Here is a 144179-nt window from a genome sequence, read left to right as displayed (position 1 = left end):
GTGAATATGTGACCTGAAATATTGCACATGCCCACCAGCCTATTGCATTACTAATGACACTAATTGTCCCCTCCTTTAGAATAATGGCAGTGACCGGGGTCAAGCTCTCTGACAGCATGTTCTTTCCAATTATTGTTCTTTTATTTATTTATTTATTTATTTATTTATTTATTTATTTATTTATTTATTTATTTATTTATTTATTTATTTATTTATACAGGTATCAATATACACAGAGCACTAAGCACTAAGAGATGATTTCAGAAAGCCATAGAGGGAGAGCAACAAAGAAAAGCAATGAGCTGAGGTGTAATAAGGGCACAGAGAGGACACAAGAGAGAGACATTTCTGAAGAGATGGACTGTGAGGATGCTTTTTCAGGCTTATATGTAAGTATTGTCTTTAGGAGGTGTCTGTGCACGTATCATAATCTTTTTTAATCTGCTGTGCTTGATACAGACCATTTTTAACCAAAATGTGCACAGTGCTTCACTGCCTCTTTCTCTTATAAAGACCTAATGAGGAATATCTAAGCCACGTTTCATAGTGAAGAAGGAATCTTGAGAATGATAAATGCATATGATATATACAGTACAGTATGATATATACTTCATGGCTGTAACATTTTAGCACTCTTGTTTTTAAAACCTATTTTTCTGCTGGGCAGTTTGCTATCCAGTTTCAGTAAGTTGGGATTAAAAGAGTACAAGACATTGTACAACCCCTAAAGCTTTATCATCTGCTAATGGATACAAAGAGAATGTGATACAATCTGTGGAGAATGCCAAGGCTTAGTTTTTTTGGGTTTTTTCTTTTCTGATCTTATGCAGTGAACGCCATGGTCTCTTTACAGACTTTGCCCATCCTCTATGACTAAGTTATGCCCTGTCATGTCTTCGGAAGGCTTCAGATGCCAAGTAGTCCACTGCCGCTTGCAGGTCTGTCACTTAAAGCCAGCCGTCCGGCTGGAATGCCTGACAGCCAGCACTGCACCAGAGGCTCCAGATTCTCTGAATGGATAAGAGCGATGTCAGCTGCTCCCTTGAAAGTGCAAGAGAGAAGGGAATGAAGAAAAACAAGCACATGCATCTGACATCAGAAGCATCGAGTGACAGTACTGTCTCAGAATCGCTGGCATCAGTCACATGGATGCAAAAATAAGACCAATTACCCTTCAAGTGCATCAGGAATAGAGCATCAGGCATGTTTGAAGTGGGATGTTTGTCATTTATTCACTCTATACCGTGGGTAAGACACTACAAAGAAAGGCATCAAGTTGCCCCTCTAAGCGACTTTACTTCAGGTGCTTTAGATAAATTTCCAAACATCTTCTGCACATTCTTAACATAGGTCCAGTACATACATGTTTTCACTGCAGAATTAAGTCAACTGGATGTCATTCACCATCAATGCAGGAAAAAATGACTGACAGCTATGATGCCTAGTTTCTCTGCTCTCAGTGGTTGTTTGGTTCTCTTTTTTATTTGAAGTTTTATTGATATCCATCATGGCTACAAGTCCTGTAATGCTGTTTATCCTCGCCTGCCACTTTAAACCACACTGAAATGTTCAGTGGGACTTTCCATTGATATGAGTATTGGTGTTTGTGTATTTTGAGATATCCATTCTAAGGAGCTGGGAATTGAAGCAGAAAGCTTGGCACTTTCTAAAGGTTGTACTGAATATATTCAAACGTATTTCCCCATAGAAATAAAACAAACACACTGTACTAGTAAAAAAAATGGGGTGGAAACTAGGAAGCTTGCATTCTTTTGTCTATTTGGGAAAATCCTTAAATTAATAGGCTTTTCAAACAAATAAATGTCTAAAGAACCTTTAGAAAGATCTTTTTTTAAAATAAAAATTTCCCTGAAAAGTCAACACTGCCATTAAACCTGGACACGATACATGATTTTCGCCTCGATACTGAGCGGAGGTGAATGACTGCTTCCGCACAGTATGTTACACCTTTGTTTAATGTATTTCAACTTCAATTATATTTCTCTTCAACTCCACTTTATCTGCAAACCATTGCTGACAATCAGAGGACTTGCTCTTTTCCCTCGGCCAATTTTCTAGATAATGCGGCTTATCACCACAGCGGCCAAAGTTGCCAATGAAATCAGGAGGCAGTCAACCTCGTTGGTGCTAATTGTGTCCCCCCTCCCTAAGGTTTTTCATACATATTTACCCACTGTCACTTCACAGCAATCAGAGGCCCATTGAGAGAGCCCACACAAGGGGAAGGGCATGATTGCTTCCTTGCAAAATAAAATTAGCAAACAGGCTCGTGATAAATAAAAATGAGCTAAGAGAGAGTGAGAGAGAGAGCGAGCGAGAGAGAGAGAGAGAGCGAGCGAGAGAGAGAGAGAGAGAGAGAGAGAGAGAGAGAGAGAGAGAGAGAGAGAGAGAGAGAGAGAGAGAGAGAGCGTGTAATGGATTTACTATGGGAATTACAAGGGCTTGGGGATGCACTGGCATGTGCATGCTTTCTTTTGCTCTTTTCATTTCGTTCCTCAGAACAGCAACAGCAACAAATAGATACAAACAACACTGCCATTGTTGTGCTGACACGTCTGCCAAGGGGAGTAATTTGAATCCCTAATTGAATATAACAATTAAAGAAACTGTTTGCTCGATTCATCCCTCTAGACGCCATCCAATTAAGGCGGATTGCAGTTTCGTACATAAATTAGTGCTTCATTCTCAATTGCATCCCTCTGTGGAAATAATGCTTTTTTTGGCCTTGTTATAACAAATAAGGATCTACCAGACATATCAAAAATCTTGGGTTACGTGCAAAAGTGTTACTGATGATTGTTAAATTCCCGTGCGTTCATTTATAGTGTAGAATCCGACTTGGAAATGTGATCCAAGTACTGTATAGCAAGCATACTCAACTAACTTGATTTTATACAGTGCTGAAATGATACTATTCCTATCCAACCACATTGTCCTCTCTGTAGCGACATCATTTGTTTGGATAGTTTTCTCCACATCATAGAGATACAGTCAGTCCATTGTACTGTATGAGCTTCGTCATTCTAGCTGCAGATGTGTGCTGAACGCCAGCTGTTTTTGTGGATGAGCTCTTAATGGAAACAAAATTGGCTGTCCAGATATTAAGACATGGGTTTGGTTTCTTAAAAGTGGAAAAAGTCATATCCTGAAAATTCTCCACTGTTAATTGTGCCTCTTTGTATTTTATTCAACGTGAAATGCATTAAAAATCCACTCAGGCCTTGAATGTGTGATTCATTTCAGTCGCCCAATTACTTCATTCCCCTCATAACTCAGTACGTGGGCCCTGAACTCCGGTGCGACTCGAAAACACTTTCATTAGCTTTCGAGACCCTGCAGATGAGGCGATGTAAAATTAATTACTCTGGATGTTCAGTTATGCACCGTCTTCGGGAACAAAGGCAACACACCATTTGTTTTGCCTTGACCGTCGCAGATGCTCTACGCTGCGTGTGATGCCGTCAAGAGGGCCCTCATTCTCCATCGCCCGATTAATCATAGTGTGGGAGGCTCCAAGTTACATACAACTTTAGTAGTTAACCCCGTCACCCAGTGATCTCACTGCCAATTTGCTGGGATTGGGAGCGGGATGATAAATATGGCGCAGCTGTGCACTAGTCCTGTGGAGATGGAATAATGCTCTCTGGGCCCCGTATGTTTTAAGTGAGAAACACGTGCAGTCTGGCTAACGGGCAATATCACACAGCCCGGAGAGGACATCAGACTTACAGGCGGTGTAAAATTTCCAAACCCTTCTTATCAGTGCGCAGGAGAAGCCAGCATGCACTAATCCTCCCTGATAGAAGCTGCTAGACTTCATAATGGTATTGTTTAATGCCAAATAAATCCACACTCATGTTGTTCTTAGAGGGCAGGAGAGCTAGTTATGTGTGAAGACAGGAAATTAATGTGTCTGTGTGTGAGAGAGTGAGACACATCTTAAGCCCTATTTTAACATCCATCCAGCAATTTACTCCTCTTTGTGAGTGCAGGAAAACAAGCTCCAAGGGTGAGCCCCTTCTGTGATCTGTGATGCATCGCTTTGTAGATGATGATGATTTTCCTGCCACATGTTTCTGCTAAACAAGGGCTACTTTGAACTTACTTGTGAGAATGAACACCTGATTTTCAGGTGCCATTGATGCACCGTTTTAATGTTGTCTCGTACTGTTCGGCCTGATGATACTGTATATTTGGTCCACTATACAGGTGTCACCTGTTTTCATTTTCAGTGAAAGAGGTGTATAAACCTGCAATCAGGTCACATCCTTTCATTCTCAAGAGACCTAACAGGAGGGGAGAAAACAAGAAAGGCCAGGAAAAAACAAGTGTTCGGTTTGCCAGATGGACAAAACTGCTGTCCCTGTGCATTTTAATTGAACTTTCATAGCTGCATTTTCTTCCCTGACTTGGCTACAACAGGACCCATCTGATTACACATTATGACAATATTATAACAGATGTCTGGGCCAATAAAGCAAATTCCTGAAGGACTGCATGTAATGTGAGTAATTGATCACTTTTGTCCCCTCTCTCTCTCTCTCGCTCTCTCTCTCTCTCTCTCTCTCTCTCTCTCTCTCTCTCTCTCTCTCTCTCTCTCTCTCTCTCTCTCTCTCTCTCTCTCTCTCTCTCTCTCTGTGTTGCAGTGTCTCTCATTGTAACAGCGTGCTCCTGTTCTACAGCTTGTCCCACAGTTGGGACTTATGTACATATGGTACAGAAGTATATTGGCTACTTGACTGTGCTGTTGACAGAGTGCTGTTGTTGCACAGCACGCAACTGCAACACAGTGCAACTATCTAAAAGCTTTTTTCTTTTTAAAATACAGAATGCAAATTGCCTTCACCTTTATTTATAATCGGCCCTATAACATTTAACAGGATTTACCTATTGATTATGATCCAAAATGGACCTTCAGCAGCCAATAAGGACAGGGCTTATAAATCATAAAAGGTTAGTGGTTATATAAACAAAACACAACTGAACAGATTTATAGGTTAATGATTAAGTCATATTTACTGTTTGGTGTGTGGGTCTGTATATGTGAGGGCCATTTTTGTGTCAGATGTTTCACTGTCAACCTTTTCAATATCAAACCCAAGCACAACGATTCACCGCAAATCACTTGTACAGATCACATGCAGAATTTTTTCTACAAACTATTGTCCTCTCCTTTAATTTTCTCCATCCCTACAATTCATTGTCTTCTTGTCCGTGGATCCGGTGTTGATTATCTTCATGTATCCGTGCTTCAGAATGCATCAGGTTGCTTGAGGATTTAAAGTACAAAAGAGACAAAAGTGCTTCCAGTGGTGTGTCACATTCCAGACACCTTTACTAATCAGAGCCAAGGATCACACAATGAAAACACACTCAGACAGACAAAGAACATAGTGAAAAGACGCTTTTGGTCTCACTGAGTCGTCACTGAAGGAAATCATCTGAGTTATACATAGTGTGAACCAGTTTTTACTTAAACAATATATTGTTGTGTATTAAAATGTCCATTGATTGCATATGTCTAAAGAAATGTGCAAGTATTATAAGACGAGAATTCTGGTGACAGATGGACAACATCTGGTTTTTTTTTTTCAAACAAACAAACAAACAAACAAACAAACAAACAAACAAACAAACAAATAACATCAGCAGCAACACCAATAATAATAATAATAATAATAATAATAATAATAATAATAATAATAATAATAATAATAATCTGTTTGTTTCAGTAAATAAAGCCATTTTCTCCTACATCAAAATAACTGGTCTAGGCAGTTCTCTACATCGTTTATCCTGTATTCCGTATCATTTATTCTTTACAAACGCAGAGAAAAACTTCATAATTATTTAATATCGGAGGTATTTATATTCCATTTCATTCTACAAACAATTATAAGGTAAGCAATTAAAAGCAGAAGTTTTGCTTATTAAATGCAGAGCATCTTCCAGTACCATGTGAAGTACTAGTATAAGAGCTCCATCTGCTGGAACAACTTGGAAGTACAAGAAAATACACGCTTTTAATGTATAATGTCCATGTATCAAGTGCTTTATTTGAGGTTTTCTTCCCGTTAATGCTATTAATGAGCATATATCAAATTAGCCATACTTTCTATACACTATATGAAAACAGACTGATTTGTACCCTACGATCAGACTTATTTTTATCTGAGGTTTTGAGGTCATGAGGTTACTTTTTAAACTGTACATGCTTACACAACAATATAGGGGCAGAACAAATCCCCCAAAAAACTTCATATAGGGTTATGTAGCCAATTTAAAGTCTGTTTTAAAGTCATGTTATTAAATTTATATTAAACAGGAGGCACTGGTTTATCTTATATTTACAATTCTTTCTTGTGCTTTTATTTTCAAAAATATAATTAAAAATACTTAGTTAAGAATGTGACAGACTTTTTTTTTTATAAATGAATAATTCAAATATTTGTACGCTTTTTTACCACTTCTGGTTAAATTACTACTACTACTACTACTACTACTTTTACTTTTAAGAATAATTGTATATTTATGCATGTAATGAATGTATTATGAATATTACATTCATTACATGCATAAATATACAATTATTCTTAAAAGTAAAAGTAGTAGTAGTACTATATACTAATTATACTAATTAATTGCTTTAATTTGGATGCACACATCATCCTGTAACACTTGACAGATTTTCAAGGTAAAGAAATATCTATGCACATACAAGGTGTTATTATACTAATAAACCAATTGGTGAGCCCAGCTGCCATCATGACAAAGAAACCCCAGTTGCCCTGACCTTCATAATGATGAAGTTCTTTGAAAGACTGGTCAGAGACTTCATCACTTCTTCACTACCTGATACCCTGGACCCACTAAATTTTGCATACAGTTCCAACCCATCCACTGAGGACACCATTGTACACCTCCATCACACAGCTCTTAAGTCACTTGGACATCAGGAAGGGGAATTATGGTAAAATGTTGTTTGTAGACTACAGTTCAGCATTTAACACCATCATTTCCTCTATACTTCTAATTTGGGGGTCCTGGGACTTAACCAAACCCCAGGGTTGTGTTCTGGGCCCCTTTCTGTTCTCACTGTATACATATATCTGCATGGCCACATCTGACTCTACCACCATCATCAGGTTTGCTAATGACACAGTTGTGGTGGGCCTGATCTCCAACAACAATGAGAGGGCCTTAAAAACCTAGAGACTTGGTGTCAGGAGAACAATCTCATACTAAATGTCTGCAAGGCAAAAGGAGATGATAGTGGACTTCATTCATGAAGCAGGAGAGGAACTTCCAAACACTCATGATCAATGGGAGCGCAGTGGACAGATCAGACTGTTTCAGGTATTTAGGTGTTCACATCACACAGGACCTGTCATTTTTCTGTCACATCAACACTGTGGTGAAAAAGCCCCGGCAGCATCTCTACCATCTCAGATGCTTGAGGGACTTTAAACTGCCCTCTTAGGTACTAAAGACTTTCTAAACCAGCACTACTGAACGCATCCTGATGGGAAGCATCACAGCATGGTTTGGGAACAGCACCAGACAGAACAGACAAGCTCTCCAGGGGGTGGAGCAATCAGCTTAGCGTACCATTCGCACCAAGCTCCCTGACTGACCTGTCTATACACAGCAAGCTGTGCTGGACCAAGGCCAGGAGGATAGTGAAAGACATCAGCCATCCAAACCATGGACTCTTTTCTCTGTGGTACTCAGAGAACACCTAAATCCTACAGCCTAGGCCCCTTTCTGGACTGCTCAAATCTGCACAACAACCACTACCATAGTAGATCATTTGCACATTGCACACTTGCTCTACATGCACATCCATGCATATGTAAATGTTAAAGTCCATTAACATTTACGTATGTCCATACACTGTTTCCTTTATGTCCGTACTCATGCACATCGCTGCATCACACTACCTCTTAATATTTAATTAAATCACCTATGTTTCTGATTTTATTTTTTCTAATTATATTTTTCTGATTATATTGATACTTTTTTGATATATACTTGATATAAAGACATTTATTTCCTCTTATATTGTATTCTCACCCGTATCTTATCTTTATTTCTTTATTTTGTTATTTTCATTAATATTAGCTATTTGTACGACAGTCGTACAAAGCAATTCACTACATGTCATACTGTGTATGATTGTGTATGTGACAAATAAAATTTTTGAATTTTGATGATATAACACAAAGTGTCCTCCGATGATTTTGATGATATAACACAAAGTGCCCTTTAGGGATGCCTATTATACTAAAAAAAAAAAAGACACATATTTTGACCTAAGAATGAAACCAGAGTATATGTTGAAAAGAACATGTGAACTCTATACATGCATGCCAGAGGCAGGATTCAAGCATCAAGCAAAAAAAAAACACACAAAAAAAAAACAAAACAAAAAAACAAACAAAAAAAAAACAAACAAACAAGAAAAAAAGAACAGTTTTTTTAACTGAACAGAAGTAGAAAGAAGAATGAATAAACGTTGCAGGTTCTTCTAGTGCCATCTAGTGGCATGTAATGTTTATTTATTTTCATTCAATTATTTCATTTATTTATTTGAGTAGAGCACTTGGGAAGATTTGTAAATAGTCTTGGATTACTTGGAAATTTCCTTGTTTCTTTGTTTTCTCAGCTTCACACTCCTTTTTCTGTACTTCCAGTAGTAAACAGGAGTAGTTGAAAAAAAGAAAGAAAAAAAAAATTTTTTTATCTCTGTCCATTTTCAACCTGTAAACAAACCCACAACTCCTGATGCTCCAGATACTAAACTATCCTAAAGAAGGCCACTTTTATTGCTCCCTTTATCATTACAACAGTTTTCACCTGTGCTAAGCACAATACCAAAATAATTTTCTAATAATCAATTAGCATTATAAAATGATTGGCTTGGATTACATAACAATCATAACATGAGATTGAAACAGAGGACTGATGGTTGCTGATAATGAAGATCTTTCTTAAAAATCCACCTGATTTGATGTTTTTGAAATGGATAAAAATGAAGTCTTCTTTAGAAATCAAGGAAATTTCCAAGTGATCCTAAAGTTTTGAACAATCTTGTACATTTAGTGAACCAGAGATAATGTATTCAATGATAGAGACTTATAAGCACTTTTGTACTTCGGCCATATGCTGTAAATGTAAATTTAGAGCTCTATAATATTTCTCTTTGGACATAATTTGTCCATATTACTGTGTCCTTTATTAGAGAATAATACATGCAATAAGCTATACCAGAAAGCAAACTAAGCTAAGCTTACATTCACAAAATTTGGCAGACACTCTTATATTTATGCAACTTAGCTGTTGATGGTTAAGGGCCATGAGGACAGGTGTTACACCAGATTCTGTGACCCATCGTATGTTGTGACCATAGAGGGCGATGTTGCTAAAAATGCAGCTTAAAATAGATCATCTGGGATTTAAATTCTCAACCTTAAAACAATGCCATAACTATGCATAGATACCTGGATAAACATAATGGCGTCACACTGTACGGCGAATACACAAAACAATAACAAACAAAGAAGCTACAAAAGGGCTGGTATATATAGAAAAAAACATTAGGGTGAATGGAGAACAGGTGACACAAAGCAGACAAATAGGAATAACGTGGCACAACCACATGGGGAATATACAAACAAAAAGCAATTTATGGTGAAACACCTGCCAGCACTCTATACTGGTCTGTAATGGAACTGTCCCAGAAGCTCCTGACAGGTGAGATGATGGTAAGACTATAAAGTAAAAAACATGTTTCTTAAAATAGTGGGCTAAATATTTAATACATTTCTCAATTTTTAATATAAAATAGAAGAAGAAAATGAAGCAGTAGAACTAAGCTGTAAATGTGTCCTTTGTACAAAGAACATCACTTAGTTCAAGTAACAGCATGTCTACTGTATTCTGAGGAAACCATCTAATTTTCCTAATTAAAAAGAAAAACACCCCTTTTACATTTAGACAGTTTATTTAACCTGGGTTGGGTTTATTTTCTGTTTCTGTATTGTCTTTCAACTGCACCAGTTATGGGTCTAAATAGTGCTATAAAACATTTCCTCAAATATCTATTCTGATGCTTTGCATATTATTATTATTATTATTATTATTATTATTATTATTATTATTATTATTATTATTATTATTATTGTTATTGTTATTATTATTATTATTATTATTATTATTATTATTATTATTATTATTATTATTATATTGGTGTTGTTGTTGTTGTCGTTGTTGTTGTTGTTGTTTAAAATTCTGAATTTGGGTTTTCCTCTGGGTTTCATAAGAACATCTTTTTTGTGAAATAATCTACAGCCTATGTAAAGTGCAAGTGAATTTGGATTTATTGTTTTGAGTGACAGCTTTAACATTTAATGTCATGGATGTTTTTATTTTTCCTAAATTTGCAATGATGTAAATTCTGCACCCATATTTATTTATTTGTTTGTTTGTTTGTTTGTTTGTTTGTTTTACAATAGCTTCGTTGCACATCTAATCATAATCAGGAGGATGAAGCCAAAATGGTGCAAAAAAGACACTGACCTAACGGGCAAGTCAGATAATCCTGGACTTAATGTGTGATAGAGTTTGTTTTAGAAATAACAGCTTTGCAAGAAAAGAAAAAAGTTCTTCATTTCTATCGATCTCTGAATCATCTGTTTAATAAATACTATTCAACAGCTGTAACATCACATCAAGAATACCAATGATTTTAGAATATCTGTAAAAAAAAACAAAAAAAAAACAGCATCACTGCATTAAAGAATAATAATTTTACGTTTTGTTTTTTTTTGGGTTTTTTTTAAAGTCTGATTCATTTTAATTTGTTTTTGTTCTTGTTTAATTTATGTTTTGTGTTTTTGTTGTATTACTGATCTGTAATTAAAAATAAAACATTTGCAAAGGGAAACTGGTAAAGTAAAATTAATTTCTCAAATCACACAAACTCCTATTAACTCCTATTTAATATTTTAAACAGAACAAAATTTCTAAATCAACATCAAAAAAATGCCTGGGGAAATTTGCACTGTCTGCATGTGTAAGTGTGATTTTTTATTTTTACTTCAATCTTTTTCAACATATAAAGAAATATAAAAAAGAAAGAAAGAAAGAAAGAAAGAAAGAAAGAAAGAAAGAAAGAAAGAAAGAAAGAAAGAAAGAAAGAAAGAAAGAAAGAAAGAAAAATATATCTAATTCAAGGCAGTTCATTCAAGGTTGTCCCAGAGAAATAATGATTCGTATCACTAAAGCCTATTATACTGTATCTACAGTATATAACACTTCAAGAAAAAGGTCACATAGAGCCCTTAACCCTTTGTGTGATGTTCGAGAAAAACTGACCCTGTTTTATGTTTGTACTAAAGTTGTTTGTATTTGTTGTAAATCATCTGCATTTGCAGATACATTTCTCAGAACTGTATTAATAGCCAGTGACTACAATCTGTAGTCTTTTATTTCTTGTGCTTTTATTGTTCCTCATCAATTGTATAAGATGAATCAGTTTAAAATAATAAACGTTAATTAAAACATTTTCCCATTTCAATTTTTTTTAGAGTCATGCAACCAAGGTCTTTAGTATAGAATATTATACATACAAATTATAATTTTATCACAAAAATGAATGAGACTTAATGGGATTGAAATAAAGCCAATATGTGTAAGAGGATTTTTTTAATGATTTTTTTTTGTTTTCTGTAGTGTTTTTAAAACCCCAAACAATACCAAAGGGTTAAGGGTTCTTGGTTGTGTTTGTAACAGAACCCTTAAAGGAACACTTGCAAACTAATTTTAGGAAGCTAAAACCTTTTAAGTATTCAAAAAGGCACTTTATTCTAAGGTTGTACCTTTAAAAATCTGAGGGAAGAAGAAAAGAGACAACATTGTTTTATTACAGCATATAAAATCATATAAGAAGTTAATACTAAGCACATTAATAATGAGGAAATATTTAAATTACCCTGTAAACAGATCATGGGGAGTAATGAGAAGGTGCATTTTGACCTTTTCAAAAAAAAAAAAATACTATTAAAGGACATAGAGAATACAGTATAGTAAATACTGCATAAACATTTGAATAGCTAACATTGTGCAACCAATATTTCTGTCCATTTTCAGTTTATGATCACATGTAACAATGTATTGTTTATATCCTTTCTAAAGGCATAAACAAAATACATATAAAGTGGTTGATATCTAATTGATCCTATAAAGATTACTATTACTATTAATTTATTACTGTTAGTCTAGAGTTTTCGTCTATATCGTTTAGGAGTAATTCATTTTATGTTGTAAGATATAGTACTAAGAAAGTTCATTTACTAATAATTCAGTATATTATATAAATTTAACACCAAATTGAGTAAGGGGGTATTAAAGATTTATGATTACTTTGGCATTTATGACACTTCATGATGTTAATAATATACAGAATAATATACTAAAGTACAAGTTTAGATGAGAAATCATAGCTTTACTAATGTTTCTTTTTCTTTGTGTAGTGTCCATCTGATATTTTAATATACATTCACGGGTGAATATGATAAAAAGCACAAAATAAAAAAATACAGTTGAAAATAATGAATACTCCAAATTTCAAAAAATTGCCAAAAATCCTAATTGTTTTCCAAATCTTGTTTATCTTTAGGGATGCTTGGAAACACCATTGAATATATTACTAATATAATCAAAAATCCTGAATATATTTGCAATCAAAATGTAGAAAATATCTTCAATATTTTGCATTAGACAGACAACAGCCAGTACAACTGACCCAACGATAATACTAATAAACAGTAATTTAAGAGTAAGTTCATTAAGCGGTGCTAACAGCCCTTCTCCTGTTCTTCTGTGCTGGTGCTGCTTCGTCTGCTGCTGTCGGAGTGTGTGGGAGAACCTGAGGAGAGCAGCAGGTTACTGGTGCCCACTGGTGACATTGTGTTCTCCAGAAACATTTCGTTTAGCTTGGCTGAGGGTTCTTTGTGGCTTGCATACAGCCCTGCCTCTGCCTCGTCTGTGGTGCTGTCACTGTAGCTAATAGTGCCGTTGTTGAGGTCCAGAGTGGTGGGCCGGGAATGATCCGGGCTGGGGAGGTGTGGCCGAGCGTACAGCTCGGACACGCAGCTTGTATAGCTAACAGGTTCTTCCTTGATTGTGCAGGCCACCAACTCACTGGAGCAAAGTGCTGAGGAGCCTCCTACAGCCAAACCATGAGCACGAGCCTGCATCTCCAGCTCCTGGGTCATAAACATGTGTACATACTTATTACTCATTGTCCTATTAAAAGAGAAATTAAATGATTCTCTGAGGAAAACTATTTTAAATTATTATTATTTTGTCAACCCCAACTGCCATCACCTTTCCAAATATTACAAGAATTCTAATTTTCCCACAAGGTAAAGAGTAAAGATATATTCTCTGTTTCTACTGCATATTATACATTTTTAAATATTTTATCATTTCTACTTAATCACTGAAATGTGAAACACACTATTCGTACTGTCAAAAGATCCGACATTGTTCAAAACTTTAGTACCAGAATTAAAGACCTACTTCTTCATGAAATACTTGAACTAGAACTTTCTCCCCTGTTTGTTGTATGGGTGTATTTGAAAACTGAATTTAAAAATCTTACATCTGAAACCTAGTGAACCAGAGTTAATGTATTCAGTGACTTAAAAGCACTTTTGTACGTCACCCTGCATAAGGGTGTCGGCCAAATGCTGTAAATGTAAATGTAAATGTAAAACCTTATTTGTGGAAATGAATCATTCTTTCTTGTGAGTACCTGAATGCGAAGCAGGAGGTGTCTGTTGGTGTGCTCCAGTCTCTTCTGTCTGCTCTCCAGCTCTTTTGCTCTCTGCTGCTCTCTCTGTAGCTTCCTGATGTAGTCCACTGAGGCCTTCAGAATAGTTCCTTTATTCCACCTCATGTCGCTGGAAATACATGGAGTAAACTCCTTAAAAGCATATAACCCTCAAAATCCATCAAAAATGGAAATTCAGCTTAAACTGGTTTACTTTTCAAGTATATAATAATTGTTTACTTGTAAATAGCCTTGATGTAATTTTTATAGATAAAAGCACTTTAAACTAGTTGGTTGACTTACGGATCGTTAGATTTGGGAATTAACGTCCCAAGTTCTTTAATTCTGTCATTTATGTTAAAGCGTCGTCTTCGTTCGACTAGGAGAAGAGAAAAAATGTAAGTGTCTTTGTTAGACAGGTACAGTACTGACCATGACAATCATCATTTGTGTAACGACGGTTTACAAAGAAAACTGTGTTTAAATCTGAGAATAAGAATAAGAATTATTCTTACTCAGGTTGTGGTTGTCTTTCTTTTGCCTCTCTTTTGCCAAAGCTCTCACTTCTGCTTCTAAAAAAACAAAACAAAACAAAAAACCATTGAGATTTAAACAGTCAACATAATGAAACCAGAAACATTCCCGGAAAGTTCTTCATAATAAAAAAGTATTTTTAGTAAACTAAATCTTTTAATATATTTAGTATACTATATAATTTACAACTTGGAACACTGATTCTGTGATCTGACATGTTTATCGGTGTTCGATGTTTTTCATAATCAGGCATCCAAATTGTGTGCAATTTTTTCCAATTAATACAATGTAATCTATCATAGTATAAATGCACAGAAAAATGCATTCAAAATGCACTACCCAGACTAAAATGTGTTTTTTGTTTGTTTGTTTTTTGACTTGATGCAATATAAGAACATGTGAACTTTCATATGCTTAACTTTAATCTAAGAACTCATACAAGTGTTTGCCAAGCAGACAGAAACATACCTACTGGAAGGCCTTCGGGCCTCTGATAAGAGTCAAACTTGCCACATAGTCCAGGTTGGTCCACGTGCATCATGTCAGGAGCTGGGGTCATTTGGTACAATATAGATTTTATTTATCGTTGCAACTGTGCATTATAAATTGCACACAATGTGGATAGTTTCATCCTTTCAAATGAGTATGATATTGTTTATGGGAGGTTTATGGGAAAATAATTCCCATAGGAACTATGCTTAAGCAGCTTTAATAGGTCAGCTCTATGCACAATAATTAGAGACATAATGAAAGCAGATATACCTGAGAATTCCCTTTTGACGCTGGGTAAACTAGATGAGCAGGAATTCCCAATGGAGACTCCAGATGGAGGAAGTGCATGATTACTATAGATGTCAAGAAGATTCGCAGAAACTGGGATCTGAAATGTTGTCAAAGGTTACAAGAATATATAAACAAACACATAGAAACAAATAAAAAACGAGTATAAGATTTCTGTCAGTTTACCGTATTTGGTATTTGAAGTCCTGCGTCCATTAATCCAAGGATGTCATCATTGTAACTCGACTCCAAACTGATAATGTCTTCAATAACGTCGTCCATCTAGAGCAGAAGCAGAACATATAAACAGAAATATAAATGTTGATTAAATGACAACTTATAGACCATGAACAATGTGTGAGTAGTTTTTCACAAGAACTGAATGTGATTCAATTGAAATTTTATATCAATAAAATTGTTGAATGTATTTTTTTATTATTAATGATTATTAATACAAATCAAAAATAAGAGCAAAGAAAGTGACAGTAACTTTTTAACTCTTCAGCTTTGCATGCTGATCTCAGATCAAAGTGATCGATAATTTCTGCAGCATAAACATGATTAATATGTGTTAAGTTTAGAGTTAAAACTATATTCACTGGTTGTAAAACTGTATCTAACACTGTATGGTGAGTTACCTCTTTCTCGCAGTTGTTTGTGAGGGTGAGCAGGGCCATAGGGCTGTTGGGGGCGCTGGCTCCGGGGCCGGGGGGCATGCCGTGCTCCGGGTGCTGGCTGTTTAATGGAGGGCTTAGCTTAGAGCCAAGTGTGCTGGTCAGATAGTGCTTCACCTGCTGCCTTGGACTCTGCGGGAGGTGATATTTATTGGGGCTTTCCAAATGAGTCTGGACCTGAATTAACAAGAAGAAAAAAAATCCATTAAGTAGTAGAAGAGCTATGCATCTGAATAAGGTATATTATGGTATTTAAGATAGATAGATAGATAGATAGATAGATAGATAGATAGATAGATAGATAGATAGATAGATAGATAGATAGATAGATAGATAGATAGATAGATAGATAGATAGATTTTCTACTTGTGAACAAACTCTTACATTAATATAAAATATAAATTCGAGCTCTAAAATTGTTTCTTACCTGGTAATGACTGTACTCAAGCATGTCCAACATATTGTTACACGCAACAAATCAACACAGAGACTTCAATAAATAAGCAATTGGTGAGCTCAGCCAAGTTATAGTGACCAACAAAAAAAGGCAGGAGCAATCAGGCTTCTGTGCCAACCACACTCATAGCCAATCACACAACAACGCAAATATTCAAGTGCGAGGAAGAAAATTTGTTTGACTTTAACTGCGTTGTCCCCCTAAACGATGACTTTATGCTTTTATAGAGCCCATTTGACGTCACCATTCCCATTTCACAAAAGACTCTTTTTAACTGATTCGCTCGTCTCTAAACTCAACCTGGCTTCGGGCTAACTTCTGTTTCATCTTTAGTTCCACTGCCTGCATAAAACATTATTTGTTCTAAACATCCAAGAAACAATTACAGCTACTGTTGCTTGAGAAAAAAAAAGGCAGAGTAAATACTTAATGTTGGAGCGAGATGACCATATCTCTCTCTCACACACACACACACACACACACACACACACACACACACACACACACACACACACACACACGTTCACAAAGGGATAATTACACAGATTTTTCACTTATTTCAACTTATTTCAACTATTAATTATTCTTCATGAACACCAAAATAGTTCACTCTCACGAAGACAAATGCTTCGGCATAATATATTAAATGGATTTCTATCTTCTGTCTTCTAGCTGTCTTGCTGTATTGACCTCTTTGTTTGCTATATTGTCAAAAGTCATACATACATCTAGGCAAACGCAGGTCATAAATTTTAGTTCTAGTTTAGTTTTAGTTCCATATCTAACAGTGACAATTCTTTAACCGTGAATTGAATGCCAAACTAGCTTCATGTGAGAATTTTTTAACAAAACGGTTGTACTACATATACTCTAGTTCTAGAGTGAAGTAGTCGATTTTAGATGTTATAAACAGTACTTGAGTGGAATGTTGTTCGTGTGTGTGTGTGTGTGTGTGTGTGTGTGTGTGTGTGTGTGTGTGTGTGTGTGTGTGTGTGTGTGTGTGTGTGTGTGTTTACGTGTATGTGAATGGGTGTGAATCCAAGCCGGACTGTGCATGTTTCATGTGGAAACATGTCTAAACATAAATCTTGGTGCAAACCAATAAAAATGTAATTAGGTGATGAATGAGCATCAACTCTAAATTCACACCCATTTCTAAGAATTGCCCCAAGTTTTTTTCCCTGCCTGTACATGAAAATTAAATTTCACAATCCATGTATGCTGTCAACTATATTGCTTTATGAAGAAAGAAATTACAAGAAAAATTACTCCCCCTCCCCCCTCACCCCCTTCAAATATTACAAATATCACTTAGTCATGTTAACAAAGCTGACCTGTTGTTCCATGATTTAACAGAGAAGCAATTCAGACATGCTATGCTGTTAGAGCCCCGAGCAAGAGGCATCCAACACGTGTGGGACTGAGACCTGCACTAAAGGCCTGATTTACCAGTCTTAGCATCTTATAATGCTACTTAACTACTTCCTACTTTTCCATTGAATTCCGTGATTACATGAATTGTAATCTGGTGATGACCTGATTTCTTTCCATGACCTGATGTTACTGTTGTTAGAACTTGAAGAAGATTTTCTGTGGCTCCAATTAGGCCATTATTGCTGATTTGCAAACTGTTTTCATTTCATTTCAGCATTATGTTTCCTTTAATTCTTTTCACCTGAGGATCAAAATTTCAGTTTTATTGTGTAAATGTTAAGCATGACAAGATTCAGAGTGGTTCTTAATGGCTCATATGAAAATAGACTAATTTAAGTCTTTTTTTTTTATTATTCATGATGGATTGAATCTGGGCAATTTATTCATTGATAATTTCCAAAAAATCACAAAAGTGTTCTTGTCATACAAATGATTATACATTCAAAGTAAATGTTGATATCAAACCCATTTCTGCTCTCTAAGACGCCCCAAGTGCTTGTTCATAAGCGTCTAAAAATCGAAGGTGTTTTCTTCAACCATTAAAATTCCATGTACGTTTATCACAACAGAGTTAAAAACATCTCACACTGAAATCCAACAGTGTCCTGATTAACTTTATATCATATTTATCATTTATTTATTCATATATCATCTTTATACTGATCACAAATGTCTGATAAGTCTATTTCCATTCCGTTCTTTAATTAATTATTGGTCAATGTTCAGCCTAGCAAATTGTCTAAGAAAATCTTTCCATAATATTTGTAAACCTTTCATTTCTTAACACAATTTTTACTGAAATATTTTCAGATGATTTTGAATAATATAAAATCACTTAAATAATGACATCATGCAGTCATTAAAGATTAACCGGTATATTAAGTTGCAAATTCTTTTAATATTTAAGGTGATTGAGATATAAAAATGTAGCACATTTATTTACCATATTTGAATATTTGTAAGAAAATGCTATAAAATTTCCATGTAAATGTGACAATATTTAAAATTTATTCAAGTTAAGTCTGAAATGTAGTGACAGCATAATAGGAAATCTGATTTAAATAATTCAAACTGAACTCACAGGTCATAGGACTCCATAATAGGTTTTTTAAATCTTATACTGAGGTCAATCTTTTTCGTTTTAAGTATTTTTCCGAAAAAATGTTTGTGAATTATATGTATGTATGTATGTATGTATGTATGTACTGTATGAAACAAAGCATTAATGGTTAAATGTGTGGAGTGAGGATTTGGAATAAACACAAAAGACTGTCTGAAATGTTTTTGATCTCTAACAAGTTTGGACAGCAAGACAGCACGACAGGAGGACGGCAGGCGTGACATGAGACGAGTATGCAGATGGACTTTATGAACGCAAACTGAGAGGTGATGCATGCCACAGACAATTCCCTCCAGCCTTAAAGAACTTTGGTTTAAAAAAAGGAAAATAATGCCTCCCTTCTTCCTCCTTATCTCTTTTCTCCATTTTGTAAGTTTGTGGCATCTTCCTTTAGCCTGAAGTCTTTGGAATAAGGAGACTGAATTCTAAATAGAAGCTATGTTCTCCAAAAAATCCCTGCAGTAAATACGCCATTGCTGATGAAGTCAGTGTAATGGCAGACTAGTACTGCCAAGAATTATATGGCGTATCATGTCCTTGAGTGGTTGATGACATTCGGAACTTGAGGTCTCAGGGTTTAAGCACAGATTTTAAACTATTCAGTAAACTTTAACAACAATAATCATGGAAAAGAAGTGAAAGATTTTAATACTACAAAGAGACACCTGCAAATTTGAAAGAGAAAGGCCCAGAGGTCCTGCACTGAGTACAACCTGCAAAGAATTACTGCTTTTTTTTTTTAATTCATGGTTTCAGGTATTTTCCAATAAGCAATACACAAATTAATAGACATGATGGTACCTGTTATGAAATATAATAATTTTTAAAAAATATTTCTTATATAAAATTATAACTATTCCGGAACCAGTGGTTAATAGGTGTACTGTTTATTCCCTGGGTTTGATTCAGGGATAAAAATTAATTAAGTTTAAGTTTTAAGTTTAACATGTACATTCAGAAATTTACAAATTCATTTGTTGGTTGAAGTTTTTGTTGGACAATTAAGTGCTGTATATTGTGGCAATGAAAATGTGTCGGAACACATCAGGAAATGTGTATTCTCTTTGTCACATTCAACTCTGTGCTTATGAGACATAAATATCACTAAAATAGGACATGTATTGTTACTGGTCATGCAATTACCGCCAACTAACTGCACATTTTAGTCACAGCTCATTTCATGAAAACAACAAAGACGGTATTTATTAGAAAACTCTACATCAACAAATTCTTATTGTACTGTCCAAATTATATGTGGTCGAACAGTATTCATTGCATTATAGCGCCTTCGTCACCTACTGTTAAAATGGCAGTAAATATATGCAAGATGAGGATAACGGGGGTTCTTTTTTAACAAAGATTCAAGATTCATAGACTCAATGTGCTTCTCAGCCTATGGCAATGAGGCATTAAAAATAATTGAGCGCTGACTCATAAGAACAACTAACATGATCTGACTTGCAGGAAGCTGCGCCAACCGCTGTTGCTTAAGTGATAAACATTTGTAGTGTTTATGTGTTCAGCTAAGCTATCACCAGTATGACTGTTAGAATATACAGTATTTGATGCTCAGCCAGATAATATTTTTTGCACCCAAATGGGGATGTCGAGACAGAGACGGATTTGTCACTGTGTCACAGAAGCCACAAACACCAAAAAGAGAATGAATGATTTCTATCTGGGACTAGGAGAGAAAGACCAGGCAATTAGTCATTATCTCCAAGCAGACTTTGAATTAATCATAAATGTATGATAGAGTACACATAAATGTATACAAGCCAAAAATAAGGCCAAAGTCTAAACTAAAAAAAATTTGTATAAAATAAGAGCTGACTTCAAGTAACAGGAAAAAAATCCTCTAGAATTCTCTATCTCAGTTATAAAGGAAAAATTCATTCATTCATTCATTAAAGGACTGCATTCTAATAGGGTGAAGCTAGGTTTAAGTAACCAAAAGAACCAGATATACATCATGTAAAGCCTAATTTCATTTAATCCATCCATAAAGAAACCAAACATTTTCCTACCCAGTCAAATCTGATTTAAAACTAAAGTATTTTGCCCCAGTTCACAGAAAGTCCTCTTATATCTTATTATTTTTAACAGAACAGAGGACCTATTTCTAGGGTCTTGGATTTGATAGAGCACCACATACTGAGCCTGTGTCTCCCTAAGCTTGCACACAATGAAGCAGTTGTTTGGGCCTGAAGCAGAGCAACTTAAAGGGCAAATCGACCACCAACAAGCTGAAGAGGCAACCGTGAGTCCCATTTGCATGTGGATTTCCGATCTGATGACATTTAAAAATCAGCTGGTTAACACAGAGGCAACATCATGGCTATTTTCTTGGGATATTTATTTATTTATTAACCTCCCACAACAACATGGTAAGTAAAGATAGTGATCATACTTTTGGAATAGTTTTAATAGAAAATGCAATATGTTAACCCAGACGTGTCAGTAAGACACATGTGACACTTTCGACCCCCCTATAACAGTCAATACTATTTTTAACTGTTGACACTGACTTGAGCAGTGTCTTCATTTTCAGAGCTTACATTTTCAATGTAATGTCTGTCCACACCTCTGAAACTAAAAGCTACATTCCTCATGCTTTCCAAGAAGCTTGCAAATAACAAACTACAAGCAGCAAATGCCTGTTCCCTATCTCCAGACTTCTAATTCCATCCTCAAATAAACAAGACTATGCAACATGTCACACCTACATTGTTTCAGCGACATTACTAGGACTTGTATGTCAGTTGTTTAGCTATTCCTATGATTTATATTCCTGTAGTTTTGTGACCAGAGTCATAAGATAATCACAGCAGTTCCATTTCTTGGGATACAAGGAAGCCATGATTGGGTGGTGGAATAAACTTGTCCTAGAGTCCCTGACTGTCTTCAATTGATATCTATATACCTACCTCTTCATGAAAAACTTAAACTACTGTAGCACTATATTAAAGAAAAATTGCCTGTGTGATTTTTCGCTATATTTCCTACCAACAAAATTTTTAAATGGATGGTATTCTTAGTGTGTGACCTAGTGACCTGTATCGATGTGTTCATTGATAGACTGCAAAAGCATTTTGGTAAATCGTTCTGAATGAGGGTGTCAAAAAATGTCATAATTGTACATGTAAATGTACAGTATTCAAGTGAAATTATCTGCTGAAGCCAGGACGAGTATTAAGCTTAAACCATTTTAAGAGTACCATTTGGGACCATTTTAAGTGGTTTTGCCTTAATGCCAATAATGAGGACAAAAGTAGTGATCCAGACACCCCAAAAATGATATAGGCTGTTCAAAAAAAAAAATCATTACAGTGTAACCCCTGATCCTCAAAAAAAAAAGTATCTGCTCCTTTGTATGAGGAGAAACAGGAGACTTTAAAAAATGACCACCAGAAGGCTATCGGTGTGCATGTTTCCGGTCACACTGTCAGAAGCAGACTCAAGGAGGGTGGTTTGATGGTCTGACATCCTCTAGTGGGACCTGTGCTCACAGCCCAGCACCATACAGCTCAATTGGCATTTGCCAGAGAACACCACAATTGGCAGGTCCGTCACTGCCATACCTTCTCTTCATGGATAAGATCAGGGGCACACTGAGCACATGTGACAGACATGAAAGAGTCTCAAGATGCCATGAGGAACATTAAGCTGCCGGCAACATCATCCAGCTGGACAGGTTTGGCAGTGGGTCAGTGATGGTTTAAGGAGGAATATTCTTGAATAGTCGCATAGACCTCACATGCTATCTAGCGTTACCCTTACTGCTGTTAGGTACAAAAATGAAATCCTCATTGTTATTGTATATCAGCAGTATATGCTACAACAAATGTTAAGGCAAACTAACAAAAGCCTTCTCAAAATCCATTTAGTACACAGGTATAGCATGAAAATAAGCACCTTTCCTGATCACTTACAAAGCTTGTTTACATAACTTTTATGAATATTTTTTTTTTTTTCATAAAATTTAAGCAAGTTTTTTCCATACACAATTTAAATGCTGATATTGAGTAACTCATCACGAAATGAAATACTTTTTTGTGGATGAGTTAGATGCTATAGCTCTCTACTTTTGCAGCACTGTCTTGCTAAGACCAGATATACTGTATTATATACGTTTGATCAGCTATACACTTTTCATCTTATCATATCATCCCTGCTCAAAGAACTCTATTTTTCATGCTAGTACTCCACTCCCCTAAAAGGTACAACCAAACAGGCTATTCTCACTGAATGGTGTTTTTTTGTGTGTGTGTGTAACTTATGATATACTGTATATAGAAATACCTGTGGCCAGTGCAAACCAACTCTTCTAAAATGCCATGAGAACAAAAGGTATGTGCAAGAACCATCAACATTTTAGCACCATATACTGGTGGGAATCCACAACATTGGATGTTCTCAAATTCTTTAAATTATGTTCCTCATGTGCAACAGTCCATATAATCTTATCAGATTATCAACTTCACTCTATCCAGTCTTCTGAAGTTCTGAAGACAGGCAAGCGTGACATCTACAACACCACCACCACCAATAAACAAACAAACAAACAAACAAACAAACAAACAAACAAATAAATAGATAGATAGATAGATAGATAGATAGATAGATAGATAGATAGATAGATAGATAGATAGATAGATAGATAGATAGATAGATAGATAGATAAATAAATAAATAAATAAAAATAAATAAATAATGGGGTAGTAAGGATCACTGACCGCAATTTAACCAAATACAAAGAGTGTGTGTGTGTGTGTGTGTGTGTGTGTGTGTGTGTGTGTGTGTGTGTGTGTGTGTGTGAGAGAGAGAGAGAGAGAGAGAGAGAGAGAGAGAGAGAGAGAGAGAGAGAGAGAGAGAGAGACAGAGAGACAGAGAGACAGAGAGACAGAGAGAGACAGATTATGACTTGTGTTGTTTATTGTAAGTGTTTGTTGGCTTTTTGAACTCCTTTATCATTTGTAATGTTGCTCCCATTTGAAACAGTTCGGCTCAAGCCCAGCCATTTTTAGGGTCATGATTAAGGACAATGTCCTGTCCAGAGACAAGCTGTTTTGTGTTGAGGTTTTGTTAAAACCGACAAAAGAAAATACCCTCTCTAATGAATGTTTTTTTAATTGGTTGTTGCATTAAATCTTACCCAGATAGTGCTATTTTCTGATTGGCTATTGTGTAGCCTCTTTTTTTTTATTGGCTGATAAGTGTCAGGCTCGACTAAGAACTGAGATGCGCTTGATTCCTGCCCGGTTCCATAAAGACAGCGGTGCGGACAGATACATTTTGGGCACTGCGGCTTTTTAAATATATGATAAATAGTCAAAAAAAAAGCTCTGAGAACTAATTCTTGATCTTCTCGATTTTCATATTACTTTTAAAACAGCTGAAATATTTAAAATACATTTCTGACACTTTAGCATCCTGAAAGCATTTTAAAATGTAGTAGGAACAATTCATGTCCCAGATCTGGACAGCATTAATAGATACTTTGGGGGGTCTGTTCACAGGGTATCTACTGCAGCCCGGTGGCAAAGTAGACCATGCCAATCAAGATGCTAACTTCTATTCCTAATAAAACCTCACTCCATCACTTAGCATCTCAGTTCAGGATTCAGTGTGTAACAGGGTATCAGTGCCCACTTTTCCTTTTGAATGCAACAAATATGCAAGTAGTTGATGGTCTAAAAAGCCAAACTGAACTGTGCATCTAAATTGGAACCATCATTTCTGATATTAATTTATTTATTACCAAATAAAAAAGTTTTTTTCATAAATTTGCTAGATAGCTTAGTTTTTGAACTTGGATCTGTACAAAACAGTTCACTTACTAAACCAGGCAAATCAAGTAAATAAGCTATTTTTTGTAAGAAGTGCTGCAGGAATCTGAGGAAATGATCATGTTACATAACTGTATAATTTACACTCAGGTAATAATTTATTATATAAGAATTTTACTTCTTTCATTTTATTTGTCTTAAAAGAGCAGTGTTACAATTTTCCTGATCTATACGGAGGAACGAACAGGCCCACATTCCTCATTACTATAAACCTGACCTTTCGTGCAGAATTTATGTTCACATAATAATGACATTAAATCCTACAGATCTGTCTGACACCATATCAAAGGAGTGACTGTTTTTCTTTTTTCTTTTAAATATGTTCTAATATGAGAATAGCATGTGGAATTATGGGCATTCTTGCTTGAATTAGTTGGGTGTGTATGTACGAGTGTGTAGTAAAACCAAGTTTAGCTTTGTCATCTTGAGCTGCTTCTTTGCTAGTCAGGTCAGAGGTGATTGTACTAATTAAGAGCTCACCCAGCATTTGGTCTGAACCATTGGAGCTTAATGTTTTCACTTAAATGCTTAACCACTCTCTGCCTGGTACCTCAGGGCTAATTTCGCCTGCTTTGTAGAGACAAGCTAACCTATTTATCAAAGATCAAATTGCCAAATAACTCTTACCAACATTCAAGTCAATTAAGGTACAGACATAAAAAAAAATTTCTGAATAATAACAATTTATGTACTGTACATAAATTTGCACATTTACTATAAAAAAGCTATAAAATCCAAAAGCCAGAACTATAACCACAGCATTCAGCTTTAAAGCTAATAGACTGATTTTAAAAATAATGTTTCTTTAATTGTCATTGCATAAATGTCCTGGTGGACATCATGCAAAACAGGATAATCATCCGCAAGATACACATTACAATCATGTTATAGCCCTTCAGTTACAGCACCCACACATGAAAACAAATACTTGTCACCCAACAAACCTAAACATTTATATTCATGCTGACTAGAACCAAATTTACAATTTTATTTGACAGTAATTGAAAGAATGGCAAAAACTACATGTCTACTTTGTCTGGTTCTTGTACTGAAACTCATTAAAACACTTACACCACTCATGATTTCATGGACCTTTTCATTTCTCACTGTATATGTGGTACAATCTGTGTAATACCTTAACTGCATAAAGGTTATATCATATAAATAAAGGCATCTTACCAGAGATTATTGGATGGTTGATTTCTTGCAGAATTAATCATTTTATGAGCAGTATGACCATGTTGTCTCCCTCAAATTTAGTTTATGCGGTCCTCTCAGACCAACCAGAAAATCAAAGCCATGAAAAATACGTCAGTGTAGTGGAGAAAATAGGATTAAACGTGCTGAACGCCAAAAGTCTGGAAACACAGCGCGAATTAAAGGAGGAATTCTCTGAGTAGAGATAATCCCCCTTATGGATTTAACACAGTTTGGTCGCAAAGAGCAATATTCTTTACCCCAGGACTGACACGGGCTACAGAATTCACATGGGGGTTTCACGACCCTACGAATGCAATGTTGTTTGAATCGCTCACATCAGTGTTTTAATAGTTGATCAACATAGGCAAACTTTTCACACAACATTCACTTAAACAGAACTATCTGTAGAGGGATATTCTTCTATAAAAGACTTATTTGTTTGGCTTTACTTGGGTTTCCACTTTCAAAAAGGGAGTAATATAAGCTTGATAATTCCTCACCTACCTTCAGTACTGTATTGTCCACAGGAAGTATGGTGCATCTCAGCCTCTAAAATGATTGCACTCTTGCTCTTTTATCTCCTCCTGCAACTACTGTACTGTGAATGGAACACCAATGATGAGTATATCAGCAATGATGACTGACACTGTCCTTAACTACAGCAAACGCTTGGTACTCCCATGTTAATTGAAAGACTCCTGTGACATAACGGAGGACAGAAACAGCAAAGGAGATGCTGCTACTGCTGCAATGCTGCTACTGAAACAAGACAGCTAATTCCATTACTCTGAGCTTACTTAAGGCACAAACTAAAGTAAGTGAGAGAATAGGGAAATATCACTAAAGCAGCTGAAAAAGGAAGGATGGTATTACACATCTAGCACTAAGAAGGAAGTAGAAAAACAGTAATGGATGACTGCTTCTTTAGTGGATGAGGGCCAATGCACTATTATTTTTTTAAGTGTCAATAACTCGGACAATGACCATAGGCACTCACCATCAGCAGCCTAATCGCCTAATCCACCACCTGGACATCTTAAAACAATGACCACTTGTAACAAAGACCTTCAGAGATTAGTATGTGCTATAATATTTTCCTTAACAGAGTCTATTGTACTCTGTCAACCCCCCAAATTAGTCCTCAAAACATATAAAAGAAGAACATACCAAGCAAAATAAAATGTTTGGCTTTTTTTTTTTTACTTTTGTATTGTATTGTATAACTAAATAAATGAGCTGGGCAGATAAACTTGCAGACTGGTCATTTTCATTTTGTTACATTTATATATGCAAGTCAGGGAATAGCATTTCAGAAATTAGCACACATGGGAAAAATTGCTTACATTAGCTAGATTAAAATGCAGTGTACCAGAAAATGATGCTAATGTATGTGCATTAAATAAATAAATAAATAAATAAATAAATAAATTGTTAATAATTGTTACATAATAATTGATGTACTTTGGAAACTAAGTACTTGTTGCCAACCCTCAGGCCGGAATTTCCAGTAATCATTCAGCTACTAACGTATCCTGATTTCCATTTAAGCATTAATTACCATATATGATGACATGAAAAACACATACATGTAACTCCTGATGTTCAGACCTTTAACAAATGACTCAAAACTATTTAACTGAACCACAATTCTTAATAATAAATAAAATAATAAAAGAAATTTCCAACACTAAAAGTGATGCAGAATATTCATAGAGGTTTCAATAGGACTTGGTGTAGAATAAAACTTTTAATGTACGAGCTGAGCTTATCATTCATTTCAAATGGTATTACTCAGTAATTACCATGAAACAAATAGAAACATGTAGTTACAAGAAGTACAGTCTGGCCCCACCAATCCTAGACGTTTATATGGTTAAAAAGACGTTTCTTAATTATAAAAATCATGTAATGGAAAATACAGAAATGAGTTCAACCTAAAGCAAAAAACAGTGTTCTATATCAGGACCTACAGCACAAACACAGAAACATGGCTCATAGGTGGAAATTTCCAGTCATTCTAGTCTTTCCAATTCCAAAGCAAGTCTATGTGCATAGCCATCTTGGTGCCTGTGGCTGGTTCAAAAAAGGAAGAATGGGATATGACAAATTTGTCTCCAGGCTCTAACTGAATCCAAAAATATGCTTCTTTCGTAAAAAGGTTCCTGCTGGTTTCATCAGCTCTCTCTGTTCCTCTCAGAGTAATTGAACACATTTGTAGAGCTACTATATAATTAATGTGTGAACAGTAAAAGTTCTTATCTAAAGTCATTTTCAAGTAATACTATGCAGACCACTACAATAGATACACTCAATAACCACCTAATTATGCCTTTACAAATTATGTTGAGTTATGATACGTTCTAGAGAGACTAGACAATTATGTTTAATTAACTCTTTTTACCAGAGACCAAAAAAATAGAATTTGTGTCTTCAATAAATTCAGCATTACATTTTTTTTATTTCTTCTTTTTTCCACACAAACTCTTCACAATATACAGTTGTGCTAAAAAGTTTGCATGCCTTGGGAAAATGTGTAAAATGTGTAAAAAAATTTAAAGAAATCATGAGTAAGAAAATACATTTATTTTATCTTATAGGAGTCATAAAAATAATATGTAAGGCATAACAGAATGTCATAATCATCAAAGAAAACATAACAAAAAAGGTGGCATAAATGATGGCATGCAGTCTTTTGTAATAATTGTGCATGAGGTCCTTAATTCTCTAAGGTGGTATAGCTGCCTATTCCTCTTGGCAAAATGCCTCCAGGGCGCTGTAAATATTTTGGTTGCCTTGCATAAACTGTAGGTTTAAGATCTCCCCAAAGTGATTCAATGATATTAAGGTCAGTAGACTGTGATGGCCTCCAGATCCTTCACCTTTTTCTGCAGTAGCAACTGGAGAGCCAACTTTGCTTCGGATCATTGTCATGTTGCAACATCCAAGAGCGTCCCATGTGCGGCTTTAGTGCTGTAGAATGCAAATTGTCTGCCAATATTTTCTGATAACGTGCTGCATTCATCTTGCCATCAATTTTTACTAACATTCCTGTTCCACTGGGGCTCACACAGCCCCCAAAAAATAAGCGATCCACCACCATGCTTTACAGTGGGGATGGTGTACTTTTCACCACACACCTTGTTGACTCCTCTCCAAACACGTTTATGGTTGTGAATTTAAATTTAAATTTTGCTCTCATCACTCCAAATGACTGTTCCGGAGCTGTGAAGCTTGCCGTGGTGCTGTCTGGCGTACTGAAGGCGAGCCTTTTTGTAGCATAGGCGCAGTAACGGCTTTCTCCTGGGACCTCGACGATGCAGGACATTTATGCACAAGTACTTCCTTATTTTGCTCCTTGAAACAACAATACCCCTTAATTCCTGAGCAGCCTGTATTTCTCTCAATGTTGTTTGTGGGGTTTTTCTTTGCGTCCTGAACAATTCTGGCAGTAGTGGGTGAAATCTTTCTTGGTCTACCTGACCGTGGGTTAATATCAACAGAAGCTTTTATGTTCTCTTTATCAGAGTTTGAACAGCACTGATTGGTATTTTCAAGTGATGAGATGTCATTTTATATCCTCTTCCTGCTTTATAAAGTTTAACTACCTTATTATGCAAGTCCATTGGCAGTTCTTTTGTTTTTTTTCCCATGGTGCAGTATCCAGCCAAGTCAGTGCATCACCTCATGAGCTGAGAAACTCACTGACTATTAATGCACAGACACTAATTACAATTACAACGAGTCACAGGTGTGGAAACTTCCCATTAATTCCCATTTAACTCTGTGTGTCATCCTGTGTGTTTATAATGTGGCCAGATATTCAAGGATATATAAACTTTTGATCAGGTTTGTTGAGGTGATTTCAGTTATTGTTAGGTTTTTAAAAAGGAGTCAAACATCTATGTGATAATTTATGACACACAGAGGTTCCAGGTTTTAGCCAGTAGTCTGCATAACACCATATATAACTCATTAGCTTTTGTTTTTACAAAGGATTTGTGAAGTCTTGCAGGTTGATTATGTACTTTCCTGTGCCAGGTTCCAAGGTTTTGCATCCTGTTAGTCCTTCTGTATTTAAATTATGCATACGGATATGTTTCGGACTGAATGCGTTGTTTCTATGAGAACTGGATGAATATAATAAATCACTTGTGCATCCTGCTAAAACTGGAATGAAGAGGGAAAAAAGTGGAGAAAAAAGAGACAAGTGGAGTGATTAAAATAAAAATCAGTCTGCACTTAAATACACTTACATTTAGTATACATGTTTGTGTATTGATTGGCAAACACAAGATAAATAATAGCCATCTATTTCATATACTATATATATTCTAATCATTTTTTGAAACAGTCTTATAAAAGATATGCTTTTGTTTAAGATGCTTTTGCAATCAAAACCATTAGAAACAATCAGTTCTATTTTTTTTGTGATAAATAAATTTCAATGAAATAAATAAATGAATTTAAAAAATTACTTTTCTTTCAATTAATATAATGATAAAAAGTACACTTTGGGGGGTGGGGGTTTGTATTCCCTGATGATCCAGCAGCTTGGGTTCGATGCTCAAGCAGGTAACCAACCCTGCCACTGAGGAGTTAACTCTTCGTACCTGTCCCAATTCTGAATCAAATGTGTGGGTTGTGTCAGGAAGGGCATGATAAGGAAGAAAAAGAACGATAAGGAAGATTGGATACATCAGTGGCGTCCAATCTTATCCACAAAGGGCCGGTGTGGGTGCAGGTTTTCATTCCAACCAAGCAGAAGCCACACCTGATTACACCTGTTTAGTCAGCTGCTCTTGGCTTTTAGTAGACTCTGGTGTGGCTTCTGCTTTGTTGGAATAAAAACCTGCACCCACACCGACCCTTTCCGGATAAGATTGGACACCGCTGGGATACATGCATTGCTTAACAAACACTGATGATACCAGATTTCTATAAGAACCTAAAAGACCCTATAGACCACCTTTTCCCATGCATTGATTTTAAATAGGCAAAGTTCTGGTGCCTCCTTTTGGATATAACTCCACTGACACAAACTAGGAATATAGATATAAACAGTTTGCTATGATGGTTTACCAAATAAATAAATATAAAAACAAAATTGAACTGAATCTTACTGAACTGTGAACTAATTACAATGAAAAAGTATGATGTGGGGGAAAAGGTTACTAGGTTTCTCTATTGCTCATGTTTTTTTGTTTTTTTATTCTCAAATTTAAACAGAGTATATAGGTTATTTACGGTTATATATGTCAGATAAAACTTAGAGCTCCTGTGCTTTACACCATTAGTTGCTTGTGAACATCCCGTTCCAGGTTTTGTCCCCCTGTAATGTTATAATAACCTCCACTTTTCTGCAAAGGCTTTCCATTAGATTTTAGAGCATGGCTGTGGGGATTTGTGTTCATTCAGCCACAAGAGCATTAGGCAGATCAAGTTCTAATGTCTGGGGCAAAGTCGGCATTCCAGTTCATCCCAAAGGTGATCAGGGCGCTGTGCAAATACTTGAGTTCTTCCAATCTAATCTTAGTCAATCATATCTTCATGGTGTTTGTGTTGCATATAGGTATACTGTCAAGAGAGTGAATAAAAAATGTAACAGCTAAAGTCTACCTAGAAACTAGACCTGTGTCTTCTGAAAGCTTAGATCTACTCATTAAATGTGGAATTCGGTGCATCTGCTTGATTGTAATAAAAACCGGATCCAATAAGTTTGATTACTGTTATTATAGTGTAGGACTTTTATTGATTTTTTTCTGTTTACACATACTATGTGGGATTAATTTAATTCTAAAATCACACAACAGTAACACAGTATTTATTATACTGTGTGTCTATTCAGTAAACAAAGAAGGATAATAGATCCTTCTTCATATTTTCAATATGCCATCAACAACTTCTACACCAGACAAGTCTCATTGAACTATCAATTCATTATTTACCTTGGTGAGGGTCAAGGATAAAACAGGGACTACACCACATAAAAAAATAACCACTAGAGGTCAGTATGCATTAGGTCAAGCCAAACCCAATGACCATGGAAAAGATGTAGCACTGTGTGATGTCCCTGTTTAAATCAACAAACTGCTAGATTGTGCTCTTCCACACTGGGCATAGCAATAATGTTGAAGCACTTCATAGAAAGATATCATATAAAGTCAACATTGTTGTTATGATGTAAAAGGCAAAGAATAAACAAACCATGAACAATGAGTAAGCGGTGAAATCAAATGATTGTTCCTATTTGTACAAAGTGAAGAACCAAATCATGATGAGGTCCAAAATTCTGTTCACTTTAATCCCAGAATGCACAATTATACTATAATTATACTATTATACTATATGTCACAAAACCCATAGTTTCATGTATGAATGTCTAAGAAAATGAGACCTGGAGCTTTTTTCAAGCTTTGTTCACTGAATTGATAACATTTTAATGAATTTTCATCAGATTTTGGAATGTGGCTTTGAGGATTTGTGATCATATAGTCACAAAAACATTAGTGAGATCAGACACTGATGTCAGATGAGGAGGCCTGGGGTTCAGTCCATGTTCCAATTCATCCCTAAGTTCAGTAACGTCATGACTTGTGCAGGTCACCTGAATTCTTATACACTAATAAGTGGAACAACATTATAGGTGTGATGATCAGGTGTCCAAAGCATTTGTTCATATAGTCTATGTATTGTGTAGTCTTTTGTCTGTTCACACGAGAACCACTTGTTTACTCAATTCATATAAATTTAATGCACTGGATGACAACAACCTATTTTATCATTTTTATAAGACATGGATGGATGTGTACATTAGGGCAATTATAGAGGAATGACAGACAATTTGTATGTGGCAGACTTACCCTCAGGCTATGATATTAGACATGCTGAATAATAAGAGATTAGGATGTTGGGTGACATAGTGCAGAGTAAGGTGATGGGTTTGCTTTCGACAGGTAATTTCCCAGTGTAAATATTTGCTAGATGTAAGCATACGTTAATAAACAATCAACTTTTTACTATGTTTAATATGCATTGAATCACACAAGCATTAATTCCAAAACATTGCTTTGGAAATGTAGTGATGATCAAGTGATCATGCTGTATTCATTTGTATATTTCAGAATGAAAAATGTAATGTCAAAAAAAAAAAATTGTATCATGGTTTTTATACACAGCTAAAATAAGATGATCCCGATTTCATTATGATGAACAACCCACCAATACAATCCCTGACAGGGTGCAAGCCTACTACATTAGCATTTACATGTAAACGGATGCAAATGACAGAGCAGCAGAGGAATGGTAGACACAGAAATTACATGTCTGTGATAATCCCCAGGGTTGATAAGGCCTAGGGGAAAATCTTCAGGGGGCACTGAGATGCACACTGCACACATGGCACTGGATAAGGAAGAGGAGGAGGAGAAGGAGGAGGAGGAGGTGGAGGAGGATAACGAATAATGTGATAATGTTTTCAGTGGGGGATGTAAAAGGGAATCGGAAGGGAATCCTTATGTCGCCCTGATTTAGCTTTTAGTTGTAATAAAGTGTGTTTATTTTTATGCTACTTTTATCCTTATACATGAATTTTGCTATGCTTTATCAGGTTCTTACACTTATTACATGGTAGGCGATAATTATATTATGCACAATGGTTGATTTATTTGATTAGTACTGAAATATGAATCACTGTCTTTCTGCATATACTGTAATAGAAAACATAGGCATCTTATGTTTAATGTGTGATGCGGTTGGCTGTGTTTTTTTTTTTCCAAGGTGTGTGGTTCTAATTAACAGACTAAAAACTGTGCTATTTGCCCCTTCTGGTTTCTATTTAATCACAAAGCAGCTTTAAAAAAACAAAAACTCATAATGAGCACAAGGACATTAATGATGACTCTCTGTTGTTGTATTTATTGTAGTTACATGTAGACAAAGTTCCTTTGTTGTACTGGTCTTTGTTGCTTATTTTGATATTGTAAAGGATTCTATTATTATGTCTTGACTGTAAATGTGTTGAAGTTGTGTACAAAAACTGTCCTTTTTTTCATTCCTTCCTTCTTCCTGCAGCAGTGAATTTAATGATTTCAGGAGGGTTACCATTGTTCCAAATGCTATAGACTCCCAAAGCTCTGACACTCCCTTCCTTCCCCCATTCCTCTCTCTCGCTCTCTTTCTTTCATTCTCTCTCTCTCTCTCTCTCTCTCTCTCTCTCTCTCTCTCTCTCTCTCTCTCTCTCTCTCTCTCTCTCTCTTGCTCTCTTTCTTCATTGCCACATGTTTTGCCTTTTAGAGCAAAGCCATGGTCACACACCTCCACACGCAAATAAGCTCTCATGCAGCTGTAGCTTTTTAGAATGCTTCTCCATGAGGAAAAACAAAAGGGAGTGGCAGAGAACGAAAACAAACCTGTATGATACATGAAATTAAGATTTACCACAAATGACATTCCTCCTAGATTGCTATTTTGAAGGAGGCTTTGTTAAAGTGGCTTTAACAATCATTAAACAGCTAAGACCTTTGCTATTTTCAAACCACAATTTGAAAACAGCACATTCTCAGTATAGTTACCCAGCTGCACTGTTCCTCCTCCTCCTCCTCTTTACTCATGGCTGATAAGGTGAGAAGTGGAAATTTTTCACTGGCTGGTGAGTCACAAGAAAATCAGTACCTCAAATTATCAGGTCAATGATTATGGATGTGAGAGACGGAGCAGTGTTTCATAAACACTACAACGAAAGCAGGAACAGTCAGTCAGAGCAGGAACAGTCAAGGTTGACAGTCAGTTTGTGTACTATAGACACTCCGAGGTCTGTTCCACAATGCAAGAGTTAATTGTCATTCAACAGATACTGCTCATGTATATACATGTGCAGTATAAATACCAATCGTGTTGATTTATCTTATTGTTTCTATTATTTTTATTATTTCTATTTTTCTCAGAATAATATTACTTTTTAATTAACTTTTGATGTTAGTCCTCGTATCTGTGTATCTGTCTGTATTATATCGAATTTCTCTAGCAGTGGATTAATAAAGGTATCTAAACTCATCTCATCAGATATAATATATATTCTATTTTTTCATCACATGCAGTTTTCTTAAATGTGTTGTAGTCATGTTATAGTTTTTGAAAGTTTGGTTGCCCAAAAACTACTGGAAAGGAAGTCAATTACATTTATATAGCCCATTTAATATATATCACTTATAATGCAATCTGCTTATGGGGTAAAATTAAATTAGATCAAGTTTGTCATTTTTACAGCTACATTCACTGCCTTAACCTGAACTGCTGACAGAGTCTCTCTCCTGCTTTTGACACTGACACTTCTAAGCCTTATTTTCATATGCTTTGTATATGCTGGGTTGTCTTTGTTCCTGCTTCTTTCTAGTTTTGTCCCTGCTGTGTTCAGCAGGTTTGTTGATCACAGGACCCTTTACCTGATTATCAAGTCTAATTGTCTGTGTTGTTTGTACAATAAAACCTTGTATTTGCATTTAAGCCTAATACTTTCTGGCACATAAACTCAGACTCAGACTGCATTGATTGTAGATAGGAAATATAGAGAAGGAGCTCGACTTTTGACGGTTTTATAACAAAGAAATTAAAGTTTCAATATCTTGCTTACTCAATATTTAAGATTCTACACTTTATATAAGCAAATGTCTGGTATTGACCGTTTTAGCTGCTTTGTACAAAAAGTCAGGTTTTTCCTCATGTCTTACCTCTTCTTCTGAAACGTGTTCATTCAACAATGATGGATTTGATCTAAAATGGATCTTATGGTTTTGCGACTTGTGGAGTCCATGCCAGCCCGAGTGCACACTGTCATTAAAGCAAGATAGAGGACAAACTAAATACTAAAAAGAAACTCAAGACAATATTTCAAAGATTCTACTTTTCACTCAAGTGGATCACTTCTGTATTCAATTAGAAATTAATGCAAAACTGAATAATTTTAATTAGTGGTCTCAGACTTGTACAGACTGCATGTGTTCAAATTTTCTAATTAGAATAATGAGACGAGATGAGATGTACTTTTGCGAATCCCTCACATGGGAAATTCAAGTTGACACAGCAGCACAAGTACCAGATCCAGATTCAGCCATTTTCCAATTAGATCTTTGGAATAAAATAATCCTAACAGCTCTCAGTTCACCTACTGTATTTCTGACAAACATTTTCTAATTCTAGAATATTTCATTTGAACTAATCTTGGATTTGGATTATTAGCAATATATAATGATATATATGAACTGCATTTCACACATAAAGATATTGAATAATCTATAACACTTTGTGGTAAAAAGAACATTGGGCCATGAAAACCCTGTAATTTCAGATACACTTCAGTATGCATCCAACACTAAGAAATATAGCTCATTGAATTTGCTTGAGCTGTGTGTTAAATTTAGGTCACTGGTATGCTGCCACAAACACCTTAATTTAATCCTGTATTTGTAGGTCACTTTCAAGTCAATGCCCTCATCAGATTTCTAATGTAATTGTTTAATATTTACACTACATGAATTGTTCGCACTGACTTTACATAATACAATCTAGCAATTTATAATTTGGTATAAGCAATGGAATCACATATTGATAAGAAATATTTTTATGTAAACGCTACACTTATCAGCCATAACAATGAAAACAGCTGCCTAACATTGTGTAGGTTTCCCATGTTCCACCAAAACAGTTCAGAGCCTTGGAGGCATGGACTCCACAAGAGTTCTGACGGTGTGCTGTGGTATCTGGGACCAAAACGTTAGCAGCAGACAATTTAGGTCCTGTAAGTTGTAAGTTACTTTGTTATTTAGCTCACATAAAGATAGAGCCCAGTGCCATAAAGGAATGTTGTAGAATGTACTATGTCTGTGATGATGTTTTGTGCCAAAGTAACATCCTTCTTCCCATAGTGCCACCTGGTGCATTTTCTTCTCCATTCCACCTTCTACACAAATTTTCTTCCCCAGGCCACCTTCAAATACCCATTTTTTAAGCACTTTTAAAAAGTAGATGGGTCAGCATAGGTACTCAGAATGGTGCCTACAGGTGGATTCAGATCTTTACACATTTCCTTTCCTGCTTCCAACACATCAACTTCTGTCCACTTGACTGTTCATTTGCTGCCTAATATGTCTGATCCAGTGGCAGGTGACAGCTTAATAAGTTGTTTTAGTGTTCTGGCTGATTGGTCTTAAATTTGATTGAGCAAATATTCCATTTATTTCATAGAAGTACCCAGGACCCTTGATCGGTGTGTGTAGAATTACATCAATTGCATCTGTGCTGGTTACTTCAGGTACTCTGGTTTCTATCTTTAAAAACATGCTGGTATGTGGACAAATAACACTACATCTCCAGTAAGTCTGAATGAGTGTATGAATGTGTGTTTTCATGGTGTTCTACCATTCTTTTGAAAGCATTCCCAGCACACAAAAGACTCTAGACCACAGCCCTGACCTGAATAAAGCCACTGCTGAAGATGAAGGAATGAAAACAATGAATGAGTATAAAATGATTCATTTTAGGGAAGCATAGTTAACCTGCATACTGTGCCATTCATTTATTTATTGTCAGTTATGTATTTCTATTTAGATCTCTTTTTTTAATTACATATGATTTGTAATGTTTTTTTTATGATGAAGATGTTTTTTGATGGACTGTGTTGTTGTCACTCAGCCAGGATAGGAGAAAGGGTTTCAGTGTGTGGGCTGGTCTGTGTGTGGAGGTAAAGGAGGAGGAGGGAAAGTGCGCTTTTGTGTGAATGGGACGCGACCGTAGCGGCGGTATTAACGCGTCCTGACAACGACAACAACAAAAAAAAAGCGATCGTTTGTGTTTATTCAGCGTTTTATTCGCTTTCCCCTCAGCTTTAATGACTTATTTACGCTTTTATTCCGCACTGGAAATGAAGCTGTAGTATAAACTAAAGCGAAAACGCTCCGTTTTAAAGACAACACCGGGAACCTGGAGCAGCTGAGAGGTGAGTTTAAGTGTCTCGTTTTTTTTCATTTTACACACTTGAGACACTTTGTAGAGATTTTCTGTCTTGTGCTGCTCTTGCTTACTCTCTTTAACTACACAGCTTTTTATCATGCTTGAACTCTTTTTATAGAATTGCCTAATAGACACAGTTATAACGTGTTATAACCGCACTGTGTTGTTGTTATTATTATTATTATTATTATTATTATTATTATTATTATTATTATTATTATTATTATTATTATTAGTGTCGTTATTATTATTATTATTATTATTATTATTATAATTATTATTATTATTACTATTATTAAAACACTTGTTATTTCTAACAAGTAAAGAGACGTTTAGACAGAGTTCATGCTAAATAAATTGCTGAGCTACACGAGGAACATGACACAAAAGACTTTTTTTTGTTTTGCAGACGTTTAGTAAGAACTAAAAGGGATTGAAAAGGGATCTGATAACAGATTTTAATATAAAGTATGGCAGATCTTTCAGTAGCTCATAAAAAAGCTGCAGGGTGAATGATCTTGTGCCAGGTTGCCAGTCACGCAGTGTTTGGCAGATCTTAAGGGAAAAACCTGTAGTGCACCAGGAGACAGGCGTATTCATGTTTCCTGTTAATGGCACATGGTAGGGTCTGATTAAACCTCTGGCCTGGGTGTCTTGAAAATTGAGTTTATTTTTTAAAGACCCAAGTCTATCAAAAAAGCCTGTAATTTCCCTTCACTGTTCCTGGGCATGTTGGTGAACTTCCCATTTCCTGGGAAAGTCAAACAATGGGAGAACAGAGAACATGTGACATCCGGGCTGTGCCTGAAGCTGACAGAGTACAGACCAGATTTAGACCGGTACCCTGACATCTAATAAAGCTGATTGTTATGGAAAGTGTTAGAGAGGACTGGGATATTTAAAGCAGATGATGTTGAAGGTTGAATCCAATGGAAGTATACAAGCTTTAGAAGAGAAAAGAGAAAAGAAGGCGGGCAAGGATTGGGTTGGGAATTAACAGGTAATGCATGACTTGAGGGCAGACATACTGTTTCTAACATTTCACGCAGGCTTGTTATTGTATTGATCACGAAACAAGCACACACACCGCACACACACGCACACACTCCGCACACACCTCGCACACACCCAAACAAACAGAACAAAAGCAGACAAGGCATTGTGCTGATTTTTGCTCTCAGATGTTCAGTTGCCTTTAATGCGGTCAGATGTTCTAGTTCAATAAAGCTATTAACAGACACAAAAGGTTGAAGCTCAGCCAACACACATGAGAGTCATTTGATTCTCAGGCTACTTTAATGGTCTCAGTTATAGAAGTCATGCTTTTAACATAAAAATAAATTGCATAAAAAGGCTTTTACCATATTCCGTATTCATCTTGTACATGGTTTGTTCAGTGGTATTTGTTAAAGAATTTGACTTTCGATGCCATTTATTCGTTTGTCATTTGCACATACTGTATTGCATTTCAGGCATTTTCTTTCACATGTTTAAATATGATGAATGCTGTAATATGATATGGTTGCAAATCCAGTCCTGTTTGTGATGACCAATTTGACAGATAGCCAAATTTGCAGTGACATCTTGTTGAACAGGTTTTTAAGATGCAGGTGCCGCAAAAATAATGGCTAATCATGCTTGTGAAAATACAGCTTATTATAGTAGAATCAGGATTTTAAAAGCTACACACCACATGTGCCTTGACCAGCCTGTGTGGCAAAAAGTCAGTGTGTGTTACTGAAACAAGAGGCGGCTATCATGTTTATAATGGAAGTCAGTTCGAAGCCCCTGTAGCCGGTGGTCACAGCAGGAATGGCCTGAAGAGACACGGAAATGAGGAGTCAGTTAAAATAAATCGGTTAAAGTGTGACCGAGCCACGTTATGAGCTATAAAGGTTCATTAGTAGTGGTGGACAATGTGGGCCTAAAGCAGGAGTGCAAAACAAGGTTTAGTTACATTGAGTCCTCAAGTAATGTTTGAGGATGCAAGTAACCGTGCTGCTGCATATCATTCGAGCTGTCGGTTGGTACTTTACATAGAAATGACCATCTAGTGGTGTAACTCGGGTCAACAAATTTGGAAGTCTTTGACTCTTGGCTGTACAGTAGAAAAAATAAAACGATTTATCCTGTTATTTCTCTATTTCTCGCTCTCTTTATTGTTCTGTATATTCACAATATCGATATGTACATTCAAGAATACAAAATGTGGGCAAGATGATGCACAACATAGTATTTGTTGCTGTTTCATAGCAATGTAGCAACGTTTTATTCCCAAGCCGTAGAAACATTTTTTTTTACTTAATTTTGCTGTATGACTTGAATGATTTTTTTTTTTCATGTGTGTGTTTCAGTAAACTCATTTAAATAGAAAACACAGTTAAAATACATTAGAAAAGCTTTTACTTTTTGTAGGCCATGTTTAGCGAACAGATTTAGACAGCCATAATATTCAGCTTTTTTCTTAATACCCTCCCACATATGGGAGACTTTTGAGTCGCATTATTCACTCAAATGATTCCTAGGATAATTCATAGTGACATACTCGTTCACCTTGTGCATGTGTGTGTGTGATGAGTGGGTGTGTGATGAGGGGGGATTTGATGGCAGATGCTTTAAGTGCTCTCTGCTGATGTGGGATCCCGTTGGGAGGCTCTACCTCTTTTGACAGGAACATTTCTGGAACAATAGATGGCAAATTTGTTAACAAATCCCCAGAAAATAGCGATTTCCCTATTTGCCTAATTGCTTTCCGAGCCTTGCCTTTTTTGGGTGTTTGTGCCTTGCCCAAAGAATAAATGTAAGCCCGAAACAGAAAGCTGGTTGCCTATAACGCATCTAAACAGACCAAACATTCACAATATGCTGCAAGTCTTTGTTGTTTTGTGATTTGTTGCTCTCTGTTGTCTATATACAGCTAATCCTTTTAAGTTTTCCCATTGTTTCTTTTTCTCGGTTTATGTTCTTGGAGCTGCTTTGAAACAGGTTTCACTGCCTTTTCTGAGAATCAAAGAAAATATGCAAGGTATCTGTAGTAGCCTCAAGCCTTGTGGCCTTTTAGAGTGGTGGGTTTGTCTGGTCTTACAGAGCTTAAGGTGTTTGAATTTCTGGCATCGTTTTACTTCATTTATTTATCCATACAGATCTCAGACAGAAAACCCAGAGAACAAAGCACGCTGTTCTGTATCATACGGTACGCTGTAGCTTCCCTGCTGCTTAGCTAATGCGCTGGATGGGAAAATTGAAGATGATTTGTTCAGTAATTACCTCATCCATCACACTTAAACATGCAGAAACACAGACATACACCTAAAGCCACTGTAGAATAATAATGATTCTTAATTGAATTCTATAGTGAATGGATGGGTCATCGATGATGGGTTAGATGTCTGCTACTGCTCTGTGTATATGTGCGTGTGTTTCCTCTCTAGAGAGACATTAGCAGGGAGTATTTAGAAACAGAAGGGCACCAGGGAGCAGTCATGACCTACAGTCTGGAAACGGGTATAGAAATCAATAGAGCAGCGTGGGTAAAGTGCAATGTCCCAGATGAATAGGCCTAGTTGACTGTGGGGGAGGAGAGGTAAACTGTAGTGTGGCAGAGTGAGATAGAGGATCCCTCCTCCCTTTTCCTGTACTCCCTTCAATCTGTCTACGCTGCTGCGTGTGAATCAGTGCAAAAGGCAAAAGAAGTGCTCAGAAGTGTCAGGCTCTTCGTCCAAGGTTTTCCGGCCACTTCAGACCACTGTAGAATTAGTCAGACAAGACTGTGGAGTGAGTCAAAAGACAAACTGAATGAAACACAAGGCTTTGGTTGGAAGAAGCTTTTTGCTGTTCAAGCTCAGTGGAAATACAACAGGAATCACTGATTATTCAACTTTGCTTTTGTCCACAGTGTAGTCGTGTTCAATTACAATGATTTCTGTACCTTTCACCTTCAAAGTGTGTGCAAGTGTTCTTCTCTTCTTTGTTTTGACTATGTGGCAATGCAGGAGATTACTGGACATTTTAGTTATATCTGATTCTAATTTGATGGTATTTAATTACAAACTCAAGTGATGTACACTGCTAGGCCAAACGTTTTTGGACATCTGACCATGACACCTATACTGTATGTGCCTTTTGAAAGGGAGTTGGTTCCCACTGTACTTCCACACTGTACCCACATGAGCCTTAGTGAAGTTAAGGTAATGAGTACTGGGCTGTGGTCAGCTTGACAGTTCATCCAGCAGAAAGGTGTTCATTGGAGTTGAAGTCAAGTCTCTGTGCAGGTCACTGGAGGTCTTCTTGCTTCAACCATGGTCTTCATGGTGCTCACTTTGTGCACAGTGGCACTGTCATGCCGGAACATGCTTGGGTCTATTAGTACCAGTGAAGGGACATTGTAATGCTAGTATACAAAAACATTCAAGCCAATTGTGTGCTTCCAACTATGTGGCAAAAGTTTAGGGAAAAACAACATATGGGTGAGAACACCAGGTTTTCGCAAACCTTTGGCTTTTATAGTGTATGTTTTACTATGGCAAGCAAACTGTCCAAAAAGCTTGGTAAGATTGTGAGAAGGCACATTGACCAACAAGGTCTTTGATATCTTTAGGTAAATGTATTATACTGACTCCATTCACAAGATCTTTGGGTAAGGTTTCACAGAATTCATCCATCCAGCCATCCACACATCTAACCATCCACTTTCTGATGGCCTTATCCTGCACAGGGTCAAAAGGAACTTGAAGGGGACTTAGAGCACAGTACGAAGGACAACCCTGGATGGGGTGCCAACCCATCAGACAATTGCACTCACAATCACACACCCATTCTCATACCAAACACAATTTAAAGATGCTGATCAGCCTACAACACATGTCTTTAATCTGGTCCCCAGTAGTTGTAGCTAAGTCTTATTTGCAAGTTTGACTGGAGCAAATACTGTAGAATAAATAACAAAGACCTTTTCACAGTGGTAGCCCTTTGCAGCTGAAAAGGACAATGCGTGCCTTGCTTAACTTTTAGAAGAAAGCAGATCACCTGTGGTCTGACAGCCTTACTGACACCCATATAGTAGTTAAGGTATAGGTAAGTGAACTAAGTATCTATTTCTGTCCTTCATTAGAAGGTGATTACTCGGTATAGAGTTCAGCCTACTGGCAACTTTTATTCAGTTAAGAGAAAAAAATTGCAACACCCTTCAGTATGACCTGTGCACTCTCTTCTGGTGAATGAAATATCCTAAGAGGTGATGAGACAGGATTTCCTGCAGTGAATCAGCCCTTCTTCTGTTGTCTCAGGCCTCCGTCTACAAAATTGCACCATCACATTTCACCACCTGCAAATGTCACCGTAGATCTCATACTGACCCAAATATCACAACAGCACACAGGGCTGGATGTAGGCTAAAAAAGACACTTTTCTGAATCATTGAAAATTATAAAAATGCTGCTCCTATGTATGGTGTAAAATTGCTGCAGCTTCAGGTCTACTCTATATCTTCGTATTGAGGGGTATTATGTTCTTTTGCCATCTTTCACTGCCTTGAAAGAAAGCACAGTGTTATGTTATAGCCTCATCTGCTAATGAAAATGACCTGTGTCAGCACAATGGTGTCAATCACACTAACAATATGGCCCGTGTGTGAGTTGAAACCTGATGCACTGGGATTGTACATCGCGCACTGATCCTGCTGAATCTATAGATGGTGTGTTTAACTTGTGGGACACTGAGGTAATTTGTAGACAGAGTGAAATTGATGACAGAACTAATAACAGAAAGAGTCGTCTGAAGTACATACAAACTATCAAACTATCAAGCCATATGACTTTGGCACAAATGCACAATCCCTAAGCTTAAAGATGACCATTAAACAACCTAGTATGTTAATACAAGAGGTTATATGCAAATAATTGTGTTGAAGTGGTACAAATATGACTAACACAAAGTTAGGTACGTGTAATGTTGATCGGTTAACAACCCTCATGTTTGTTGAGTGAGTGGAAATAGGATAATGTTCCTTATTTTACTTGTTTTACAATTTATTGAGAAACAGTGAATCAGAGAGGTTAAATATATAATCTAGGTGTAACCACCGACAAGACAGAGATGCAAAACATCATAAACTTTCTGATTTATTAGAAAGACAGAACACTGAAATAAACAAAAATGTGGTCAGTCAGGTTCAAGAAAAAATAATTACACAAGTTTCTAATTAGTAGTATGACGTAGATCGAGTCACCAGTTACATTGTAAAATGTTATGAGAATGGTGGCAGAGATGTGAAGTAAAACTGTACTAAAGTACTGAATTCTGACAGTTATCTGTTTTAAAACGCCAGCTTTGGGGGTTCGAGTCTCAGCTCGGATCTGAGCTTGATGTGTGTTTTTATTCAGCGCTTCGAAAATTCATGATCAGATCATGTTGAATGTATGATAACTAATTGTTATTAACTTTTGTTAATAATGTTACTCAATTCAATCTGATGGAACCGTTGTAAGCATTTGAATTAATTGAATTCAGCGATCTTTTTCATAATCGAACAGATATATTAGGGAAAAAAATAGTGAGGTGAATATAACTGAGAGGATCCAAATGTTACTAAGATGATAATAAAGATCATGGAGACAATTATAAAGATCATTCATATTCATAGTTTATAACATTTACAAAGGAAATTTAACATTTTAACTAATTTAACTGATAAAACATTTAACCTGCTTTAAAATTTAATGCTTTAAAAACTTTCTAGCCATGAAGGCTTGACCTAATGTACACCCAAACTAAGAAAGCGCTTGTGTTGGTGGATGAACTGCACATAAATCTTGACAGATCTTTGGCCCTTTTCTTTCCATGAGCATATTTCACTACAAAAGCAAACGAAAGAGTTACTAAATATGAATGTTAGAGTTAATGTGAGACTCTTAGTAGCCTATTGCGTTTAAATCCAAACCCACTGAACATTAATAACAGTAGCATTGAGGTACAAATGACTGACCGTTTTAAACAAGTTTGATGCTGTGCAGCATTGTAACAGTTAAATAAGCATGCTTTGTCGTAACAGAGGTGTTGCGTACTGTTGATTGGCGTTTATAAAACACTTCCTCATTTTCAAATGGCATTCCATGTGAGTCAGCAGGAAGGACAATAGAGGAACACACACACAGTTCTGGTAAATAATGCAGAAGGATATAAAATAAAAGAACAGACGCGTTAAAAACCGAGAATGATGGGATGGATCTAAAAGTATCCAAGTAAAATCCATTAGTAAAAATTGCTTGTTTCATTACTAAACACAGATTAAATAAAACAGTTAATGATATGTTAATAGAAATATACACCTATTATTTAGCTTGGTTAAAAAAAGCCTCAGAATATATGCAAATATATCCTAATTTTCTATAGAAGTCTGTTTCCGCCATGGAGAATGGAAGGAAGGAAGAAAGGAAGGAAGGAAGGAAGGAAGGAATTGCGACTTTATATTTCACAAGTCTGACTTTTTTCTTGCATTTCTGAGTAACATCTCACAGTTTTGACTTTTTCTCAGAATTGCAATTGTCTCACAATTCGTAATTAGATTCCTTTCTCAATTTCAATAAAGTCATTAAACGTGTATGCAATTTTGTAATCATTTTAACTTTTAATTTAATTTAAATTGTTTTCTGAGTGTCATGTTTAAATGTCCTCATCGCTGTCTGAGAGTTGTCACACTAAATTTTGTTCTATTGTATATATTGACAATATAGGATCTTACCGATTTAGCTTAACGCTTATAATTGAGGTTTTTTTTTTTTTTATTTTGTAATTTTTGTCTCTCAATTCTGAATTTGTTTTTAATTAGTCACTTGATTCGGTAGCTCCAGGTGATGAGCGCACAATAGCGTCTGGTTTTCCATGTTTTAACTAATTGATGTTCTCATGTAGCCTATTTATAGAGAATGATTAATGCTTGGTGTATTCTTTGTAACTAACAAGCCAAAACTAATCCTCTTCATCTTTTTCCATTATCACACAGTACTGGCATCTGATGACATGCAAAGACAGACACTATGATCAAGAATTATGATGAAGAACAGTCTGAATTGTGAGACGTTAACCGTGTTCACAACAGTCAGAGTACAAAGCAAGATATAAAGTTGCAATTGTGAGTAATAACTTTAATCACTTTAACTTTTTATTTATTTTTTACCTTCAAAACGGGCTTCCAGAGTATTCTGATCACGTATGGTCATGCTATGCTTTCCTTTTTTTCTCAGTATTCGAATGCTGTATGTTTCACCCATATGAATAAATATGAATGATATATTTTTTGTTGTCTCTCAAAACCTCATACATATCAAATGTTAAATAACCACATACTGTATATGTGATTGGAGAAATCATTTATCCAAAATCGATTTATGTTAGTTAAGTTAAATATTTAATTGGGAATGTTAAATCTTTTTACCTGAGACTGAATGCATTTGAAGATGACTATGAGTAATTACAATCTACAACTAAATGTGGAACTCAATTTTTTTGGAACGCCATTGTGCTGGTAAAGAGGGTTGAATGAACCTGACAGTAGAAACTGCATATGACTGAGCAGATATTGAATGGATGTGTGATGCCGCCTACTCACCAAGTATCATTCACACTTCAGTGCCTGAGAGAATAAGTAGGCCTTTAAATTAGGTATTGCAGAAACATACCATTTTTATGATTCAATAAAAACATGCAGACATGTAATTCAAGTTGGCATCTAGTGATGTTACTGGGAAATTAACGTGAGTTTTTAACAAGTGTTTGCAGGTCCTTATAAATTTTTAACAGCTGCTCCCTGTCAATGATGTCAGATAGTATGTTTTTATTAATATTTTTGTCTCAGTATTGTAATAAATATTCAACAAATATTCCTGTTCTTAAAAAAAAAATGCCTAGAATGTGAATTCACAAGGGAGGTAAAGTTCCCCTCAGGTCATTCTGGCCCATGCAGGGAGGCTCAGGGAATCTATTCATGCTGGTCATCTATTGCATGTGATATTTAAACCCAACACCCCTTTTCTTCTCCTCCTCTCTATTCTGCCTTTTATTCTTTCGCTCGAAAAGCTCAGCATCTGTGCTATCCCTCAGAGACCTTATTAGTGGGGGCAGACAGACAGCATGCAAGTGACGTTAGGCAGTGGCATCGTTTACCTCCCCCTTCTGCTCTGTGGCATCTGTGCTAGGCACACACACACACACACACACACACACACACACACACACACACACACACACACACACACACACACACACACACACACACACACTCTGTTTTCTATAGTTCAGGGGCTGCTTGGTGGGGTGCAACTCTGTAGCCCGGTGCCAGCAGAAAAAACCCAAATCTTAGTGCAAATGGACAACTCAAAGGTTCAGTGGTGGCAGGGCCAGACATGCTGTCAGGTCTCACAAAGCAGGGCCTGACAGTGCTGCTGAAACCTTTCTTCCACTGGTTTTTATCAGATTTGATCCCACTTTTTGCTCCCTTTGGTTAACCCATGGCTTAATTCACTAACAGTGCTGTGTGAAACTGGACTCCAATAAGAGAATGAACTAAGCTCCAATTAAAAAGTGATAATATATCGAATCTAATTCAATTTATTTGGTATTTCCATCCAAACATAAGATTATTCAATATATTTCTAGACATATTTAACAATGTTTAAGCTTTATATGTTCTTGTTTTATTGGTAGATTGATTTGCATGTCAATAAAAGCTAAAATAGTAAAATATGCCTAGAAAATCAGCCAAGCCTAGAGACTAGAAATTTCACTTAATGGGGAGATTCTTGTGTTAAATATATAAATGTAAATAGTTCCTGAATATAGTAAAATGTGTTTACTATTTCTAACCAAATTTAACATTATTAAACCTATTTCTAGGCATATTTTACAATTGTTAAGCTTTAAATTGTATTATTTTTTTTGACAAATTCAATTTTGCTTCTTTTTAAAAATGAAGGTTTAAAGCAAGCAAACTGTCTGTCTATAGAACCTGAAAATATAAAGCTTAAAAATAGTCAAATATGAAATATGTGCAATAAACATATATTTGGTTTGTAAATCAATAGTAGAAAACTTTCACTAGATTCAAGATATCGAATCACATGTTAAGTTTTTTAAGCCCAATTTTATTATCATACAACTCTGTCAGTGAACTAAACTATGGTTTAGTAAATTATTAGTACAATACATATGTAAATATGTATAATAATTTTAAAATTGGTTTACTGTAATCTTCTAAAAAAGAAATAGTGTAGCTATCTTAAGAAGTGGTAGCTCAGTGGAAGATGCTAGGCTACTTCACAGCTATCTCTTAACCAAGTTCAATTCAGTGGTTTAGTAAGACAAACAGAAGGTTTATTAAGTCAAAATTGTGCCTTTCCTAAATGTAATGTGTGGATATTGGCTGGCTGACAGCTGCTTGCCCATCACGTCTGTTGAAGCCATCTGGATGTGGTTCTGACTCCTTCTCACCTCTATGAGATCTTCAAACGTTTATCAATTGTGCGAATGTGATCATAAGCAATAGAATCTTTTAATGGAGCAGCTTTTTTTTTAGGGAGAGTGCAAGGAGTGCAAGAGAGGGATCAACTGCCAATAATAATTATATATATATATATGAATGATATAAATAATGAATATATCTCAAAAAACAAAAAAACACCTTTAATAAACATAAATCTGATTCCCCAAAGCCTTCTGCCCTCTGCTGCCTTAATGTGTTCAGTAAGAGTGGATTCATAGTGATGCATTGTGGGTGTTCCCTAAAACAGCATGCAGTTGAAAACAGGACAATAAGTGCTTAAGGGTTAGTACTGTCTTGCCTGGAGAGTAATCGCTATTGCACTGAAAAGATATGTCTGTACAACCCTTGATATATGAAGTCTTGACAATGCGGAGGTCATGCCGGAGGTCACGCAGATTACACAAGAGTACTATGAGTCAGGGTGTTAGGTCATCATGAATTGCCCAGCTGAAGCAGAAATACTAGACAAAAGCAGGGGCAGGAATTGACAGACATACAGGACAATCTACTCAGTCATCCACCTGCAACCTCGAATGCTCTGGGTTTATTTTCTGCCATGGTGTTAAATCTGAAAAAAAGACTTGTTGGATTTATTTAATTCAAACATATACATTGGATCCATGTGATTGACCTGAGCAACATTAAAGCAGTGTGTTAAAAAGTGTGTGTTCAACAGTACACCAGTGTATTCATTTCAAGACTCAACTTGAAGATAGGCTTTGTTTCAACATACAAGTACTTAAGGCAGTGGATCGCTTTAAGTTTCATTTTCGAACACTTACTAACTTACAATTAAATAAATAAGGTCGCATAACTTAATCAGGCTAGCATGTTTTACAGTGTGTTCCTTCAAATCATTACATGATTTGAGCAGATTTTCAAAGCACCTGAGGTGAGAATAAAACCCACAATGCTGTTGTTTTGCAATAAACACATTACCATTGCACTATTCTATCACACTTATTAATTTGTTACATTTAATACTATAGTTATAGTTCGCATAAATCCTAACGTCTTTGTGAAATTGGACAGTTGGTTTATGTTGATACAAGGTGAATTGATCACGCTCACTCTCCATCATTCAATCCAGTAATAAAATTGAATTACATACAACGTACTGTGTATGGTTGTGTATGTGAACAGGAAAAATTCGATTTTGAAATCTCCCGATGTCTCACCTCATAATACAGAGTCTCTTTTTCTGTACATAAGACTGGCAGGAATTCTTGAGCTGACTGTATATGCCCATAACTGAACAACTTTCTACATTTTTAACTCACTCTTTGAGATTCAAGGGTTCAGATTTAGATAGTCGTATATTTTTCCAACCTGGAATGTGTGTGTTTGTGTGTGTGCATGTGTGTATATTTTAGGATGAGTGCCTTGCATAGTCTATGAGCCAGGGATGTGGGTGTGTTTGTTTTGGTCTGTGCTCACTACTGTTTTGTCTGGGACTACAAGCTGAACCTCAGAAAGCTGAAACAAGCTCATTTTTTACTGAAGGAAACAGGCTTTTTTTCCTGCTCCTCCTTCTCCACACTCTTGTCTCTCCTCCTGGATAGCTGGAATCTGCTCTGTTCCAACCACCTGAACAAATGGGATCAAATGCATCTCATGTGATTAGGAAAAGCATTGGCTGTAATCCACTTTGTCTGCTATTATCCCCTTTTCCAAACCTGTGATATTTAACATCCCTTGATTGACCTTCGATACGCTAGCTACAATAGAGGCTTTGAGTGTAGAGAGAGACTTAATAGAAAAATTGTGCCTTGTGGATAATAATTAGTTTGATTTGTGATCTTGACTTATACCTAAACTTCTTACCCAGTTAAACTAGATGAATTACTACTATTGTGTTAACACTGCTATTTTATATATAAATGAAATGAGACCACCAAAGATTGGCAAATAAGTAGATATTATCTGGGTGATATCTTCACTATTCTGTGCAGAGCAGTGAAGGCATGGCATGTTAGTTGTATAGTGCGTGTGTGTGTGTGTGTGTGTGTGTGTGTGTGTGTGTGTGTGTGTGTGTGTGTGTGTGTGTGTGTGTGTGTGTGCTGCTAGTTCAATTGAGTACCAATGAGTGTACACAAAATATTAAGTGGATCTAATGAGTATATTTATCACTACCCAGTGGATTACATATGTTAGATTACTAAAATGGATTAGAAGAAGATAACCGTGTTAGTAGTCCTAATGGAGTATAGATGTCTAATCCTTCCCGGGGTCCCCGAATATGTCTGTCCTGATTAACAAGTGGGAAATGAAAGCTTCTTCCAAAAACCATAACTTGCTTCAGGGAAGATCTTGTTTTGATTCTCTGCTTCTGTGTTCGAACCCTCAACTTAATGATCGATGTTGGTTTAGAAGCAGTGGCATGTTTAAACCTGCTGATGCTATTAACATGCCTTTCTGTGCATGCCACTAAGCAAAGAAAAAAAAATTGCATTCCCTTATTCGACCTCATTCATTGTTTGCAGAGTAGATGTTCACTATAAGATGTTCATTGTGAGAAGCCAGAAAGCAGGCAGTGGAATGTGCCTAAGTACAGACCTGAAAAGATTTACATTTACTCATTTGGATGACGTTTTTATCCAAAACAGCTTGGAGACAGGATTCTTCTGCACAAATAAGGATTATGGGACCTGTTCAAGCGCTCAACAGCGACAGCTTTAGAGCTGGTGTGATTTCAACCAGTCTTCAGTCTTCTGCAAAATATCATATAATGTATAATGATGTATCATGTAATTAATTAGTTAGCATTATCGCTAACTTTATATGTATAACTTTAGTTGTGTTTATGCAGATCAATTTAAAGCCCTATTCCAGTAGTTCCACACTTCCTGCCATGTTGATATCAAAGTATTATGGAATAAAATTTCAGAAATATTTGTATGCTCGTCTCAGGGATTCAAATCCTTCATTCGTTATTTGCAGTTAGCACTGAATGAAGCTTACCCTTCAACCCTGTTTATATAACTGTTATAACCAACTTGGGTTGTGTGGTGGCGGTTGCTGGGCTATTATCCAATTTGGGGCAAATTAAATTAGATCTCTTGCTGCAGTTCTTTTATATTGATTGGCCTGGTTTCATAAAGCAGCCTGGTGCATTGATTGTTCCTCAATTTCGTTTACACTGTTTGACTTCCACTTGCGTTTTTTTAATTTATTTATTTTTATTTCACTGAAACATATGAATCATCTGAAGACAGAATGAAGACACAGTATGTGTCAACTTTAGCTTCTTATTCCTAATATAATCTTAGGGGCTTATACATCACAGTTTATTCTGAAACAGAGCACAATGTGTGTGTATACTTGATAATGAAATCTGTCCGTTGGAGCAGGAAGGTCAGCAAGGTACTGAGTTCGGTTGCACTTGAACTGTGGCAAGATTGCAGTGAAACATCTGTTTCCACAATATATGTGTATCATGAATGACAGGGCAATGTTGTTGGACACCAAAGAGGTGAGATGTATTTCTGTGTATAATAGCAACCAAATAACAACAATAATAATAATAAAAATTCAACTGAATCAAGTGGGTCTCCTCTGCATGGAATCTGACCACATTTTCCATTGATAATTCTAATTCCTTGATCTGAAGGATAAATATTCAAGTCAATTGTATTTGCATAAGGCTTTTAACAGTAGATAATGTCACAAACCAAAATCAGTATGTAGATTTAGATACCTAAATTTCAAGCCAGAGACTGTGACAAATTCCCATAGACAACATGAAGAAGAAACCTTGGCTACATCGAAAATGGGATTATAAGAACTGTAGTAGTACAGTGTACAGAAAGGATGGTCAGTATGAGACTATGGTGAGTATGAATAAGCACAGAAATGCCTCTACAATGAACTCTACAGTATCTAGTTGAGATTATCCACCGCATGCAAATTTTTAGTTTCCGTGTTAGACTACCAACATTTGCAAATATACTGTGTTTTCTTCCTCATACAATATTTTTCAAAGTCATAGTGCAGACGGAACTGTGTTACTCTGGTACTACCCTGACGTCGTGGATAAATGAAATAAAAGTTATTTTTAAAAAGATTTCCTCTGGAATATATCGAGTGGAGTCCTCCGATGCCTGAAATAACACACTGGGGGAAGTTCAGAAACCAGAAATCTTCAAAATGTGCAGTATCTCTTAAATAAGTCAGTTTGCTCAGGTTTACGATGTCATATAACACCACTGCATAGAAACATTATGATCTGTTAATTATATATGGAAGGTCATCAACATGTCTGGAAAACCTGCAGCTAATGGAGTCATCAGTGTATGCCATTATCTTCTAACCGGTGTATGCACCAAAACAGCTATTCTTTTTGTGCACGTACATCTTTACTGAATGTCTGGCTATAGTGCATGGGTCGATTGAGTGGCTTTGGCGAGGCTTTGGAAGACAAGAAAATAACAGAGTAAGAAACCACAATGCCTGTTTATGTGGACGAAGTGGAAAGACTGGGGTAGTCATTGTGTCTGCTTGTGTGCGTGCGTGTGTTTATACTTTGAGTCCACATGTGTATATGTTTTGTGTATGAGTGTGTGTGTTTGTGGGGTGGGCAGAACGGGTAAGCTCTGGAGCCTGCCCTCCATCTCTTTCCTCCAAAAGAGGGAAAGTCTTGGATTTAAGCCTGTGCATGCAGCACTGAGCACCAGCTACTAGCATCAAGACCCAAACATTTTTTTTTGGTTTACAGTTAGGTTTTCCCGAGAATTCCCGTAGGAGTATTGCTTCTTAGCATTTCCTCCACAAATAAAACATGTCCCTGGCCTTCCTGTGTGGTATGGAGAATGTGCTGGCTTCTGGGAGTCATTTAGTATGGACTATTGCTGAGCAGATGCTGAGGAGATGCTACAGTGATGGGCTGCTTCCATGCAGGAGGTTGATTCAGTCGTGGTGGAATATCGGAGATGTTTATCAGGTATGAAAGTATTGAGCTTTCAACAGCAATTGCATGGTCATGATAGTCATAATTTGTGGTCATAATATCTACTCGTAGTTTTCTCCTCATCCTAAATGGTTTAACTTTAGAGCCTCACTGCACTTGTAAAAACTTTGAGTATAGCCATGATGTGATTTCTGTGTCTATGTTTTGTTTTGTTTGTTATAAATATGTTAATTTAATTTTTGTTTTGTCTTTTGCTGCCTTATCAGCCAGGTCACATTTTTAAAAGACGTCATTGATCTCAATGAGTTAAATACAGGTTATTAAGATTTAAAATAATTGTTAAAATGCTGCATTTAAGCTTGATTTCCAAGAATAGATTTGTTTTGGACAATGGCTTGTGGCATTTCTGGGATTCTAGCATACTATTTGTCTTATGATAGTTTAGTTTTTCACAGCGTTATCAGCATTTTGTCCGTCTGCTATAAGATAATGGAGGTCGGTGTGTATACGATAGCTTCTCAGAGTTCCCGTGGAGAGAAAACTGATTTCCATGAGTTCCATTTCAGTTTGAATGATTTGAATGATGGCACTTATATGTTTGCATTTCCCAAAGGTGGTTTATTTCAACAAAATGTCATTTTTTAAAAATTTGAAATGTCAAATTTTGATGACTAGTTTGAACACGAAAAAACACAGAAAAATAGTAAAGATTCTTTAAAATGTCCAACATCTTAAGGGAAAGGGAATTTCAGGGCTTCAAAGTCGTAGGATTAGCATTGTAGGGTCGTGCAGTAGTGCAGCCCAATTGTGCAAAACTGTGAGTCTAATAAAAAATTTAAAAAAGTTTGTATAACACGCAAAAAAATGGACACTATATATATATAGACATTCTTAGTACCATAATTATTCAAATACACCTAGTATATACTCATTTTTATATTGAGCATGATGTTTTCAAGCAAGAGGCTCAAAAATCGGCCTAGGGTTAAACAGGTTAAGACTTTTTAATTTCCAGGGTTTTTTCCAGGTTAATTTCCAGGGTTTTTAAACTAATGGTATACTAATATCAACGTATTCATTGATAGAAACTTTTGTATGTCTTTATGGACAAGAATGACTGCCAAATGCCTTTAATGTAAATGTAGTTACATTTTACATGAACCTGAAGATGTGAAACAACTAAATATATGAAGAAATGCACCACATGAGGCAGAATAACAAAGGAGTCCGTCAAATATATGTTGTAGCTTAATTTTGAATCACTTACATGCTCTGAGAATAGTTTTGTAATGTATGTTGATAAGCTATATTCTTGCAAGTGACACTTTAGACTAGATTAGAGCAAACCATGTCCACAGTTTTATATTTTTGTCCACTTTTATATTAAAATTGATCTGCAATTTCATGCAAATTAAATAGAAAGAAGCTTTGAGGTATGATCAGTTCAAGTACTATAGATTAAAGCGTAATGCCTAAATGGTCAGGTCCCAACTTTATTGTCACTATTGCAGACAAACATTTCAACTTTTATATGAGGGAAATGTTTTATTAAAAGAAGTTTATTAATACTTCTTTTGTCATACAAAGTTATTTCAAAACCTAACTTTTCTTTTCTCTATGAACGCATTCTATAAACTCTTGTCATCACATTTTTACTGTGGGTTGGATAGTCATATGTCCAGACAATCGCCTCTCCAGATGTTGTGTTTGGTGTCAGACCTTTATAGTAGTATTTGGAGTTGGTAGATATGAGTCATTGCCAGTCAGTTTTATTTTTATTTTTTCCATGATGACTCCAGTGGTGACTCGCGTGTGTGTGTGTGTGTGTGTGTGTGTGTGTGTGTGTGTGTGTGTGTGTGTGTGTGTGTGTGTGTGTGTGTGTGTGTGTGTGTGTGTGTGTGTGTGTGTTTACTGTAGAGCTGGGGAAGTTTTTTTAAGCATTATCAGTAGATATTTGAGAATTTTCAAGTCATTAACTCTGCATTGTCACAGCATTAAAGAAAATTAGTAAAACACTGCTGAGCCAGTTAGGGCCTTTGTGGAGTCTCACGTCTTTGACTACAGAAAGAAACTCAAGATTTGGCATGAGGATATTTGTGAGGGGGCTTTGTTTGAAGATTCTAACCCTGAGACTGGGCCTCAGGGGATGTCGACCGCCGTGTCTTAATCAGTGCACATCACATGAACCCTTTCTGTTTTTACCATGGGACACCCGAACCGCACACACATACACACTCGGACGCAAACAGTAAAAAAAAAAAAAAAAACAATCACTTGTTGTAGAACTGTGTAAGACAAAAATTCTTCTTGTAGCTGGGTTTGTTGCAGAACAATAACTGGATATAACTTTCTCCTTGTGACTTGGTGGACCCTGGTGATGCAAAATCCACTCTGAACCAGGCAGAGCCACCGCCTCATAGACAGATAGACAAAAGCACAATGAAGCTGCTGTGCTGAGTGAATACATACAGATTCATAGCAGCCACACAGGCACTTATCAGTGAAGAATAAGTGTGAGTGGTGGATAAGGACAATAGACTGGGGGTCGGCTGTTGGGGCCACATTGAAATTACATAATACGAATGCTGCCAGGATTCAACAAAAAACTCTTCAGAACTTTGTCTTTTGGCCAAGGTAAAGTTTCTCCATCTGCACTGCTGCATTATAGTCAATGAATGAATTTGTTGAAATTTTTTGTCATGCTTCTTTATTATTAATAATTATTATTATTATTAAAAAATGACATGTCACTTGCTTATATTGATTTTATGAGATTTTATTAATTGTTTATATGGTTGTCTGCACGTTTGAAAGCAGTCTACGGTGTCAGAGCTGTTAATACTCAGAGGTAAAGCTTAACATTCTCTGACATGGGAAAGAGATGAAGAGATGAAGATAACATTTTATGATAGGTTGAAATGGGCTTTGATTTTATTTTAGTTTTATCACTTGTTGCATGAGCAGAACAACCTATGAACGTAGACTAAATCTAAACTAGTAAAATTATTGTGTTTTGAGTGTGATTTTGGCATTACAATGAACCTTTGATAAAGCTGTTCAATTCAGACTTGTACGAAGTCCCTTAAGAGGTTACTATAGTGAATAATTCCTGCTTAGGTCATGGAGCTCATGTAATTAACAGCAACAATAATTCTTTTGATTAAGGTGGATTAGGCAGGACGGCGGTCGTGTTTATAAGGAATGGGAAATCCATAATACAAAAGCAATACAATTTGAAATTTCATATGTTGTCAGCATATTAATCCATTTGTATTAATATAAAGCAGCCATCCTTACTGAGAACTCTGGACTAAGCATTGTGAAGTGGTTTAATATTAAGAATGTTAATGTTGTAAGAAAAAATTAATTACAGCAGATAATTAAAACATTATCTACGGTCATCTTTTAAACAGGACAACAAGTTCTTACAAAGTTTACATCAAGCATAGTTTATTCCAGCTCTTGTTGTGGGTGTGCATTGTCCTGGGTGTATGTGTGTATTGCATGCGTGGGTGTGTATGGGTTGGTGTCCAGATTTTCCATCAGGGGAGGAGGTCAGTGAAATTGTGCATGTTTCTGAAGCTTTAAGTTCTATGCTTGGACTTATTTTACGAATTATTCACTGAGCTGGATTTTATAAAGCAGACTTGTTTATTTAATATAGCTGTGTATCTGTGTGTGTATGAACAACAGTATTCAGCATTGGTTTTTATATTGGAGTCTCCATTCACATTCTAAAAAGTAAAAGATATCATGAAATATACATTTTGAAAAGGTATTTACTTGAAATGATTTAAAATGTGTTGTAATAAATGTTTGTGCTACCATACTCATGATTGTGTGTTTACCTGGAGCTGATTTAATGACGTTATCTTGTTGCTCCTTTTCAAAATTTTCCCATAAATGAAGGTAAAGCACATTTTCTTTACTGACTTCTTGGTAACTCACTTTTAAATATGCAATCCATCTGGGTTGGAATATCTGGAAATGTTCTCCTCTAAAATAGTTTCTCTTGTAGATTTTTGTAAATGTAACAGCACAGTTACATTTGGGGTTGGTGTGAGGGGTTTTTTGTGTGTTGTTCATATTGTTCAAAATGGGTAGTACAAGGCATAGGCAAAGCATGGGTGTTTCCTGGGTTTGATACCAATCTTTAGTTACTGTCTGTGTGGAGTGTCACATCCTCTCACCGTGTTCATTTAAGTTTCCTGCCAGTGACCCCTCTAAAAGACATGTGTGTAGACATAATAGCTATGCAATATTGCCCTTAGGTGTGAATGAGTGAGTTTTGGGTGAGTAAAGGATAAAATAATAGGTATACATCAAGTATATCAATCATCCATAACATTAAAACCAGCTGCCTAATATTGTGTGGTTACCCTTGTGCCACCAAAACAGCTCTGAGCCATCAAGGCATGGACATCACAAGACCTCTGAAGGTCAAAAGGTGGGTGTACTGTGGTATCTGGCACCAACACATTAGCAGCAGATTCTTTATGTTCTGTAAGTTGTGAGGTACCTCCTCCATGGATCAGAGATGTTTGTCCAGCACATCCCACAGATGCTCAGTCAGATTAAGAGCAAACAGACCAGCCATTGCTACCCACACACGAGTCTTGGGCTCCCGTGAACCTGTCTCCAGTTCACAGGTTGTCCTTCCTTGGGAAACTTTTGGTAGGCACCAACCAACGCATACCAGGAACACCTTATAAAACCTACTGTTTACTGTTTTTCTGTTGAAGATGCTATGACCAAGTTATTTTGTTAAGTTACCAGACTACCTAATATATCCCACTCTTTGACAGGTACCATTGTAATAAGAAAATAAGATATACTGTAATTTCTCATTTTCTCACCCATAATTCAGCTCTCCCCTTTTCCCCAGTTAAAAGAGTCAGAACTGCCATGTGCTTCCATGATATGAAACCAGCCAAACACATCTTTTTTGACATGATGTTCTTGCACTATGATTAACAAGGGAGAAAGGCAATTATACCATTCCTCATACCCAGACAGCATGTCCAATTTTGTTCCCTTGGCCAGGTATGGCTACAGGATTGTCAGAATTTGAACTCATGATCTCCAGAGGATAGAGTGAACACTTTCTCGTTGCACCTCTCTTGCATTTTCTAAGGTGCCATCTATCCATCCATACATTTTCTACACCACATATCCTAAGCAGGGTTGAGGGCAACCTTGAGACTCACCCAGGGACCTCGGGGGACACAAGACCGGGGATACCCAAGATGAGGTGCCAACCCATAACAGAGCACAATTGTGCACACACACTACAGACAATTTAGAGATGCCAATCAGCCTACCACACATGTCTTTGGCCAGTGTACCCAAAGGAAACCCCCAATGCATGCGGAAAACATGCAAACTCAGCAGACACAGGGAGGTGGAGGGAGTCAAACCCCCAACCCTTGCTGTGCGAGGCAAACATGCTAACTTCTAAACCACCATGCTCTTTGAATTCAGCTCCACTAATCTCACCATACATGCCCTAAATCTCTTTCAATATACTTTCCCACTTATTCGTCTCATGCTATGTCAATATTTGTACCATGTCTATTTATGTATTGTCTTATATATTCTCTCATGGTCTCAGCAGGTTTTTTGGTCACACCGACCTAGCGGTGGGCGGAATGACCAAAAATCTGATTCACGGAATAAGTTATTTTATTTCACGGTAGCGGTATATATCACGGAATAATAATTTTTCAGGTAAATCAACAAAAGGAACGTGCTTAATATATTGAATACCACTTTAACACTTTAAAAATAAAGAATAGTCTTTTTTAGCATTAGTAGTGAATGAGACTCTCAACTTGCTTCATTTTTAGATGATAAAACAAGTTACTCGTGCTAGCATGGCTAACGGTTACATTCGTGTGACACAGTTTGCAAATCACATTTGTCTGCTCTTTGTGAGCCTTTGTAAACCCGAACCACTGATGACAAGTTCCTCCTCCTGCTCGGGATTGGTTTGTGGGATTTCTTTATCAGCATGCATGTCTTTCTCCATGTTTTTCTTCTTATCTACGCTTATGTGCTGCTTCTCAATTTTTCTCAGATTCCGGCGTGCTACATGTGAGGTTAACCATGCCCACTAATTTAAATTTCACGGTATGCACGGAATAGAAAAACCTGTAACGGTAGACATTTTATTCCGCGGAAATGGAATATACCGTCATACCGCCCAGCCCTATACTGACCTTGTGTGAATAAATAGCAAATTGGGCTTGATCTCCTTCATTATGTATCCAGGACTATTAATAAATTTTGTAAATCATTTACTCAAAAGTACTTTTAGCAGGTGTTCTTTATACTAAGGTTCTAAAAGACAAAATCGTGACAAAGTTGCTCTCACATCGTCCTCGAATTATTAAATTAATTGTAATTTTATGGCTATGGGATCGAATTTTTTTTACTGTTTCAGGTTGGACTGAATGAGAGAAACTCCCATCAACCACCATCATCATTAAATGGCATCATATCTTTATATTAGCTAAAATATAATCTATTTGTTGTTTTTTAGATGACGGAGGGTCGGCAGTGTCAGGTGCTTCTGCTGGATGACAGACAGCTAGAACTGCTCGTCCAGGTGAGGCTTTTTTCAAGCTTGAACATTGTGTATGAGGGTTTCTGTTATATTACTATTATATATACTATTATATAAACTTTCATTTTCATTGCACACTGCTAAGTGCTAGGACTGTTTGAAACACAGCCTGTTGGAAAACAGGTTCAATCATCATAAAATATTCTTAGCATCAACCTGTTTTTAATCTTTTTTTCAGCCAAAACTACTGTCTAGAGATCTCTTGGACATGGTCTCATCCCATTTCAGCCTGAAGGAAAAGGAGTATTTTGGAATATCATACACTGACACAAAGTATGTGGGCCCACGTCATGAAACAGCTGTTGTGTGAATATCTTATGTGGCAGGTTAACTGACATGATATAAGCAGAGACACACACACACACACACACACACACAGTAGAATGTTTATCCTTACATATTTTTGTAAAAGTAATCTTTATCTATCTATCTATCTATCTATCTATCTATCTATCTATCTATCTATCTATCTATCTATCTATCTATCTATCTATCTATCTATCTATCTATCTATCTATCTGTCTGTCTGTCTGTCTGTCTGTCTGTCTGTCTGTCTATAAACTTCTTCTCTGACTGTAATTGTAATGTATGAATAAAAAAGAAAGAGCAACAACATGACAAATTATACCAGGCATAAAAGATTAATGAATAGCCAGTTTACATGTGTGATAATGTTCTTGTAGTCAGTTCAAACACAGTGAAGCATAATAATCTACTGCTACAGATTTGTATGTGAATAAATCATTTCTTTTATTAGTGGTCTGACAAGCTGGCTGCAACTGAACCGGAGAGTACTGGAGCACAACTTTTCCAAAAAGACTGGACCACTCGAGCTCAAATTTCATGTTAGGTGAGTGTAGATATTTAAACTAGTTTAAATGTAAACACAGACATGCGAAGGACATGACACATCTACTAGAGGGCGCTGCAACATACCGAAAGAGTTGGACCATTGGAATTGGTTCTTAATGCATGTACAATAATGAATACTTTGTTCACTCAAGAGCAGTTATAGGAGTATTATGTTTTTTGCTGATCTACATAAGGTTTATGCTGTAAAAGAATTTGTAGTTCAGATGTTTATACACACCTTGCAGAATCTGCAAAATGTTAATCATTATTTAATAAAACTGATAATAAAAGTTGCATTTAATTTTTTGTGTAGTTGTGCAATAAATAATTTCACATAACAGATGTATGGAATATAATCCATATCTGAATTTACACGAATGAACCAGTTCAGAATTTTATATACGTTTAATTTCAAATACTGTGTGTTGTTCTGGTTGATCAACAGAAGTTTTTAATGAGCCCCAAGTTTGTTCCTGAGCAGTTAAACCTCCCACTGTTCTTCAGAAAAATCCTCCAGCTCCTGCATGTTCTTTGCTTTTCCAGCATCTTTTGTAATAGAGTCTGTCGGTTGTCCTACCTGTGAAAAGATCTCAGCATCATATAGCTGCTGTTAGAAAGGGTTCAAATATGCAGAAGAATCTGATAAAAACAAAGGTTTAACTGCACAGGGCAAAAAAGGACTCATGGAAAAAACATAAAAACACAAAACATTAAGACAGTCTTTGATCATCCAGGTAACAACATACAGTTTAATGAAACAAGTTGTAAAATTTGTGTAAATTCAGTTATCCTTATGTCTTGTGGACTATATGTAAACTGCACAAATTAAATTGTCATGTGTTCTTTAACAGGTTTTACATCGAGAGTGTCGGATTACTGAAAGATACCAGCACAGTGGAGCTGTTTTACTGGAATGCTAAGTCTTCTGTTTACAATGTGAGTGCTTTGTGCTTACAACAGTATATAATTTACAGCATTTGGCAGACACCATTATCCAAAGACGACTTACATTTTATCTCATTTTTACACAACTGAGCAGCTAAGGGTAAAAGACCTTGCTCAGGGGCCTAGCAGTGGCAGCTTGGTAGACCTGGGATTTGAGCTAATCTGATCGCTAGACTAACACCTTAACCACTAAACTACCACACACGATATGTTTTATTTATAGTATGCCGTTTTATATTAGAGAGATTATTAATTTCATAGGTACCAAATAGATTTACTCAAAATAAGTAAAACCAGAATATAGCACAAAAGCAGAGCTGTTAAATGAGCCTGCAGTGAACCAAGAATGAGCGAATTTCCACCAAGGAGGAAGAGTAAACTAAAAAGAAAGACAAAGCTTAACAAACACCCGAACACACAGCAAGTGGCAAGTAAACATGAGGTTTGAATGTAGTTAGTCAAACTATAAATGTCAGTCTTAGCAGTGAAAGATTTACTTTTAATAATGAAAGCAAAACACAATAACAAGCATAAAAAGAAAGCAATATACGCAAGCATAGAATAACAGGTAACAGAACAACAGTTAACATGATCCCTGTATGCCATCTATGATAGACATTTTCAGCATAAATATCATTCTTTCTTTTACTGTACAACACAACAGTAGGTTAACATCAGGCATTTGACAGTAAAGAAAGCATTTTTGATTTGCTCTAAGACCCTCTGAAATGTTAATCTTCATTCAGCTTCTAGTTTTAGTGCCCAATGCTACATCGCCTCTGGTTAAACAATGCCAGCATTCAACTCTAGTACAAAGTACCAACTGATTCTGTAATCCTCCAAAAATATCACTTGACTGCATGGATTTTTTAGTGTGCCACTGTAATAACAGTGGGAGCAGAAGTAGGGAATAAAAATGAATAAAAGGTCTTCAGTAATCTGAAGCTTGTACCACACACATAGACCCACAGACACAGGCCAAAAGTGTGTTAATTAAAAAGGGGGAGTGCAGCAGTGCATTGCCAATAACTGTGAGGAGAACTGGCTAGATATTCACTCCTATCACTGTCTCACACACAGACACACACATGCACAAAATGTTGCAAAGGTCATTTGTAGTGATGTTAATCAAATTTACAAGACATTTCAATAGTCAAAATGTGAAGTATTTCTAGCTTATTTGCAATCCTTGTTTCTGCCTCATATTTTGTGTTCTAATTTACAGTTTAATTTATTTAATCAATCTAATTCATTTATCAGGAAAACTTTTTCAATTCACGGTAGGGTCTCTCTTTACTTTCAGAACAGCTTCAGTTGTTTGTGGCATGAATTCCACAAGTTGTTATGTTGATATGATTGCATAAAGAAATTCCTGCAGATTTATTATCCTATGAATCCCCCGTTCTACTGGATTCAGATCTGGTGACTGGGAAGATCACTGAAGAACACTGATCTCATTGTCATGTTCATGAAACTGGAAACCATATTTTGGTCTTGGTTCATGTTGGAAGTAGCCATTAGAAGATGGGAAGATTGTGACCATGAAAGGATGCACATAATCAGCAACGGTACTCAAATAGACTGTGGCATTTGTCATTACAAATCCATGTGTACATATTAACAAACCCAAAGTCTGGCAAGAAAACATTTCTCACACCATTACACTGCCTGCACCAGTCCGGACTGTTGACACAAGGCAGGTTGGGTGCATGGTTTCATGCTTTCAGAACCAGGTTCTGACCCTATCATCTGTGTGATTAAGAAGAAACCAAGATCTATCAGATCAGGCTGTTTTTTCAGTCTTTAACTGTCAGGTTTTAATGAGCCTGTGTCTGCTGTAGCCTCAGCTTTCTGTTCTTAGCTGACAGAAGAGAAAGTGTTGTTAGCCTAATGGTCTAGATATTGTCCATTGACCTGTCTCATCTACAATTTCCATATTCACAGAACTCACTGGACATGTTTCTTTATTGAACCGCTCTGAATAAACTTTAGAGACCGCTGTGCGTGAAAATCCTAGGTTATCAGGAGTTATTGAAATACTCAAATGCAGATACAGGTGTTCCAAGTAAAGTGCTTAGTGAGTGTATTTTCCTTTCCCTGTATGTTTTTTCATTTATTTATTTATTTTTTTCAATGGTAGTGTCAGATCACTTGTCATATCTGATAGTGATGCAATTTTGCTCTGCTTATTTAACCAGCCAGCTTGTATTACACATTCATTGGGTAACATGGGACACCTACTCGTTTGTGTGTTTATTCCTTGGAGTTATGAGAGCAAATAAACATGGTTAATACTAAGCCTTAGTATTGACACAACCTGGTCAAAAATCACATGACACCAGGCCAACGTTCCAGGATGTTTCCAAGACTAAGAGTAAGATATGACCAATTATAATCTATAGGCTTTAAACCAGTTCCTTACTGGAACAATTTTCAATTACATACACCTACAATAAAGTAATATTATATTATTTAAATTGTTTTTTTTTTCTTCATGTTTCCAGTATCCAGGAATCAGTTTTTTTAACACATGAAATTAAGTTTTCTCATGAAGAAAATGACATATATTTCAAGTTTATTATACTTTATATTTAAGTTTATGCATTTATTTTAATAGGCAATATTACTTCTGACAATGAGGCTTTTAATTTGTAATCTCTTGAACCTAAATGCAGAGTTAAAACATGGGCATTTAATAGATGAAGAACCTAAAAAATATAATATTAAATGTTTGATAAACGAAGTGATTAAATATCTCATCCCAGAATTTCACTTTCTGACAATAATTAAGTCAAATATAGTGCTTACTATCTGTTTGATATGTTTTGATGCTACTTGATGCGGTTTGATGAACCTGTTAGCAGACTGTACCAATTCAGTGCAGGGGCTCTGATAACACCGAGCTTTAATGATCTATATTAAAGAATTGTACATGTTTTGTTTTTAATATGCTGTATAATGAGGTAAAGTTTATATTTCTGTGCGATAATGACTTTTATGAAAGGACGGACATAGCGTTGTATGTTTATAACAGAGTGAAATTAATTCCCCCTGTTTTTCTGGTGAATGGTTTTTTCCCCCGTGGAAACCTGTGAGGGGACTGAAATAGTTTAAAAACTAACCGGAGCCGCACGTTGGCTGAATAAGATTTGTTTTATCTCTGTGTTATTTCTGTTTTTTTATTACAGGGAAATGTCGAATTGGAGAGTGAACATGTTTTTAAGTTAGCTGCGTTCGTGTTGCAGGTAAGTGCGCTATTTAACGTCGCCTTGTTTGACAGACCGTTTAACACGTTACGTAGCTTCAGTTTGAATCCAAACTGTTTTAAACGGCGACTCGACGTTACTACGGTTTAAAGCAGCCGTTTACGTGTTTATTTTCACGTGTTCGCTTATAAATACTGCCTCGTGTTTACGTGTTTACGTTGTTAAACCTTCTAAATTTAGAAAACAAGCTTATTGGGGCTCGAAGTTTTTGCACGACTGACAGAGTTAAGCCTCTTAGTGTGTGTGAAGAAGATAACTGGGATGTATCTTGGTTTATTACTAATCCACATCCGATTTTATTGTCATTATGCACATCCACATGTAGCTTTTGGCAGGTTAAAATAAAACATGCATGCACTTGTACGGCCCGAGTACATAAGCACGACTACACACAAGGATAGTGTGCAAGTCAGCAGGAGTGTAACATAACACTACAAAGAAAAATAACACCGTGTAATAGAGTTTACAATGAGTAAAATACCCTGTGCTTGTGCAAATCTCACATAATGAAGTTCAGTTCGATGTATAAAATGTACTATTGTTCAGCTAAAAGTTAATATACAAAAGGAATGTGCAGCGTTCACTAACTGTGTGTGTGTGTGTGTGTGTGTGTGTGTGTGTGTGTGTGTGTGTGTTTTTCAGGAGGCAAAAGGGGACTACACAAGGTAAAGCCCAGATCCTGATCCTTCATTTGTGTTTACAAAATTGCATGATTAAAAAATGGTATTTAATGATCTTGCTGTTTCCAGTATATCCTGTTTTCATTTGTTCTTAAAATGTACGTTTTAAAGAGGACTCTTATGCACTTGTAGTTTAAAATGGTCAAGTGCTATTAAATTGTTTGATTAATGAAGCCACCAGAGCATCATTTTAAACTGACTTGTTGAGGGATTAGCTCTTATCCTGGTAGTGAAACGCCCTGTTTTTCATGATTGTAAGTTGAAATGTAAGTTTTTGTGTTTTTGTTTTCTGGTTTGTGTGTGTGTTTGTGTGTTCTCTATATCAGTATAGTGTAACACAAAAAATAAGCTGAAAATACCCTGGTACAGGTATATTGTCTTGCCCCTAGTGGCAGTGTAGCTGGAAGTCTATGAATATACATCCATGACTTGGGTGTGTTGAGAAAATATCTGTGGTTTGAGTCATCAGATGACTGTCATCACTTGTGTGTTAAGGGTGAATGGGCCGATGTGCCAGTCTTAAAGAGCTCACCTGCACAAAATATTAAACAGGCAATGAAAAGTTTACTTGTTGAGTTTATGGCACTCTTTCATGAGCAGACCATTTTGAGTTTGATGTAGGAACTCCTTTAGAATGAAAGGAAATAGATTCCATAAATGTTTCAGTGAAGTGCCTTGAAATGTTTTGTTTTGTGAGCATTGCTTTATATGGTCACCCAAACGTATTATTGTCAACAGACATGTTTGCGTCTCTGCTTGTTTGAAGGACTTTCTTTAGATGTAAAATGTTACCAGGGAGGCTGACAATCTTAGGCTTGGTTAATATTTATGGTTGATTTTGCTCAAGTGTGCATGATTATTCCTTCGGGTTGAGCTAGGTGACACTGAAAGGTCAGCAATCCCAGTGAATTATATTCCAGTGTTCTTGAATTGTATACTATAAGAATAGTTATTGACAGCTTAAATTACTTCTGACTGCATAAATTAAAACATTTAGAAAACATAATCAGGTTGAACTTGTTGAATTGTTTGGAATATCTATATTGATTATGACATAATGATGATTGAAGTACTTTTGTATTACCCTGTAAGCACTGTATGGTTTATAATCTCTCTTTGTGCACCGAGTCTTTCTGAAGATTGCTATATATTAACCATATACATCTCCTCTGTTAAGATGCACTCTTGTGGAAGTAGTAGCTACCTGGTTGTAAAGTGGACGAGTGTGTAGGTTGACACCAAACTAGTCTTATTTGCTTTTGTCCTTCCAGTGGTCACATGTCACATTGTTAGAACACAAAGCATTGTATGCTTTCAGTTGTGCGGCAAGAAAGCTCAGCACAGGACTGTTTTACTCTGGCTGCAGTGTGTTGTACAACAATGACCTTTACTTTTCCGGTTAACAGCAGCTGTGATATGATGTGCAACATACTAGAAATGTGACTCTAAAATAGCAGCATATAGGAACATTTTTAAAAGCCTGTCTTCAGTTATCGTGGGTTTCTTCAGTTTGCTTTTTGCTTCATACCTGTAGAGAAATGACAGTCATGATATTGGCTCCTTCCATGAAAATGAGCAAAACAGAATAACCTGGCAAGGATACATGAATTTTTAAGCTCCAAAATACCTGCACATTTTACCGTGTTATTGAAACTTTTCCTGTTCCAAACACTTTTTTTTTTTTAAATAATGCAATGTTTTTCTATCAACACCTGATTAAAATGTTGGCACTTTTACAGTTTATATTTTGTGAACAGCCTGTTCCTGTAATGTCTTAAATTGGAGGCATTCTGTAAACTTCCTTCTTCAACTCAGACCACAGGTTTATACTGGGGATCAAATCCAGAAAGCGACATGGATGTTACAGAAAATTTTACAAAGTTTGATTGTGGTCTCTTCTGATCAAAACACACAATACCAGTCGCTGTGTTCTTGACAGTTGGGGCACTGTATTTTGCTTGCAGCTTGTCCAAACTCCCTGTTACAGAAGAGCCATTTAACAGGTGTTTTGCGAAATGTGACAACCACAAAAATTAAACAAATATTTAATTGTCTACTTATGTCTTTAGCCATTGTACTTAAGTATTCAAAGTAGTCACATAGTCTGCATATTAAAACTGAAACCACTTGTTGGCACTAGGCTTTTGGTGAATTTCCTCTCTTGAATTTACCTCATATGACTGAATCCTCTCCATAAAGCACAAGCAGTAGACACCAGCATGCCAGGAGATTAAGCCCCCATCCTCCCTTACTACCTCTGCCACTGCCTTTAAGCCTGAGTGACTGTAAAGCTTGAGGGAGTAAAGATATTGTTCCCCGGCAGACACTCGGGCGTCAAGCTGGTTAGTGATGTATCAGTGATGGGTGTCTTTAAAAACATAAAGATCCACTATTTGAACATCTTATTAAAAAAAAGGCACATAATTCTATGCAGCATTTACTGAAGAAACTCCTGTAAACTCTTTAAAGGGAAGTTAGTAATAACCTGGTTTAATGTGAAGCATACCGCACACTACATTGCGTGTGACCAGTGTTGACGAGGAATGTGCTGATCATTTCAGTAATGTAGCATTTAACAAAATGTGTTGGTGTGGATTTTAAAATATCATTACACTACCTGCTACTGAGGGGGAAAAACTTGCTGCTGATATTTATTCACTTACAGACGTGTAACACTGAGGTTTGTCCCACCTATCGAGGCTCGTGATCTGTTTGAGTGTCCTAAATGACTGCTTTCAATCAAGCCACTCGTGTTTCTAAGTTATAAATGTCTCTTTCAGCCAAATATTATAAGCTGGTATATTTACTGATATATAATGTATATATATTTTTAATTGCTTAAATATGCAGTATGACCTATATTTCCACTCAAGACTAGTTTTATAGTTGTTGTGTGCAGAGACTCTGAAAATTTATATTGTATTCGTTATTTTACTTCTATTCCATATACTCGAACTGATAGTATTTAACGGATTACCCATTTTGTTGAACAGGACAGAAATGGATTTCATCCGTTTGCTTTCGTCATTTTTGGGTGTATAACCAAGAGCTTTTAACATACCAGGCTGATTATTAATGAGCTGTTAGGCAGCATGTACACATGGCACTTGTATTAAAATGACCTTTTTGTTTTCACTCCCCTCTGCAGGAGGTTGCTTAGTCTCCAGCGAAATAGCTGACACGTTACTGTTCGTCTGTGACATGTTGCCTCCTACAGCCAACTGTTTGATAGTACAGACTTCCTAATGAATGCCAGATTGCTGCCTGGGTGTTGCGGTGAGCGCAGAATCGCTCTGTACGTTACCACACAATCAAATCCCCCAGCACAGCAGCCAAATTAATGCCATCAAACATTAAACACGAATCAGCAAACTGTTAAATACTGCTGGCCTGCTATAAACTGCTTACAAAAGAGCTCCTGTTCCTGTTCCTACTTTCATTCATGCTAGCAGGGTTGGCTGTGTTCTTGTGAAGCATTTATTTATTTATTTATTTATTTATTTATTTCATTAAAAAAAATTAAACCCTTGCATTACCGCTTAATAATCAATCTTTCGGTAAAGACTATTAGTTTACATTAGTGAGTATTCCCTGATTTCTACATACTCAGGGGCTCGTGGAAGATATTTTCTGAACTAGTTTCATTTACAGCGATGCAGGATTTCTATTGTAAACGTTTCTATGAGCAGATTGCATATCAATTACGTCAATTTATTTATTTTTTTACTCTTGAAAACTGCTTGAATTGGTAATATTGCAAACCCAGAACCCCTGCATTCAAACTGCTAGAAGTGAAAGCACACGTTCTTAGCTTTATGCAAATGGCCCCCTGTTGGATGAATAAAGAATTATCTTCTCTTGTACTCATGTTTGATGCACTTGAATCGAAGAGGGTTTTTTGTCTGAATGTGTTTTGTGATGATGGTACATGATGTATCTTGGTTTATTTCTATGGAACTCTACAAGTGCCTCTAAATATCATTAGTCTGCATAACTTCTGCAGTCACAAATTTTTGAAAACTTGGATGGACCATACAAATGTAAAACCTGAACCTTTGCCTATTGTTTGGGCTGTGTCATTACTTCTCAGTGCTGTTTAGCCGAATATATCTGCTTGATTAAATAGCTTTTGTGAAAGTTTAGTTGTACAACAGCCTGCAAGCAACACTTCTCTTTATGATGTTTGAATTGTGAGGCACTTTGCACTGCACATCTATTGTAGGGCGGACGGTGTTGCCTTTGAACCAACACCTCAACAGTGACCTGCTCATTTTAACACGCTTGGTCCACAAAGATGATACATTTATTAATATTGCATTGTCAGTTTTTATTCCTTTTTAAATAATGTGTCAGAATACACTGTATGAAAAGTTGTCTGTGGTTTGTTTGAAATCTAGGACAGGAAGTGTCTGTAGTAGTGTTCTTGTTGCAGAAAACGTTGACCTCTGGAAAGACTACAGGGATGTGATCTGGAAACATCAACAAACTCCCTCTGAGAAAATATTCATAACATTTCTGTTAGGTGTTCCCAGTGTTTGGCAGGAAGAGTTTGTACTAGACATTTCTGTCTTATCTGTTCACATACAGCTTAAGATTGAAGCTAGCCACTTTCTTATTGACAAATTAGGTCAACAGGTTACTGTGTGTGTGCTATGTATTATGATTCGGTGTATAGCAAGCAATTTCAAATTGGCATATGGAATGCTTCCAGTTCTGCTTTAAATTTTTTTTTTTCTTCTTCTTTTTTCCCTGCCCAGTGATGAAAGTGCAACATCAGACTTGAAAAAGCTGCCCGTGTTTCCCACAGCTGTTTTAAAGGAGCACCCATCCCTGGCCTATTGGTAAGGAACATGCCAACATTTAAAGGACCATTAAGCAGTTTCCACCTCTGCTCATATGTTTACTAGCAAACAACCTTCCATTTTACTCCACGCCCATGTAATTACCATTTCCAGCATGTTTAATTGTAGTCTGGAAGTGCTAAAACTGCAGGCTCCAGTGATGAATGTTTCTTTAGTGCAGCCAGATGAAGTTTACCAATGTGCTTAGGCCATGTGTGAAGTAAACCTATGAGCCATATGATCATGGTTTGTTACAATAATTCCTAGATGTCAAAGTTTTTCCTCTGGATTATAGAGGCTTATAGAAGGACGTGTGTTGAACACCTGTGTGCTTATGTGTGTGCAGAAGCAGCTGTGAAGACCAGGCAAAGCGCGCGCGTGTGTGTGTGTGTGTGTGTGTAATGCGAGCATATATTAGACAGAGGGTGGCTGTTTGACAGGACAGTTGGCCAGATGGCATTTCATGGATGAGTGTGCTGAACCTGTGTCTAAAGAGTACAGTCTTTTACAAATAATATATTCACAGTTCAGCCTAGCGTGTAACTGGTGTTCATTTTGCAAGTGCATATTGTAATGTCTCTCTCTCTCTCTCTCTCTCTCTCTCTCTCATACACACACACTTTTTCTCTCCCCCTTCCTGCCCTGTAGTGAAGGCAGAGTCATCGAGCATTACAAAACCCTCAAAGGGCTCACCCGAGGAAAGGCCATCGTACAGTAAGTGCCCGATATTATCTCACTAACACACCAAGTGCATTGGATATACCAGATATAACGTGTACATCAGAGAGGCGTGTCAGTCTGTGATCATTTCACTCAGATTAAAGCTATATTCCATGATGCACAGATAAGATCAATAGTAGCCAATTGTATTATAAACGAAACATTTAGCTTGGCTGCGTGCCTGTTTCTGATGAATGCTTATTTTGTCCGCAGGTATCTCCTGTTAGTGGAATCTTTACCTTCATATGGTGTTCATTATTATGAAGTGAAGGTATGTTAACGTTTGGTTTGTGGACTTTTATCAAACCTATTTTTATGACTTGGAAAGGCAGCCTTGTAGTACACCATCTTATATCTGTAAGCATACGCTGCTGTGGAAAAGTCGTGGTGAAGTTGACCGAGGAGCTCAACTAATTAACTCTCAAACCATGTTATGCGCATTTGATCTTTTGACTTGATAATGCAGCTTAAATGAGTAAATTCCTTTTAAAACCTGTTCAAATTTCCCTTTCGTAGGACAAGCAGGGAATTCCGTGGTGGTTGGGAATCAGCTACAAAGGCATTGCCCAGTACGACCAACAAGACAAGCTAAAACCCAGGAAGGTATGTTAGAGCGAACAACAGAGGAGACTGTGTCCTTTTTCCTTTTTAATGCTTTATCTGACTCCAGAAGTTAATGTTTCACCAAACTACAGATATGCCCACAACAAGGCAAATCTGTGAGAGAATGTACAGAGGACACGGACTCTCCATTTTCCCCGAAACGTACTCACACTGTGTTTTATGATATTTGAGTATATGTGACTAATGTCTAATGAGAATATTTTATGAATTAAACGAATAATTTAAAAATACTATTAGTATTACTTATTATTAAAAGACTTGTATAATGTACTTTCACATCTGCCAACCTTTTACACAATTGGACAAAGAGCATTTGTATGCTTTTGTGCCACAAAATTAAATGACAGATGAGCCAGTCAACATGTGATTCTGGAACGATTGACAGCTACGTAGATGTTTTGTGGTGTTTCGATGCAGCCACTTGTCTGTTTTAGTTCAGTTAGAAATTGCTCTAGTTGTGCCCATACTTATTTATGACAATCCATACTTTTGTTTTCATACAGTTTTTGTATCTTGACCTGCTGATCGTTTATCTCCATGACTAGATAAAAATAATTCATCAGTAGTGCCACTATTTTTCCATCTTAAAACTTCTTAAAATGATTAAGCTTTATAGAAATAAAAATGCATGCACTACATCTTTTTTTTCTTCTTCTTCTTTTTTTTTTTTTCAGTCCTGGAAGTAATCTGGCATGTGTGATTTTTCCATTGTACTTAAATGCAAAACATTAAAAAAAAAATAGATTTTTGGACACGACTCTTTTAGGTTGTTATGCAGTAAATCCTATTTTGGGTGGAGTTTGTGGGACATAAGACAATGAGAATTAGAGGGAGGAGTAAAAGACCTTGTTAAATGAGAACTATGCGGTGTTAGTATAAGCTGAAAGGTGTGTTGTGAGCATGTTTCTATATTTCTGTATTATTATTTGCCTGCTAGCTAAATGAACCACACCTTATCTGTATATTATCAGAATGCAATAGGATAGCGTGTTCTGCTGCTTGGAACATGTGGTTAATTAGTAGCTTTATCTCTCCTAGGCACAATTTCTGTTAAATTGTTTTTGGTTTCTTGCCTTGCCAGTTAAAACCTTGCATTTTTTCATTTGGTGGCTGTCCTGCATTTTTCTGCAGGGCGCATGTCGTTATAGTGTAAATTTTCTGGCATTTGTTAGTTGAGCGTAGCCGGTTGTGTGTCTGGTGGCACGGTATGAATGGATAGCTCCCTGTTTGTACAGCCCAAGTCTTTAGAGATATGGTGTAATAATGCTGCTCGAAGGCAGAAGAGGGACTGGAGCTGGCATCACGCCAGCCAGAATCGGGGTTTCTGAAAGGTGTCTCGGCTCATTTGGTGCTTCCCTGCCAACCTACTTTTCCTCCGGCAAAGCTGAAGTGGAGATTGGGTGTTGAGTGAAAATGTCCCAGGAGCACATCCTTTTCTCACTCTCATTTTCTTTCTCAACCAGCTCTTCTCTTGGCAAAGTTATAGCAAGGACATGGGAAGGTGGGGGCAGCTCACCCCACATTTTCCTCCATCTTCTATTCTGTCTTGCTTTAAGGCAAGGGCTTTTTTTTTCTTTTTCTTTTTTTCTGTACATTCTTTTTAAAAGTACCCCCTCACCCTGTTGTCAAAGTGCACCCCATCTTCCTGCCAGTATTGATTGTGCTTGCTGTCAACACTGGCTACCTTTGTATCTTCCCAGCCCACTACCAGCAGACTGCTCTCATTATGCAAATCCACCCCAGTCTTTGTGCTCTTCACTCAGCCCAAACAATTGATCAAGCAATAAAACACAATTAGTCTGGCAGGGGGGCTGAGAGAAGAGAGGATGGGCCTCACAGTTGGGCCTACCTCACGTGAACAATCTATTGGGGGTCGTCAGATTAAAAAGCGCTTTGCCTTCACTGTAAAATCCTGGCCTGTAAAAACACCACTGCAGAACGAATTCTATTCTCTTAGTTTAGTAATTGCTAAAGTAAATGTTAGCTTTATGTTTAAGAGTGAACCAACTAGCCAGTATTTGAAATAAATCAATTTCCTAAAGCTTCTCCTGACAATCAGATCGTCTTCAAAAAAGCTTGGTGGCGGCAGTTTACTGTTATACATGTCAGCAATGTTGAAACTATATTTCTCTGGTTGTGATTTTCAGTTTTAAAATATCACTGTAAGCAGTTTTAATTTTCTAGAAGCTTTAGTTTTAAAAAGATATGGTGGACAAATAAAGGAGCGTGTTCATCTCAGCTTTAAGTGGTGGGTGGGCGTGGTATAAAGCATTACAAAGCTACTGTAGAAATTATGAAAAACTAAGCTGGATTGTGGATTTTTATGTAAAACAGTTAATTCTGTCTCACATTTTCTCTGTTGACGAGGTTTAATGTTCTGCAGGAATGCAAAAAGCAACCCAAGCAAATTTTAGCTCTTTCTAATCATCACAATTAACATTATTTGAAAAGTGTTCGATTTCAGTAAATCATTCAATTGCATTTCTTTACATGGATCCTTCACCAAGGTTTTAAAAAGGATTCATGTTATTGTATTTGCTAATACTGGAGAATAATTAGACCAGTTTACTGACACAGAGAAGCTCGGTTTATACTGTAATGAGCAGTAGAGGAGAGAGACATTGCATTATGACCCATGGTGCATGTTTCCAAGATATAATTATATTTCCAAGATGCAGATTAATTAAAAACAAGCGAGAGCCAATCTTCTTACAGCAGGTACAAATGCAGGCCCTGCAAAATGCTGTCTTTTGTTACTAGTACATTGTGTAGGTGCTTGTAGGGTTACAGGCTACTTTGCATATTCATCAAATTTCTTGATGTGTGCAGATAGTTTTTTTTTCTGTTCTAAAAAAAAAAAAAAAAAATTTGTATATTTTTTTATTTTTATTTTTTTTAACAAACTATTTCTTATTCAGCATTAAAATAAAAATATAAATATACACACGTTCTTTGAAATGCGAAGGTGACTGAGTTACTGCTTTCAGTTTACTGCTAAGGGTTTATGGGTGTGGCTCGTCTTGACCTACGTCTCAATAAACAATCTCCTGTTGTAGTAACTACCTGAAACTATAATCTTCATAATAATGAGCTCAATTGTAAATCTCTTGATGAATAAAATATCTCTTTGACATTTGATATTTTGATACAGGGAGCCTCTTCATACATAAAGAAATTAACACTTTTTAGCACGGTCTATGTTCGTGTGAATCCTCTACATGATTGTCATTACTCTGTATAGACACACAGTCATCTCTCATTCTCACGAACACATCTGGTGTAACGCATGTAATCGCACTTCCTTTAAGTAATCTTTTAAAGGAATCTCTTCGTGGAACAACAATACCCTTATTTTGTCAAAGGCTTTCTTTTAAAGACGTTTAGCTTCTTTTGATTAGATTAGATTAGATTCAACTTTATTGTCATTACACATGCTTAATGAACATTAAGCAACTTCACGTGGTGTCCTAAGTCTCCATACATACTAGAAACTAGAAAACGTAATGTTGATCATAAACATTCCAAGTGGTTAAGTTTCTTAATCAAATATTTTTGGAGGATTGAGGTGTGTCGTAATCCGTGCCATGTTGTGTTTGCTGTTTATCTTCATGGAAGTGTTTCGTGTTTGTTTTGTTTGTTTTGAATTTAGATTTTTCAGCCATGTGTAGCACTACATCTTGTAGATAAAATGTGAATCAAACATTTTCTCCTGACCTTAAAAATGCTCAGTTCAACTTTTAATAATAGTGTTTTCCTGTGAGAATTGTTTTTTAGGGACCCTTATTTATCCAATAAACCAGGAAAATCTTTTGACCAACACACAATGTTAGAGTAAAGTAAGCTGAGCTTGGTTAGTGAGGACGGGTAGCCTGCCATCTTCAAATGACCTGAATTTTCATATGATTTTTGCTTCATAAACACAGTGCACCAATACTCTGTTTTTAGTCTACCTTCTGAACTACTTTTTCAGCCAGCAAAGTTTATTCCAGAAACATTTAAGGTTGGTTGCACTAGGCATTCACCTCCACTCGCTCGTTCACACCCCTATAACTCGTCTGGATAAAATCTGCCTTTTGAAATTGGAGTCGCCTTGTTAATTTAAGGGTTGTAATCTAAACCTTTTTGTATGTGGTAAAAGCTTTTTTACTTTTCCCTGTGTTGTAGCTGTAGGATTTTCACAACTCAAATCCTTAATGGAATAAAGTTGCACTTTAATTGATTTATGTCTGAATTACCTGTAAATACATCCAAGTTGCTGGACAAAGACATTTAATTGGATAAACCCTAGAACACTTAAGAGGTGGTGAGAAATGGTCTGGAGTCCTGAAAGTAACAGTGCAAGTTAATTAATCAACCGAATTTCCGACTTTACTCTTTCGACTTGAGTTACAAAAAGTGCAGAAACTATCTCTTTAGAAGATTCTCCACAAGCTTCACATTACAGCGTTTTTTTATTTATTTTTGCTTCCTCTTCCTTTTGTTGATTCAACAATGCTTAATACCAGTGCTAACTGGATGGAGTTTTGTAAGAAATCTGGTTTCTTTTTCTTTCTTTTTCTTTTCTTTCTCTTTCTGTAGTGTCTATACATTCTCTCTCTATATTGTGGCAGCTTGTAGAGAGGTTTTCTGAGGCTTCTGATCGGGAGAGGAAAAAGATTTTCTGTTGTCCGCATGAGCAGGGACCATGTTGTTTTCTTTAAGAGGTTACGAGTTCCATGGCCAGCGATTAATGATTAAATATAAGTAGTAGATTCCATGCATATTTGCTCTGGGAAGCGTCGGGAGTGTTGGAGTTGCTGCATGGGATCTGCTGTAGGTGGTGCATGCAATTTAGGCTTTGGGGGGAAAAATATACAAACACCAGAAAAAGAAGCATAAAGTTTAATGAGTAGCCTCAGAAGAGCGTGCTAAATCTGCTATGTGCTAGGAAACAGGCAGAATGAGCAGCAAATTCTTTTCCCAAGTGAGTACATAAAAGTAAAGGGTAGAAGCTGTTGTCTGTAGGTGTGTAACCAGTAAATCTGGTTTGAAGAAGGAGGCACAGTACAAAAGTACAAGAGGGAGCAGTAGATAGGCAGAGAAGGAGTGTATGCTTAGTCAGAAGAACAAAACGGGAGGGGCTAAAAAGCATGGATTCCACTCAGAGTTGTCAACCTGCCGTAGTTGGGCTAGGTTTCGACGTGAGATTTTTTTTCGTGATGTCACACAGAGGAGGAGTATAGGGGAGGGGTGTGTGGAACTCTTGCAACACCTTTTGCTTTCTCGGAGCTCAGACAAGAGAGTATTGTTCGAGGAAGCCACAAGCCTGTGGGAAACTTGAGCGTGAGCCTGTGGGGAACTTCACAGATCCTGTTAAACTTTAAAGGATTTTTATACAGCCTTCTTCACCTCACTGATAAGAGCTCCACGTTGATCTATGTAAGTCACAGCACAGCGATTCTTATAAAAGGTATTTTGCCAGGTGTATTTGAGATTTTTCTTCTTGGAAACACAAACTGAATCAAGTTTGCTATCCGATTTTTCAAAAGCTTTTGTGAAAAACCCTTTAAACGCAAACAGGTTCCCAGATTATATTTCGTTTCTGCTGTTTACAGTTCATTCAATGTCCTTCGTTATGTTCATTTGTATGAAAGCGCTGGAGTGTGTTTCCTGGTTGTGGGATTGTCCCCTAGTATTTCCGCTCTTTACCAGGTGATCTGTAATTGTGACTACACACGCTGAATCCACAGTGTTCTATGTATGGAGTGTGACCGAACCAGAGATGAGTTCCTAGGAAACCTTTTCAAGCCCACTTTGCCTATCATAGCAGATGTTTTACAGTGAACCTATCCATAGCCTCGTTTTAAGCTCCCTTCCTCTAGGGCAGATTAGAAAATAAAAGGTGTGACTTTGATCTTCTCATCTCCTGTAGAGTTTTATTAAATGAGCAATGGTTCTAAACTGACCATGTAGCAGATGCTTTTTTGTCATGTTTCCAGCTAAATGTACTGATAACATCTATTGCTCTTTGTTTTTGTTTTCCTTTTTCTGAGGGAGAAAATGTGTGTAATATTTTAAACACAAATGTCTTGTGACATAATTTGCAGCTCATGGGTTTGTGCAATGAAAGCATAGATATATTTGTATTGTCTGCCATGTGTCGTCACCCAATGTTTACTTCTGTTTATCTGCAGCCTTCCCCAAATCATTAGCATTACTATCTCTTTGCAGGTCTTTCACTGGAAGCAGTTGGAGAACTTGTATTTCCGTGAGAAGAAATTTGCAGTTGAGGTCAACGACCCTCCCAGGTAAAACCAGAGGAGAGTTGCACATCTGAGCCTTGTACAACTCTTAAAAGCCGATTTTCACAGTTTCATGACTGTATTGAAACATTTTAGCTATGTGTGCTATGCTACCTCCGGATTATAAAATGCTGCTTCTGGCAGAATAAGTCATAAGTGAGTCACTGATGCTTGGCTCATAATGGTAGCTGTCTGGCTCTTAAAGTTGTACGCTGGACACAGAGCAGCTGCTGAGAAGAGAAAGTGTAAAAGCATTTTATTGTCTCTTCATGGCATCAAGGTCAGGGTTGCTATCCACGTTGAACTATTTCATATGAAATGGGGGCATGAGTTGATGTGTAAACATTAGTGCTTGACTTTTTTTTTTTTTTGACGTCATTACAGCCTGTAAATTACTAGTTGAAGTTTGCTCATTTATACCGTATTATTCACATTTCTTAACAGGCTTTTCTGTGTTCTAGAGCTTGATTATGGCCTTTAGTTGTCATGAATATGTTTTTAAATATGTATATACATTAATCCTCAGGAGAGCATCATCCAAGTCCACTTTTGGCCAGTCTGGACATACGATCCACACGTGGTATGCCAGCCACTCACTGATAAAAACCATCTGGGCTATGGCCATCAGCCAGCACCAGTTCTACCTCGACTGCAAACAGAGCAAAGTGAGTGCCTATCAGTAACATTCAGCTAAATCAGACTTTCTCTATTCTGATTCTGAGCTCATGGAGCTGTGTATGTATCACAGTGCACTTGACTAACAGAAGGTTTAGAAGTAATAAGACGCACCGATTTGTGGCATTATCTTGAAGGACAAGGTTCGGATGTTTTCAAGATCATTCCACAAATCACTATTTAGTAGTACAGAAGTAGAGCATTTTCTTGCCACTGATTGTCTTGAGTTGAGCCATTTATCTTTCTAGTCTCATCTCACCTTCATGTTTCCTACTTTTTCTATACAGTCTAAAATAAGCACATCTAAGAATCTGGGAGACATCGCCATGGACCTTACAGATAATGGTGCCTCAAGAGTCAGCAAGCTGGTGAGTGGAGAGAGCAAAGACCAGCTCATCATGGCCAGCAATGGAAGCTTGGCCTCTGCAGGTAATAAATCTAACAATCAGTTATTTTATTAAAGTATATTTATAGGATGATTATGCGTATGTATATATGTGTGTATAATATATAAAATGTTTGTGTGTTCAGGTTCTGCAGATTCTGAGGTTAATGAGGAGCTGAAGAAAGAGAAGATTGTGGAGCTGAAGAAGAAAGCAGATAGCCTTCAGGAACTTCTAACTCAGAACTTGAGTGAGCTTAAGAAGATCTGCCTCAGAGAAGCAGTTAGTGTTTTCTTTTAACCTAAGATCACTGCAGAAGATTGTTTTAATAGTAGATTACATTAAACAATATCTTTCTTCTCCAGGAACTGACAGGTAAATTGCCTAAAGAATATCCTTTAGCATCAGGAGAGAAGCCTCCTTCCGTTAGAAGACGTGTAGGAACTTCTTTCAAGCTGGATGAACTTTTCCCTTATGATGCGGTACGTCACATTTTGTTGCATATGCTTTTCGGGTCAGTAATACAGCACCCTCAACTATGATTATCAATCATTTCTTTTTATTAAATGTCACTGTGTTTCTTCTCCCCACAGGACCCTCACTTGAGGAACTTAGAAAGCCGGTTTGCTCTTCAGCAGAAGATTGTAGAAGCGGCAAAGAAGCTTGCCAATGAAATGGAACTTTGTAAAACTGTGAAGAAGAAACGAAGGAGGAACTTTGAAGATGCTAAGAGGACCCTTCAACAGATTGAGAATGAAATTAATGACTACAGAGTGAAAACGGGCAAGAAACCTACACAAAGGGCCTCTGTGATTATTGGTACACACCTCTCTTTGTGTATTGATATTAGATTAATTGATAGGGCTGCTCTAATTGTTCATTTCAGTTTTACAAAATAAAATGTCTTTGATGTGGCTGAAGTTAATGCTAATTTATTAATAACTCTTGATAGATGACATGAATGCAGCAGAACTCAGCTCACTATCTGACAGCTTAAACCTGGATGATGGTAATCATTTAAATAGTTCACATTTACTCCTACTGCTTTGTGATTAAAAATGTGGAAACCTCTCTGCATCTCACTCAACCTTTTTTCCTCTCCCTGTCACAATAGATGAGGCATTTGTAGTACAACGGCAGCGTTCCCGTTCAGTCCAGTGTTCTCCACGGCCTCCAGACAGCCTCAGCATTCCATATCACTCCGATCGCAGGGTCTCAGAGCAACCACACAACTCTGACGGGTGAGATTCCCTCATCTGGAACACACTTTTCTTTCTCTGCTTATATCTCTTAAGTGGAGTTTTGATGTTACATTTGTGACTTGGCGGGTTAAGGCTTGTTATGGCTTGTTAGAAACCAGACATACATTCCTGTTTGGGTTCCTACCTCTATCTATACCTCTTATCATATCAAGCACACTCGGCATGTTAAAAATAGTGTGAGACGAACTTGTTTTTGAAGGACTGCTGAAACATTAAGGAGGCAGAAAAGAAAATGTAGACTTGCAGAGAAAGCTTTTGCAGAATTTCTTTTAAATCATTGGCAGCAAAATATAGCTAGTGAGCTTTTTTTTTGTTTAGTTTTTCCCCTCAGTGTTGTTTGACCAGGTGCTAAGTATATGAACAGCACAAAATATTTTTCGTTTTTTTTTTGTTTGTTTGTTTGTTTGTTTTTGTGTGTGGGATTTTATGTCCCCCTTTGGCTTGCATAATGATGACCCTTCTGAGAAAGTCAAATCTTATCTGTATTATAGAATAAACTACGGTGAAGTCCAAGAACCTTACCCCTACGTTAACCAAGTCACTTTATCACCGCACAACAGCCCGTTTTACGCTCCCTCCAGACAAGCAGGAAACTCCCGCAGCATGCCTCCTACACCCCAGCTGACCCGCAACGCCTTTAGCAGCATCCAGCTCAGGTACTGAACACCAACACTGTGTCCATCTCCAGCTATCCAGTACGCCTCATTCTGTCCCATTTAATGTTTGTGCATTATAAATCCACCATGATTAATCCCACTGTGTTTATTGACACAGTTAATTACACTAGCATTTCTTTAGAATGATGTATATATCAGTGTGCATGTGTATGTGCTCACAGGTGTGAGGAGGACACGCCTGAGCACTTCCGTCAGCGCAGTGGCAGTCTAGAGTCTCAGTCACTCTTTGCCTCAGAGTGTGACGGCCCCGAGCCTGTGTTCACAATCAACACTGGTGCCCGACGCAGCAACAGCACTGAGGTACTTGACGATGTCTCCTCACACACCAGCCAGTCAAGCACGGAGTACTGCGGCCATTCGCGCGCTCGAAACCGCCACCGTCGCCAGAGAGATTACACCACCTATGCTAATACAGGCAGCATGCCCAACTTGGCACAGAATGATACCCGCTGCTACACCCACAAGGCACCGACCAGACCTACCACAACAGCCTACTACGTCACTGGATACCCCTGTTTCACAGATCCGTACACCAACGGAACCTATGCATATGAGGATGAGACGGCGGGCCATTATAGCGTAAATCCTTCCTACCAGGCTCTGTCGTACAATACACAGGAACCATACGGTGAATATAATCACACTGAGATGGACCCCATGAGCCAGAATCCATATGCCACACTGAGGCAGCCAAGGACTCGACCGCCATCGAGGAATGAAAACCTATCAAAGGGCATGCAGAGGGCCATGGTGGCCGAGCACTTACGAGGCTGGTATAACCGGAACGCAACGCACAGGCAGATGCCGTACGAGTACGAGAGGGAGTCCCAGCAAGTCCTACCCTACAGGGTGACGCCACATACTTATGGCTATAACGATCGCAACCCCTTATACGCCTCAGGTTAGGCATTACTTTCACTTCCCTTGTGTCCTGTTAAGTTAAATACTGAAAATAATCTTTTTTCCATTTACATTATGAAATGTATCTATTTCCACATTTTTCAATAACAAATAACGAAATTTAAAATGAGTGTCTGAAAACGATTCATATTTGTACCTATGAAACAAACAAAAACAAAAAGTAATTTTTGATACCCACCCACCTTAATTATCCTAAAAAACAATTGAAGCGAAATTGTCTTTTTCATTAAATATTAAATACATTTATACACAGTCTTGAATTACATTTGTTCTTGATTTCCAGTTTCTCCAGCATCTAACACGGGGAACTGGCGTGATCACTTGTCTGTGGGTTTATCGGAATACAGCATGGGCCTTCATCCACAGCATGCCTATAGCTACAATTCTGTCCATCAGGGTCACCTTCCACACAGCCGGTAAGAGCCTCTAGGCCTCAGCAACTTTGTAGTCTTTGCATTAATTAACACCCATGTCATGCACCTTATGATTTAGGAACACACTGACTCCAGAGGATCAGTTCACCGTTGAGCTGTGCACTTGGGCCACATGATGCTCGAAATATATTTGGCCAATTTACCACTTAATACTTCTTTGAGTGATGATTTCGCTAGTGGTGTACTAGGGGTTAGAACTCAATAGAGCTTAGGACTGTTTTCTTATGGTACTGTGTTCTGCATCTCGCCTCTCTCTCCCTTTCCCCAAATCCTCTTTCTCATAGACATGCCTTCAGTCCACACCCTGCACCCTCCTGGTACTACCCACCTCCTTCCTTCTCACCTAGTGCCTGTACTTCCTCATCTTCTTACTTCTCCCTCCCACCACCCCCTTCTTCCCGCTATCGGGTGGAGCGTTCGGCCTGTGATGGTTCCAAAACTGACATGGTTAATAAAGCTTCCTTGCTAAATGTAGCCCTTGATAGTAAGTAAAAAAAATGTTAGTTGTGTGTGTTGCTGTTTTTCTATGTGTCTTTTTGTGAGTTGAGTTATTAAAAGTTTCTGACTCTGTGCTCCATGTTATTGTGGTTTATGTGGATTTTCTGGGTTTGTCTTTCCATGAAAGTAAAGTTGCATGGCTTTACATGTCTGTGTTTCTTCAGAGAGAAAGGTCTTAACGTCATGCCCTAGGCTCACACATTCCTAGTTGTGTGTGAAGGGAGTAAAAAAAACAACACAATTTTTCTGCTTTATCTGACTAACCATCATCCCTTTCATGCCAGCCACCAGCCACAGCTTCTAGCTCCGCCCCCAGGCCCCAGAGCTCCATCTCCATTTGCTAGGAGGAGCCCAGCTCCAGGAACTTTAGACATGCCTGGTGCTGTTGCCAGTGGTTATGACCAGGACTTTTATTACACTCAGTGCTAGTGCAACTTGCAGCACTAAACAATGTGGTGAGCTGCATACAAAAACCCCACACTGCTTCTCTAACCTGTGTGCTCAATTAAGTGTTCTCACTCCTAACAATCACTTTCCTGATCCACTAAACCTGTCTGGTAGCTCAGCTTTATTGCACCACACTGCTGGATAGGTTTGTGTGTTCAATGGTGGTGGGTCGTGCTTTATGCCGGGTATCACACTACACGGGTGGTGTCGTGGTCTGAGGACGAACATGTGTCATGTCTTGATTGCCTTGTCTCGATTGCTGTCAGTTGTGATTGTGATTGCACGTTTGTCATCAGATGTATGAATGTTTTAACCCCCATGTTGAACAAACCTCTTCATAGCAAAAAGGTCACTTAGTAGTAATGTGTGCAGTTCAGATTTCTTCATTATACTAATTGAAACCTTTTGAATCTAAGGAAAAAGTGGTTTATTGCATATTAGTATTACACTATCATCACTTTGGTCCTATATTTCCCATAATTTGCTGTGAACAACTAGGGGTTAAAATGTTCAGAAATATTTGAATTTCCTGATGCACATTTCTTATGCCAACTTTTATTTCAGGTCATACATAGATGTACACCAGATGGATTCATACCGGAGTAGCCCTGTGGACAGTTTTGACTCTGAGGATCAGACACTTTACTGGCACGAAGACTCCAAGCCTGGAACAATAGTGTAGGAAATTAAGACGACTACTTTATGCTTTGTGCCTTATTTTTTTGACGCGTTCCAAGCATCAGTGTTTCAAAAACTGTTGCCAGGCCAGAATTGTGTTCAGCCAGCTCAGAGAGCACGAGTGCATAACAGGGACCAAACAGGCCTTTGAGACACTCTGGAGAGCAACACATTTTGTATGTGTGGTGCTAAGCACTTCTGGAACCTGGCCTGGCCTGGCCTGACGAATGCCTGCTGTGGAATTTCTTCAGGATTTGTTAATATGGTAATGGCGATTGGGATGAGGAAGGAGGTACTCGAGCCAAATATCCTGGACTATTCCATTGCCATGGACGGATATTACAATCGTAAATCCTCTTCATGGACACAAAGCACACATTAATATGAAGGACTAAACTCCGCTGGTTTCTGTTGTGTGAAGCTTTTCCTACGGCTATTTTTTGGATCATTTAAAGAAACCGAAGCATTGACCTTTTATATTGAAGTTAATTCTTCTGTAAGAAAATCATTTTTTACAAACTTATTATATATAATTATGCCTAAAATTGGATTCACAAGGGCTTATAACATGGTTATGCAACAAAATAGAAATTCATTCAGTATTTTCTTTTCTCCCCAAGTTACCCCACTCCAGCAGGTGTTGTTCCTTTAATCATGTATTTACTTACTGAATTATTTACACTCATTATTTAAAATGCACTGTGTTGCTTTACTAGTCTGCTGTGTGTGTGTGTATATATAAAATATATTATGAAAGAGCAGGAATCTGTATAAACGTATTTACAGATAAACACCAGCTACCAGACATGTTCCTGATGCCGTATATGTGTAAATCATGGCTTAAAGCCCAAACTGTTTTAATTAATACATTTTAAGTATAGCTCGAAGTCGTGGATTAGTTCTTTTGTCCAATAGCAAAAACCAAGGCCTGCCACTTTTTTCTTTCTCTCCAGAAAGCTGTTTATCTATATGTAAATTCTGTACAAAGAGTTTATTTTTGTCATTTTTAAAGAGATTTTTTTTCTATGTGCTTTTTTTAAAGTGTGTAATATATATATATATAGAAATCAGAATTGTTAAGCTGGTTCTTAGTCATTTCTATTAATGAAATTTCTTTGAATTAAAGAAAAATGACCAAAAACAAAACAAAGCAATTATCATTTAAAAAAAAAAATTAAGGCTCTGAACCTTAAATAAATCTTTAAATTGGACTGTAAAATTATGTAATGAAACATGGATCTGAACTATACAGGAAAGTATAAACTATAGAAAGATTGCTTGCACACAGCCACTTAACTAGCAGTCTAATTATTCACGTACACAACACGTTGTGAACATTTTCTCTGAAAGATGACATCTAATGTCTTGCATTCTTTCTTGTGTAAAAGTATGAAGACAGATACCGATGTTGTTGTGCTGCATGTATAGAAAACCAGAAGAACCTGTAGGAGGGTAGACGCACCCACTAATTCCTCATTGGGACCAAAACCAGATCAGCCATGTTTACATGGCTGTGTAAGAGATCACACCTGCAATCCTCATTCGCAATCTGTGTAATACACTATATACTAAAAATATGATCCATTCAAAGTACATTTTGTTACTCTACCTCTGACTAGCTCGTTAGATTAATCGTACATTGTCATGTAGCAGGTCACCAAACTCTTTCTTTTGGCCTATATTGTTGTTGTTCTTGTAATATGCAAGATTTGAAGTAGATACTCCATGTAGACACTTGAAGTATAGTCAGTTCCTATTTGACTTTCTGAGAAATCCTGCAAGAAAACAGCACAAGCAAAAACTGGAATAACAACTTAAACTCTGATTTAAACTTGGTTGCACTTTAGTAGGTTTTAAGTGTAGTGGTTTTATAGTAGAATGTAAATTGTTACTATCTTCTGCACAGCAAGTAAATTTGTCACTACACTCTTTTCTCGAACAAAGGGGTCTAAGCAGCTGCCAAGATAGAAATGGTGAATGTGTAGTGATTTTGGCTTCTGTCATTCATTGTTGGTCTGTTACTAAAAAGCTGTTGAGACCTTGCTTGCATGAAGTATTATACTGGGAAAGTGCATCACTGTGACATGATCATGAATGTAGTATTTCCTGTTATGTTCAGTTCGTATTTCTGATCAACACTCTGTCGAGTGTTGCCAACCTGTTTACTTTTTATAGACCCATGCAACAAGTTTATTTCAATAGAGCTCATCAACAATTCTAGGGACTTTTAAGACGCACGTTAGCGACTGTCCTGCTCTCCATACTTCCTTCCAGCTCACAATCACAGCTGCTGGTTCTATAAGTTGAGAGCAGGTTTGGTCGACTCACGACCGTATAAAGTCTTGCTCTTGCTTGAGCTGACTTTCCGGAATAAAATAATTCTCACCCATGGACCTCTTCAATTGAAGCTTCTCAGCTGTGCGTATTTTCATGTTTAGACATTTGGTATCAACCTAATTTGTATATCTGTAACATCTTAAATTCCTGTCTGTTTCTCAACTTTTCACCATCACTGCTTCTTTTCAGCTGCATTCCCGGGAGAAATTCTACATGTTTACTTTTAGTAAAGAGTCCTGGTGGCTAAAATTGATGATGTTTTATCAGTACTTAAATCGTAAATTCATATCTAGTTTGTGGTGCCTTGACTAAAGACTTAAACACCTATCCTTTCTATAAAAAAATGTTAGATTAAGTGTCTTTTAATTTTGTGCTTAAAATTGTGCTTGTATACTGTGTAAACCGATCAGCCAAAAGATTACAACCACCTGCCTAATACTGCATAGTTCCCCTTATGCCACAAAATGGCTCTGAGTCGTCAAGGCATGGACTCCACAAGACCTCTGACGGTGTGCTGTAGTACCAGGCACAAAAATATTAGTCCTGTGAGGTGGAGCTCCATGGATCAGACGTGTTAATCCAGCACATCCTACAGATACGCAGTCAGATTTGGGGGATTTGGTGGCTAAGTCAGCATGTTCATCATATCATTCATAAACATTTACTGCAGTTTGGCATGGTTCATTTTCCTTCTGAAAGAGGACAGTGGCATTAGGGAATACCCATGTGCATCAGTGATGCCCCTCCTCAGTGGATTACCAATTGTCTTTCATTGGATAATTGTGGTAGGTATTAACTACTGCACAAATGAAACACCTTTAAAGACTTGCTGTTTTGGACCTGCTCTGACCAGGTTGTCTAGCCATGTCTTGCCCATTTTTCCTGCTTTCAACACATTACCTATGAGACCTGACTGCTTACTAATATATTCCACCCCTTGAAAGCCATTGTAATGAAATAATCAATGTTATTCTCTACACCTGTCAATGTTTTTAAAGTTATTGCTGATTGAGGTTCTAGTTAATATAAGACATTTTGCCGAATGACCACACTGTCTTTATTTTTGTATTTTATTATGCATTAGCTAATATCTCAAGATTCTACGTCACATTTTAGTTTTAAATTTACCCAACTTCACTTAATTGATGCTACTGTACTGTAGTAAACCCCACATAGCTCACCACTCTCCCCAAACAAACTAGGATGTTCAGGTCACAGCTGTGCCCCGCTGTCTTTCTTCCATTCAAGACACAACAGCTGCACAAAGATATCAGGGAGGGCAGCGGCAGCTGACACCGGTCTTTAAAACAAACAATGGCCTTCTATCTGTATCTTACCTTACCAGACACTTCTTCCTGCATCCAAGCACCGTTTAACACAAATGTGAAAGACTGGATCTTTCCTTAGTAGCCAACATCAGTGGCTTGGTTGTAGATTGTTCTACAAATGTGTCTATTCCTAAAGGACACTTTTACCCTGAAAGGAAATGGCTTGACCGTTTGAACTTTGAGAGCAATAAATAGTCTCGTACCTACCTTCTAATTATGCAGCAAACCACAGGTTTGTCCACAGCAAGTTCATAAGAATACTAAACAATGCCCTCTAATTATTAGAAGCCTAATCATTTCAAAAGCAGATTATTTTGCTCTTACTTCTAAACACAATCAGCTTTCTGAACATCAAACAAAGACAATTTGTCAAATGTAACACCTATGGTTGCATGTCAGGGCAATTTATGATATTATGCTTAACTAATAGCTAAAGAAAAGGCAGAGTTTAAAAACACAGGAAAACCCCAACTGTAATGGCTCTTAACCTTTTTTTACCAGTGCCCTGGCAATCCAAATAGACTTATCATACATTTTTAATCAGTATGAACAGATAACAAGAGTCAAGACACTTTGAATCCTCATTTAGGTGATGCTGGAGCATGTGATTATAAATATACGATCCAACAATTGTAGTTGACCACATGTAGTTGGCATCCTCTCTGAATGTCCGAAAACTTCATGAGGCAGAATCCAACTGTGCATCTCTAGATGCCTCAGGATCCTCACAGGGTTTGCCTTATCTCAATGAAGGTCCGAAATTTCCATGACATGGAACACAACTGGAGCAGGTACAAACTCTGGATGCTTTGGGATGGGTAGTAAAAGAGAAGCAAATGGTGAGGAATTAGTGTGGCTGCTGTTCTTAATATTAACAAGCACTAGATGATAAAGTGCATTAGATCAGAAGTACTGGAGAACACGGTTATGGGATGTATTATGTGTATGTTTGGCTAAAAGAATGTGTCTTTAATCTACATTTAAACTGTGAGTGTGTATCTGAGCCCCAAACCCTGTCAGTAAGGCTATTAGAAAGTGGGTATTGCAAAGTTGTGAGGTAAAAGTTATACTCATTATATTCATTTGACCTTAAGATAAACCACTCGATTGTCTGCTCTGTACAGCTGTTGCAGAGAAGAGGTTGTTCTGCAGAACATTGGGGCACATATAGGCACAGCAGGTAGTGTTGGTGCCTTCTACATGCTACTCAGCTCAGATTACTGTCTGGGTGGGGTTCCGCATATTCATCCCATGTCTGTTTGGATTTCTTCTCCTCTCCAGGTTCAGGTTTCGTCTACACGTGTAGACCTAAATGTATGACGTCTGTGCATGAATCTTAAGATGGACTGGACAACTTAGGATAAGGGTCTAATCTAGTGAGACCCTGATCAGAATAACGCAACAGGTACTGAAGACGAATGACAAATAAAACAGCTGATTAAAGCTGAACACGTAATCAAACTAGCAATTAATGGTAAATATAAACTAAAGTCCAGCACCAGCACCCCAGTCATTTCAGGACAAACTACAGCAAACACACACAGCTGTTAGAGGTCTGCTTGGAGAGGTTCCTGTAATAGCATCTGCACTCACTCTGACTTTAATGCTACATTTATTCAGTTATGTCGGCCCATGTTGCCTGTTAGTCATCAGCCCGAGGAACACGTACTTTATTAAATTTGGTGTTTATCAAATTCAAAAACTATCACATTTATTAAATAAAGAGGACCAAATTAATATTATATTATGGATAGAAAATAACATTCTGCTTTAAAAGTGTGTCTTCTATTGTAAGTAGTTTAATGTTTATTATAGTACAAGATAGCACATACATCTGAGTGGTCATCAATATCCTAACAGGGAGACCAACACAAAGCAAAATCACATGTACTCACAGCCATTTGTAGGTGCTATGAAATGAGGAATGCTGTTAGGTTGACTTCTAGGTGGTTTCACACCATGCCATTCAATCAATTTCCCACAACGGCACCTCGTTTATTTCTTATTTAACATGCACCTACTACTTAGATACAACCCAGAAAACTGGGCTTGTGACAAGCAAAGCAGGATCCTTTACTCAGCTCACTCGGGGTGCAGCTTGGAAAAGGAAGCACATTATGTTGAGTGGTGCTGATTCAGCAGTGTAGAAGAGCAGCAGTATGACTACCTGCAGAATCCTTAAATTCAATTCGGGCACTGATCAGGGAGTCTGCCATTTTAAGGCCTTTGTCTCTCACTCATAAGATTCTCCCAGTGCACTGGAACATTTGCTCTCTAAAAATTCCCACAATGCACCACAAAAACTAAGAGCATTATTTTTTGGTGTCTCAAGTTGGAAAAAATTGGCAGACGAACTCTAAGCCAACTTCATTAACAAACATAAAGAGCTTATCGCTTGGTTGTAGTTGCAGCTCTGAAACGATTAATTATATTTGCATACTTATATTTAACTTTATTTGATGTTGAATATATGGTTAATTTGAGTCTAATGACATTCAAGTGTTTAACAATTTAAAGAAAGAAATCCACTATATTGAAATACCGTGAAATGTCGAAAAATGATGTCAGAGATATTGATCCTGCCTGTTTTTGATAGATGCTAGTGGTGCAGTTTTACAACGTAAGTAGTAAACTGTAGTCATGCGGCTTGAAATTGAGTCTTCGGTGTTTCAGTGTGTTGTAAGCAGGATCCTTAACAGTACCACAATATGTACACAATATAACTGATTCATGATTCCAGAGAGATGTTGATGGAGACGCTGTTCCTGTAATTTACTGCTGCTATGGATGAGGGTTAGTTTTGCATGTGTGAGAGAAGAGTGTATACTATATCAGCAATTCTTATGATCTTGTTAAGATGAGCCATTAAAGAGTGCTTTGTGGAAACAAATTCAAACACTTTATTTTTGTTATTCAGTAACAGCATGGAGTGTTTTTGTTGTAATCAATCCCTTGCATTCAAATGTTGAATTGTAACATGATAATCTGTATTATAATAACAAAAACAACAACTTCATTATCAATACTAAACAATTTGATATTTTTGAGTGATAGCTAACAGGCAAACAGAAATACAAACGCTTTGGACTTTCACAGTGTAAATGATTCTTTGCACTATTTCCTCTTGAAGCAAGACATCCTGCTGTTTATGCTTGTTCAAGTTAAATGAGATTCTTTCAAATACAGAGAAGTTACTGAAAATGAGCAAAATAATACCAGCAGACTTTGGTTTCTCATAGATTAAATAACTCCTAGAAATCTACCAAGGATGAGAAGTGGGCCTTCCAGTCATGCTAATGGAACTTGAGCCTGGAACTTGAGCCTGTTTCCTCATCAACAATACTCATCATTACGTTACCGTCACATCCCGCAATGTTCCTTTCCCATCACAACAGTTCTCATAATCTTTGGTTCTTTAAAAAAACCTTCACAAAACAAGAACATATAAATTCATAGAAAAATTGTGCTTTGTAATACGTATGATCTCATTAGGTCACACAGTTAAGCGCACTCTCATACATCTTTCGCAGATACATTCATCCGTACACCCAGATCCTGATCCTGCAGACTGAAAACAAGGAAGAGTCGCCATCATTCCTTGAGCTTGCTCTCCAGAAAGTCTTGAATCTTGCTTAAATTCTCTTCCTGTTGGCCAAGTGCTTCCAGTAGAATGCCCATGGGTGACTTTTTCAGCCCCGCACTCTCCATCTTATTCTCCAGCTTGTTCTTCATGTTACGCAGACGAAGAGATGCATGAGCAAAGATCACTGGAATGCAAAAGGACAAGATTCTAATAAAAATGAGAATGCTTTAGGGCATACAGTTTCATTTTTCCTGAATTAATAAACTAGAATACTTAATCAGGGATAAGAACAAACTTCCAAATGAACATCCCTCCATCTATACATCCATCTATACTGGATATCCTACACAGGGTTGCCGTTTGCTTGACTATGCCATTATACCAACCCATTCATCGCCAAAATGATATACATGCATGGATATGCACCCATACATACAGAACACATACACACACCTCACATACATAATATATTGTATATTACTGACTGATATTTATATTCTGCCTGAAAAGGCTATCTTGTATTCTAAGTGCTTTAATGCAAGTTATAATCATACTACAATATACCATGCGCTGTTGATTTCCTGAACCTGATAGGGCATCCTTCATCGTACACAGGGGAAACCTAGAATCTCTGGAGTTCCAGGAGAGGGGACACCACAGACAAGGTTCCAATACATTACACACAACCATTTCCACACTACAGACAATTTAGAGATAACAATCAGCCTACAATGCATGTCTTTGGACTATGGAAGGAAACTGGAGGATCAGGAGGAAACCCCCTGAAGCACAGAGTGATGCAGAAGAGTCTTGTGTCACACCATGGATCTCCTGTTAACTAGGCTTGCATTTTATAGCTTCCTGGTATTGGATTGGTCAGAAATTCACATACACAGGTTAGAGAATTGAAGCCTCAACCTCAGAGGTGCAAGGCAAACATGGTAGCCATTACATTTTGTGAGTTTAGTAATTCACAATAACTTGACCCAGATCCAGATCCATTTTTTAATTATATGCATTTCCACAGCAATGTGCTATGTGGTCATCAGAAACAACAAAAACATACTCTAATGTTCATTAAATCACTATACTTGTTTTAATGTTTAAACTTTGCTGAATTGTTGCATCCTAATTTAAACCACTGAACACAAGAGTGGTTCTCTTCCTCAATTCTACACTGAATCATCGATCACAAGACATGAACAAATTTGGACTCACACATCAGCGGGAGTTTAACCCCCAAAATTAACACCATGACTCCGCCGAAGAGAGACATAAGGAGGTAGCTGACAAACATCACTAAAAAGACAAACAGCGTAGGGTTGTCCTTCTTAAAGTTCTTGATCACAGCTTTGTTATCTCCAGCCCACACAGCGCCGAGGAACACTGCTACGACTACTGCAGCTCCGGTCACCATGCCAGTGGGGTTCATAAACCTGAGGACACAGAAAAATGGACAAAGGCAGAAACATCATGTAGGGAAAATAAAACACCCATTATTAGAGAATGGTGACATCTAGTGATGGACTGAGAGTACAAGAAAATAACCCTAGTTTGGATCTTCTGCAGTGGACAGACGTCCGGTCTAGCTCCACTTTAATTTCTAATCAATTTGACATTTTCTCATTTCTCATTTAATTTAATGTAACTCAATTTCAGGATGTGAATAAGACATAGCATTATACCATATCTCAAATATACTAAGAAGTACAAAACAGTCCCTACAGGATTTCATTTCATCACAGAAATGAATGCAAATTCAAGTCAACTCAACGATACTCAGAGGAGCTTGCAGTTTTTCTAAATTATGCAGATCTGGGCATGTAACATGTCATTACAAAGCACATTCAGCCAACGCCCTCTTTGATTCATGAGTACAGCTATCACAGAACATAATTGCATGTGTATACACTGCTAGTATTCACATAGTTTTCTGCCAAAAAAAGCTCTGCATCAAAGATTTTCAAACCAGCAAATCGAGCATTTTTGTCTCCGTGCAACCACAAAAAAACCCCTGAAAATTTCTTGAAGGGACCATGAAACCTAAAGCAAGCAAAAGGTAGAAAATGCTTCTCATTTATCAAGCAGGATATGAACAAATGTGTGTGCAACTTTCTCATGGGAGCATACCAAATGTCTTCTCACTGAAAACACAGAAAAAGTTTTGCAATTTACATGATTGTGTGTAAATCAGGGAATATCAGGAACTCAATAATGTAAACCTTCAGCCATCCTGTGCTTGCAAATTTTGCCAATATATGTAGTTTTCCACAAGAAAAAAAAGCACATTTTGTTGGCAGTGTGATAAAAGTGCAGGGGACAAATAATGCTGGGTGAGGTTCTGTAGAAATGTAAAGCAAACATGTGATCAGATCGTCAGGAACTAAAGCAAACACATTCAAATCAGTTCAATATTTGACTGATTATCATCACACAGCTTCCTGAAGTCAAGATCCGTGTGCTATATGATCATGAGCTATATTACAGTTTCACAGTATAACAACTTAACATCAAATTAAAAGATTACAGGATAATAAGGTCATTATAAACTCAAATAATATATCAATAGTGTGTCATTTGTCAGGAGAAAAAAAAACATTGCACAAACTAACAGCTTCGTGGACACGGCTGATCTACAGCAATAAGCAGACTCCCTTCTACATTGCCACTTAGAGAAGTGCTTTGTAATCATCTCATGCTAAAAGTAGATCCTTATGATGCTAGTGCACAAAATCAGGGACTATACAGTAGGTGCATCCCAAATGGCATAATTATTCAGTATTTTATACCATTTTAAGTGTGGAAAGTTGAACACTTATGTAGTTGAGAGGGGGTAAGTGGTAAGTATCTACCAAAATGATCCATGGTCATAGACACCTGACTCAATAATGGGTGTAAGGAAAAAGGCTAACCCATCTGGAACAATCCCACAGAAGTTCTACTGTAGCACAAATAGCTGAAAAAGTTAATGCTGGCTCTGACAGAAAATGTCAGAACACCCAGTGCATCACGGTTGGCTGCATATGCAGTATGTTGAACCCTGAGCTGCTTTGAACACATCAGAATTTGGACCATCGAGCAATGGAAGAGGAAGAGATGGCACAAAAGTGTGAAGAACGCTAGATAGAGAAGGCAGCTGTTACACCTTCATGGTAAAAGTATTCTCTAATGCCAATGGCCTCTTTCAAACAGGATTATGCCCTCTGTTTTTTCAGGTATGGTTTCAGGAATATAAACAGTTCAAGGTGTTGACTTGTCCTCCAAATTCTCCAGATCTCAAACAAAGCTAGTCTAAGCTCCATGGAGGATCTGTTGCTAAGGTCTTGGTGCTAGATCCCACACCAAATGTCCACTTTGTGCTAGATACCTCACCTTCAAAGGTCTTGTAGAATGATGATATGGCTAAAAACTTTGAAAAGAAAAGGTTGTGAAAGCATCACATGAAAACTGCTCCTTCTTGTGGCTGGAGCTGGACTTCATTCACAAACTGTGGATCTGATCCCTGTGGGTCTGAACCTGTGGATCTGATCCCTGTGGATCTGAACCCTCTGGATCTGATCGATGTGGATCTGATCGATGTGGATCTGATTCTTGTGGATCTGATCAATGTGGATCTGATTCCTGTGGATCTGGCATTTAGACAGTCCAGGAATTTATAGACATTGTGTCATCAGGGTTAGCCATCACTGTGGGTGGCTATATTTACATCCAACAATTAGATCATGTTTCCATATTTGCATAAATGTTGAAACACTGCTGCTCTTTACCCAAGACCCAGTGAGAAGGAGTTGGTGTGCATGTGGCAATACGGCCTTTTTTTACTCAGCACTTTTTACTTAGCACTTTTTACTCAGCACTTTTTTACTCAGCTTTAAAATATCGGATATTGATGAGTGAAAGTTGATATTAGGATGAAGAGAAAATCATGAATAAATCAAGAGGCGCTAAATATACTGGAAGCTTTGGATCGCTGTCATTTAACTCCTACACATTGATGCAGACTGGAAGTAGCTTTTTATATGTTGTATTTGCAAACATTACAGTATTTACTGTGTAAATCTCTTAAAGAGAGAGACTTGTAACCGGAACTCACCCAACTATGAGAAACACGACCACAGCCATCAACATGTAATTAGTCTGGTAGTAAAGCAGGTTACTGACAACTCTGTTGTTCCATTTCTGTAAATCGCGGATATCTGGTTTGGCAAATCGTTCAGATCCAGGGAAGAAATCATCCCACGGTCTGAGCGGCGTTAACTCTACTTTAGCCATTTCACCTCCGTGTAAACTTCTTGACAGCTGTTGAGCGGCGGATCTCAAACAACCAGAAAGTCTCCGGAAATCTCGCGATACTTCAGCGGAGGACGTTAGGGTGCAAACAGACATGATTTATTATTTAGTGTGAATGTTAATGCTTATAAAGTTAAATTATGATTGATCCGGGAATGGTGTACTTATAAATGATAAATACTTAATATGTAAATGTGAAAATAGGATATATAACATAATATTAAAAATACAATTATAAATCATAATATTAAATACAATTATATAAATATTATATACAATTATAATTGTAATATTAAAATACAATTATATAAATATTATATACAATTATAAATTATAATTGTATATAATATTTATATAATGTGTTTCAATATTATAATTCTAATTTATTATTATAATATTGAAATACGATTATATAAATATTATATACAATTATAAATCATAATATTAAATACAATTAAATACACCGGGCAGGTGTTCCGGGCATGTCCAACCGGGAGGAGGTCCTGGGGAAGACCTAGGACACGCTGGAGGGACTAAAATGGATGGATGGATGGATGGATGGATGGATGGATGGATGGATGGATGAATATTAAATACAATTATATAAATATTCTATACAATTATAAATCATAATATTAAAAGAATTATATAAATATTTATAAACAATTACAATTATAATATTAAATATAAATATTATATACAGTCGTTGAAAAAGAGCTCATTATAACGTTTATTCTAAAGGGAATTTGACATCAGTGAGCAAATGCAAGGCTTTATTTCAATAACCCTATTGTTTTTATAAAGTGCACTGTATAGTGTATCGGATCATTGGTTTACCATCTAGTGTGAAATGAGTAGTCATTTAGGATTTATCCAATGACATTCAACGCAATCCTATTGGCTGATAGAAGTCTATGTGTGTCACGTGATAAATGACGTTGCACACACACTTGTGCTCCTTTCGGTTGTCATGGCCGAACAGCAGCATGTAGCGAACTCCGACGTAGGGAAGCGCTGATCTTTATTTGTGCAGGTAATTTGTGTTCTTTTCCCAAACAACTCAACATGTTTTTGAAGAAAAATGTCGTGTTTTGTGGACATGCTCACAGGTGTCATGTAACTGTAGCTAAGCTAATAACTGGTTAGGTACAAACAGGCAGACAGCGATATACACACTGCACACTGGCTTTCATAGAGATCAGAATCAGGTTTATTGGCCAAGTGTGATGACACACACAAGGAATTCGGTTCCAGCTGTTTGTTACTCTCAAAAGTACAGATATAAATAACATTATACGTTTAGCTTGACTGGACAAGACAAAACAGACTGGACAAGACAAAAAAGTAGTCAAGACAAATTAGACAAGTCATACATATTATTATTAAACATATATATTATAGACAGTACGTGTACTAAATAAGAATACAGAATATATAGTGCAATAAGTATTGTGCAATATTACACTTGTACAACATGCAGCAGCAGTAGTGTCTAACATAATAAACGGATGATGTGATGACTGAGAGTTCTGATTATGCAGTACTTATAGATATGAAGCAGGGAATATAATTATGGTGAGTTGTTAATCAGGGTGATTTCCTGGGGAAAGAAACTGTTCCTGTGTCTGGCAGTTTTGTTAAACAAAGTTCTGTAGCTCCTGCCAGAAGGGAGGAGCCGAAAGATGTTGTGTAGAGGGTGTGAAGTGTCAGTAGTGATTTTTCCTGCCAGGTTTCTGGTTCTTGTATGCAAGTCCTGGGGAGTGGGCAGGGGGGCATCAATTATTGTTTCTGCTGTTTTTACTGTGTTGCAAATCATAAATGATAAAGTTACATTAACATTAACATTTTACACACGTAAAATTGTGTGTGTGAGTGAGAGTGAATAAAACAATACATGTGTACTAGCTGATGTTAACCCATCTAGTAAACACACAAAGTAAATTAGGTTTTGCTTTTGGATTGGGCAACTTACATTGGTAGAACGTCACTGTATTTAATTTACAGCTGTTTGCCCACTGCCAGATGTGGGGAGGAAGAGTTCTCATCACCCAAGTGGTAAAAACAGTTCGCCTCCGGTGGAGTCACCGACATTTCTACACCATGCATGTGAAAACCAAAGAGTTCCAGTCATTATTCACCGATGGTCTGAAGACTCTAGCAGGTAAAACTGACAAACACAAAAACCCATGGTAGATCTGTTTAATTGCTTAAATGCTAAATGCACTTAATACAACACAGTCTCCAATTAGATTTAATGTTTTCTGCTGTAATTATTTGATACTGTTTTTGTATATATATATACATACATACATACATACATACATACATACTTTATTCATTGATTCATCTCCTCTTCAAAAGCAGGTTTACATTACAATCAATTATCAATTATCAAGTATCAATTACATTTTGGATGAAAATGAAGAAATTAGAATGTTTCAGTGAATGTTGTTTGCTACGTTTGTCCAGAGATTTTTCAAAAGCATAAGTTTGAGCTCAGGATTGCTGGGGGAGCCGTGCGGGATCTTCTGTCAGGGAAACAACCTGAAGATGTAGATTTTGCTACTACTGCTACACCTGAGGAGATGAAGCACATGTTCCAGGATGCAGGGATCCGAATGATTAACAACAAAGGAGAGAAACATGGTACCATCACTGCTAGGGTGAGAGAGTCGTCCCATACCATTCTGCACCACCCAGAAATCTTTTAAACACTTTTCAGTTTTCACTTTGTTAATCAAGATATATAATAAAAGATCTCTGCACATGAACATGAATTTAATTGTAGGATTGTTGGCAGGGACGATTCTAGAATTTTCATTTTAATGGGGCTCAGCCCCCAGGGAAGGGTTGTATACTATCACAATGTGATAAGGGCTGAAGTTGAACGCAGCGAAGACGCATTGGATGAGAATCCGAACTGTGTATTGGTCCAGTAAACTGCAATTACAAGAACTGCACCGATGTAGATGTCATATCATAGCAATCCATCAATAAAAGCACACACACCTTGTATTCTCTGATGTTCGCTCTTCTCAGCGGATTGAAAAACTCGCTGAATCCACGCAGACTCACTTCAGGGGAGGAGCCGAAACATGCCGCAGATTGTCGCCGCTTCAAATGAGTTTTTAAAGGGGACTGAAGCGATCAAAAAATAATTAATCAAACAATAAGATTTAATGCAGATTTTAATATTGAGAGTGGACTTGCATATCACATTTACTTATCCTTGCTGAAAACTCTTTGTTGTCTGTATATACTTAAACTATGCATACATGTGAAGTTTTGTTAATTGGACTTTTAAATGATTAAATTCCTTGTGCATTGGACAAAATTAAATTCTAACCTTAAGCGACTGGTTCAATCTGCAGCTGAGTAACCAGAACTTTGAAGTGACCACTCTGCGTGTGGATGTGCAGACAGATGGGAGACACGCGGAAGTGGAATTCACAACAGACTGGCAGAAAGATGCTGAGCGCAGAGACCTCACAATTAACTCCATGTTCCTCGGTACTTCATGATTTCATGCCATATTGAACCGCAGTTTACAAAATCACACCTCACCATTTTAATTGTATTGTGTCTGTCCTTTTAGGGCTGGATGGAACCTTGTATGATTATTTCAAAGGTTATGAGGATCTCCAGAACAGAAAAGTTCGCTTTGTTGGGAATAGTGCACTTAGGATTCAAGAAGACTTCTTGCGGATTCTGCGATATTTCAGGTGTGTTAGCATTTCTGTTTGTGATGATAATCCGTTAGGGTTTACACTATTTGGTGTGCAACTCAGCTTCATCGGTATCAGGGTGTATGCTGTGTGTTTCTTTGAATTCTGCACAATACGGTTAAAATGTCATTTTGATAATGTGTAGGGAAGTATTTTCTTAAACTTTCCAAAAGTAATTTTATTTTCCTTTCTGGCCTTTCAAGATGCTCTAAAATGGCACACATCCTAATACAAACACATTCCAGAGTGTATCCCTAGTCATAAGCACTGACTGACAGGTTTTTGTTCAAGGCACTGGAAGTGTAAACACAAATGAAAATAAGATTGCAATGGCAAGCAGGGCAATTGCTGATCCTATTTCAATATGACAGGGTCACAACTCATGTGAAATTGTGCATAGACCTAGTTTTAAAAATTGTCTGTAAAATGTTTCCATAGAAAAGCTTTAACCTTTAAGTATAGGTACGAAAACCCGAACCAGTCAGTTTGCCCTCACATAGTGGAAAACATCTGTGATTTGTGACCGGGCTTATGTGTCTGTTGTGCTATTTACTCTTTGAAATTTCTTTTTCACGGGCTAGTACAGACTGAATTAATAACAATATGTTTATTTTCAAATGAATTATGACAAACTTATTGGAGTCATAATTCATTAAACATTGGATTAAAGCATGTCGTAATGTTAAACTGCTCACTACTCATTACTGTCTGTGTATATTTGTCGCAGATTTTATGGGCGCGTAGCAGCCGCGCCAGGGCTGCATGATCCTGACACACTGAGTGCGATCCGGGACAACGGACGAGGCCTGGCTGGAATCTCGGGGGAGAGAATCTGGGTGGAACTAAAGAAGATGCTGGTGGGGAATCATGCGGCTCACCTGCTCGAGCTTATTTATGAGCTCGATTTGGCTCAGTATATAGGTCAGATATGTGCACATGGTGAAGATTCACTAGAAAATTTAATTATATAAGAATGTGTAGTTGGTTATTATAATGCTGGTAGTCAAAGGACATGAGCGTTCATTAAGCATGCCATTTTAAAGCTGTATTGTACTAACTTGACGAAATACAATCCTAAGATATACTTTTTTTAAGCCTCTTGTATGTAGATTGAGCACTTTCCATTTGTATTGATGCATTTTAAATTTAATGGGGATTCCTGGCTTGTGATTTGTGATATTCTCCAGGACTCCCAGCAGATGTCAGTATGGAGGAGATGAAGCAGGTGTACAAGAGGACTGAAGGCAGCTTTCCTAAACCAATGACCGTGCTCTCAACTGTGCTACGTGGCCCAGAAGACGTGGAAAAGCTGGATTTGCGGTTAAAGATCTCCAGAGAGGAGAAGACCCTCGGCCTCTTTCTAGTGAAGCACAGACGAGACCTTGTTAAAGGACAAGATGAGAAGGACGGCCTGAAGCCCTTCACTGATTACATCATCGATGTAAGTAAAATTCACTGGTTGCTATGGTATTTTTGACAGAAGACTTTATCTATACAATCCTATCTGATGTTGAAAATGACATCAAGAATTTATTTATTTTTTGGCCAGATTAGTTCAAGTCGTTTGCACTTTTGCAGACTAAACAGTTTGCCTAGAATAAAACACATAATAAAATGTATGTTGTGTTTTATTCTAGGCAAACTCATATCATATCACCATAAAATGTGGAAACCTTTTGCACCTTTCAAAATCAGCCTTATTATCCTGAAGTGTGGCATTAGGGGTGATTCGATAGGAGCTAAGGGTGAATATCTATTGGGTAAAAACACAAACATAACAGCATATAATCAATTCAGAATCTAGTGCAGTGAAATGTAATGATAATATTACAGGCTTGTAAATGGGACAATCACAGAAATCCAGTAAGATGTCTGAATTATATGTATAATGTTGATTAATATTTGAATAGATGTATTAATGTATAAAATTCAATATTAATATAGTTATATTTATATATATTAATATAGAATAGTTTGAAATTCTAAATGAACAGTATGAAAGTGGAAGGCATAGTGGCGCGTCGGGTAACTTTTCTGTCTCAAAGCTCCAGCATCCACAGTTTGATCCTGAGCTCAGCTCACACTGTGTGAGATTTGTATGGATTAAAAAAACAGACAGACATCAAAACCATAAATATCTAATGAGGGCAATCATATTTGTGTGATGGTTCCGTTTCAAAATCTACGAACACTATAGATACAGTAATTGCTTTTGTGTTTTAGACTGCCACTCCACTGGTTTAGTTTAAAAACTCAGGAAATATAGTCCTAAGGCTGCAAGTCTCATCTATGAATATGTAACAAAAAAAAAGACAGTTGACTGTCAGAATGACATCGACAGGGTCACAGGCATTAATGGACGAGTGAAAGGTAAATCGATCACACACAATGCAACGCTTGATAAATCTGGTTAATAGACATTTTAATGTCTTAGAGTTACTCCGCTGTTCATTGAGCCGAACAATCCTTTAACTGTGACTAAATTTACAATATGACACATTTCTTTTAACAGCTTCTCATATATTGCTTGACCATACTACAACTTTTAATAATTTTATAAAACCGTCAGAATCTCAATTATTGAGCTTTGTTTATTTTGAGTTTGTAAATCGTAACACTGAATTTTGGGATTTGATGGTGGATTTATTACATTTGTAGTCTCGAGAGCCAGACGCCCAGAGCAAAGTACTGGAGCTTCTGAAGTACCAGGGTGAGAGGAAGCTTCTGGATGAACTGAGTCGGTGGACTGTCCCTCGTTTCCCTGTAAGCGGCCATGACCTGCGTCGCCTTGGAATCACGTCAGGCAAGGAGATTGGTACAACCCTTCAGGAGCTGCGTGATGTCTGGAAGAAGAGCCGCTACCGGCTGGGAAAGGAGGAACTCTTGAGCACCATCAGCAGGTCCTAACAGAAGACAAATAAAACCATTGAGAGTCTCAGTGAAGTGCCCTTATCTCCATATGATTCACAGTAAACACGGAGATGAAAAATATAGAGAAAAATTTGCCTGTGTTCAGCATAAACTATATTTCGTTTTGGGAATCTCCCACCTATCATAGCTGCATGAGCTAGGAATATTTACACATACAGAGTATCAACACTCCAAGGATTTGTTCCAAAAAGTCTAAAGGATAAACAAATTCCTGGAGTTTCATGCTGGAGAGACTTTAAACGATGCTTCACTCTGTTCATACAGTTATTTTCATTTAACCATTGCGGATCATTTATTTAAGACCTAATTTGCCACAACCTTTATATTTTTGTTTGTTTTGCTTTCTTAATTTGCAACTATCATTCATCAGAGGTAAAGTTCAGCTGGCTCTGAAAGAGAAAACGTATGCCTGATGCAACAATGGTTATGAGTTCATTCTGGAGGAGAAAAAAGATTGCATGTTATGGTCTGAGTTTGAAGTAAACCAAAAAACAAACTAAAAAGGTCTCTGTCATTTTTTATTTTGTATTTTTTTTAATATAAAATGGACAATATGCAAATTGGAGTAGGTGCTAATTTCCTGGAATTAATGTGGTGCTTTAGCACTGACTGTTAACAAGGATGCAGATGAGTGTAAAGTACCCTAGAGTAGCCAAAAATACATTTCTCACAAAGTTCATTCAGTATTCGTGACTCTGACATCACGCATTCTCATCATTGTTTTGTAAGCTTACAGATTCTGCAGTGATTTTTAGATTCCATGGAATTAAGAGGGTTAAGACTTTCCTCTCCTTTTCAATTGAGGCATCTTTACTGGATACAGTTTACAAGGTTGGCTTGACAAGTGCAAAGTCCTGTTTTCTGTTTCCATTGATGATATTAAATACATTTATTCTTGGAACTAAACATTTACATGTCTCACATTTTGTATCTTGAGCAAGGTCCTCAACCCTCCCTGCTCCTGGGGCACTGTATCATAGCTGTCCCTGCACTCTGTCCCCAACCTCCTCATTTGGGATATGTGAAGAAAAGAATTCCACTGTGCTGCAATGTATATGTGGCGTTAATAAAGGCTTCTATGGCCCCATTCCTTCCTTTTTGTGCGTTCCGTTGTTTTTTTTATTTCAATAGTTGCTCTGTCTTTAATTTGTATTTGGTGGTTTTGATTAAAGCTGGTTTACACAAAACCAGTCTAAGAAGAAAATTGTTTTCTTAGAGAGCGTAATGCTTGATTTGCTTTTATTTAAAGCCTTTGGAAAGTACACGTGATTTGTGCGTAAAGGCGCATTACACCAAACACCGCTGGTTAGAACATCGGGGCATTGGAAGCTTTGATTTAGCAGACAGACGAATCAGTGTAAAGAAAGACGGTTACATCACGTGTGCGTTACATTGGAGGGCTCTTGTACCAGGATGAGGTGGTAAAGTCGCCCAGTTCCTCGACTCACCTTGACGTTCTTTCGAAGAAGTGGCGTTGAGAAGTGTGGTGCTGAAGGACAGCTCCTGTTTTCCACACAATCGGAGACTAATCTAGAAATATAAATCAACTTCTCAAGGTTACTCCCAACTCCAGTCTGCGTCTTCACTCCAAAGTGGTCAAGTCAGGGTTTCATGATTTTAATACATTTCTCGTACATGAATTTAGATTTTAAAAAATGGTTTAGAATAAGTAATGAACGCTAATTGTTACTTTAATGGTGTAAACATGTCGTTCTTGAGCTCAAACGTCAGCAACGTGAACCTGACGCGGAAAGCAGTGGACAATCAGCCGCCGCGGGATGAAAGATTAGCTCGGATCGAGATCACGCTGCTCGGTGTTATCTTCCTGAGCGCTACGGCTCTGAATCTCGGTCTCTTGCTCGTGCTAGTGAGGAGGCGCGGGTCCATGTCCCGCATGCGTGTCTTCGTTTTGCACCTGTGCCTGGCGGATCTCGCCGTTGCTTTTTTCCAGGTGTGTCCTCAGCTCCTGTGGGACATCACGGACCGTTTTGTAGGTCCAGATTTGGTGTGCCGCTTGGTCAAGTACCTACAGGTGGTCGGCATGTTCGCCTCTGCTTACATGATAGTTGTGATGACACTAGATCGCTACCAAGCTGTGTGCAACCCCATGGGCACTCTTCAGAGGAGGAGAGCGCGCTGGAACTTGCCGGTGTGCATCGTTTGGGCAGTATCCCTTGTGGGCGCCCTACCGCAGATTTTTATTTTCTCCCGCGTACAAATAGCTCCAGAGGTCTTCGACTGCTGGGCGCAATTCGTACAACCGTGGGGACTTAAAGCATACGTGACGTGGACAACTTTGGTCATATTTGCGCTGCCGATCTTGACAGTGATCGTGTGCCAGGTATGCATTTGCCGCGCCGTGAGGGTCAGATTGCACATGAACACGCGCCATGAGGGCTGCACAAATGCTAGCAGCGTGCTCGGACTCTCCAAGGCGCGCGTAAAGACCGTCAAGATGACCGTAGTAATCGTCCTCGTTTACGTGGTTTGCTGGGCGCCTTTCTTCACCGTACAGCTGTGGTCAGTGTGGGACGACGACGCTCCGACTGAATGTAAGCGATGCTCATTGATTTGACCTTTTTTTAATATCATTGAATGCTCTGATCTCTGATTAACTATCACAGCTTTTGTCACAAAAAATAAACCAAATCCAAAGTGCTCTATCTAAAGTTACCAGATTTCAATAGCATTGGCACCTTTATATATAACTCTATATTGAAATTGTAATATTGAGGGTCTCACACTTTTTTGCAGTCAGAGAAAAGGTTCAGTTTTCTTGAACCTATTGACGCTACTGAATGAACTTACTGACTAAAACTGTCGTTAGATTCATGGTGACATATTTAGTCTACTGAAGTGAAGTGATTAATGAAGCTAATAACAATAGAAACTCAATTCTAACAAAAAAAGTAACAAAAAATGTAACAAAACTCCAAAAAAATCTACATGGGACTATTCTACTTATTAATAACTTTCTGTTATTAATGTTTTACATAGAACTTTTAAGCGTTCTCTCATGGAAGTAACCAAAGAACCTGATTGTAGCAGCCATTTCCTCCATCCATTTACCATTAAAACTAATCTAATTTGGCATTGATGGTGCTATGAACATGTAAATTATTCCTGTTGGTTTGTGTAACAGTTCTGATCATATACTGTTCCATTGCAGCTGCAACATTCACCATCCTTATGCTGCTTGCAAGTCTGAATAGCTGTGCCAACCCCTGCATCTTCCTTGTCTTCAGTGGCCCAGGACCCAAGCAACTGTTGGCACTGATGTGTATGAGCCAGAGCGAAAGTAAAATGTCTGTGCCTGAGGATGCCACAGTGTTCAGTACTGTCTACCTAAGCTTAAAGAGTCTCACTTAGATAAAATCCTTGGCCTCATAGCTATGAAGCTACCTAAGTGTTGTGGTGATGAAAGATTGAATTCAAATATTGTTTTCTATTAGCCACCAAATTAATCGATTGTACACCTTCAGCCTTCAATCTTACAACAGTTAAGGATTCATTGATTGCCTAAGAAGCAAAAGACTCTTGATTATTCACTGAACCTTGAAAGAATCCTATTTTCAATGTCTCAACTGTGCATTACACTATCCACTATCTGCCACACCCCACATTACTCATTATAAGATACTATATATTAGCCACACCAATGATGTAGATATACCCTGGAACATCAATACTCATAGCCAGAATGTAATTTGTGGTCACAAGTTTGACTGTCATGGTAATCGCCCAAAAACAAATATCAATGGACAGCAACAGCACTACATACATTTATTATGGCATATAATTTTGTTCTATGTTCTTGGGTTTAAACACATGTTACTGTGTACTTGAGAATTATACAGGTTTATACATTTCACTAAGAAATATTGGTCAATAATTTAACCAGAGTTCAAAAATCTATTTTCATATATAAACACCAATCTTGGATTTTCTAAAAGTGCTGATAATCTAAATGTTCATGCTTTTATTGTACACTTTGCATCTGTGGTTCTTTTTTAAGTGCCAATAAAGTGTTTGTGTGTGAATCAACATATTGTTTTTTAATCAATGTATGTCAAAAAGAAGCAAGCAAAAGGTAAATGTAAGCTTTACTGTCCAGGATTTTTTATGCAATAAATAAAAGAAGGATTTAAATTCACTAACCACATTATGAGGAACACATGTACAGCACACCACCTCATTTGTGCAGTTATCCAATTAATCACTTATGCAGTTTTCCTAATCTTTAATTGACCTGCTGGATCCAAACCATGGCAATGAAATTCCAAAAACACAGGAATCTTTAGTTTGTAGTGATATATTTTTGTATTCATACAGTATTTCTTTGAAGCATATCTGAGGAACCCATGATTTTTATATCATTATATTTTTAACATAAAATGTACATCCCACCATTACCAAAACCATTATACACACTTTTATAGAACAAATATAAACCTGTAGATTTATGCTGTTATCCAATCTAATATCATGTAGATACAGATCAAGTGAATGCTCACATTAAACATCAGAATGAGGGGAAGTGTCATCTCTGTGACTTTAGCTGTGGCATGATTGTTAGTAGCAGATTTGAAACTGCTGAAAAAATCTCTAAGGATTTTCAAAGACAACAGTCTCTAGAGTACACAGAATGATGCGAAAAACAAATGAACATTGAGTGAGTGACAGTTCTGTGGGTGGAATCGCCTAATTGATGTGAGATGTCAGATGAAAATGACAAGATTTGTTTGAGCTGCCAGGAAAGATATTTTATGCATCCTGCTCCTGGTACTGCAAACTAGAAGCTCCTGGAACTGCAAACTACGTATGAATTTTCAAATGGCAGAATGTTTAGTGGGCCAGTGATATTTCTGAACAGTGAATGGTGAAGACCTGCTTATGACATACTGCTTTTAGATGAAAAAGAGCTCTAACATTTCATAGAATTCCATTTAACAAATGAAATAAATAATTAATACATTTAAAAAAAAATCCACCAGTGAGTGTGTGAATGTGTACTCAGTCTGTGATTTATTTGATCTCACGCAGTTTCTATTCCTGGCTCAGTCCCATTGTACCCCATTTACTAAAACTCTAGCCAGGATATCATGAATAATTCAGGCTTAATGAAATAATAAAGATGGAATGACTTAATAAGTCATTACTGAGTTTGAGTTACTAATGATGAATGGATTCAAATATAAATGGATGTCCTATAAACTGCACAGTGTCGCAAATGTCACAAAGTACATGCATACTGTAAATGCCCATTTTGGTCTTGTGTAATCATCAGATTCAGATTATTAGATTATATGGAATCTAAACTAATCTGGGGTTTTCTTTCATACTAAAGAAATCTGCATACCTGCATTCATGCTCCTTTCATCTCAGCTGATCCTAGTTTCTTTAGAGCAATCAGGTCATCACATCAGCTTTAAGAATAAATAGGAGATACTTACAGTATAATACAAAGGTCACTGAAATGCTGAAAGGAACACCTTCTGAAAGTAAAGGCATATAGATGAGAGTTATGACATTAAATGTTTTTTTTTTTTACCACTGTAGCCTATAAAATGATTTAAATGGCTTCCCTTGAGCAAGTTTCCTCTTAAACAGCTGGAATAGCAAGTGAATGACAGAAGGTTTTCCGTGGACTGCTCTGTGATTTATGTGTGGGGGTAAATCAAAACCATAATATTTATGTCAAGGTGACATTTTGACTAGCAGAGACGATTTTAGGGGAAAATGGCCGGTGTGTTTTATATATTTTTTGGTTAATTTATGTTTGAACTGAAGAGAATAGTGAACCAGGGGAAATATTCAGACAGGCATCCAGAAGGGAACAAACAACACTTTTGTGCTTTTAAGTCACATAGCAACAGAAACTCAGAAAATATGGTAAGCTTTGTAAATGGCACAGAGCAACAGATTAACAAAGTGTTCAGTTCCTCAATGTAAAAAATTGCCCTTACTTGTGAGGGGATGGCACACAGTATGTTATACTGTATGTAATCAGTGTCTGTGTCCTTGCAAACACTAAACAGATCAGCATTGATCACCAGTAATAGAAATAAAGTACACCATCCTTTAATTCTTTGTTTTTTTATTATAAGGACTGTTTAAAGTTGTAGAGATTCTGAGCACAGTAAATACTAATAGAAACAAGACCACATCACATGCACCACAGTGTTGGATAGGGCTGGAAAAAATGGCTAGTTCTATAGTTGAATGGGAACTGAAATTCTTGCTTAAGGGGGAAAAAAATGGACAGTTAAATGTTAAATGGAACTTATACATATTGTACATTTGTGTGCTCTGCTTAGTAAAGAAAGATAAGGCATAAATAACCTTTTGTGAGTTGACAACAAAAAATGGACAGAATGTAACACATACTGTAGTAAATATCCCCCCAAATGTAAATACATTCTTTTTTGTTTTATAGTACTTAAAAAAACATAAGCAGCCATGTGGTATAGAAGTTTGAATACCTCTGTAAAAGTAGAATTTGTGAAAGTTGGTTGTTTTGGAGCACTCAGGTGTGTGTCTACATCATGCCAAGGAGAAAGGTCAATAGCCATTACCTCTGTTGTTGCTTATCAATCTGGGAAAGGTTATAAGGCCATCTCCAAACAATTTGAAATTCTACAGAGAAGAATTGTTTATAAATTGAGAGCCTCTGTCAATCTTCCCAGGGGTGTGCATCCCAGCAAATTCAGTTCGCAGACCATTTAATTCTTAGATATATAAAGAAAGCCCTAAGAGCTACATCATGTGACCTACAGGTCTCTGTAAACACATTAAATTTTTATGTTCATGACAGCACAATCAGAAAAAAGATGGAACAGGAATCTCAGGCTTTCAGGGAAGAGTAACTAGGAAAATGCTTCCAAGAATCTCAGCAAATTGACTTTAGAATGGCTAACGAAGACAAAAATAAAGGTGTTGGAATGGCCAAGTGAAGTCTAGACTATAAGTTCATGAAGATATCATGATCTATCTATCTATCTATCTATCTATCTATCTATCTATCTATCTATCTATCTATCTATCTATCTATCTATCTATCTATCTATCTATCTATATGTCTATCTATCTATCTAATCTATCTGTCTATCTATCTACTCATAGCTTAGCATGCATATGCACAAATCTGTAAATGTCCCGCTTTAGGCACTATAACTGATGTATTAAAGTGTGTTTCAGCATCGTAGTCAGATCAACCACCACCGTTTTTTGTTACCTTTTGTTATATACATAATAGATACCATACTAAGGCAAATACTCCAACACAACTTATTAACCCTTTCCTGCCTGAGTGATATATTGCATTTTTACCCATAAAGTAAATCTTAAAAGTATCATTTTATTCATGATAATCAGTTCTTCAAAATGACACGAACACTTTATGTAAAGAGTGAATTACATGTAACACTTCACAAACTCTGTTACAGATCAGCCATCGTGCAATCACACTAATGCTCCATTACAGACCTATAAATGTCTTGCACCATAATCCATTTGTACAACTGAACCACTATAAAGAGAGACCTTTCATTTCAGGCAGAAATGGCATGTTATACCCCACACCAGGCTGAATGATCAGAAAAGCTCCAATGATAACGTGTGGACAGATTTCACACTGACTGTCAGTTACTTTGTTTATTACAAAATCAATTGGCAATTGGTTTAATCACTGTTCCAAGAAAACAGACCTGCTGGGGCTTATTTGAGTGCACAGAAAGGATGGAGGCTGCAAAGAAAAAGCGAAGTAGTAGGCGATCGAACTCTGTATTATTCGTATCAGCTAGTGTTCTTGTGGGACTTTGCTCACGTGTTTTTCATTGAACAGGCCACACACTTTCACATTCTCCATGGAGATTTGAGTTCATCTGCTAAATATCCACTTGAAGGCCATGTGTGCACGGTGATCATGCAAGAAATGACGTATACAGCACATCAGATGCACAGCATTAATAAAATGTACGTTCAGCATCCACTACAGCCAATTAGTAACATTTGAGTGGCTGAAGAAGGGAAAAACAAAGGCGGTTGCACAGGATCTTTTTTTTAAACGCTGGTCACCTTATCAAACATTATTTTATTTCTGTTAAGCATAAATATGTAAAAGCTCTAAAATCATTTAATAAGGCAGCCTCAAAAGGCACAAAGCTCATAAAGCAGTTCTTGATGGTGGTCAAGCTCACGTGAGCTTCAAGCAAGTTCTTGCACATACACGTGCACTCACACTTAGTCCCATTAGCGAGAGCCTTGTGTGTGAGTGTGCTTTGATTCATCTTACCCTGAAACAATGTTGTCAGGTTTTTTCATTAGCATGCATCATCTGTTTGTAGGGTAGAGTACACCTGGTCTATTTCAAGTTGTTCCCACAATGAAAAGAGTCCATTTTAACATTTATATAAATGCATATTTACCAGCCAAAACTGTGCTATTTTATTCTACCATAATTGTGTGCTTCAAAAACGTTTAATTATATAATTATTTGTGTAAATGTGAGTTTAAAAAAGCTCCAGTAATTACTATATGGCTGATAAAAAGGTATTAAACATTTTAATCACTGAATTTAAGACTGAAATGAAACACAAAAATATACTTTAGACTGACATTATACTCATGGTTTAAAAAAAACAATTCGTAATAAGTCTAGAAAGATTAGTCACTTTGGAAAATGCTTTGCACAGCTTAATAAACATAGAATGTGCTATTATTTAACAAATAAAAATTGCATAGCAATTGACAATGGTGATGTTTTCTTTAAGGAGACATCAAGTTAACATTTTTGTGAGGAGGCTGAGCTTTGTAACGGCATTTAAGTTTCTGCCATGGGGGGGAGGGGGGGTTATGATGACAAATGATGCAAAAATGCAGCTTTCCAGCTGAGAAAAATTGAGACTGGTTAACGCTACTATAATATAAGTTATAACAGCAATAACAGAAATCTTCTTTCACAGATATTTCACACATTAAATGTAACTTTCTTAAAGTATGTACAGTATCTAGCTGTATAAACCTTTGGTAAACAGAAATCAAACACTTTGGGCATGTTTTTACAACAAAATAATTAACTTTTTATTCAGCACTGGACTTTGTCCAAAGGATTTGGCCATTTTATCCACACTGGCTACTAAGTTGGTTGTTAGGTCTCTTGTCATTTTGAGGCTAGACTACTGCAGGGCTATAGGGCTAAATCTATGCACCATTTGACCTTGTAAATGATCCTAAATGCAGCTGAATGACTTGTTTTCATACTTCCAAAGTTCTCCCACACCATCCAAATGCTGCTCTCTCTACACTGGCTTCTGGTAGGTAAACCACTGATGCTTGCCTACAAAGTCAAAAATGGACCATCACCCACTTACCTCAAAGCTTTTATCACACTTATGTGCATCGTATCTCTCAAATCTTTTTGTTCTGCTTGATTGATCACACCATCTCTCAGGGTACAAAGAAGCCATGCATCAAGACTATTACCACCCAGATGGTGGAATGAACTTCTTTTAGATGTCCAAACAGCTGAGTCACTGACAGTCTTCAAACTACCACTTAAGTAGTAATACCACTTAATAAAATACTTAAAAACTAGCAAATTTGTTTTCTTGTTTAACCCTTTCATGCATGGTGGTCACTGCAGGGAACAGATATTTAATATTCATTTTCTTGTAAATGCAATGGTTGCAAAGATTTAACAGCATATCATCCACTACAGTGGATGCTATTGAATCTCCCTATAGGTAATTGGCCAGCAGTGGTAACTGCGACTAAAATTCCTTTTAACCAAGATGGCTGACAGAAAAACAGAAAATTGAATTACGTCAGGAATTTCTTATACCTTCTATTCTAGGAAACACTTACACATAATGAGAATATGGTGACATAAACTAACCTCTATGGCAGGGGTGCCAAACTCAAATTCACAGTGGGCCAAAATATAAAACTGAGATATAGTCACGGGCCAAACTGAATATTTATTGAAAAATTAACTGCAACTGATATGTAATGTTCAACCTTTTTCATATGGAAACAAACTTTAGTTTTGCTTAAACACAGGATTTGGAACAACCAGAGCTTGATATTACAAACACATAAGAAATTAAATTTGAAATAAAAGACAGGCACAGGCTCCCCGTGAGATAGGCACAGGCTCCCCGTGACCCGAGAAGTTCGGATAAAGCAGTAGAAAATGAGTGAGTGAGTGAGAATAAAAGACACATCAGTGGTGTTCATTTCGCAAACTTTAACCATACACCTTTTGACAAACTCTCACTCATTAAAGGGCTGGGCAGATTTTGCAATCTCTGCTGCCACAATAAAACTCGCCTTTACAGCAGCTTCACTTTTTGATTTTGCTTTCATGAACATAGTCTGCCGGGAAACTAGACTTTTTTTCATCTCCTCCGCCTTCTGGAGCTTCTGCTTTCCATCCAGGTCCTTATTCTCATAATGTTTCGTTTCATAGTGTCTTCTTATGTTATATTCTTTCGTTACAGACACGTTAGCTTCGTTAGCACACAAGACAAACAGGTCTGTTCTTTATATTCATGAACAGATAATCTGCCTCCCACCTGTCTTGAAAGCTCCTATTGTACATCGTTTGTTTGGCCACTTTTGTGGAGGGTGGAATTAACTTGCCTGATGTGACTGTAACATGGTTGTTAACGACTGTCAACAGAGAATGAGGGGCACTTGCTGTTCGTGACTAGGTGTCAATACAGTGGCAAGGCATTCTGGGATTTGTAGTATTTGTACTAGCCAGCTGTAATGCATGTCTGATATGAAATCGCAGGCCAAATATAATTACACCAAACTTGACACCCCTGCTCTATGGAATAATAATTTTGTTTTATTTTTCAAGATTTGAAATTGGACATCATGAATCACCAGCTATATTGAAGCATAGAAATCGGGTGATTGGAAAATAATTTTTTTGAATATTTTTCAAATATTTAGTTACTGCAAAAACAATATTTTATGCAAATTATTTGTATTGTGTTAAATTAAAGTTACCATCTTTATAATTATATTTTGTAGAGCACAAGCACAATAAAGAACAGAAAGGCATATAGGATAATGTAAGCATATAGGACTCCCCTCAGAGTCCAGTGATGATGATTGCAGTGATAGTGAAGATTGGATGCCGGAAAAGGACCGTTGATAATGCTTAGAAAGCTGCAGACATGCTGGCTGGCAGCACTCAAAGGCAGTACAATACTAGGAATGTCTGGAATGCCAAAGACAACACAAATGTGTATGTACTTCAAAAATTACAATCAGCCAGGAAATGCTGAAAGCTCTCCAAAATCGGCCCAATTATGAATACGTTTGAGAAAACCTCAGCAGTAGACCCAGAAAAATTGATGAGCAAATTATTTCTTTTTAACGGTCACCTGTCTCTCAACCATTACATTTTGAAGCAATTTATTGCAATGTAATGCGATGTTCCCCACAAAAGCCAGAACAAATGGTGGTACATCCAAGTTTTTTTTTTTTTTTACTTTTTGGACTTGCCCATTGACCAATATATTGCTGAATTTATGGAAATATAGTTTGAAACATGCTACACAGATCCATGTTCTTGGTTATTGAATAGGCCTTAAAATGTTTTCAAACATGATAAATACAATTAAACTTTTTCTTAAAATCATTATAACTCAATATATCACTTTTTAAAAAATACACAGTTCTATTATCTAATCTATTCATTCATATTCCTTCGAGTTGAATGCTCAAGTGCATACAGGCTACCAGATTGACATGTACATAACTTCCTAAAAAATGTTAACAAAAAGTTTAGTATTCCTTCTTTATTAATGCCTTGAGAAAAATCAAAACAAATCCAAAAAAAAAATCCTGTGTCAGGGTGTCATAATTCATGACAGGGTAAATAAACAAAAAACAAACACACAAATAAATATTACCTCTTAAGAGAGTTTTAGACTCATGGTATTCTTAGTCTGTGACCTATTGAACCGGTGTTTGGTGTATTCATTGATAGAGACTTAAGAACAATTCTGTACGTTGCTCTGGATAAGGACATCTTCCAAATGGCATAAATGTAAATCTAAATGGAAGTGTAAATGTAAATAAACCTAATAACAATCTAGAAAGCTTTCTCCTTTGCACACAGTGAAGCCAATTAGCTAAATTTATCTCCATTTATCTCTAGGAATCTGATGAGTAAATTGATTTTCTTCTTCATGAAGGACATATACCTGCCATCACTGTCTCTCTCTCTCTATCTCTCTCTCTCTCTCTCTCTCTCTCTCTCTCTCTCTCTCTCTCTCTCTCTCTCACTCGCTCGCTCACTTGCTCTCTGCTTAGAGTGCTGGAAAGCATCAGCAACATTATAAGAATGAATGGCTCTTCAGGTAGTTAGAGAGCATGCTTACATCCACAATGTGACTGAATCTAAGAGTAAAAACATGTAAATTTAATACTGCTTCATGTATAGGCCTGTCTGATTAATAGTCGAATTAGTGGGGAGTAAATAGATAAACTTGCAGGCTGTCAATAGGCTTTTCTCAAAATTGCTATCATGTAACTGAGACATAAGTGCAATTTTTTGCACCAATCATTTTCAGAAAAAAAGTTCTCAAGCCAGCAACAAATATGTACCATATACAGGAAAAAGAATATGCATTCAAAACACTGACAGCACTGCTATGAGTGGCTTTGTAATGTCCCTCTGTAGAAAGAATATATCTATGTCATCTGGATTTTGTACATCACTAAATAAATATCATATCATATCGTATCATATCATAATAAATAACATTTTAAATAACACAGAATAAATAACATCTGGCTGTTGATTGGACTAAGATATGCATCTGTCTATGATAATTTAATTCCTCCATTGCATGTAAACAACTTTATTGCCGAGAGTCTGTGACGGGGACAGTATGTAGTGGGCTTTGTGGTACAAATGAGGTAGTGTGCATGCGCTCTTGTGAACAGCCATTTTGGGACACGTGCACAGCACGCAGAGTGGAAGAGATGCACACTTGTATTTGCTGTATTTAATGTCTTCCTGAGTGTACAACATATAATGATGGGAGTTGCAGCCCTTGTAAAATTAGCTCATCAAGGTGTACCTTATTTCCCTTTGTATAGTGTTCCCACTGCCATATTTATTTATTTAGTAGTATTTGATGTATTTCTTGTGGTTTCTGTATCAGTATTGGGTTAAGCACACACACATGTGAACTTTGAGAATTATGTGTAGTGTGTTACAAAAAGTATTTTACTCTAATGTCGAACTGGGCAGAAAGTTATATTTTCTCACTAGCACTGTGAATTGTTGAGGCATGTTTATGTGTGGCATTTTCTGCAGGAGGGATTTGTGGAGCAGTGTAGTGGGACTCGGTAATTGGGACTCATTAATGCTCTCTTTCACCTTTTAGGCTCTGTCACAAAGCAAACACCAGGTGGCTTGGCCAGTGAACAGTAAAACTTGCACAATCAAATTGTGGAGGGTGTGAGAGATGCTGCATTACAAGAAGAAAAGTTTTTATTATTTACTGGGTAAAATAATCAGAGAAAAGCCCTGTTTGACTATGCTTGATATTTGATCCATGGAAGAGAGCAGGCCAAGGAGAGCATCAACTAGTTGTCCCGTTCATTTAGAAATGCTGCATACAACAGGCTGTGATTCTGTTGGATCTGCGCATCAAACATCTGCTGTGTTTAATGATATTTTGCAAGTGATTTCCCCACAGGACAAGGGAATAAGTGAACAAGAGCAGACTTTCGGACCTCTCTAATTCAATCAGATTTGAAAGTGCAACAGTCAGTGTCTGTTTCTCAGAGTGTTGTACCCCAGTCCCCCTCCCGGGTTTACTGAAGAAGGGGAACCCATCTATTCTCATGAAAAGGCTATAGAGTATTCCGAGGTGAAAGCTAGAGAGAGTGACTCATCTGAATGAGAAGGTATTCTGTCCAAAGTGTGGGTCCAAAGTGTGGTGTATCTGCATCTGGCCACCAGGCAGGAAGATGCTTGGAGCCCGGTCGAGTACCGAGTAGTGGTAATAGTAGGCATTACTTACTGTACACTGTAGAGCCATTAGAGGGAGATGTAATGAGTCTGTCTGTGTTTTCCTTGTTTCTGTCTGCTGTCATTCCCTGCTGTTAATTGTTGGCCCCGCCCACTTATTTGTTACCATAGACACTAATTGTACTCAATCTTTCCTCCAGGTGTGTTGTCTTTGGCTCTGATTGTCTCTGCTTTGTCATTGGTTCCTGTCACCTATATATTCTCTGTTTGTTCACTTCCCTGGTGCTAGTCGTTTCAATGTTCCTGTTTCCTGTCATGTCTGTGTTTGGTCTTGTTTTGCCTGCCTGTCTGTGTACCTGTTTTCTTGTTTTTTGTCATTAAATCTCTTTACTGCATTTGAATCCTCATTCGCCTTTGCCTCACCATGACAGAACGACTAGCCACAAATGGATGATTCCCTATGTCAGGAGGATTCCCAGTCGAGGAATATGCTGAGGTATTCATGGACCTGTGTAACCAGGTCAACTTTGGAGAGAAGGCTCTAAAGGATATCTTCAGGCATGGACTAGAGAACAACCTGCGCTACTCAATGCCGACTAGCTGAGAGATAGGATACGGAGCGGAACCAGCCACGGACGCCCGAATGCCCTACAGTGCCTTCGTCCAGCCCAGTCCCGTGCACACCTGTGACCGAGCCGGTTCACATGGCTACCGTACCGGCAAGCTCGGCTGAGGCCCATGCGAACCGGCTGGTCTCCAAACTGGCGGATACCCCGATGAGGTCGGCTCCAACCGAACCAGCCGGGTTGCCGGAACCAGCCGTACTAGCCGGTTAAATGGAACCAGCCGGGCCGACCGGGTCGCCGGAACCAGCCGGACCGACCGGGTCGGCGGAACCAGCCGGGTCGCCGGAACCAGCCGGACCGACCAGGTCGCCGGAACCAGCCGGATCGCCGGAACCAGCCGGACCGACCATGTCGCCGGAACCAACCGGGTCGCCGGGAAACCAGCCGGGTCATCAGAACCAGCCGAACCGACCGGGTCGATGGAACCAGCCGAACCGACCGGGTCGACGGAACCAGCTGGGTCGACGGAACCAGCCGAACCAGCCGGGTCGACCGAAATGACTGAGTCAGAGAACGCAGTCGACTTGGTTACACCCAAGCGCCATGAACTCTCTGCCTGGCCTGAACCAACCAATTTTCCTGTGTCATCTGTCTTGTGTTTTGTTTCACTGGATTTGCCAGCCCCTCTACCTCCTGTCCCTGTTTACAGGCTCAGAGCACCCCCAGCACCACCATGGGTTGCAATCACGGGCAGCTCACTGAGCGCATCGGCAGCCCTGCCCTGGTCTCCGGCCTTGCTCTGGTCTCCAGCTCCGCCTGCGGCACCGCCCTGGTCTCCGGCCCTGCTCTGGTCTCTGGCTCCGCCTCCAGCACCACCCTGGCCGCCAACTCCGCTTTGGTCCCTGGCTCGACCTGCGGCACCGCCCTGGTCTCCGACACTGCTCTGGTCTCGGGCTCCGCCACCAGCACCACCCTGACCGCCAACTACATTATGGTCCCTGGCTCGGCCTGCGGCACCACCTTGGTCTCCAGTCCTGCTCTGGTCTCTGGCTCTGCCTGCGGCACCACCCTGGTCTCCAGTCCTGCTCTAGTCTCTGGCTCTGCCTGCGGCACCACCCTGGCTCCCAGCTCTGCTCTGGTCTCTGTCTCCACCTGCAGCCCCGCCCTGGCCTCCTGCTCTGCCGGCTCCGCCCTGGCCTCCTGCTCTGCCGGCTCCGCCCTGGCCTCCTGCTTGGCTGGCACTGCCACTACACGAACTCGACCCGCCCTCCCACCCTGGTTGCTCCTTTGCTCCACCATCCTGGATCCTCATTCGCCTTTGCCTCACCGTGACAGAAGGGCCTGCAAAAATAGTCCACTGCATGGGGTTGCATCTAGGTGCAGTTCCCACCCCAAGGTTTGAGCCAGGTACAGTGGATCAAAATGGGGAGATGGTGCAACCCTGGGTGAGTGTGGGCAATGATTGTTTAGTGCACTCTGAGACAGTAGTTACTTCGGATTCACTCTAGATCCTGATATTGCATTTCTGATTTCAGAGGCCACAGATGGGCAGAAACAGTGACAGGTGTTAGAGACTGGTAAGATGCATGACTTAGCAAAAAGAGAAGTAAAAGTTCCAGCTGTGTGCAGGAGTAAGAGAGCAACTACTGGTTTTCACACAAATCCTTTTTATAAGACACATAACTGCTATAAAGCATTCAGGTGACCAACCCTATCCCTAACCCTACCCCAAAGTCCACAGTCTACAATTATTAAAATTCTAGCGTCATTATAAATAGAAATGTGTCTCCACGGTATATACATGAACAACTCAGTAGACATAACTGGAAACTGTACAACATTATTGGGCAGCTCTCAAAGCAATATTGTGATGTATAAAAACTGTGATAGTTGTAGTTATTCAATGCACATATGAGGGACCAAATAGTTGATTCTGTTGTTCTTTTAATAATATAATTTTTTTGCACAACAATGGAATATGTGGGTTACTGTATCACTGATTACATTCTCTTACATATCTTAGCCCTAAACTAAAACATTTCCCAACAACGTCCTATAACCTTTCATTCGCTAAATCAAAATGGATTCAGGTTGGGGATCAGATAAAGAAAAACACACATTTTGCAAAGATAAGTGCATTTGCTGAGAATTTTTTATATACACATGTATGACAAACTCTAGCTTTTTTGATCAAAAGGACAAATTGACTTACCTAAGAGATGGAATAGTAAATCAACATTGTCCTCATCTTTTTCTTTGACTGAGAAAATAAAACTGACCTAGATTACAGGAGAAATGTATAGCGAATAAATAGATCAGAGGACCATGCTTTTGGCCTACAACCTGTGCTTAGACATTTTAGCATGATTTATATAAGAACGTTGGCAAAAATCTATAGCTGGTCAACGCACAGACTGAATAGTTCAGACCAGTTCCTCATTCATGGTCTAAACACAAAAATAAGAGATAAACACACAGACCTGCAGTAGAAATGCAGGCAAAACAGAATACAAACAAAGAAATCCACAATACAAAAGAATGCAGAACCAGACAAGGATTACAATTAAAAGATTATGCTACTCCTAAACACTTAACAGTTGATTTACAAATCTCATGGGAGAAATCCGGCATGTAGTGAAGGCAATCTGATCTGTTTGCAGTCATATTAGTTGACTTTAGGCTACCCGTGACCTGTGATTGTGCCGACATACTACATATACAAACTAATTTCTATTTTACACTTGAAGTACAAAATAAATAATAAAATATCTAAATAGAATATCAACAGAGTGTATAAGAAATAATTCCAATACGACTGCCAACACAGTAAAGAGTACTAATTTTATACACTAAATTGGATTTTAATGGTATTTCCTCACCTCTGTCTGCAATTTTTTTTTATGCTCTCACCATACTTCAGGGGTTTCCTCTGTTCTCTGGTTGCAATAGTTTACTCCTCCAATCCAAAGACATCTACAAATTGTCTCTAGTGTTTGAATGGGTGTGCACTGCATCGGTTTCATATGTATTAAGTTGTGCAACTAGAGAATACAAGTAGGGAAGAGATGATGTTGAAAGTAGAATACAGCAAAGAAATTTCCAGTAAGCCGTGCATAAAAAATTGCTTACTAAGAAAGAATTCTAGGACCATGGAAGCTATTTCTCTATTCTCTAGCCTTTTTTTACAGTATAAATAACAAAACCATTTCCCCAACCAATGATCTAGCACATCTGGAACATAGAGTTGAAAGATACAGTAACTAGATACTATAGAAACTGTTGTTTTATGAATAGCTCTTTCTCAAAAAAAAAAATCTTCTTGCAAAAGGACGTAAGACGTATGCGATAACTGATTAATAGAGTTAAAGTAAATCTTAAGAATTGATTTTAAAAGTGTCATTTCATATAAAGTAATTTGCACGAGTGTAATATTTTTCACAGTAATGCAGAAAGGCTAACTGCTTCAGTCACTCCGTCTGAGAGGGCTCCCATTAAAGCAGAGCACAGAAGCCACTTCAGAGAACATTGATTACAAATAATACATCTGAACACAATGGAAGACAGATCTGAACGGCTTAAAATTGGTTTGAGCATCTCACTGTGAAATTGTGTGTGTGTGTGTGTGTAATGTGTCATTAGATAATCTTTCCAGAAAGGAAGGATCTTTATTTATCAGGGCTGATGGCCCTGTGTCCATTTGTGACAGTAACTTGCATAAACTTCATCCGCTACAATGACATACCTTGTATAGATACCAGCATCGATTGCTAAGAAAGATGCTTGAAGGATATTTGATACTGCACACAAGACTGAACTAAAGTAGAAAGGATGCTGACAAGGCAATCAAAGAGCCTTTCAGCGACTTATCACATACAGTACATAAAAGTCATTGGATTTTCTGAGAAAATATCAGTATGCAGTGATTGTAAATTCTTGTAAAGGCCCCCCTTTTTATCTATATGACTACATGACATTAATTGTCATGGTAGTGCCAATGAGCACAGACCTACACTATCCATAATGCACCTGTTTCATACACTGTGCCCTTGTGTTGTGTGCACTGCCATCTCACTTTTAGTCTGGATGTTTGTTCCTTGTAGCCACGGTTAGAAGAGTAACAATAGATGAATATATGTATTTGTCATATATACATATTATTTATACATATTATAAAGCACAGTAAAAAAGTTTCATATCTTAGCTTGTTACACTTAGCTTTCATATCCTTGGAAGTTCAGATCAGAGCACAATATCAGCCATGATTCTGCACTGAGCAGAGACTGTTCAGGGCCTTACTCAGGCACACAATAGTGGTGAGGCTTGAACACCCAACTTCCTGTTCAGTAATGTGGTGCATTAACCACTGAGCAACTACTGCCACTAAAACATACAGCACCTGGTATTTCCAGGTAGCCTCCCATCCAAATACTAACCAGGTTCAACTCTGCTTGAACATCCACACTCGCATCTGCCTCCTCCTACAATCTACAATATTAATCACTTTCTGTTGTCACTCTTTAACCTTTAAATGGTGTCTATCCCCATGTGACAATCTGCACATGTTCAAAATTAACATACACCTGAGAGACTTATGTTGTGAATACAAATTTGAACATTAATCCTAAATCCAATATGGAATTGCCATAATTGAGTTCATTTCCCACCCAGCTATACAGGCACTTATTTTTCCCCCATCAAACCAATCATAAAGACTGTCCTTTTGATTATGTTATTTATAAAGGCATCTATAATTTTTCAATCCCTGCCTTCCCCCTTCCAGTGTCCCATGCTATTATCCTCATCAACCCCACTTACCTAAAGGAAGTAAGCACCTTACATAACTGCAGCTCCTGATAATGTCTCTAACTCCCATAAAATAATGGCAAGAGCACTGTCTGCCCAAGGTTTTATGTTTTGCTATTGCTGTTTTCTGAATAAACCTACACTGTGAAAATAATATTGAAGTAAAAGAAGGTTCAGAACATCAAAACCTTACTGCAAGTGCCTTAGTTGTCATGTAATTTTTATGTTATATGTGTCACAGTTCAGTGCTTTTGTTGGCAGAAAGAACATAAAAATGGATGATGTCAGATTCATTCTTTTATATATTTTTTTTCACAGTGTAATGTGCACAGAGTAAAAATGTACAGCATGCATTGGACAGAAATTAATATAACTAAACAGAAATTGCCTAACTTATAGAATGCCTGGCTGAATTTAAAAAATGAACGAAATCTGCCATTCAGTACAAAAACTATACTCTCCTCCACTATATTGAAATTTTAGGACTCCCCTGATCTTGGAAAGTCAGATATCAACAATATCTTTGTGTTTCCTAATCGTAATTATGATTTGAGAGGACTTTCATGTACAACGTCCTAGTGAGAAACCCGTATTTACAATAATTTTAGCATGCAATAATAGCATATAAACAGAGTTAAGCTCTGATTTTTCAGGGGAAAGGTCTGGGGTTCAATTGGTTTCAATACCAAAAATAGAAAATATCTTTCATGTTTCTTTAATGTCTGATTCAAAATTCTTAAAATCTATAAAATAAAGTTGGTTGATTAATCTTTGACAGAAAAAGAAAAAAAAATGAAAACAATTTTTTATATTTACTTTATTAGTACGTTACAATATCATTAGTAATGATGATATTGAAAATCAAACCGTGGTGGTAAAAATGTGAAATCGGAAACTATTTGAAGTTTTAATTATCATCATAATATTATAAGGTTATGAGTAACATCAGCATTGGAACATATTACACTTCATTTTCATTTGATATTATTCTTTATTAGAAAAATGCACATTTTAGTTTAGTGCAGACAGAACACAATGATTATAATGTTTATTAATGAAAGACACATCACCTACATCAAAATATATTTAACATTACAGTTAAGTTAGTTCTTATTCTCATTTACATTATAGGTGAGATACTGTAAACAATTTTTCCTCACCAGCCCCCATTCAACCCTCTCAGTCTGCTCATTTAAATGGTATTGTTTCTATAGTAACAGCCCAGGAGCTTGTATGACAGACAGTCCTTATAATCTAAAATTAATTATAAATGGACTTGAAAATAAGTTTTTGTTTAACAAAATAATACTTGCTGTTAAATAAATTAAATAATCAAATGCTAATTACAGGCTGAATTGTATATTTAACAAACTGCTAGCTCTGTATACGAATTATGATGCAGTAAAAATGTTAAAATGTATTTGCTATAAAAATATACTGAAAATATACTGAAACTTCTTTAAAAGGTACTTCTTTAAAATTCACGAATTGAATTTCACTATTTGACCAAAATTTTTATATATTTTTAAAAACACATAAACCACAAGATGTAACTTTAATTAAAATGTTGTTTAATTTCATAAAATACACTTGTTACATATTTGCTTTAAAATACATTTTCATTAACAACAGATACTGTACTGCATTTAATCACAATTTATTTAACTGTCACTTAAGGGAAATTTATAAATATTAGAAAATATATTTAAAATTACTTTAATTTTTAAATAATAAATAATAATAAATTTAATAGTAATAAGGTATGTCAAGTGTAATAAGCCTATAAATATATGTATTGTTTTTAATAGGTCAAAATTTCTTTGATTTTCTAAATGCCTTATTTGTAATAGGTATATTTATTGATAATTGGTTATCAATATTGGTTCATATAATCAGTTCTTAGGTTTTTATGAAAAATAACCAGACACACAATAACAATAAAAAAAACGGAGCAACTAAAATGCAAAACAAGATTAAAAAAAAAACGAAAACCAAAAACATAAAACGGAGATAACAAATGACGCACAACAACAAGAACTCAGCAAAAAATACACACAAGACAACAGGTAAAAGGAAGTGAAACATAAGGAACACGTGTGCAGAGGCAGGATAGAATGCTTCCTGGTGTTCTGGCAGAGAATTGTCCAAGGCATCATGAGACTCACCTTATACACTTGTACAATGAAAATTAAAATGAGCTTTCCTGAAGCTTGCCAATGAGAAAGAGCTCACGCATGACTGAACTAAAGAAAGCTTCATCTGTCACCTGTTGTGCCATGTGCATTATTCTATCAGCTGGTTTGTTCAAGTGATCACACGTGTGTTGGAAAGCACAGGAAGCGACCTCTTTAACCCCCACAGCCTCCCACATACTCAATTCCATCATAAACAGCATGGTGATTGAGTGCATTATTCATTTCCTGGAAAAGGATTTTCAGACAGTGTTTTCTAATAAACTGTCAGTGTGATCGTAGTATAATTGTAATGCTTAAAATATATATATATTGATTTCTTGATAAAATACATTTTAATTTCATGTGTGCATGATGGATTAAAATACAACACAATCTATTTTAAAGTATGCCTAAAAAGTATGCTTTAAAGTGTTCCATTATTCTTTTTTTTAAAAACTTATTCTAAGTAATTTTATTGCAATTTAGAGAACCATTTTTCCCTTTGGAGTCAAACCAATTCCTGTATAAAAGAAGAGAAGCAAAAGAATGCTAACACCTGACCAACAGACCATTATGTGATTCTTCTCGAAATTGTTGGCCTGAAGTTGGAAGCTTGTAACGGCCACTTTAATATTGTAAAGGTTTATGTGTTACTGTGCCTTTATGAGAGTTCTGCTGATGTATGCACTTAGACAGCTGAGTGTGCATGCGCCAGACAGAGCTAGCACGAAGTTGAATGTATTCAGACGTGTTGTTATTCTGCCTTCTGAGTTGAGCAAATCAATGTTTTTCTTTTCTTTTGTTTTGTGACGGGAACCGAGTGTTTTGTTTCTCCTTCGCTTTTACTCCGTTTATGTGTGTATGCTGGATGTGATTGCTGAAGAGGATCAAATACAAAGGCTTTTTTTGGGATAACTTGCTGTGTGCCTTCGAGTGTTTATTCCCTTTTTAAGTCACCTTGTTTTTCTCCGGGTCAAACCTAACACTCCAACCACGTTACAAATTGGCGCCCGAACGACTGAATCTTTAAGTTCCCTTGTTGGATGTATTTTTCCGTTGGATTGCTGGTTCCTAACGATTGACGTCTGCTAGCGCCTGCATGGATATTGGCATTTGTTTCACCACCTGGTGAGGACGAGTTCCACGAATGGTGAAGTTTTGTGGTTTTTTACAGCCGGCGAATCGTGTTGATTAGCGTGCTAACAGTGGTCAACATGCGGTCGGCCGCCGCCATTTTGTGTTACTGTTGAGTGCTTCAGTTCGACAACATTGTGTGTATTATCTAGTTGCATTCTCCACAATTCTGACAATCCGTGTGGTTGTATGGTTTTTGGATGATATATATATATATTTTTTTCTTTACTCCTCGGTTGATGTGTCGCTGTTTCACTTGTTGACCTTCATTACCGATTGAACTGTGTCGTGCTGGGCCTGGACGTGCCCTGACATGCTCGTGTTGTTTGTCGACTAAACGCTCATGTGAAATACATCGGTGAGGAGCGTATTTTTGTGAAACCCTGAACTGTAAGGGGACACAACTCTTGGATTGTTTCTGTTTTTCAACATCTTTTTCACTATCTCAAATTTGGACTGCTTTTCCCTATTCCGAAGTACGGGTGTGGACTGTTGCCCGGGCTACTCGGACACGGGAGGGGCACTATCCAGTGGGTGATATATTAGAACTGTTTGCTTGGACTTTATTATATGCCAATACTTGCTGAATTGAGCGAAGCTGTGTTATATTGTGGGGTGAATTTTTCTGTCTGGTGCATCAAGTAAATATCTTTATGCTGGTTGTTTTACAATATTTCTGGGATATATTATTGTCTACATAGTGAGCATATTTTATTGTTATTATTTATTTTTATTTTTTTTTCCATTCTGAATAAGTCCAGTTAATGTTACTTAATAGTTACAGGCTGAAGTGAGGGTCCTACGGCGGTGGATCTGTGACTCGATTGACCTGCAGAAAGTGGAATAGAGTGCATAGAGTGGAATGAGAGTACAACACCTGTCAGACCACATCACACTCCATTGGCCAGTTCGACCCCTTACGGTATGACATGCAGTCAGCCATCGACCCAAAGGTTAGTGCCTTTGAATGCCTGCTATGAGCAAGCGCCTACTGTTGAAAGACCATACACAGTCAGTCTGAATAACACAGTAAATGCTCTTTCCTCATTGTTGTTACATTCACGACTTGAGCCGCCTGTGTTTGCTGCTGATGGCTCCCTGAGTCCTGAGGATTGGCTTCAGTCAGTTAAAAGTTACAGAACCTCTCTGGACCTCACGGATGCACAAATACTTCTTGAGCTTCCACGTTTCTTGTCTAAGGAGCCTCGGAAGTGGTTCTCTGTACTTTGCACCCAGGTAACCTCTTGGGCTCAGTTCCGTGAGTTCTTCAACATTGTCTATTTACCTTCGGACAGTCAAGAACGTATCCTGAGGGGTATCTAGGACCGTAGGCAAATGCCTGAGGAGCCCCTACCTACCTTTGTCGCTCACATGCTAGGCGAGTTCCGTAAACTGAAATCCCCTCCACCTCAACAAGAGCAAATTGATGTGATTCGTAAACATTCGCTGGAGAAATACAGACTCGCGCTTTATGGCACGTCCATGTTGTCGGCCATGGACTTTCTTTTACGGGCTCATGAGCTTCATGCGGTTCTTGGTCCGAGCGTTGGTTGTTTGCCTAAGACACAACCTAGCAGTGCACCGGTTAAAGATGTCCATTGTTTTAAATGCTCTTTGCCGGGTTTCACTACTCGTACTTGCCCAAACTGTTCCACACAAGGAACGCGGCGTTCGCCTCCCAGGGGGTGGCGAGGCACAATGGAGGAGGAAATCACGACGTCTGATGCAAATACACCTCGCTCACGTACTACGTCCATAAAAGACCAGGTGCTAGGTCATGTTGAAGATGTGGCTTCTACGTCACACTGGAACACTCCTTTCAGGGGGAAAGTAAATCTTTACAGGCATGTTTTTGATGCCACTCTTGACACCGGTGCATCCTTGTCCGCAGTATATTCAGCTGTGGTTTCAAACTTACCTGGGGGGTTGGCACGCATGAAGTCTTGGTCTTCACCGCCTGTTCAGCTTGCGGATGGTGCACCTTGCTGCCCACTTGGTTTAATCTGGCTGTCGCTGGGTTTTATGGGTCAGCGCTTTTATCAACGATTTGCTGTTTTTGGAAATCTTTCCTCTCCAGTTGTCCTGGGGATGGACTTCTTGATGAGATCCTCAGTGACTCTTCATGTACCCTCCAGGACTGTAGTCCTGGGTGATGTTTTGCCACCTTCGGAGGAGATGGAGGGTATAAACTTGTTGGAAATCTCGAATGTCTCATGCTTGGGAATTGAGTCTCCCCTCTTGTCTGACAAAGTTAACGAGGCTGAAATTGACATGGATCAGAAATGTGTGCTTACTGAACTGCTCGAGTCTTTTGGAGTGTTGTTTGATGGTCATCTGGGTCACACGTCTCTCGTTGTACATGAGATTGATACTGGAAACGCTAAGCCAGTTCACCTCACCCCTTACCGTACTTCTCCTGCTAAGAACGAGCTAATTGAATCTCAAATCAAAGATATGCTGAGGGAAGGAATAATCGAACCTGCTTCGGGTCCTTGGCCCGCCCCGGTCGTAATTGTTCCTAAACCGTCGGGTGAACCCAGGGTTTGTGTTGACTATCGGGCACTTAATAAGCTCACGGTTAAAGACTCATACCTTCTTCCGAGGATCGATGAATCACTCGACTTTTTGGCAAAGGGCAGTTTCATCTCCACAATTGACTTAGCCAGGGGCTATTGGCAAGTGGCAATGTCAGAGAGGTCTAAGCCTATGACTGCGTTCATCTCTCACTGTGGGTTATACCAGTTCCGGGTCTTGCCGTTCGGATTGTGCAATGCTCCAGCCACGTTCCAGAGGCTGATGAACTCTGTCCTTGCTGGGCTCATTTATAAGTCTTGTGCCGTCTACCTAGACGATATTGTCGTGGCATCACCCACTTTGACCAGCACATCATTGACCTGAAGGATGTTCTTACAAGGCTGGAGACTGCAGGCCTGTCGGTTAAGCTTGCGAAGTGCCAATTCTGCAGAAGTGAGCTCAACTTTCTTGGCTACAATGTTACGGCAGGGGGCATCCGGCCGTGTGTGGAAAAAGTGAGAGCTGTGACTGAATTCATGCCACCCACTTGTGTCAAACAAGTCAGACAATTTTTGGGTCTTACAAGTTACTACAGATGCTTTATCCATGAGTATGCTCGTCATGCAGAACCTCTCTTTGCTCTTACCAGGACGGATGTTCCCTTTGTTTGGTCCAGTGACTGTCGGGCAGCTATGGACTTCCTAAAAGCTAAGCTGACCTCTGCACCTATCCTGGTGTTTCCCAACTTTTCGCTCCCTTTCTTTGTCCATACTGATGCGTGTGATGTGGGACTTGGGGCTGCTCTCATGCAAAGAGACGACAGGGGCAGAGATGTTATGGTGTCTTATGCAAGTCGCACCCTGCACAAGGCTGAAAGACCGTACTCTACCTCCGAAAAGGACTGTTTGGAGGTCATATGGGCGTTGGAGCACTTCCGGTCGTACATTGAGGGTCTTCACGTGACTATTTTCTCAGACCACAACAGCCTCCGTTGGCTAATGTCTCACCCTAACCTCTCTGGCCGGCTGGCTAGATGGTCTCTGCGGTTGCAGGACTTTGACTTTTATATCATTCATAAGCCTGGAACATGCAACCAAGTTCCAGACGCTCTTTCTCGCAACCCTGTTTTTTCTTGCGAAACCCAGATGGACATTCTCCCTGATTATGCTGTAATCGGTGGTCTGGATTTGCGTACTTTGCCCCCGGTGATTTTCTCTGATAGAGAGCACCTCAGACAAATGCAGCTCAATGATCATGATACAGGGAAGCTACTGCGACTGTTGGAAGGCCAGGTGGAGAATACGGGAGGAGAGCTGTCTCAATTCGAAATCCAGGACGGACTTTTGTACTTTGTGGATAGCAAGGCATCCTGTAACCTCCACCCAATGAAGCGACTCAAATTGTATGCGCCTACAGCCATGAGGAGGAGTTTGCTGGAATACTATCATGACCACCCGTTGGCTGGACACTTGGGAATGAGTAAAACGATTGCTAGGCTGAAACTTCGGTTCCATTGGCCAGGCCTATCGTCGGATGCTAAGCAGTATGTCGCCTCCTGCCCAACATGCCAGTTCACAAAGCCTAGCCAGAAAAAGCCTGCTGGTCTTATGATCCCCATCCGCCCTCAGAGGCCCTGGGAATATACAGGTGTGGACTTTGTGGGGCCTTCGCCACATACTCCTGGCGGTAATGCGTACATTCTGGTCTTTGTAGACTATTTTTCTAAGTGGGTGGAGATTAGCGCGGTGAGAGAAGCCACTGCCCGGGTCGCAGCCAGCAAGCTGTTGTGCGATGTCTTTGCATGTCACGGTGCCCCTACTTACCTGATCTCCGACAGGGGGTCTCCTTTTGTCAGTGAGCTCTTTGATCATGTTCTTACCACTTTGGGGTCAGAACACAGACTTACGACGGTGTATCACCCGCAGACAAATGCGACAGAAAGGGTGAACCGCTCTCTTAAGACTGCTATATGTGCTTATGTTGTTAACAAGCATACGGCCTGGGATCGTTACTTGCCACAAATCTGCTTTGCCTTGAGGTCAACGACCCATGAGAGCACCGGCCACAGCCCGTCCATGTTGTTGTACGGTCGGGAGTTGAATACTCCTCTTGATATCATAACCCAACCTGACGGTGATGGGATGGATGAGCCAGGGATTCCTTACCCTGAAAGTATGGAATCTTCTATCAGGGAGGCGCATGATCATGCTAGGGCTGTGTTGGATGATAGCCATGCTAAGAGAAAAAGGTATTATGATCAGAAGTGTCGATCGGTGTCTTATTCTGTGAATGACTTGGTCAGAGTTAAAACCCATCCTCGATCAGATGCCCTCGTTAACTTCTCTGCGAAGCTGGCTCCTTTATATGGGGGCCCTTACCGGGTCACACAAAAACTGTCGGATGTGAATTACCGACTCGTTGATGCGGATTCAGGGTTGGATGCAGGTTTCTTTCATGTGGTAAACCTACTGCCTTTTCGTACATGGGACTCACCCAAGCCTGTGGCCACCGATGACTCGAATGACGTTTTAATTGACTGTTCTTTGTTTACAGACATGCAGGAACACGATGTATCCGTGCCTGATCTCCAGTGTGAGGCCACCTGTGGTCAGTCACTGGGTTCTGATGACCTTGTTCTTACTGACCATGTTGATGATGTAGATCGCTTGCCTACCCAACAGCTGGGCAGTGATGAACAAACAGTTGTGTTGCCTGTGTGTGGGGGGAGTTTGATCAGTCCTCCCTATGCTCTGAGACCTCGGCGTGTGCCGAGGATCACCTCTGATTGTTATTACAAGTAATAACTATGGATGAAAATTCACCCAAAGCTGCATCTGCCATTTTCATGCATGCAAATTCATACACTTGATTCAGGCCTAAAAGTAAAAAAGGGAGGACTTAAATGCAGGATACCAATGTAAATAATAAACTCTTTAAGCTTGACAAAATAATCAGGCAAGACAGGCAAACACTCAGCATAAGGACCAGTCTGTAATCCAGTAGGGGGGGTAGAGGGGGTTTGGTGTAGGGAAGCAGCAAGAAGGCTTGAACTGGATTGAGTCTGGAGACATGGAAGCTAGGGTGAATACGTAGGACTATGGGGAGCTTGGGTTGGACCGCCACTGGATTAGATAGCCAAACCCTAGGACAGCACAAGCTTTTCATCAGACACCTTGGCAACATTTGACCAGGGCAAGGGCAGAGGGAACCAAGGCCTCATTTCCTGATTAGAGAACAGTGGAGGCTGGTATCCATACGTGGCCTGGAAGGGGAAGAGACCCGTGGCTGCTGACAGCAGGGTGTATTACACCCACAACGGGTTAAAGGACCAGGACTTAGGTTCTTTGGAACACAGGATGCGAAGTCCTTTTTCTAGTTCATGGTTTAACTGCTCGGTTTGTCCGTTTGACTGAGGATGCAACCCAGAAGACAGGCTCATGGTGACCCACAGATTTTGCATAGGAGGCCATGCAGCCAAAAGACATGCTGGAGCATGAACAGGGCTGTTTCCTTGGCTGATGGACATTTGGGCAAGGCAATGAAATGGGCCATCTTGGAGAACTGATCCACCATGGAAAGGATGATGGTGAGCCCAGCGAACGGGGGTAAGCCAGTAACAAAATCTATGGAGACGTGAGACCAGGGCCGTCTGGGAAAAGGAAGGGGAAAGAGCAAGCCGGCTGGGGGCCCCGGGGTGTCTTATTCTGAGTGCAAAAAAGGACAGAGGTGGCCTGCTGGACTCTCTTTTCGATATCAAGGCAAAGGGCTCAGACCATGATGGAAGAAGGAAGTATATGTTCCACAACAGGTTTTCCATACTCCTCCATGGTGAATTGGCGAGATAGAATGTCCGGCTTGGCATCCTTGGATCCCTGGCAATAGGACAGGGTGAAATTAAAATGTCCAAAGAAAAAACACCAACAGGCTTGCCTGGAATTCAGATGCTTGACTGAGCAAAGTTATTCAAGATTCCGGTGGTCCGTCCACACTAGAAAGGGCTGACCAGCATCCTCCAATCAGTGCCGCCATTCCTCCAGGGCCAACTTCACGGCCAGGAGTTCCTGTCCGCCTATAGGATTTTTCCGTTCAGCCGGGCTGAGGCACCTTGACAAGAAAGCAAATGGATAGAGCCGGTTGTCTTTGGTGGATCGCCGAGACAGAATGGCCCCCGATGTCAACATCGGATGCATCCACCTCCAAAATAAACTGCTGGTCTGGGTCAGGGGAGCCAGGATGGGACCTATTGTGAAGAGGATGGGAGCATAAGCTTGCTCAGCTTCAGGATTCCAGCTAAAGGCCTGGAGTGTGGTTAGCCGGTGTAGGGGGGCAGCGACAGTGATGAAGCCCCTGATGAACTTGCGATAGAAATTTGCAAATCCCAGGAAGTGCTGGAGCTGCTTTCTGTTATCAAAGGGTGGACAGTCCCTCACTTCCTTAACCCAGTTGAAGCCCATCTGTATGCTACCAAGCGAGAGAATAAAGCCCGTGGTACTAGTACTAGTAGTGTGGAATTCACATTTCTCAGCTTTCACATACAGAGGATTTTCAATGAGACATTGGAGCACGACTCGAACATGGTTTCTGTGTTCCTACAGGGAGCGGGAAAAGATCAGAATATCATCTAAGTAAACGAAGACAAACCTGTTAAGAAGGTCTTGAGGACATAATTAACCAAGGCCTGGAAGACCGCCGGTGCATTAGTCAGGCCAAACGGCATGACCAGATATTCATAGTAACCAGAAGTGTTATTGAACGCCGTCTTCCACTCGTCTCCCTCCCAAATACGGATAAGTTTGTATGCATTGCATAAGTCCGATTTGGAGAAAATGGTACTTTGCTGGAGTAGTTCAAAGGCAGAGTTCAAGAGAGGCAGGGTACCAGTTCTTAATGTTAATGGCATTAACTCCTAATTAAATTACCAGGAATGTTATCCACTCGTGGTGATGTTCGGTGACCATCAGGCATACAGGTTGGGTATGATGTGAGACCTTATGTAAGATGTGGACATCCTGCACCTGGACTTGGAGAACAGACGGCAAGGGCTCAGACTCGATACCCAGCTGGTTGGCCAATTCCTCGTCCAGAAACTCTGAATCCGCTCAGGAGTCAATGAAGGCTGCCAGACAAAGGTCTTGATGGTTATCAAAGATGCAAATCTTGAGAAGTGGTTTGGAGGGAGCTTGCAACCAATTGTGGGCTTGCCACTGGCCCTTCCTTCAATGGAGAACCCTGCCTTCTGTCAGCACAACTTGTATACAGGTACAAGGTGGGATGAATCACAGTGCACAGGGCAAGCTGAGAAGACCATCTGGCAAAGAACCATGTGAAAGCGGGTCCCTTACAGTGGAGCAGTGCCTAAACACCTAAAATGGCCGCCTCCCTGGAAGTGAAAATCCAAACTGGCCACCGACCTGGAAGTAGTGTAGCAAACCAGGATGTGTGGACAGAGTGCTGACAATGTTTTTAATAGTATAACATTCCTATAAAAATTAGGTAGGGGGACATGATTGCTTTGCACCTCTGGGGCTCCTATGAGCAGAGGGTCTCCCCTGAGACCAGGCTCCCTAGGACAATGTGTAGTTAGGTGGCGGAGGAAATAGATGGAAAAATCTCAGTTAATCTACCTCTAAGGTAAAATTATTCTACATGAAGATTGTGTAATAGGTACTCTTTTTGGAAAAAAATCTCAAATCTAACAGAAATTGCACCAAATTTAGCTCTTTTAGGAAACTATACAAAGAAGCCTATTGATGGCAGTATTTTTGTTGGTTGCTATTTAGATACTAAACTATTGCATTTATCCTTGTGTGAAAGTACGCACCCTTATGAATTTAAATTTTATAGCTGTTTCATGCTTTTACTTTAGGTAATCGACCTTTGCATCAACTTTAATGTAAGAATCTGTGAAATCAGTTCCAGTCTCATTCAGATGAGACAGTAATTACATATACAGAACTGTAGAGGGCCCTCAAGTACCATCCAATACTGCAGTGTGGAAGAGGAGGAGGAGAACAAGGATGAGGAAATAAATCAATAAAATCACAGTAAGAGCATTAATACAGAATGCAGTCTTATAAGTAGGATTAGAAAATTGTGGTTGATTATAACTAGATCTGACAGTCAGGCCCTCATTAAAGGCTTCATACACTTTATTTCATTCTGAAGGTTTACACAGCACTCAAAATTGTACTTATGGAGAGGAGCATGATGTATCCAAATGAATAAGCTGATAATTATTGTCATATTGTTTTGTTTTAGAGGCTACATCTCTGTGAATATCCTATAGGTCAGGGGCAGTAGACTGCTCAGGTTTTAGTGAAGTGTAAGCTTAAATATTGTGCTTAAAATGGCCATTGTAGATATTATGTGCTCAGTAATCACATGCTGTTAATCAGTTTAGTGCTGATGTTTTTTCCCCAGACACACATGAGGCAGACACTGCAGGCATGATCTGATCTGCCAGCCACAAAGTCTTGCATTCGTTATGGTAATCGTCCTCAGCAAAGATAATAAGCAGGCAGGAATGGCGTTAATTACTTACCCAGCATGCTACAAATAGCATGCTATGATGAACAATTTGACTATATTAGTTCATTCATTGCCCACATAACAAATGCTATTTTCTCTGCATGAAAGGCTATTCTTGTTGTTGAACATAAAATATATAGTTGATTTAATAATTACAGCTTGTGTCCTTTTCAGAGCCATATTATCCCACTTGTTTTCCTGCATATTATATCTGTAGTGTTTTATATATATATTTCCCCTTCATGTAGTTAAGCTGATAAGCTAAGAGGGTGGATAATTCCAAATCTGTAATAAATAAATAAATAGATAATGGGCTTTTTCTCTGGGTACTATATTTTTCTTCCTTCAGTCCAAAGACATACATTCTAAGCAGACTGGCATCTCTATATTGTCTGTAGTGTGTGTATGATTGTGATTGTGTCCTGCAATTGACACTCCATCTGAGGTGTCTGCTACCTTGTACCCCAATCCCCTGGGCTAGAAACCAGGTTCCCTGAAACCCTGACAAGCAGTTCAGAAAATATAAATTTAGTAGCTACATTATAATGTGTATTGCATGCTTTATTTTATGGATGGATTTGTTATGATGAACTAGCAACTTTGAGTTTCATATAAAAGTATATCACTAAAAAACTACTATGTATCTACTATGTGAGTGGGGTTTTAAAACCCAGTCCTATGCACATCTCTCACTCTGTGGGTTGGATGATTTGATTTTTAGTTTCAATTTAAAAGGCCTGTTCAGAGTTTCAGTCTGAAGGCTATCATTATTTTTTATCATCCCACTTTATTGAGTGCCTATTTGTGGAAATGATTAAAAGGTTTAAAAAAAGAAACCTGCTGTGTTCCTAAGAGAAATGGTTTTAAACTTGCCTTCACACAAAGCCTTTCTGTGTGTTCAATTAATCTGATTTATTTTGTCAGATAAAATAATCTATATAAATCTAGACAAACTTGGTCAAATCCATGTTAAAATCAGACAACACAGAGGCAGATTTGTCAGAGTGAAACAGTCTACTAATTTTATTGTTTCTTTAAAGAGAAGAGTGTAATGCAGTGTACATACCAAAATATTTTGTGACTTATTGCATTATTAATTACTCTATTACTGTATTACTATTAAACGAGCTATGCGGTTTCTCATGTAGCTTTTCCAGATCTCTTAATGATAGAGATAACTAAATATCCAAATGTTTGTGGACACCTGACCATCACACATACAGTACAGCTGCCAGCTATAACACCATTTGCTTTCGAAGTCTATATACTAGATTTTGGAGTGTGTCTGTGGGGATTTGTGTTCATTCACCCAGAAGAGCTTTAGTGACGCCAGGCCTGGGGTGCAGTCAGCATTCCAGTTCATCCCAAAGGTGGCAGTCAGGGCTCTTTGCAGGCTACTTAAGTTTCTCCACATTAACCATTGAAACCCATGTATTTATGAAGCTCATTTTGTGCACAGGGGCCTCGTCATGGAAACAGGTTCCATACTAAGAAATTCTAGACAACAGTGTGCTTTGTGGCAGAGATTGGGGAACCCCAAGAGTGATGATGTAATAGTGTGATAGTCAGTTGTCCACAAACCTTTGGCCATATAATGTACAATTTTACAGAATTGGATATTCTGTATCAACATACACACAATGTATTACACACATTACTCACTCTTTCTAATGCTTAGGCTTCCAAACTGACAGACACATAAACACTTGACATTCAAAATAACAAGCACTTTTCTTCTGTCTGTAGGCTTTTAATCCACTTGCATATTTTGCTCACCCACTGCTCAAGATGAGCTTCCTGCCAAGGGCAAATGCTTTGACATGCAGAACATGATCTCCTTTCTTCTCCAACTGTAGAGAGTTTAATTAAAAAGCATTTACTCTAATCTAATGAACTTAAAAATGGCAGTAAAATATATTTTCCAGTTTCAAGAAAAGCATTCCATATATTTAGAATTTAAAAAAAGAATTAAACTTGTATGCATTTTCACAGAGTAAATTGAACCTTAAAATATATTCAGCTACTTGTTAGATAGACAAATTATATATAATTTAAAATATAAGTCTTAAGGGAGACGTTGTCATTCTATTGGCTTTATTGTTCTTTTGCCTCTTAGCCTGTGTGCTCCTCTTAGATAGTTCACCACAGCTGCTCTTGGTATTACATTATACTGTCTGATTGGCTAAGAATTCTCTTTAATGACAAATCTGAACCAATGAAAAGGCAGCACTCAGCAGGGACAGCAGGTGCATCCTGCATCTGTGTAGCAACAGCATGCATGTTGCATAGCAACAGCAAAAGCCACTCATCTGCTTTTAAAAAGGCTAACATAGCTAAGACATGCACACTGTGCACCTGCCATCGCAATTTAAAGTAGGGGTGACCGGGGATGTGTTTTTGTATTTTTTTTTTTTTAACATCTCTCTGTTCTTCAGAGCTCTTTAAAGCATTCAGAATGTGATACAAAGCAGCTGCCTGAGTCTGCTATTCAATCTCCTATCTGTTATCTCTGTATCACAAAGACACAATGAAGGGTTTAGTTTTAAAGGGTTTGTGTTTGAACAACATCATAAGAGTGGACTAAATGTGCACCAACCTAAAAACAGGGCAGCTGTGTGTGTGTGTGTGTGTGTGTGTGTGTGTGTGTGTGTGTGTGTGTGTGTGTGTGTGTGTGTGTGTGTGTGTTACTAAGTGAGAAATGTCTCATTCATTAGATGCTACATACTTTGCTTTTAATTGGAAGAGTATATTTTCATATATGGTTTTACCAAAGCAAATAGATGTATAGGATGAACAAAAAACAAACGAAACTGAAATTAAAAACAAAATTCTATATAAATCTTTCTACAGTGTGCTGCTTCCTCACATGTGAAATTAAGGACTAATCTGAGTAAATCCAGAGTGAATTATGTGTCTGGTTGCCTAGTCCTGGTAGCCTTCCTTTGAAACTATAAAACTCAAACTGTGTTATAACCATTCCTTGCATCCCCCTACTGTAGCATAGCAGCATGGGACAAAAGTATATAGAGAAAATTGATGCAATTGTTAAAAAATAATCAGGTTTAACCCACTAAAAAAATTACTTGCTCATAAATAATGTGTTTAATATTTATTTTACACAGAGCTATTATTAGTACTAATTTGTGTAAATATGCTATTCACTTTTTGTATAAACTCCTGCAAGAAAAATGCAAGCAAAATTTTAGTCACGATGCATTAAAAAAAAATTCCTGTGACAAAAACAACACAAAATAATATAAGCTACTAATTACTTACCCAGAATAAAAGCCTTGTAGTCTTAAAAGCTTTATAAAAGTGATATAAGCCTGTGAACAGTTTTGATTAATTCCCTCCTGAGTTTCACTACAAACCTTTTGATGTCTCCTGTTCATTACTTTAACTGCAGCTTTGAAAATCCGCATAGATATTTTATCCAAAACCAGCAAACTTATACTACATGTCTTCTTTCCCAAAGTAGTGTAACTTCAAAGCTGATGAGTATTAGACTAAAACCCCACATCACTGACAGGCCCTTGACAGTTGTCTTGAGATTATTTTCCCTCTACTTATAGCGACTTTAAAGGTATTAAGAGGCCATGAATAGAGAGAAAGAGAGCGGCTTTAGAGTGAGGTACTAGACAGGTCCGTGCTTACTGTATTTATCAGATTGCTTTGAGTTCTTTGCAGCTAACTGAAATGTTGGTAGGCCGGCCTGCACACAAGTGACACAAGGTGCAATGGGTATTGCAGTAACAGAGATAAAAGAGAGTTGGGAGGTGAAAAGCAAATAGGTTTAGCTTGGGAGGTCTGTCTGATAAGTGGAAGGCTCCTTTCAGTCTATTTCCTTAGCTGCATAGCAAGACTGAAAGGAGACCCGATAACAGAGCACACAAGTCACCGAAGCCAATATGGACATGGAATACTGATGTGGACTTAGTCTTAAAGCTGGTCTCTCTCTCTCTCTCTCTCTCTCTCTCTCTCTCTCTCTCTCTCTCTCTCTCTCTCTCTCTCTCTCCCTCTGTGTGTGTGTGTGTGTGTATACACCATTACAGAGACCTGCTTAATTAACTCCAATCCTATTGACAACCAGCTGCTCTTGAAAATGAGAATTAACTAAATTAACTAAACTAATACTAAACAGCAGTGGTCCAAACAAACAAACAAGCATATGAAATTCAGTACTAGATGCTATTTCTACATCAGCAATTTGCTTTAAAAATGAAGGAAATGCAGAAAGGAAAATGAAGAGACAATGCAAACTGATCTATCATAGTTGGCCCTGAATTTACTCTACAGCCCCATGTTGTATGTGTGATTGATTGATTGATTGATTGTTCGGTTGATTGAACATTCATGGTTTCATTAATCATGCCAATTGATTTGTCACTCTTCTTACAACAAGATATCCACAACTGTCAGTTTTTTAAAATGTGCACCATGAGAATCTTTGAAATTTCATAATTGCAAAAAGTGGAAACAAGCAATTCTTGAAATTTAAAGCCCCCAGTTTGTACATTCATATGATCCATTAGCCACCATTATGGAGTGTAATGAAATGACAAAGAAATTTAATGGTGAACATGAACAGTGGCACCCCAAAACAGATGCAAGTTCAATTTGTTTGCCCTCTGGTAAAAAATAATTAAAATTCAGCTTTAATATAACAGGTTCCCCAGAGAGATTCATACTGTATATGTCTGTGTTTACATTGGAGACAGTGACAAACTGACCCCTTGAATGTCACACTATGTATTCTCTCCAGATAGTAGAACACAGCTGTTTCTCCACACATCCACATCTCAGTATGGGCTGTCATTCCCTGTCAGGAAGCATTTCCCTGGGGTCATAAAGAATGTCAGTCCTCAGAAACACTAAGCCACAGCATATTATGCAGTATTGTTCTGATATGGCAGGAGTATATCAAAAAGGCAGAGAAAAAGTAAACGTGTTTACACTAAAAGTAATTTGCAGTATTTTAAGTTTGTGCAATGGCACCACTTTGTTGTTTTGTTAAAATTAGACAATGAGATAACATATGCTGATTGAGTTAAGGGAATGCTCCTATCTGATTGACCTCTAGTGCTAATTATTTATGTATAACAAATGTAAAGCATGTTACACAAAGCTCTATTCTCTGGTAAGAACTTTTTCACTCAATATTTTGTTTTTTCTGGGAAAAATTGATGACACTGTGGGAAACCAGCTAAAAAAAAGAAAATCATGGTGCTGGATAAAAATTATTGTTTGGCATATATTATTTGACATAAACCATTTTACCTTTCATTACATTTACATTTACCTTTCATTCATCCCTCTGTAAAGATCATGCAGTGTAAGAAGCCAACTGGTATACCATAGGAACTGCTTAGTAAGCACCTGGCATTGCATAACAACCACTTAGAATATGACACCAACCTGCTTGCAATACCCAAGGCATTACATGACCATTTAGTTTACCATAGTGTAGCATGGGATATGAAAAACACCTGTGTAACCAGCTGAGTGCACACCCCCCTTTTCTCACAAGATGTGCTCACCTCATTGTCTCAGTAACTGGGATAACAAACTAACAACATCCTAGAAACCAACTGGAAACCCACAGCAGTGGACTAGCAACTACCTAAGATGCCATAGCAACTGCCCAGTGTCATCCTACCACTAGCAGGACACCATGGCAAGACAGGATTTTTTTTCTTCCTTTTCTTCACTTTTTCAGCAAATTTACTTTTCTAGTAAATGTACTGAAAGTGCTTGAATGACATATTTTGCTTGTTTTTTTTGTGCCACTCACTATAATAAGATGTGGTAGAAAGCTAATCTCTACAGATTTAATGCAGCTTTAATGTTATTCATCTTTCCTAAAACCTATTTTAAAAGCTGTTTTTACCCGATGTACCCATTCTTTTTTGTTATATAAATTTTTCACTCTGATTTCAGTTACATGAGTCTATTACATTTCAGTTTGGGTTTTGCTAATTGGAAGATCAACATGCAATTTCCTCTGCCATGGCATTCACTGAAACAGATGGCAGATCTAAGTTAATTTTAGGACTCATGTCTAAAACTCTGTCCATGCAGGCCTGAGGAGAAGCCCTAGGTGCACTGGAGCAGAGAAGATTAGAAGCACAAAGACTTAAACGAAAGAGATGTGTGGGCAAACTGTAAAACGCTGTGTTTGAATTCTGAAGTTAGTAGCTAAGCAAATTAGGTGCTTCCTTACACTACAGTTAGCATTTTAAAACAGGAATAAACAGGACAGGGCAGGATCTTTTCCCTACATGTCCCAGTTCAGACAATGTCTGACACGCTTTATGTTAAGCAGATTTATTTTTACAGCATACAGGGCTCTCAAGTTTTGAAGACAGGCAAGCGTGAACCCCCCCCCCCTCCCCCGCCCCCCTGGGTAAGGATCAGTGATCGCAATTTAACCAAATACACAGTATTTGTTTAATATCCATTTATTAATTTGTGTGTGCACACGTGTGTGTGTGTGTGTGTGTGTGTGTGAGAGAGAGAGAGAGAGAGAGAGAGAGAGAGAGAGAGAGAGAGAGAGAGATTATGGCTGGTGTTGTTTATTGCAAGTGTTTGTTGCCTTTTTGGACTCCTTTATCATTTGTAATGTTGCTCATTTAAAACAGTTCGGCTCAAGCCCATCTCCCGTGGGCCCACCACCTGCAGGAGGAACCGTAAGGGGCCGGTGCATTGTGGATTGGGTGGCAGTCGAAGGTGGGGGCCTCGGCAACCCAATCCCCGGACATGTAATCTCGCACTGGGACATGGAATGTCATCTCGCTGGGGGGTGAGTTGGGGGGGGGGGGGGCTGAGCTGGTGCGGCAGGCTGAGAGATACAGACTAGAGATAGTTGGGCTCGCCTCCACGCACAGCTTGGGCTCTGGAGCCCTCCCAACTCAGCTGAGGTGGCTCGGGGATCTGTTTCGGATGCCTCCTGGACGCCTCCCTGGGGAGGTGTTCCGAGCATGTCCAACCAGGAGGAGGCCCCGGGGAAGACCTAGGACACGCTGAAGGGACTATGTCTCTTGGCTGGCCTGGGAACGCCTCGGTATTCCCCCGGAGGAGCTGGAGGAAGTGTCTGGGCATCCCTGCTTAGTTTGCTGCCCCCGTGACCCGGCCCCAGATAAGCTGTAGAAGATGGATGGATGGATGGATGGATGGATGGATGGATGGATGAATGGCTCAAGCCCAGCCATTTTATTGTCATGATTGAGGACAATGTTTCAAACCAACAATCGAAAATACCCTCTCTAATGAATGTTTTTTTTCCATTAGTTGTTGCGTGAAATCTAACCCAGATAGTGCTATTTTCTGATTGGATATTGTGTAGCGTATTTTTATATTTGAGTGGCAGGCTCGACTAAGAACTGAGATGCGCTTGATTCCTGCTTGGTTCCATAGAGACAGCGGTGTGGACTGATACATTTTAGGCGCTGCGGCATATTAAATATATGATAAATAATCAAAAAGTTTTTTCTGCCTGAGAAATACGATGTGTGGCGGGAGAGCGTGACAAAAGACCAAAATGCATGACTGTCACTCTCAATGCGTGACACTTGACAGCCCTGAGCATATCTCAAAATATGAGTAGGTTTTAAAAGCAGTTGTAGTATTTCTAGTAATAATAATAGTTGTAATAATAATAATAATAATAATAATAATAATAATAATAATAATAAAAGTAATGTCAGGATGCAGATGCTAAATGCTGATAAAAGTACTGTCAGGATGCAGAAGCTAAATGCATGTGTAGAAGGTTTTATTGCAAAAGCATCACAAAATTTGGAACAGACACAGGCCAATCAGGCTTAGAATGGGAAGAACAAGATCAGATTTGAGAACAAGGAACATACACATCCAACTGGGTTAACAATAGCAATAGGCAGGCTTGGTAAATGTCACAAATGTACAAGAACTGAACAATAGGTTACTTTCGTAACCCCGGATCTCTGAAACATCGAATGGAGAGATCCACCTATGGGAAGGGCATCTGTTCCTGACCTCTACAGAAGCATCCAATTGCACCAAGTCTGGCTTGACAGACAGGAGCGCGTGCTAAAGGCAGGTAAGGTAACGCCCCTTACCCGAGTGCATAATGCACCTGCATGTGCTACCTTTCCTCAGTTAACATTTGCGTCTCACGACTTCTGCTCCTACTTCTACCTCACAGCTCCCTGTTTTTTTTGGACTGCACTTTTTGTCTTCAGGAGGACATATTGTTCAATCAGCCTCCGTTGGGCATGCTCGTCCTCAGCCAGGTTAGCTTCACAAGCCGCCCATGCTTGCATCCCCTCTTTTTCTGTAGGCTGCCCGCCTGCTTTTTTGCCTTTTTTTCTTTTTCTATGGAGCTTCCTAAAGCGGCACCGGCTACTCCGGTGGACAACCTATCACGAGCCTGCTCGGTCGCGTGCAGCACGCTCATCGCCGCAAGGGATTCCCATCCCTTCTGCGTTGTCTGCACAGGTCTCAAGCATGCACAAGAAGCTATTGACCTCCCTGAGACCAACCTTTCCTCAGTGAGCATATTCGATTCTCATGCAGCAAGCGGGGCAAATCTCTCCACTCAATGTTTCAGAGAAGCGGGGTTACGAATGTAACCTATTGTTCTCTTTCATTATCTCATGTTCGAGATCCACCTATGGGAGATATAGACAACTCCCCAGTTGACCAATACACTCACAGCAAGGCCCTGTAAGCCAGAGGACGGCCAAAAAGGTGGTGCTCGGCACATCACAAAGCAGCGGCAAAACCTTATCTGCACTGTGCGAGAATTTGGTGCACGAGGAATGAACCGAAAGCGCATGCAAATCATGTGTTTGGCAGAAGCCAAAGCCAGGAGCAGAGCCACCTTGAAGGACAGCAGCTTGTGGGAGATATCCCCCAGGGGCTCAAAAGTCTGTTGAGCCAGCACCTCCAGCACCATGGAGAGATCCCAAACCGGGACTACACTTCTGGTGACCGGCAGGGAGCGGGGTGGGCCCTTCATAAATCTACAGATAAGGGGGTGCTGTCCCACTGTAGTGTCGCCAAAACCGGCATGACACGCACCAATAGCCGCCAAATAGACCTTAATCATCGAAAAAGCTCTGCCACGATCGATAAGGTCCTGCAAAAAACCCAGAATATCAGCGACTGAGCACAGATATGAAACGAGCTGGTGCTCCTCGCACCATGCCTCAAACACATGCCATCTGCAAACATAGAGAGAACATGTGGAAGAGGCCCTGGCATTCTGAATTGTGGCAATAACATGCAGGGGAAGCCCCAGTGTGCTTAAATTCGCCCTCACATGGGCCAGGCCCAGAGAGCCACCCTGTCTGGGTGAGGATGAAAGATCTCCCCGTTTGCTAGGGCCAGGAGGTCCACTAGCCAAAGTGCCTTGGGCCACCTGGGAGCTATGAGGATCAGAGACAAATCCTGCACAGCGACCCTGGCCAGGGTTGGGGATATCAGGCAGAGAGGAGGGAAAGTGTAGAGCAGCACGCTGGGCCATGGATGAGCCAGAGCATCCATGCCAAGGGGGGCGTCCTCGTCCCGAAGCGAGAAGAACATTGGACAGTGGGTGTTTTCGCGTGAGGCGAAGAGTTTTGACGGCTGCCTGGCCAAACCTCTCCCAAAGCAGCCTCACTATCTGAGGGTGGCGCCGCCACTCTCCGTAGAGCGGGTACCCCCTCGACAAAAGGTCTGCACCCCTGTTCAAAAGCCCGGGACGTGAGTCGCCCGTAACAACAGGAAATGCCGTGTTGACGTGACGGTTGATATGTGCTACTGCTGTCGTATTGTCGCAGCGCACCAGCACATGATGTCCCCACAGGTGGGGCAAGAAATGCTTTAGAGCTTTCAACACAGTGAGGAGCTCCAAGTAATTTATATGGGCTGAATGAAGTGAGTTCTGCCAAACACCGTTCACTGATCTGCCCTCTTGTGTGGCTCCCAACCCCGTCAAGGAGGCATCTGTCGTTACCACTGTCCGCAGCATGATTGCCCCGAGAGGGGTCCCATGCACGAAAATTCCGCAGCTCTCCAGTGGTGCAGTGCGGCCATGCACATACACGTCACCGGGCTGAGATGAAGGGACAAAATCCACTTCATGA

General features: G+C 38.2%; 5 protein-coding genes across 13 annotated transcripts; 3 read left to right on the top strand and 2 right to left on the bottom strand.

Annotated features, from left to right (window-relative positions):
- Positions 1-12561: 12561 nt before the first annotated feature.
- On the bottom strand, positions 12562-16473 carry mitfa (melanocyte inducing transcription factor a). Its single transcript, XM_027147130.2, has 9 exons — positions 16274-16473; positions 15811-16023; positions 15359-15454; positions 15155-15272; positions 14861-14941; positions 14374-14430; positions 14162-14237; positions 13841-13988; positions 12562-13289 (listed from the first exon to the last, which is right to left on the bottom strand). The coding sequence occupies exons 1-9, from the start codon at positions 16304-16306 to the stop codon at positions 12879-12881; spliced, it is 1233 nt and encodes a 410-aa protein (XP_027002931.2). The 5' UTR covers positions 16307-16473; the 3' UTR covers positions 12562-12878.
- A 21194-nt stretch (positions 16474-37667) lies between these two features.
- Positions 37668-86565, top strand: frmd4ba (FERM domain containing 4Ba). 8 transcript variants are annotated; one of them, XM_027146823.2, is made up of 25 exons: positions 37668-37895; positions 45909-46037; positions 59891-59956; positions 60153-60247; positions 60732-60824; positions 61678-61762; positions 64960-65016; positions 65680-65702; positions 70475-70558; positions 71207-71272; positions 71492-71549; positions 71795-71881; positions 78113-78189; positions 78710-78848; positions 79146-79287; positions 79390-79523; positions 79607-79723; positions 79835-80060; positions 80194-80250; positions 80356-80482; positions 80995-81159; positions 81342-82081; positions 82385-82517; positions 82820-83019; positions 83318-83477. In XM_027146823.2, the coding sequence occupies exons 3-25, from the start codon at positions 59891-59893 to the stop codon at positions 83335-83337; spliced, it is 2991 nt and encodes a 996-aa protein (XP_027002624.2). In that variant the 5' UTR covers positions 37668-37895; positions 45909-46037; the 3' UTR covers positions 83338-83477. The 8 variants fall into 8 exon arrangements, with proteins under 8 accessions (XP_027002624.2, XP_027002626.2, XP_027002621.2 ...); XM_027146825.2 differs by lacking the exon at positions 45909-46037; XM_027146820.2 differs by lacking the exons at positions 37668-37895; positions 45909-46037; positions 83318-83477 and adding exons at positions 53150-53382; positions 84045-86565.
- Positions 86566-90839: 4274 nt separating this feature from the next.
- On the bottom strand, positions 90840-95773 carry arl6ip5a (ADP-ribosylation factor-like 6 interacting protein 5a). The gene is made up of 3 exons (XM_027146285.2): positions 95500-95773; positions 92625-92842; positions 90840-91590 (listed from the first exon to the last, which is right to left on the bottom strand). Exons 1-3 carry the CDS (start codon positions 95676-95678, stop codon positions 91415-91417), a joined length of 573 nt encoding a protein of 190 aa, XP_027002086.2. The 5' UTR covers positions 95679-95773; the 3' UTR covers positions 90840-91414.
- Positions 95774-96599: 826 nt separating this feature from the next.
- On the top strand, positions 96600-102855 carry trnt1 (tRNA nucleotidyl transferase, CCA-adding, 1). Of its 2 annotated transcripts, none has more exons than XM_027147381.2 (8): positions 96600-96729; positions 97719-97857; positions 98166-98359; positions 99068-99206; positions 99292-99418; positions 100149-100342; positions 100609-100862; positions 102080-102855. In XM_027147381.2, exons 2-8 carry the CDS (start codon positions 97719-97721, stop codon positions 102326-102328), a joined length of 1296 nt encoding a protein of 431 aa, XP_027003182.2. In that variant the 5' UTR covers positions 96600-96729; the 3' UTR covers positions 102329-102855. The 2 variants fall into 2 exon arrangements, with proteins under 2 accessions (XP_027003182.2, XP_027003181.2); XM_027147380.2 differs by having other exon boundaries at positions 96601-96729; positions 97701-97857.
- Positions 102856-103004: 149 nt separating this feature from the next.
- On the top strand, positions 103005-106396 carry avpr2b.1 (arginine vasopressin receptor 2b, tandem duplicate, 1). The gene is made up of 2 exons (XM_027147175.2): positions 103005-104904; positions 105522-106396. Exons 1-2 carry the CDS (start codon positions 104025-104027, stop codon positions 105719-105721), a joined length of 1080 nt encoding a protein of 359 aa, XP_027002976.1. The 5' UTR covers positions 103005-104024; the 3' UTR covers positions 105722-106396.
- The last annotated feature ends 37783 nt before the right edge of the window (positions 106397-144179 follow it).

Source organism: Tachysurus fulvidraco, chromosome 5 (assembly GCF_022655615.1).
Source record: "Tachysurus fulvidraco isolate hzauxx_2018 chromosome 5, HZAU_PFXX_2.0, whole genome shotgun sequence".
NCBI classification, from domain to species: Eukaryota; Metazoa; Chordata; class Actinopteri; order Siluriformes; family Bagridae; genus Tachysurus; species Tachysurus fulvidraco.
The sequence above is the reverse complement of the archived record's forward strand: the minus strand, read 5'-3'. Positions and strand labels throughout refer to the sequence as shown.

Coding starts and splice junctions, on each gene's coding strand:
- mitfa (XM_027147130.2), bottom strand. CDS start 16,306: ATGTTGGACATGCTTGAGTACAGTCATTACCAG. Junction 14,238..14,373: donor GAAAGACAACCACAACCTGA/GTAAGAATAATT, acceptor CTCTTCTCCTAG/TCGAACGAAGACGACGCTTT. Junction 13,989..14,161: donor ATTCCCAAATCTAACGATCC/GTAAGTCAACCA, acceptor ATGTATTTCCAG/CGACATGAGGTGGAATAAAG.
- frmd4ba (XM_027146819.2), top strand. CDS start 53,221: ATGTCCCTGGCCTTCCTGTGTGGTATGGAGAATGTGCTGGCTTCTGGG. Junction 71,550..71,794: donor TTCATTATTATGAAGTGAAG/GTATGTTAACGT, acceptor TCCCTTTCGTAG/GACAAGCAGGGAATTCCGTG. Junction 81,160..81,341: donor TTTAGCAGCATCCAGCTCAG/GTACTGAACACC, acceptor ATGTGCTCACAG/GTGTGAGGAGGACACGCCTG.
- arl6ip5a (XM_027146285.2), bottom strand. CDS start 95,678: ATGGCTAAAGTAGAGTTAACGCCGCTCAGACCGTGGGATGATTTCTTC. Junction 92,843..95,499: donor GTCGTGTTTCTCATAGTTGG/GTGAGTTCCGGT, acceptor CTGTGTCCTCAG/GTTTATGAACCCCACTGGCA. Junction 91,591..92,624: donor GGTTAAACTCCCGCTGATGT/GTGAGTCCAAAT, acceptor TTTGCATTCCAG/TGATCTTTGCTCATGCATCT.
- trnt1 (XM_027147381.2), top strand. CDS start 97,719: ATGTGGGGAGGAAGAGTTCTCATCACCCAAGTGGTAAAAACAGTTCGC. Junction 97,858..98,165: donor TGGTCTGAAGACTCTAGCAG/GTAAAACTGACA, acceptor ACGTTTGTCCAG/AGATTTTTCAAAAGCATAAG. Junction 98,360..99,067: donor ATGGTACCATCACTGCTAGG/GTGAGAGAGTCG, acceptor TTCAATCTGCAG/CTGAGTAACCAGAACTTTGA.
- avpr2b.1 (XM_027147175.2), top strand. CDS start 104,025: ATGAACGCTAATTGTTACTTTAATGGTGTAAACATGTCGTTCTTGAGC. Junction 104,905..105,521: donor CGACGACGCTCCGACTGAAT/GTAAGCGATGCT, acceptor GTTCCATTGCAG/CTGCAACATTCACCATCCTT.